The sequence below is a fragment of the Balaenoptera ricei genome, chromosome 17 (genome assembly GCF_028023285.1).
Source record: "Balaenoptera ricei isolate mBalRic1 chromosome 17, mBalRic1.hap2, whole genome shotgun sequence".
NCBI lineage: Eukaryota > Metazoa > Chordata > Mammalia > Artiodactyla > Balaenopteridae > Balaenoptera > Balaenoptera ricei.
Genome location: NC_082655.1, coordinates 57,725,694 through 57,869,872, shown reverse-complemented (window position 1 = coordinate 57,869,872; position 144,179 = coordinate 57,725,694). Strand labels below are relative to the sequence as shown.

General features: G+C 37.7%; 4 protein-coding genes across 7 annotated transcripts; 1 reads left to right on the top strand and 3 right to left on the bottom strand.

Annotated features, from left to right (window-relative positions):
* Positions 1-43,564: 43,564 nt before the first annotated feature.
* On the bottom strand, positions 43,565-64,032 carry IMPA1 (inositol monophosphatase 1). 2 transcript variants are annotated; one of them, XM_059901886.1, is made up of 9 exons: positions 63,947-64,032; positions 60,893-60,958; positions 60,377-60,510; positions 58,470-58,574; positions 57,172-57,217; positions 54,821-54,929; positions 53,133-53,241; positions 46,143-46,294; positions 43,565-45,271 (listed from the first exon to the last, which is right to left on the bottom strand). In XM_059901886.1, exons 2-9 carry the CDS (start codon positions 60,953-60,955, stop codon positions 45,156-45,158), a joined length of 834 nt encoding a protein of 277 aa, XP_059757869.1. In that variant the 5' UTR covers positions 60,956-60,958; positions 63,947-64,032; the 3' UTR covers positions 43,565-45,155. The 2 variants fall into 2 exon arrangements, with proteins under 2 accessions (XP_059757869.1, XP_059757868.1); XM_059901885.1 differs by having other exon boundaries at positions 60,893-60,955; positions 63,947-64,001.
* Positions 64,033-70,378: 6,346 nt separating this feature from the next.
* SLC10A5 (solute carrier family 10 member 5) lies at positions 70,379-72,290 on the bottom strand. The gene has a single exon (XM_059901787.1). It carries the CDS (start codon positions 71,977-71,979, stop codon positions 70,663-70,665), a length of 1,317 nt encoding a protein of 438 aa, XP_059757770.1. The 5' UTR covers positions 71,980-72,290; the 3' UTR covers positions 70,379-70,662.
* Positions 72,291-75,487: 3,197 nt separating this feature from the next.
* On the bottom strand, positions 75,488-100,295 carry ZFAND1 (zinc finger AN1-type containing 1). 3 transcript variants are annotated; one of them, XM_059901789.1, is made up of 9 exons: positions 100,182-100,260; positions 99,890-100,026; positions 97,225-97,267; positions 96,222-96,261; positions 93,695-93,819; positions 93,516-93,607; positions 92,607-92,728; positions 75,863-76,018; positions 75,488-75,772 (listed from the first exon to the last, which is right to left on the bottom strand). In XM_059901789.1, the coding sequence occupies exons 2-9, from the start codon at positions 100,008-100,010 to the stop codon at positions 75,602-75,604; spliced, it is 870 nt and encodes a 289-aa protein (XP_059757772.1). In that variant the 5' UTR covers positions 100,011-100,026; positions 100,182-100,260; the 3' UTR covers positions 75,488-75,601. The 3 variants fall into 3 exon arrangements, with proteins under 3 accessions (XP_059757772.1, XP_059757773.1, XP_059757774.1); XM_059901790.1 differs by lacking the exon at positions 99,890-100,026 and having other exon boundaries at positions 100,182-100,295; XM_059901791.1 differs by lacking the exons at positions 97,225-97,267; positions 99,890-100,026 and having other exon boundaries at positions 100,182-100,263.
* A 10,486-nt stretch (positions 100,296-110,781) lies between these two features.
* Positions 110,782-136,697, top strand: CHMP4C (charged multivesicular body protein 4C). The gene is made up of 5 exons (XM_059901443.1): positions 110,782-111,161; positions 129,295-129,472; positions 132,201-132,315; positions 135,402-135,567; positions 135,760-136,697. Exons 1-5 carry the CDS (start codon positions 110,972-110,974, stop codon positions 135,822-135,824), a joined length of 714 nt encoding a protein of 237 aa, XP_059757426.1. The 5' UTR covers positions 110,782-110,971; the 3' UTR covers positions 135,825-136,697.
* The last annotated feature ends 7,482 nt before the right edge of the window (positions 136,698-144,179 follow it).

Sequence of the window (144,179 nt, the reverse complement as noted above, 5' to 3'; positions counted from 1 at the left end):
TTTTACTTGTTCAGACAGATTTATAAGAGTGATTTGCAAAAACTTACTTGTTCCTTTTACGTGTACTTTCTGAGAAATGTGAAGAAGAAAGGAGAAAAAAATCAGGATTCCCATGCTTTACATCTAGAGAGGAAAAAAAGTGGGTGCTGAACAATTAGCAAAATTTATGAATAGAAGTCGTCCTTTGCCAGCTTACAAAGTCCTGACCTCTGGGCCAGGTTTAATTTAACTTGGTGAATGGGGAGGAGGATGTTACCAAAGCATGTGTGTGTGTGTACAAACGTACATGCACATACACACATACACAAACATACACACACCATAGACAACTGAAGACACAATTTAAGAAGCACAGACTACTATGTATAAAATGGATAAGCTACAAGAATATATTTTACAGCACAGGGAAATATAGCCAATATTTTATAATAACTATAAATGGAGTATAATCTTTAAAAATTGTGAATCACTGTGTTGTATACCTGAAACATATAAATTTGTAAATCAATCATATCACTTATATGTGGAATCTAGAAAAATGATACAAATGAAATTATTTACAAAACAGAAACAGACTCACAGACTTAGAAAACAAACTTATGATTACCAAAGGGGAAATGTGGTGGAGAGGGATAAATTAGGAGTTTGGGATTAACATATACACACTACTATATATAAAATAGTCAACAAGGACCTACTATATAGCACAGGGAACTACTCAATACTCTATAATAACCTATATAAGAAAAGAATCTGAAAAAGAATAGATATATGTATATGTACAACTAAATCACTTTGCTGTACACAACTAACTGTACACTTTGCTGAAACTAACACAACGTTGCAAATCTATACTCCAATATGAAATTAAAAAATCAAAAAACCCATGTCTACCAGGAAAAAAAAAGTGTGTTTCTCTCTCCCTCCCTCCTTTCTCCCCTCCCCTACCAGTCTTCACACTACACAATAACCTCAAAAGCCACTGGGATTCAGTGAAAATCAAACATATTATTGCAAGTAAGGTTTGGGGACAGACGAGTTCATTTGATCACATTCCAGTTTCTTAATCACTGCACATTAATTTTAAGGAGAGAAAATACACATAAATTATAACTACTTTTCTTTTCCATTCAGCAGAAATATTACAGTATTACTGGCAAAAATATTACAGTGTAAATAATTGCAACACATCCTGCGATTAACACTTGCTGTCTTATCTCTGCCAGAGTGGGGCAGCGGGATCCACAAAGCCAACAGTTAAAATGAGACATTGTGACTGACTTTCTAGGCCCAGTTTAAATCACTCAGTCCTGTAACTATTGTTTAGTTTTCCATATCTCATTCATTCGCTCAATACACATTTCACACGTACTTTTTCTTGTGCTCACAGCATTTCTGCCAGTGTCAGAAACAAGGTGAGAACACAAACTCTTGAAGGGAAGGAAGTTAAAGGTTGACAAGCATCTACTCTGGGCCAAATAACTTATTTGTCATCTAATTTATTCTCCAAAACCATAGTTACCGTTATCCCCATTTTATAAAGATGGGAAACAGATTTAGGGAAATGAAAGCTTTCACAGAGCTCACACGGCTAAAAAATGGTGAAAACCAGATTCATTTTTTCCATCCTTTAATTTACCACTTACCAAGTGTCTAGCACTGCCCTGGGATACACCATGATACAAAACAAACAAAGGTGCTTTCCTCTCACTTCTTTCCACTGTAGCAGTGGCCTTCAACTCTGGTTGAGAATACACTGGAATCACCTGGAGAGCTTCTAAAACACACCGGCACCAATGTCCATTTCTGGTAATTAAGTCAGAATCTCTGGAAGTGAAGCCTGAGCTTAAAGATTTTTAAAATTCACCAAATGTTTCCAAAGTGCATCCAGGATTGAGAATCTTTCATTTATTAGATTAAGTTGAATACAAGGTCATCACCCTCAAAAGGCTTACACTGTACAGAAGTTACAGATAAATACATAAAAATATAACTCACTTGGAAAACAATTTTGAGGTAATGCATAAGGATATTTGAAACTGCATGGTACATATTTAAAGTAAAGGAATTCATGAAAGGCAAAATTACTTTTGGAATTGGGATGGTGTTATGCATGGAATTGTGCTCCCCCCGCCAAATTCACATGTTGAAACTCTAACCCCAGTATCTCAATATGTGACTGTATTTGGAGATAGGGCTTTAATGAAGTAATTAAGTTAAAATGAAGTCTTTAGGATGGACCCTAATCCAATATAACTGGTGTCCTTTTAAAAAGAGAAAATGTAGGCACACAAAGAGACACCAGAGGTACACACACACACAGAGGAGAGACCATGTAAAGACACAGCAAGAAGGCAGCCATCTACAAGCCAAGAAGAGAGGCCTCAGGAGAAACCAAAGCTGCAGACACCTTGATCTTGAACTCCTGGCCTCCAGAACCATGGAGAAAATTAATTTCTGTTGTTCGAGACACCTAGCCTGTGGAATTTTTTATGGAAGCCCTAGCAAACTAATATGGATGGGTTCATGGAAGTATAATTTCACAAATGAAGGGAATATAGGGAACACTTGAAGGCAGGGTATACTTTTGACTACAGTCAAAACTCTAATTCAGTTCGGAAACTTGGGTGTGTATCAGAACCATCTATGGAATTTGGTAAAATGAAGACACGCAGGCCTTATGTTACTTCTACAAGTTTGGGCCACTCTATTCTTTGCTTGCTTCTGGTGATTCTGATACATAACACTGTTTGAGAATCATTAGACTAGAGGGTGGGAATTTGGAGGACATTATTGGCAGGTGAAGAGTGGTTGTTACTGGGGGAAAGAGGCTACAATGAGTATAATATGTACTGAGGGGAATGATGATGTTAAGGAAATCTACGTAATTAGGATAGAAAGAGTGATGGTTAATTTTATGTGTCAATGTGGCTGTGCCATGGTGCCTAGATAATTGGTCAAGCATTATTCTAGATGAGTCTGTGAAGGTATTTTTTGGATGACATGAACATTTAAATGGGTGAACTTTGAGTTAAGTAGATAATACAGATGGGTGTCATCCAATTGCTTGATGGCCTGAATGGAACAAAAACTGACCTCCACCAAGCAAGTAGTTCTGCCAACAGAAGGCCTTTGAGGTAGGTGTAGATAGATAAATGATAGATAGATAGATAGATAGATATAGATAGATATACATGAACACATACACACATGCTCACACACGCACACACACACACACACTGTTAGTTTTGTTTCTTTGGAAAACCCTGACTAATAAGAAAGGAGAGGTTAGAAAGATGACAGAATACATTAACGGAAGGCCTTGATGAACAAACTAAAGAGCTTGGACTTTATCTGATTGGGACTACAGAAGTTTTCAGATAAACCAGGTGAGTCTTCAGAGTACAGGTTTTGCCTTTGGCACTCAGCTTCAAACAAAAATATCAGTGTAGAGTATGGATTAATCCCTTTTCTCTGACACCACAGAAAGAGGAGCAGCTATTCAAAAACACGTTATTTATTAGAGCAGGATTAAGAAGTTTGCTACAGTCAATTTCCTTCATTGTTATGCTACAGAATCACCAATACATCACAGGGATAAAGTGAAAGAAGAGGTGAAACAGGGTAATGAAAAATGAGGCTTTGGGTTTCAAATCCTTCATGCAGGTACCAAGCCCATGTTCTGCTGTCACTTGCTGAGACATTCAATCTGTACTCTTTTGATGTAGTCGCCATGAAAACTATCCCAGAGTTTTAAGAACTAAAACAAATCAAGTTAGACTTCAAAGGACGTATATGAAGAACACTAGGAATTTTATAACCTACCATTCTAACTTGGTTTTCAAAGACTCTGCTCACACACAGCTGTGTCTCTAATGCCATTGGAAGGATGGGAAAAGATGCTGCATGTATTTGTTTAAAAAATGTTGTTGAAATCATCTGTGCTTATCATACCCTTGTTGTAGCTTTGTAGTTAAATTTTCTTAGTTCTAGACCAGTCTAGACGTTCTCCTTAGTTTGTCTAAAATCTGTCAGTTCCCTCTCCAGTGTTTTATTAGTAATGTGTGCTGAGGTGCCACTTCATTCCTTCATAGATTTCTTCAGTCTATTCAGAATTTATGAAATAAATATTATTGAGTACCTACTCTAATCTCCACCTGTGATAGGCGTTGGGAATACAGTACAGTCTTCAACAAGACAAAAGACACAATCTTGTTCTCATTATAATCTCTTGGTAGCTTATAAAACTATGTCTTAAAATGCAAGAAATAAGGAGGGATGTTATAAAAGATACTGACTCAGGCACCTGATGGGATCCCATTAGCTTAGCAAATGTGTTGGGGGTTTTCTTTGCATGTGCTGGATTTCTAGAAAGTTTATGGAGCAGAACTTTTGTGAGTGGAGATTCCAATAGGCATAAAATACTTCTCCAGGAGACAGGCCCTCCTCATCCCTCACCCCCCCTCCCCTTCTTTCATTTAGCAAGTATGTTTGAATCCATACTAAGGACAAGGCTGGGTGAGGATACAATGAGTAGAAACACAGTCTTTGCACACTTAGAGCTTACAATGCAGTAGGGTTTAAACAGAAAATGTTTCAAACATCATACAGATCAATGTAAACTCTAGCAACAAGTGCAATGAGTGAAAGGTACACATAGAAATGACAGGAGAGCTCACTTAGTCTGAAGAATCAGTCAACACCAAACCTAAGTACCTGTGTTCTTATTTACAGAAAATTCTATCAGGTTCTAGTCAAGCAGTTGCTCAGTTCAACTGAGTCTCAATCAATTGTTAGGAACAACCATGATTTTTTCCTCTAAAATGCTCCATAAAATATCTGCTATTTAATATCCCCAAAAGAGGGCTTCCCTGGTGGCGCAGTGGTTGGGAGTCTGCCTGCCAATGCAGGGGACACGGGTTCGACCCCTGGTCCGGGAGGATCCCGCATGCCGCAGAGCAGCTGGGCCCGTGTGCCACAGCTGCTGAGCCTGCGCTCTGGAGCCCAAGAGTCACAACTGCTGGGCCCGCGTGCTGCAGCTGCTGGGGCTCACGCACCTGGAGCCTGTGATCCTCAGTGGCAGAGGCCACCACGGTGAGGAGCCCGCGTGCCACGGTGACGAGTGGACCCTGCTCGCTGCAGCTGGAGAGGGCCTATGTGCAGCAGCAGAGACCCAGCGCAGACAAAAAGAAAGAAATAAAAGAAAGAAATTAAATAAATAAATATCCCCCAAAGGGGTTACATTTTTATTTGTGTAGCCACACAACTCTATTATCTGACTGTGAGGATAGACATCTCCATTTTGAGTAAGTAAATAGTGTCTGAGTTGAAAATGGATCCCCCATTGGGCAAACATAGAGACACCAAGACACTCTCTGCTATAACAAATATCTCTTTCTGGGTGCAGAAGTCCAAGCTGTTGCTGTTTACCCATTCCACATGTTTATCTTATGAGCTATGGTAGTGGTTTTCATTAGAATCACCTGGGGAGCTCAAAGACTGCTACCTGAGTCCCATCCTCAGAGAGTAGTATTGGTCTGATATAATTGGGTTTTTAAAAATGTCTCCAATTAAAAGGGAGCCTTCCTACACTGTTGGTAGGAATGTAAATTGGTGCAGGCACGGTGGAGAACAGTATGGAGGTTCCTTAAAAAATAAAAATAGAGTTACCATATGATCCAGCAATCCCACTCCTGGACATATATCTGGAAAAGATAAAAACTCTAATTCAAAAAGATACATGTACCCCATGTTCATAGCAGCACTATTTACAACAGCCAAGACATGGAAGCAACCTAAATGTCCATTGTCAGATGAATGGATAAAGAAGATGTGGTATATTTATACAATGGAATACTACTCAGACATAAAAAAAGAATGAAATAATGCCATTTGCAGCAACATGGATGGACCTAGAGATTATCATACTGAGTGAAGAAAGTCAGATAGAGGAAGACAAATATCATATGATATCACTTATATGTGGAATCTAAAGTATGATACAAATGAACTTATTTACAAAACAGAAATAAACTCACAGACGTTGAAAACAAACTTATGGTTACCAAAGGGGAAAGGCTGAGGGAGGGATAAATTAGGAGTTTGAAATTAACAGATAGAAACTACTATACATAAAATGCATAAACAACAAGGACCTATTGTATGGCACAGGAACTATATTCAATATCTTGTAATAAACTATAATGAAAAAGAATCTGAAAAAGAATAGATAGATATATTTATAATTGAATCACTTTGTTGTACACCTGAAACTAACACACTGCAAATCAACTATACTTCAGTTTTTTTTTTTTTAACTCTCCAGTTGATTCTAATGTGAAGCTATGATTAAGAACCACCAGGAAACTGTGATCTCTATCCACAGATCACTGTTATTCCCAAAATGACCTACTTTCTCTGATCTTTGGTATGGTCTTGACTGTATTCTCAAATTTGTCCACTCTATAAGTATTTGACTCAAGGAAGAGAGGTGCCAGCATTTTCAGAAGTCAATCAAGTATTATTGATCATGGTTGCTTAATTCACTTCAGAGACTAAAAACTTGTTTTATGAAAGGTCTTGAGGCAGAGAATATTTGGGGTACCTTTGAAACACTGTGTCTGGGTTTGAAATTTATCTGAAGACTGGACATTCTGACAAATTCTAGTGGGGATGTATATTGGAGCTTACTGTATTCTGTTCAACAGACACTTAGAGCAAAACAAAAATTTGCAACTATGGTGACTATAAATTTTAAGTTTAAATCCTGAGACCTTAAACGAGCAATTCAAATTATGCAAGCCATGGAAACTGATCTGAGAGAGACATGAATGCAATGATCAGGAAAGCTTCCTGGAGATGGAGGTCAGGTAAGCCTTAGCAGGTGCAAACTTTTTTCAAGTAGAGAGGAGTGGGAGCAGGAAGTGTGGGAAATATTACATGAAGAGGGAAGATCATGGAGAAATCATGCAGCATTGGAAATAAGCAGCAGATATTCAAGAAATGGTGAGGAAACTGTCCATCACGCTGAACTGTAGATGTGATGCTATGTAATCCTGGGAAAGAAGCCTGCGTTAATACAGTGGGACCAGACTGGGGAGTCCTTTTAATTACAGGTGCAAACATTTATGCTTTAATTTCTAACCAAGAGGACACCCTGAAGCTCCTCAGCAGCACACTGATAAGATGGCATTTAATTACAGTGTGTGTGTGTGTGTGTGTGTGTGTGTGTGAAAAAAAGAAAAAGAAAAAAGAGGGTTAGGAATACATATAATTGGATTTTTTTGCAATATTGTTGATATTAAAATTTTGTGAATAAATTAATTCCCCACCCATTAAAAAAAAAAGTATCATGAAAATAATTTTGACCTGATAGACCCCCTCAAATGGTCTTGGGGATCCCTCCTCCTGGGGCCCACAAACCACACTTTGAGAACAATTACTGAAGCCTATTTTTTCAGAAAAGTCAATGACAGAAAGAAAGAGACATGAAAAGACCACAAAAAGAGCTTTATTTTCGTTTTTGTTTGTCTTTTAAGATGAGAAAAACAGGTTGATATGCTGAATAGATATAGTAAGTAATAAGGAACAAGTAGAAAACAGAAGAAAAATCAGATAATTAATGGAGAAAAAAAGAGGAGGGAAAAGATAATCAAGGGGTATAGTCTCTAAAGTTGGAAGTAAAGGAGAGACAGATATTAGAGGTAGATGGGGGGTGGGAGGGGTTATACTTTGGCTTATAAAAAAGTTCTAAGTCCTGGGGATATAATGTGACTATAGTTAATAATACTGTATGTATATTTGAAAGTTGCCAAGAGAGTAGATCTTGAAAGGTCTCATCATAAGAAAAAAATTCTGTAACTATGTGTAGTGAAGTTAACTAGACTTATTGTGGTGATCATTTCACAATATATACAATATGGACTTATTATGTTGTATATCTGAAACTAATATAATGTTATATGTCAATTATATCTCAATTTTTTTAAAAAAACTCTCTACTTAGAAAAATACAGACACTAAATAAATGCTTCTTGATAATGAAAAAAAAAAAAAGATGGCATTTAATGAATATCAACCTGTCGGTAGTTGCAGAATGGAAGCGAAAGATTAGAGAAAGATAGCTAGGTAGGAGGGCTTGGCAATAACTTATCTGTAAAGTCATGAGATTCTGGGTGTTCCTGATGACTGTGTGAAGAAAAACAATGTGATGTATGAAAGAGGCATTTTGAAATAAGAATCAACTAGAACCGGTCACTGACCATACCTAGGTGGTAAAGAAAAAAAAAAAAGATGAGTCAAAATTATTCACAGGTTTTAAGCCTGAGTGGTTTTGAAAACATGGAATCTTTGGAAACTTCATGAAGATACTGGGATCTTTGGGCCGATGTTGTAACATGAACAGAATCACCAGTTGTGGCCATTGTCTGGGGAGGCATAAACACACACTTAGTGTATTCTACCCAACTCAGAGTGAGCTTTTCTACACTTTCTTAGAACTAACACTGCAAATATTTTTTTTTCAGGCAAAATAACTCAAGAAAAGAATAAAGCGATACACCAATCCTTTAGTCAATTTGGAGAATTCCAACTTATGGAGCGGGTTTCCCCTATTATAAATTAAGAGGTCACTGTATTTGTTTACAAGGGCAGCCATAAAAAAATACAACAGAGTGAGCAGCTTAAACAACAAAAATTTATTTTCTTGAAGTTCTGGAAGCTGCAAGTCCAAGTGATCTTGGGTGGCCTCAGCCTGCAGTGGCTTGAAGCAGGATCTCAGTTCCCCAAATAGAGATTGAAGCCAGACTGTGGCAGTGAGAGCGCTGAATCCTAGCCCCTAGACCACGAGGGCCAGTGGCTAGTGACAAGGCCCTGGCTTGTCCGCTTTATAGAAATAAATTGCAACAAAGGGACAAAAAGTAGTGCAACAAGTAAAGTGTTTATTAGGAGGAAAAAAAGTACATGTGAATAGACACACACAGGCAGGCTCAGAGAGAGTCACACCTTCAGGGTAGTTTAAATCACTTATATGGGGCATTTCTTCTGGGCTTCCTCTGGCCAGTCATCTAGCTTTGCCTGACTCTGAGTCCATATTTGGTTTAATTCAGGGTCCTCCCCTGTGTGTGTGAGCATCTCTTAGCCAAGACGGACTCCAGTGCAGAGGCCTGTGGGAAGGTTGACATCACATATTATGGGGTGACGTCCCCTCCATTTACGGCCCCCGAGGAACCTTTCTGGGCATGTGTAGTTGGGAATGTCTCCTTGACCTCGAGAATGAGAAATATGTGGTCTGTTTATCTTTTATCTGGGCAGGACTCAGCTCCTCTCTCCCCCTGCCATTATCTTTATCTTGGAGTTTCTGTCCACAGGGGATAGACTACAGCTGCTCAGCCTGGGGCCCATCTACCTCCTGCCTCACAAGATCAAGACGTCAGTAGATTTGGTTTTTCCTAAGAGCTCTTTTCTTGGCTTGCAGATTGTGGTCTTCCTGCTATGTCTTCATGTGACCTCTTCACTTTGTGTAAGCAGCCTTGGTGTCTGTCCCTCTTCTTGTAAGGACACCAGTCATATTTGATTAAGACCCACCCATATGACTTCATTTAACTTTAATTACCTCTTTAAAGGCCCTATCTCCAAATACAGCCACATTCTGAGGTTACTGATGGTTAGGACTTCAACATATAAATGTTGGGAGGGGGGTGTTTTACACAATTCAATCTACAACAGTCAGCATGTTCTCTATTATTCTTTTGGAGATACCTGTATTTAGGAACCAGAAAGTTAAGCTGAAGTATTTCTGAGAGGTATGTTCAAAGTTAAGGGAACTTCTTTCCTCTTCCAAAAAGCAGATGAAATTAATCTATCATTTAAGTCCTAGGAATTATACAAAATAAAAATGCATTATGCAACTAAATTATTCTTTTTTTTCTCCTTGTGATTATTCTAAATATTTTGGGATAAAAGAGGGGGGGAAAAAAACATTTCCCATCTCACCAAATCATTTCTATGTCCATAACGTTTTCTACTTGCCTATCTATTTATGGTCTCAGCTAGTGTGTGGGGGCTGCCTTTCCAAACATTCATTTTATTCATTTATATATGTATTTATTCATTTATTCATGTAACAAATATTTGAGTATCTACTCTGGGCCTTTCACTTACCAGGTCCTAGGGTACAATAGGGAAGAAGGCAATCAAGGGTCCTGTGATCCAGCCTGTATAACACAGTATGGAGCACAGACAGGCAAACAAGCACTAGTGGTAGGATTCAGGAAAGACTTCCCTGAGAAAATGACATGTAAGCAGTACTCAAAGGTTGCCCACTCTCACCAGTATTATTCAACATAGTTTTGGAAGTTTTAGCCACAGCAATCAGAGAAGAAAAAGAAATAAAAGGAATCCAAATTAGAAAAGAAGAAGTAAAGCTGGCACTGTTTGCAGGTGACATGATACTATACATAGAGAATCCTAAAGATGCTACCAGAAAACTGCTAGAGCTAATCAATGAATTTGGTAAAGTAGCAGAATACAAAATTAATGCACAGAAATCTCTTGCATACCTATACACTAATGATGAAAAATCTGAAAGAGAAATTAAGGAAACACTCCCATTTACCACTGTAACAAAAAGAATAAAATACCTAGGAATAAACCTACTTAAGGAGACAAAAGACCTGTATGCAGAAAACCATAAGACACTGATGAAAGAAATTAAATATGATACAAACAGATGGAGAGATATACCATGTTCTTGGATTGGAAGAATCAACATTGTGAAAATGACTCTACTACCCAAAGCAATCTACAGATTCAATGCAATCCCTATCAAACTACAAATAGCATTTTTCAGAGAACTACAATAAAAAATTTCACAATTTGTATGGAAACACAAAAGACTCCGAATAGTCAAAGCAATTTTGAGAAAGAAAAATGGAACTGGAGGAATCAGGCTCCCAGACTTCAGACTGTAGTACAAAGCTACAGTAATCAAGACAGTATGGTACTGGCACAAAAACAGAAATATAGATCAGTGGAACAGGATAGAAACCCACACACATATGGTCACCTTATCTTTGATAAAGGAGGCAAGAACATACAATGGAGAAAAGACAGCCTCTTCAATAAGTGGTGCTGGAAAAACTGGACAGCTGCATGTAAAAGAATGAAATTAGTACACTCCTTAACACCATACACAAAATTAAACTCAAAATGGATTAAAGACTTAAATGTAAGGCCAGACACTATAAAACTCTTAGAGGAAAACGTAGGCAGAACATTCTATGACATAAATCACAGCATGATCCTTTTTGACCCACCTCCTAGAGTAATGGAAATAAAAACAAAAATAAACAAATGGGACCTAATGAAATTTAAAAGCTTTTGCACAGCAAAGGAAACCATAAACAAGATGAAAAGACAACCCTCAGAATGGGAGAAAATATTTGCAAATGAAGCAACTGACAAAGGATTACTCTCCAAAATTTACAAGCAGCTCATGCAGCTCAATATCAAAAAAACAAACAACCCAATTCAAAAATGGGCAGAAGACCTAAATAGACATTTCTCCAAAGAAGATATACAGATTACCAACAAACACATGAAAGAATGCTCAACATCACTAACCATTAGAGAAATGCAAATCAAAACTACAATGAGGTATCACCTCACACTGGTCAGAATGGCCATCATCAAAAAATCTAGAAACAATAAATGCTGGAGAGGGTGTGGAGAAAAGGGAACCCTCTTGCACTGTTGGTGGGAATGTAAATTGATACAGCCACTATGGAGAACAGCATGGACGTCCCTTAAAAAACTAAAAATAGAATTACCATCTGACCCAGCAATCCCACTACTGGGCATACACCCTGAGAAAACCATAATTCAAATAGAGTCATGTACCACCATGTTCATTGTAGCTCTATTTACAATAGCCAGGACATGGATGCAACTTAAGTGTCCATCGGCAGATGAATGGATAAAGAAGATGTGGCACATATATACAATGGAATATTACTCAACCATAAAGAGAAATGAAACTGAGTTATTTGTACTGAGGTGGATGGACCTAGAGTATGTCATACAGAGTGAAGTAAGTCAGAAAGAGAAAAACAAATACTGTATGCTAACACATAGATATGGAATCTAAGAAGATAAAAAGTGCTTATGAAGAACCTAGTGGCAGGACAGGAATAAAGACACAGACAGAGAATGGACTTGAGGACACAGGGAGGGGGAAGGGTAAGCTGGGATGAAGTGAGAGAGTGGCAGGGACTAATATATACCACCAAATGTAAAATAGATAGCTAGTGAGAAGCAGCTGCATAGCACAGGGAGATCAGCTTGGTGCTTTGTGACCACTTAGACGGGTGGGATAGGGAAGGTGGGAGGGAGACACAAGAGGGAAGAGATATGGGGACATATGTATATGTATAGCTGATTCACTTTGTTATAAAGCAGAAACTAACACACCATTGTAAAGCAATTATACTGCAATAAAGATGTTAAAAAAAAAAAAAGAACACAGCCAGTACACATAGTAGGAAACCATTTTGATTTTTAAAAAGTAAAAAAAAAAAAAAAGAATGAATGAATGGAAATAGCAGGAACAACAGACAGTGGGGAGACAGATTCCAGGCAGCGAGAAGAAGAGTTACAAATGCTCGGGTGTAAGGAAGAGAGCAAGGTCCCTTAAGGCAGTTGGAGGAAGTTCAGAACATAGGACCAGGTGGTGTCAAGGTGGGAGTGTTGCAACACTGTGCCGGAAAGGAAGCCGGGGTCCGGTCACAAGTTGTGGATCTCAGGAGATTAGGTGCTGTCCTCGCGCAATTAGAAGCTGTTAAAAATATTTCAGTGGAGGAGTGATTTGATCAGATTAGGATTTTAATAAATTCACTCAGGCTGCTCTGTGGAGAGGAACTGGGGACTAGATGAAAGGAGACGCGTTAGAAAGTTGTGGAAGGAATTAAGAGTGCATCATGCTTGGGACTAGGGTAATGACAGTGAGGTAAAGAAAAGTGTGATTTGTGAAAAATGTATGGAGAATCGCGGAGACTAAGGCTCCAGTTAAGTACCATAGAGGACAGTGATTTTCCTTTTTATCTGTTTTGTTCACTGCTGTATCCCAAATGCCATCCTCTAAGCTTATTGAGGACAGCAAAGAGAACGGCAAGGGGGTGTTGGATTATCCACACACCACTGACTGCATTCTCTGACTGGATATTAACAGCAATGGAATCCATTTTTGAAGCCCTACTGTGTACAAAACACTGTACTAGATGCCTTGCATATACAATCTTATGTCAATCTTCACGTAAAGAAACCAAGAATCGGAGATTTGGGGTAATTTTCCCAAGGGCACACAGAACTGAATGACAGAGGCAGGATCTGAACTCAAAGCCCATGCTCTTCCCATGACGATATGCTGACATCACTGAAATCCCGCCCTATGCTCATCTCTCAGTAATAAGATGGAACATGATTTTCTTCCAGGGGACCACTTTCTACTTGTTCAGGAGCTGATAAAGTAACTGACTTTCCCTGCCTCCTTCACCATTTACCATCTTCAGACACTAAAGCCCAGCCAAATCCCCAGGGCTGAGGGGAAGAACCAGTCTTGAGCCACGATCTCAGATAAAGTGGTCCTGGCCGACAGCCTGAACTCCTCCACAGAGTTTGAGGTGGAGTGAGGTCAGGGCAAATACTTTTATATTTTTCTTTCTGTGAATTTTCTTGGATGACAATTTCCACTCTCAATATGTTAAAAAAATGTAATGAGGTAAACTCGTACTTCACGCTCAATTCTGACTGAGGGAAGCTTGTGGGCTAAAGAGGGAGTCATGTGCTCCTTGGGAAACAACTACCACATTGTCTTAACTTTTAAAATAGTCAGAGAATATAACTGTGAGTCAGTTAGGTAGTCAAAATAGTTTTATTTGTCCCCTATTCTGTGTCAGATATTGTTCTAGACCGTGGCTGCACAGGACAAGTCATACAAAGTCCCATCCCCTCAGAAAGCTGACATTCTAATCGGTGGGAACGAGATAGCAAACATAAAAGTTGGACAATTATCCCAGAGTTTGGAAAACCTAATTTTAATAATTTGGGGAAATTTTTAAAATGCAAAGTCCTAATGCCAGACAAATGGTCCCAGTTTTTCTTTTCCTTTTTTTGTTTTTAATTAGCAGTAAAATACTCGAAAATGGAAGCCCGGTTTTAAAGCGAAAATTTATTCAGTGACTGATAAAACTTCCATGGGAATGATGGAAAGAATATAGTGGCATAGGCTAGTTCTCCATCTTTTAAGGATTTTTTTAAAGTCTTGAATACATTTAGGAGATTTATCAAATTTTATTTTTTATGTCTATAAGTATTCTTTGTTACTTAGTATCAATTCAATTAAAGCAGCATCCTATACTATAGTTAAAATATACCTATTCTGTTAAATTCCAGCTTGGAATAAATTTTAAAGTATAGTCTTAATAGAAATTTTTAATAGAAAAAAGGACATGGAACAACATCAAAAGTATTCAGGACAATAATTTCACCCCTAAAGACACTAGAGGAGAAAGTTAGCTTGAGTGACCAAAGATTTTAGAAGTTCTAATTAAAAAAAAAAAAAAAAAAAAAAAGTAAATTTGGATTGTGGAAAATTGCTAAAATAAATTCTTGAATATAGTTTGTATGTAGGAAATGAAATGGTGATTCTAGGAGATCATGGTATTTTAATAACAAATCATAGTTTTTAATGAGCAGAACAGAACATGCTAAAACACAGTGACTTCATATTTTTTTAAGTCATTTCTCAAAATCTTTCACAATATCTGTGTTGATAAAATTTTTTCAATTGCGTATGTAGTACTACAGTTAGCAAGTTTCATTTCTGCTTACACAATAACATGGATTAGTGGTTTGATGAAAGCTAGCAGGAACACTTTGTTCTGTTCTGAATGAGGACACCGAAGGCATGTTATCCAATGTACTGATTCACAAAGTTTAGGATCAAAGCCAATATGTTTGAAAGGAAAGTTTGGACTAAAAACGTCTTGATTGACTGCAACAATTGTAAAAGGGCAGACTTGTCGGGCTACTGAGATAGGAAACTCATTACCGTTGCTACCTTTCCCTTGGGTTTGCTAGGATCAGAATCCAGAACTAATTAAGCACCTATTCTTATACAATATGCAGCTCTGGGGAAAAATAAAAAGACAATAATCATAATCCAGAAAGGACTAATTCTAAGGGTAAATGATAAATAGGATTTTGTTATCATTGTTTTCTTCAAATGAATAAAAGTATAAAATTTTAGAGTCGGAAAAAAAACCCATGGAAATAACATAATTTAACTTTCCTCTTCAGATACAAAAACTTCCTATAACATTCTACGTTGTGGCTATCAGCCTTCTCTTGAATTTATTCCTGGCTGTATCTCTGTACTTAAAACAATGTCTGGATCAGCTCGGTGCTTTGTGACCACCTAGAGGGGTGGGATAAGGAGGGTGGGAGGGAGATGCAAGAGGGAGGAGATATGGGGATATATGTATATGTATAGCTGATTCACTTTGTTATAAAGCAGAAACTAACACACCATTGTAAAGCAATTATACTCCAAAAAAGATGTTAAAAAAAAAACAAAAAAAACAATGCCTGGAACATAGTCACTCAGAAAATACTTGCTGGTTGACTGAATGATTTTAAGGAAGGGAAACGCACTCCTTTCTTACGCATTGCATTTTGTTTCTAGAGGATACCAATTGCTGGAATGGTCTTCCTTACACTGAGTCAAACCCATTTTTCTATAACTCCCTGTTTATTAGATATAATTATGTTTTCCTGATATGGACATAATAAATCTAGTTGTCTTCCAAATATTTTAAGACAGTTAACGTTTCCCCCTGAAGTAATTTTTTTTTTTTAGGAAGAAGGTAACTAATTGTTGAACCTTCTTTAACATGGCTTCCTATCCCTTGATCATTTTCATCATCTCCTCTGAATATGCCTCAAATTTTCCAAGATTTTCTGAAAATGTAGTGTCCCAAATTAAACATATATCCAGATGGAAGTTGATCTGAAAACCATACCACATGACTGTAAGATTAGATTAGTTGTCTGAAAGAAAGCTATGTAAGTAGCAATTATTTCAGTACAGCCTGAAATCAGTTAAAACCTTTAAATGTTTTCTCAAACTACAGGGAGGTCCTAACTGACACCTGGGTTAAACATGTTAACTTTTTTTTCAAAGTAAGATTAAATTTTCCATTTTGTTTTCTACAGGAAACATTTCTACAAGCAAAATTTTCTGTTTTGTTTTCTTTTATTAGTCAAAGGATAAAATAAGACATTTGTTATAAGAAAAATGGTTGGGGAATTCCCTGGAGGTCCAGTGGTTAGGACTTGGTGCTTTCACTGCCATGGCCCCGGGTTCAATCCCTGGTCAGGGAAGACCCTGCAAGCCGTGTGACATGGCCAGTAAATAAATAAATAAATAAAAACCTTCTTCCCATATGTATAACTGATTCACTTTCTGTACACCTGAAACTAACACAACATTGTAAATCAACTATACTCCAATAAAAAATTTTAAGAAAATAAAAACAAAACAAGTTTCAGACAATTGCAAAAAAAAAAAAAACTCTTCCTTCTTAAAAAAAAAAAAAGAAAGAAAAATGATTGATTCTAAAATCATTTAAATTTGGTTTTAAAATCTCATACAGACCTAATCAGATAAACATTCCTTGTTCTCTGCTTTCAGTCCTGAGGCCTGACAGCTGACACCCTGGTACCCAAGCGTAGGATCTGCATGGGCAGGAGGCCTGTGGAGGAGCCAGGTCAGCACAGGACACTCAGCGAGGGGCGTATGAGAAGCCAGGTGGGCGAGAGGCCACCGGAGCACACAGCACACGGTTGCCCAAGCTCCCCTCTAGGCCAAATGGGCATGAGCATTGCGTGAACAGCACTATTGGCAAATAGAGAAGTGATTTCTGTGGCAGGCCCCTGCTCCTCTGCCCCGTGCTTTGAAAGGAGGGAGCATGTCAGAATTCTCCCTCAGAAAGAAGAAACAGCCATAAGGGCATATAAGGGCACACCCTTCCCAGCCCTCCTCACACAGTGGGAATGGAGGGAATATGTGTGAGAGGGGAGACTCTCCTGCAAATACCGAGAGGGTACATGGCGACTAGAATAAGAGTGCTGCCGATTCATCCTTCAGTAACTTGGATTTTGAGCCACTTGCTGCTCTAGGACGGGTAACAGTGGGAGTTGGGAAGACCGGGTCCCCACTCCCTGGAGGTCCCCTCCTTCACTCTCTCTGCAGCACAGGGAGCCTGGGCCTGCTGCCCACACCACCTTCCAGCCTGCACTATGCTCCCAACCAAGGCAATCATGGTCATGGCCGACCAGGACTCAGCCAGCTGCCCTCGGGGATCACACGGCCAAGGTACTTTTGGCATTTAAGTGGATAGAGGCTGAGTGAGTACTTCCAGGGGAAGGCAGAGGAATAGGACCTTTGGTGGTAGGGAGAGCCTCCCTTATGTCCTTACAATTTTGCTCTGGCTCCAAACTTGTGTGCTCTCCTCAGCAATACACAGACTTGGCTGAAGCCGACCCTTTCTCTTTAGAAGGCAGGTTGGCAATCATACTTTGTTCCTGGAGCATTTCCCCTGGGAGTCTCACCCCCATCCAACCCCCATTCTAAGCAGCTTATCAAAGTATTCCTCTCGACACTTAACAATTCTCTCCCTGGAAGGAATTCCAGTGACGAAATTTCTTCCATCCTGTAACATTCCCAGTGATGCTTTATTCCTCCTGTAGAGTGGTGTCTTGGGAACTGTACTGATCCAAATATGGGATCAGCAAAGAGCAGACCTCATGTTCGTTTCTTTTCGTTTATGGGTCTAGGACCCACTTCCTTTTCCTCGGCCAGGATGATAAAAGGTCTGGTTCAAATGGGATCAACATTCATGTGGTGAAAAGGAGTTCTTTCCTCACCTGCCTTGCCAGGTAGCTTCTCTCTCTTACCATCTGGCTTGCTTTCTACAACTATAATAAAGTTGCCATGGGGGATCCTTGACCTACCCTTTCCTGAAACCTCCAAAAGATAGGTTTTGCCTGGTAATATAGACTATACTCTTTGTAGAAAATTCAGCATCTGAGCCTCTGTTCCTGAGAGCTGAAGAAAGGCTGGGTGAGTATTGTAACACTACTGCTACCTATCCTGGGGAGAGGTTCATGCCACTGGGTACTCTAAAGAGTTATAATTTGTCTGCAGCATGAGGTGAGAAACCTCTATGGTCTGGTTCAGGAGGAAGCAATTTAATTTCTGAACTACTGAACCATAATTTATAAGCAGCAAGGACTCCTCGGTAGTACAAACAATTCTTTGTAGGAATGTAACCTTCAGACGTCACTATAAGGAAAAATGATAGGCTCTGTTTATATGTTTGCTCTTTCTTTACCTCCATCCTCATCCCCAGCCAGGTCACAACCTTTTTTCCTTGAATTCACTTTGAGAAAAAAATCATAAAAGGTATTTTCCCAACAAAATCTTTTCTCACCACACCCTCAGCTGTATTTATCTACAGCTGTAGTAATGGTCTCCTGGTACAATGACACAAAAACTTACAATAAAGAACACCAACTGAAAGGAAGGAAGATATAACTAATTTGGCATACTTATCCCACTGTCTTCTCCTGTTCTTTATCTCTCTCATACTTTACTTGTGTTGACATGACAGGATTTGGAGAGACCTACATCCCTCCAAACTTATGAGAAGATGCTGGAATAAAGTCCCACACTAACAAACTGAAAAAAAAAATTAAATGCACACCACCTTTCAATCAAAGTCAAGGAATTCCTGTCTTTATTTTATTTGCCTCCGAAAAGTTGTTTTACATCCTAGGTACTAGGTAGGCCATCCCTCTGTCAGCCAAACAAAAGATATCTTGGCTTGTGTTCAGATAAAGGGACGCACCTTTACAAATCAAAACCATCAGCTATACCTGCATGATGCTGCAGATTTCTTCTGTTCTATCTTCCATTTCCTCTGTGTTCCTTAAGAACTCTACAGCGGACCCTGGGTCAGGTTTTATTAAGGTCATTATCTCTTTTAATCGTCTCAACATTTTTCAGAAACACAGACTTTGAGAGACTAGGTGACTTCCCCCAGAACACATAAGCTAGTAGGTGGCAGAGCTAGGACAAGAACATGGTGACATTAAAGCCCATCCTCTTAATTTTATGTTGTGCCACTTCCACTCAATAAGTGAGGAAAGCAACTGTAATCCTCCTTGATGAACTAACCCTCGTTTGCTATGCCTTCAGGGTGTTATTGTGACCTGGAAGAGCCAAGTTGCTGCAGACAGTCCTGGCCACCCTTCCCAGCACAAAAGTCCTCTCATTTCACTTCATGAGTAGATCGTATGTCTTTTTAAAGAAACTTTCATTATCATTCCCCAGCTCCTTGAAGCAATGAAGTTTGATGGAGATTTGGCAGAATTTTCTTTTTCTTTTTAGTCTCAGTCTACCTTAGTGGCTGTGAGATCTTAAGCAACACATAATTGTTCTCAGTTCCAAATCTCTAAAATGGAGTAATCATCTCCCACACTTCCTGATAGAATCACACAATGATAGTGTATATGAATGTATTTCACAAATAGGAAAAAATTCTGTGACATACCAGTCCAGGCTTAAGTTCCAAAAATTAGGTCAATGTGTTAGTTACCACACACCCAATGGCAAAAAAAAAGTGAAACTGCATTAACTATTTTTTCCCTTTGCTAATATTGTAGCTAAGATTCTAAAATGCATTGGTGTTTAAACTGTTGATTTAACAAAAGAGGCTTTTGGTTGAAACCAAGATGGTGGTCAGACAGGTTTTAGCCATTGTGGTTTGTTGTGTGGTTCTGGAGTGTAGGCTGATTAAACACTGATGAGGTCAAATGGAGATGCACAGCGTTGAACCCTGGGGCCCCAAGAGCTGACGTCTAGAAGAAGAAATAGTTTGATTCTGCAGTGTTCTGAAGACAGCAGGTGACTTAGCAATTCTGCCTTCATTTCTTCTTTGGTGTGGACTCAGCGCTAAAGGGGAGAAAAGCTCTGCCTTCTTTAATCTATGTCTCCATCAGAGTAAGGAGACCAACCCAGACACCGCAGACACAGGGAAGTGCTAACTTCAAGACTGAGTAAGCAGTGCCAAGTTAGGACAGCCCACTCAGAAGGCCCAAATTATTCCAAGGAGTTTTAGAATGAAATATGTTTCTTTAAGTGATGATTAAAGAAGAAAAAAAAAGACATTCTTAGTCACTGAAAAATTCCCTCTGAGTGATAATTAGCATTTTCTTTACAGTTACAAAGCTCTTTCAAATATCTTCTTATGTGAGAGAGGATATTTCTTTTTTATAGATGAACAAAACTAAATTTCAGAAAGACTAAGTTACTTAGGTAGTAAATGGCAGAGGCCAAACTTGAACCCAAACCTTCTTTTACAGAGCATCGTAAGTGTTTTTCCACACTCCAGTCTTTTAAAGAAATCATCAGCAAGATGCTGGGGTCACTTAAAGCCATGGCTTTGCATTCAGTGAAACCACTAACAAACACGAGGCAACATGGTTAATTTTCAGAAGCCGTTCATTCCAGATTTTACAGGATAAACCCAATCTGAAAGTTTATTTCCTGTTTTCCTCCAACAATTATTGAACCTTCACGACACACTTCTAAAAATCTGTTCGCTGTTACTGATTTGTAAAAAATTCTCTATGACTCTAACATCGTCTTTTTTTTAAAATTAATTTTATTGGAGTATAGTTGATTTACAATGTTGTGTTAGTTTCAGGTGTACAGCAAAATGAATCAGTTATACATATGCATCATCTTTTAAATGCCCAAACTTACCTTTGTATGTGCTGTCTCTTGACCCAGAACATAAGATTTTTAAGGACAGGGCCATTTTTGGTGGGGCTGTGAGGGGAGTGGGCTGGGGAGTGGGAAGGGTGGGAGGTGGAGGATATTGGCTTGAGGTCTAGTCTGGTTTGCTCAGGTGTCCAGAAGAGGGCACTCGAATCTATATAGGAAGTTCATAATCTCAGATGTACCTAAATTTTTTTTGCTAATAATTCAAATTGTACCATGTTTTATACTTGAATATGCTTAAGATGATATTTGTATATGGAATCTAAAAAAAATGGTACAAATGGACTTATTTACAGAACAGAAAGAGAGTCACAGATGTAGAAAACAAACTTATGGTTACCAAGGGGGAAAGGGGGAGGAGGGATAAATGGGGAGATTGGGATTGACATATACACACTACTATATATAAAATAAATAAGTAATAAAAACCTGTTGTATAGCACAGGGAACACTACTCAATACTCTGCAATGACCTATATGGGAAAATAATTTTAAAGAGTGGATATATGTATATGTATAACTGATTCACTTTTCTGCACACCTGAAACTAACACAACATTGTAAATCAACTATACTCCAACAAAAAATTTTTTAAAAAAACATATTTATAAAACATTAGGTGACCCTATTTACATCTTAGAATTATCTACACTAGATAAACTGTGTCTGATAAGAGGTTAAAAAAATTCCAAAATTCCCATGTCAAACAAACAGGAAAAAGAGCAGGGAATGTTTGATAAGGAATGATAGACAAACTGGCCAATTGGGCCTGGATCCAGAAATCTGCACATAACCTAAAAGGAGATGAATCAACCGGGAACTGTTTGATATTAATGAGGAGAGAATCAAGAGCATGAACTTCCTGCCAAGTCAAACAGGTGGGGCCACTGCAGTTACTGTCTCCTGATCACACACAAGTTCAGACCTGAACCTGCACTTCCAGGGGCTTCCTGGGGGCAACTGCAGACCTGGTTATCTGATCTGATCCAAACCCAGCATCTACCTGAGAAAACCTTTCAACGCACCTGTTGTTTCCTTCATAGAAGACACCTGAAGAGTCCTAGGTATAAAACCTTCAGCCCATAGACCAAGAGGTGGGTGAAAACCAAGACAGCCACTCCCTGCTTTGTAAATTAATACTCCCCACCCCCCCATAAGTTGGTAGGCAACTGCCTGTTGGTTAAGACTTGGGTGCTCAATTTGATTAGCGCCAAGTGGGTTCAATTTAACTTTATTTTTAAATAATATTTTAATTTCACTCTCCCAGGCTGTGCAGAGGGAGAATAAAAGAGGCAAATGCCAACAAAAAAAGAACATAGTTTAACAGATTCAAGCAAATCACATATCCAGAATAATAAAACAAGCGACTCAATTATAAAGTAGACAAAAAACATAGACATTGCACCAAGAAGGATGAATAAGCACATGAAAAGGTGTTCAGCCATTAGGGAAATGCAAATTAAAACACAGTGAGATACCACTACACACCTGCTATAATGGCTAAAATTTAAAAGACTGACCAGGGAATTCCCTGGTGGTCCAGTGGTTAAGACTCGGTGTTTTCACTGGGCCCAGATTCGATCCCTGGTTGGGGAACTAAGATCCTGTATGCCATCAGGTGTGGCCAAATTAAAAAAAGAAAAAGAAAAAAAAGACTGACCATTCTGAGTATAGGAAAGGATGTAAAACAATTGAACCTCTTACGCATGCTGATAGAGATGCAAAATGGTACAGCCACTCCAGAAAACAGTTTGACTGTTTCTTAATATATATATATCTTCCATGTAATCCAGCCATTCCATTCCCAAATATTTTCAAGAGAAATAAAAGAACATGTCCATACAAATATCTAGTGTTTGTAAATTGGAAACAACCCTAATGGCCATCAATTCAATGAATGAACAAACTGTGATATATCCACACAATGAACTACAATTCAGCAATAAAAAAAAGGAGTGAATTATTCATACACTTTATGACACAGATGAATCAGAGTGTAATTAAGCTTAGTGAAATAAGGCAGACAAAAGAGTATATATACCATGACTACACTGATATAATGTTCTAGGAAATAAAAATGAATATGTTATGACACAAAATAGATCAGAGGTTGCCTGGGTGGGCGGGGAGGAAGAAGGGAGGGAGGGAGGAATAACAAAGGGGCATGAGGAACCTTTTGGGAATGATGCACATGTTCATTCTCTTGACTGTAGTGATGGTTCCATGAGGGTATACATAAGTCAACTTATCAAACTGTATACTTTAAATATTTGCACTTTTTTGAATGTCAATTAAACCTCAATAAAGCTGTTAAAAAATACAATGGACACTGAAATGTTTGCTTCTTTCTTTACTAATTTTGTTTAATAAGCATACATATGTATGTATTAATTTTGTATAACATACATACACATAGAAAAAATAATACTGAGGGCCTCCTAGTAAAAAATAACAAAACTTTTCAGACAAACATCTCTTCAGTCCCACTTCCTCGTGTAAACTCTTTTTAATATCTCTAATTTGTTTTACTGTTATGATTTTTTATTATGATTCTTAAGAATATTCTGATGTATTCCTTATACGGGACACCTACACCTGGTAGTACATATGTTTTTGTTTTATTGAAATATACTTGATTTACAATGTTATATTAGTTTCAAGTGTACAACTTAGTGATTCAATATTTTTATAGTGTGACCATCTCACACTTTCATTCCTTTAACTTCAGTCCCTCCTGTATCCTCAAATGATGGCACAAAGGTCAGCTTTCTGGCCATAGAGAGGATTCTGTTGGCACCTGCTGACTTCATCCTTGTTGGAATTGCCATAGCCACACAACTGCTCAGTCCCAGCAACTGCTGTCTTAAAGTCACAGAAATATTCTTCTCTGGATTGGTAAACACCAAGGGTTGTCAACAACAGAACTATTGACATTGGGACTGGATAATTCTTTATTGAGGGGGCAGCTGTGCTGTGTAGCCTGGAGAAAGAAGGAAATCCTGTCATTTGTGACAACATGGACTTGTGCCCAGCGTGCATTATGCTAAGTGAAATAAATCAGACAGTGAAAAAAACAAATATTGTATGGTCTCACTTATATGTGGACTCTAAAATAGTTAAACTCCTAGAAACAGAGAAAAGAATGGTGGTTACCAGGAGCTGGAGAACTGGGGAGATATTGGTTAAAGGGCACAAACTTCCAGTTAAGATAAGAATAAGTCCTGGAGATCTAATGCACTATAATGATTATAGTCAACAATAGTGTATTATATATCTCGGAGTTGCTAAGAGACTAGATCTCAAACGTTCTCACCACAAAAAAGAAATAATAATTATGTGATGTGATAGAGGCATTAACTAACACAACAGTGGTAATCTTATTCAATATACATGTGTATCAAATCAACACGTTGTAAAAAAAGAAAGAAAATTCAAAAAATACAACAAAAAACAAATCAACACGTTGCACATCTTTAACATAATGTTATATGTCAATTATATCTTAATTTTTTTAAAGGAAAGAAAAAGAAGAAGAAAAGTTTCCATACCCTGAAAAAACTATTTTTTTTTTAAAGAAATATACCTAAGCCTAGCTTTACTGTCCCAAATTCCCAGTGATACTCAAGTTAGGTCCTAATTCTCAGAATTAATAAATAAATTAATAATAAATAATAATAATTAATTAATTAATTAAAATTTCAGGTTCTAATTACAAATATGCTTAATTTTTTAGAGAAAAAATTTAAGAACCTGAATTTGGTGCTACTATATTAGTTCAATTTATTAATGCTTGAAATTGAAATCTAGTTTACTTTTTTTTAAATTCATAGTTATTCCTGAGCATTAACTAATATGGATGAATTTTGACTCTAAAACTTAAAATTTTTGCTCTGAATATGTTATCAACAAAATGAGTCCATTAAATAAACCTGTTCCTTTGATTCAAAAGGGCAATGGTCTACTCAAGGACTGGTTTGTTATTTTCTATATAGAGCAGACACACATGTAATATTGGCTAAAATGCAGGCTTATCACAACAAAGATAAGAAGGACCAGAATCTGGTCTTCCTTCGTTGTCTTTTAGGATGCTTTCCATGGAAAAAGCACATACTTCCCCAATGAGAATCAAGATACTGGTCCCAATCTAGTCCCTTGGAGGTTTCCATTGTCCAAACAAAGCAAGGTTCTGTCAACTCCTTTCAGCCACACACTGGGCCCAAGTCCAGCCGATGACACCTACCCTGCCCATTTGGCTATTCGCAGCAGGCCTTTCTGCCTACATTTCTGAGTTTGGGTTGAAAAAGAAGCTGTAGTGAGGCAAAGGGCTTTAGTCAAATACATAGCAAAATAGTTTACAGAGGTATCAAACTCTATCTTATTCTTTCTACTGTGTAAGACTCAGGACAGAGTGAGAAATTTTTTCTCTCTTCCTTAACTTTTTGTCCAAGCAGTTTCATCTTGGAAGCTTCTGTCATTGGGAAGAAATAAGAGGTCTTTTTTAAAATGAATTATAGTTGACTTACAATATTGTATTAGTTGCAGGTGTACAACACAGTGAAACACAGCGAAGGAAACTGTCAACGAAACCAAAAGGCAACCTACTGAATGGGAGAATATATTTGCAAGAACACTTTGTCTTAACTGCATGGCCTGAAAGCAAACCTCTAAAACCAGGGCAAGAGGAGGTTGACGGGCTGAGACAGATTGAGAAGGGGCTGGTATTCAAGAGTAGAAGAAGTCCACAGTCTCCTGCTGAGTAGGTTCACTGAGCTCTAGTGGAGGCACCCACAAGGTGAAGGCAGGGTAGCAGGCTTGGAAGAGAGCCGGCTCTGAAGGGCTCTTACAGCTCCACTCAACCTGGAGGGGCTGCAGCTGCCCACCTGCAGGACTTGAGCAAGGAGGACTTCAACTATGGTCCAAAATTTCTATTCCCTACTGTCTTTAACCGTGGAAACACCCCCTTCTTGACCCTCAGGAAATGGAAGGAATTCCCCCAATCCTGACTGAGATTGGGGAGATAAAGCTCACAACCAGATTTGATTTGATTTTGAACAAATAAGGAAATGTGACATTTCTTAGATCCAAGAGTTACGCAGCAGATCCACTGTCACTACACATGCCCACCTTTACGTGCCCCAGCTGCTCAGAGGTTTCAGCCAGATGCCTCCAGAGGAGACCCTTAAAAAAACATATCTCTTAGCAAAGGTTACTGCTTAAAATGGGCGGCTTTTAATCAGTGACTTGTACATTCAGTGATAGCATTTGAGCAAGTTTTATCAGCAAGCAATATTTTCAGTTATAAGGTTTCAAAAATCACATAAGAGTGGATTTAAACTTGCTGAATGTGAAGATTGAACCTCAAGTCACTGTAGCTTTAGTAATTGCTTATTGTATTAGTTTAGATGCTAGCACTGCATGTGCTGTGCATGTTCTGATTTTATTAAAATAAAAAGTTGAACTGCACAGTTTCAAAAAAAAAAAAAGCTGTGTGAGCTTTTATATTAAATGGTATTATACATTTATTATTTGTTTATAGGATAAGTAGAATGGGACTCATGAGATTTCAACTTTGCAAATCCCACTTCACATTAGATAGACACTGGGTCCTAAGAGAGTTGAGAGCTGTTTAACTATAAGAACCGAAGTGGAGGGCTGCTTTGGAATATTCCATACATCCCACAGGAAGACATGATCTGATATAAGTCTCAAGGGGAGAATCAGCTCTGACATTATCAGTGGTATAAGGCCGGGCTGATGAGCAAGCCCACTGACATGTCTGGAGACCCAATGCAAACAGCAGGTAAGAGGCCTGATTTAAGCTTGAGCCTGTAGACAGTAGGAGGGAGAAATGATTCAAGTGTGGTCTTTAAGGAGACATTTTCCCTTTAGAATTGGCTTCTGCAATATACTGAATTTCTGAATGTTAATTTGAAACATCAGAGTATGTGCGTAGATTTTCCAAATGCCTGAGATAATTCAATTCTACAAACACTTATTAGATATCTACTGTGTATAATGCTCTGTGCTAGGGCACCTGGGAGACGCATAAAGGTGAAGAGGATAGTCCCATGTCTTCTTCAGGAACTCACAAGTTAGTGGGAGAGATGGACACAAACATAAATCAGTCTAATACAAGAAACAATATATCATATATTAAAAGAAAGTAATGCTACTAGCTTACACTTATTGAGAGTTTTCTATGAACCCAGCACTAATTTACTACAACATTTTAAGGTATATACTATTATTATACCCACTTTACAAGTGAAGGAACCAAAGTCCAGAGAGGTTAAGAAACTTGCCCAAGATCATATGACTAAGAAGAGTAGATCCAGAATTTGAATCCAGAGATTGAGTCCAGAACTCGAGCTCCGAAACTCTAGGGTGAAATACAAATACTGTGTGATAGTAGAAGGGGGAGAAAGAGGTTAAGTTGTTCATAAAGGGGAGAAGAGATCAGGAACCAATAAAGACTTACAGAGGCTTTCACTTATTGGGAGAATAGGGAAAATAGACAAACTATGTATTAATTCACTTTCAAAAGCAAACAAATTCCCTTTACTTATTTATGCTCTAAATATGTCAAAAAGTTAGCTTTTCATAGAAGAGAAAAAAACTGTTCTTTAATTATTATGGGAACCATACATTTTTCCATGTATTTTTCTCATATGTATTTTTCTTTGCAGTAAAAATGTAGTTTTTACTATTTTTTAGAACACATAATATGATTTCATTAACCAACCTTTAAGCTTATAACTCATATGATGAATATGTAGAATAATAGGAATATCTTGCATTCATTTTACTCTTTTCTCTCAAATGATTCTAAGCCCTTCCTGTAGCCATGATCCTTTCCATTTTCAGATCCTCGTCATTAATTTACTGTACCATGTATATTACAGGGGGAACTAAACAAAAAAGAGTTTGTAGCATTTCGGGGGTTAGAGATTACCATCTAAAGTAGATTGGACTAGAACATGTAACTTCACTTCCACCCAAGGCTCAAGCTCCCAAACCACACCAAATAGCAAAGTAAGTGAGGTTGGGTTGGGCTCATGGAATAAACTAGGAACTATGTAAACAAGTCAACAAAACATCAGTGTACTGGCCCCAAATCTTCCCTAAGAAATATGTCACGCGAAGATTATTCATATCCAAAATGGCCACTTTGTAGTTTTTCTCATTGTAAAATGTATATTTCTTCATCTTCATCATGAACGTATGTACATCATACTGTCACGTAGACAATGATCTAGAGACTTGGTTAGAATGTGAGCAAACAAGGAAAGGGAGTGCAGGAATGAAGACCTTCAGTACCAGAGTCTGGGAATTCAACATCAAAGTACCTGCTTCAGTTGGATCAGCTCTCATTCTGGAGCCTCAGAAGCTGGGCATGTCCAGACTCACCAGAGAAAACCGTGTTTGTGTGGGCCCTGCCCTTTTCTTCCTCCAGGCCTGGCATGTTTATGATTGAACTCACTCCACAATTGTCTTCCCCGTGGGCTGAGTCTTCAGTCATCGTAATAATTCCAAGGTCAAGCTACAGAGTTCTTGGCTATTGATTTTGCCGTCTTAAACAGTTCAGTAATTTTCCTAGGGCCTGGCAGATGAGCGGTTGTTTTCCTGATTGAGGTCAGTGAACGAACTGCCTGATAAGCAGCCAACCCCATGTCTGAGATAAGGATGATTGTTTACCAGAGGAGCACATCAGCTTCTGGGGCAGAGGATCCTGAGGTCCTGCAGACTTTCTGGCACCAGAGAACCTCAGCGATCAAGGGTCCAGCACCCAAAGAAAGCACTCACGCTGTTAAGGGACCCTTAGGGCTGGGTTCTGTGCTGCTGTGTACTTTGGGGTTCACACAACTGAGAATCAGAGAAGTTTGGCTGTTGATTCGAGAGTAAGCAGTTAGCTGTGACTTCAAGGTCACCGCACAAGTGATGGCACCACGAGGCAGGGGAACCCGAGGGACAGGCCTGAGGTGGCAGACTGAGGCACACAGATGGTTAGTGGTCATCAACGATAGTGTGACAGCCGAGGGCCATTCTTCTCCACTTCTGAGAAGGGGGTCTAGAGCCCCAAGAAGACTCAGTCAGCTAAACACTGACTGAAGAGCAAAAGATACTTATCTACACACACATGCACCCTCACTCAGGAGTCAGGAAAAAAAGGTCTCTGCCAACACGATTCAGGACCTTGAGATAGGGCAACTATCCTGGGTTATCGGAGCGGGCGCTAAATGCCATCGCAAGTGTTCTTGTAAGAGAAGAGGCAGACGGAGAATTCCACACACACAAAGGAGAGGTGCCGTGAAGACAGAGGCAGAGATTAGAGTGATATGGCACCAAGCCAAAGAATGCCAGCAGAAGCCACCAGAATGCCACCAGAAGCTGCGAGAGGCAAGGAACAGGTTACCCCCGGAGCCTCCAGGGGGAACATACACCTGCTAACATTTTAATTTTGACCTCTCAACTGTCAACCCCATTTTGCTACTTGGTTCTCAAATGTGTCAACTGTTTCTCTCTCTCCTGAGCCTTCCTGTGTGCTTTCTTTTCTCAGATCCCAAAGGAATCGCTTTCAAATATAATTATAAAATCGACGATTGTAAAGCCTTAGCCCCCCCCCCCCGCCCCCAGTATTCGTCCCTTTAACTTTACTACAAGCTGTCTCTCCTCAAACTAGCTGTCCTGAAACCGGCTCACTTCCAACACAGGTTTCTGCGGACGCTTCTCCATCTCTGTCTGCGTTATTCTTTACACTCCCATCTGTTAGCCATGAGTCCACTGAACGTATTTTGAACTATTTTGATTTCCACCTTGGTCCACATCTCAGGATAATGAGTCCTACAAGTCTTTTTTTTTTTAAGTATAGAACTTTGTACAATTAACCCCTTATAGATACACACACACTGTTATTTATTATTATTATTTTTTTACTATTTATTATTTTTGGCTATATTGGGTCTTCGTTTCCGTGCAAGGGCTTTCTCCAGTTGCGGTGAGCAGGGGCCACTCTTCATCGCGGTGCGCGGGCCTCTCACTATCGTGGCCTCTCCCGTTGCGGAGCACAGGCTCCAGATGCGCAGGCTCAGTAGTTGTGGCCCACGGGCCTAGCCGCTCCGCGACATGTGGGATCTTCCCGGACCGGGGCAAGAACCCGTGTCCCCTGCATTGGCAGGCGGATTCCTAACCACTGCGCCACCAGGGAAACCCCAAGTCTTTTACTTACTATGTAGAGGAGGTAAAAGGCTCATAGAGTCATCCCTTGGTTTTGTCAATGAGAAAACAAGGAGGTTGCATCATTGGCCCAGAGTGTTAAATGCCAGGTCACTCCAATGACCTTCCCCCTGCGTAAGGAGAATGGGACCGATCAACAAGTCTCTAAGAAGATATCTAATTAAGGGGAAAAGTGTCCATTCTCTTTTTTTCAGGCAGCGCCAAGCCTTATGAGGATTCTCTTGACACCTCCATCTCTTTGGGCTCTGGGAAGCAAAACATCCCACTTTCTCTGCAAACTGCACTTTCTAAGACAGGCTGCCTTCTCCCCTCTCCCAGTCATCAAACCTTAACAAGAAAGCCAGCTCCAACTGGGGTCTCTCTTGTTAGCCTTTCGGGAGGCAGCTGACTTTAACACAGGTGCCTCCTTGAATTTGGAATTGGAACCATAGAATGACTTTTGTTCATAACTTTGAGTTTCTGAAATTTTAAACAACATGAAAAATTCCAGACAACATTCTATTTAGACATATAAAGTGCCAAAGGCATTTCAAAAATTGTTCTTTTTATAATAAAATCATCTTCATTTAAGCAACAGTGTGTCATACCAGAGAGTTCCAGGAAGTCACATAGCAGTCACCTGAGGCAGGACCCTGGGACTTTCACCCGCACATTGTACAGAGGCAGCTCTCCTCGCCACCCCCAGGGTCAGAGGATTACCAGGCTCTGCGAGAGGATTACTGCTCTACTTATGCTGCTTGTCTCACCATTTCAACATATGTTCAACACTGATTTCATAGTGACCATTCATACTTTACAGACTCCATCCATGAACATGAGAGAGAAAGTTTTCATGAGAAGCAAGAAATTATGATTCACAAACTATCTGAATCAAGCATGCAAGAAAATGTGAAGAAAAAAAAAAGAACATTGGCAAACTGATTTCTAGAAAAAATCAAGTAATAACATTTGCATAATGATTTTTAGAGCATCGTAATATGGGTGCCTAAAGATTTAAAACTGAGCAGATACACAGCCTGTTACTAAAGATTTTATTCTTTTTGCAGTCAATGAAATAAAAATTATTTCCTTTGATTTTCTTTTCTTCTGAGTTTGATCATTTCTTTTGGCTACCATGTGATTTGATCTGAGACCTTTTTTTGTAACTATCTAGTTAAATCAAAACGTACAGGCTGTAGCATCAGCTCTAATTGTTCCATTAACTTATCATCTTAAAGGGCTTCAGGGTCAGATGTGCTTGGCAAAGGCTGACTTGTGCGGAGTAATACACTCCCTCTAGTGGGTAAAGGAGAGAAGGAAGTATTTGATTTCTTGATTTGAGGATTAGTTAGGATTTCAATTTCTGACCACTAACTCTCCTTTTCGGCTTAGTTTCTCCCTGAGAAGCTACACTTTGTTACATTCAATTTACCAAGGCTCCATCAAGCAGCCCATGCATCCTTTTTGTAGTTTAATTTTATCTCCACTGTTGTCATTTTTTCCCATTATGATTCTCTTCATCATTAAAGTCATTCAGCCAACAAATATTTATTAAGTGCCTACCATGTGTCAAGCACAGCTCTAGGTACTGGGGATACAACCGTAAATGAACAAAATGATTCAAAATTCTGTCACTGAGGAGCTTAAAATAATATTAGGTAATGTTCATTGTGTGTGTGCTTCCTACATGCCAGACTTACATACTTAGTGATTTGCAAATATCATTTAACTGAATCCTCCCCAAAACCCTATGAGGAAACTGAGAAGCTAAGAAATTTGCCAGCATCACTCAGAGAGCAAGAGTTACACAGTACCTCAGAGCTTCCCTGACCAGACCACCTGGGAACTCTGAATCTAGTGGCTGTTTTGATTTTCATCATGACATTTTTTTAAATTGCCTGTCTTCTCCGGCTAACATGTATGTTCCCTGAGGAGGCACTGTGCCTGCTTGTTCATCCCCATAACCCAGCACCTACAGCCTGCCACAGTTGGTCCTCCAGAGTAACTTGGTTTCATGGTTTAGTGATAATGAAATCAGCGAGCAAAAATTAAACTCAGGGACTAATGAACTCCAAAATCCTTCTCCCCAACCCCTTACTGGTTGGCTCAATTGAATTATTTTAGAGTTATACGTTCTTTCCATTTTCTTAAAGAGTAGGTAAAAAAACCAAACCTACAATGAACAAGATCTGATTCTTTAGAAGAGTTAAAATCTTGAAACAGATTCTCACTTGCTGCCTCTCCTGAATTTTACAACTAGAGGAAACAGGAAGAAACCAAAGCAATATTCACTCTGGGCTAAATGGATTTCCTTAAAGAGCCATTCATGCTTTGTGGGTAGAGAGCAGAGGATGGACAGAGGTGAGCTGCCCTTTCTCACGTGCTGCTGTGAGTGGGACCTAATGCCTATATAAAGGGTTCGATTTCCACGATGTTATTTTGTTATTTTATAGTAGTTACAGCCTCAATCATTAAATGCCCTGTAGCAGTATTTGCCACTCACCAAGTGACTACAGAACATGATAGCTATCATTCAAATCTATTAACCTTTGTGTGTGTGAAAGTCATTAGCAGCATTCTGGCCTAAGCTGTCCATGGCAGAACGGTAAATATTGAAAGAATACTCTTGCCATTTGAAGTGCTTCTGGCTTGAATAAATGTTCACTCAGGTTGTAGCACTGCCCAGGTAATTACTCGGTAATGAAGCAGGATCCAGGGCTGGGGCAAGCAGGAAAAAGGGTGGATCTGTCTCAGCCTCCCCTTTAAATTTGTATTTTACAGAGGAATTGCCTGTGTCTGCTCCTATTACACAAGTCATAGTAAAACAAACTGAAAGGAGAAGGCTGAAAAGAGGTGACTTCAGGCTGACAGTTATTCAAACAACAACAACAAAAACCAACCCAGGGGAATCCTGAATATCACAAATCAAGAGGCCTAGGCTGTCATCCAATCTTTTCTGAAGTCATGGGGGTGGTTCTTTCCTCCTTGTTAAGTCTTTTGTGTGTGTGGAGTTCTGTATGTAGCCAAGAAGGACCCTATGGGGCCTTCCCAGGACAGACCCATCCCCCATATCCTCTGCTTTAGCTCCTCTGAAGTTCCTAGATAATAGCATCTGATGTATATTTCCTGAGTTTTATAGATGCTAAAAACCCCACCAAAGGGAAGAAATTAACTACTTGATGATCATGAGCATGTAGCCCCCAGACCTTCTGCCACCTAAGGATTGATCACCATCAACCAATCAGAGAATTGTGCAGGAGCTAATTGGGGATGCCCTTCCCTCACCTTGCCTTTAAAAGTGCTTTGCTAAAACCCTTGGGGAGGGACTTCCCTTGTGGCCCAGTGGCTAAGACTCCACACTCTCAATGCAGGGGGCCCGGTTTGATCCCTGGTCAGGGAACGAGATCCCACCTTCCACAACTAAGAGTTCCTATGCCACAACTAAGAGTTCCCATGCTGCAACTAAAAGATCTTACATGTGGCAGCAAAGATCCCAAAAGTGGCAATGAAGATCCCGCCGCAGACAAATAAATTAAAAAAATAAATAAAACCCTTGGGGAGTTGTTTTTTTGTTTTTTGTTTTTAAAGCACAAACTACCCATTCTCCTTGCTCAGCCCTGCAATAAATCTTTCTCTGTTCCAAACTCCAACAATATTTAGGTTTGTTTGGCCTCACTGTGCATCAGGCACATGGACCTGCATCCAGTAACAAGTAAAGGTAAGTTTGCTTGTTGATTCTATACAGCTCTTCTTTCACTGCACCTAGATTTTTTTCTCCATAGTCAGATTGTGTTTATAGTTGATAACCACTATCATATTTTGAGAGGTCAAGATACTAGTTTCTGATGGGATTAAATTGCTCTTCATCACTGTTTTTATTTTACATCTATCAACTTTCCTGATAAATCTATCTCCAAATGAATGGACCCACACTCTTCGAAGATCCTCTGATGAGGATCTTTATCTCCCATCTCTTCCTTATGCCTTTCTGCAATCACCTATTCTCCTATAGTGTCTACTATCACCTCTCTGCCAAAATCTCTCATGTTTTACTAATCCTCTCTTTCCAAACTCTGGGTAGCTATGCCAAGTGCCCTCTAAGCATCTCTACCTACTTTCCTACTTTTGCTTGAAGCTCAACATGTCCCAAACTGAACTTCTCCCCAGATCTGCTCCTAATCTTTCTAATCATTGCCAGAGTCCTGAAGATATCTCTACAATGGGTTTTGGATTTGTCCCCCTCCTGTGAGTTCCTGATGCCCACAGCCAAGTCACCCTCATTCTTTCTTGGACTTCTCTAAAACTCTTTTAACTGTCCTTTATGCTTTCTAAATACCACTCCTGTCTGCAATCTGCTATTCATTTTCTTACGTGCAACTGTTGTCAATCTCTCTGCTGCCCAACAACCTTGAGAGTCCATTAGCAAATTTAAGAGAAATTCCTCCTCCTGGCCAGGCATCCAGGCCCCTCCACAATGTTGTCCTCCTGATGGGCCCTTGGACTTACCTGAGATGCTCACTAAATGGGAGTTCTCACCCTTCTCTAAACTAACCAGGCTTTTCCTGTCTCCAGGTGTTTGCTCAGGCTGATTCTTCTTCATGGTATGCCAGTGTCAACCCCATCTTTCCCAATTCCATCCATCCCTTAAGGGCTTTAACTCAATTCAAAAGTCAATTTTCCAATTCCTCCTAACAGAATTCTTTCCTCCAAATCTTTATAGCACATTGTTGGTCTTTCTTCCATCACACTTTCTTTATTTTCTTCTTCTTGGTATTATAGTTATTGATTTACATATCTTATGACACACACACACACACATACTGCACTCTGTGCTGGAGGTGGCACCATAGTTGGGAAAAAACAGCAGCTTTGCATCCCAGCTCCAACACCTATCTAAATAGCCTTGGGCAAGTTCCTTATCCATTCCTCATCCTTATTCTTATCCTTATCTTATTTGTAAGAAGTGAGTTATGCTCAACTTTTTCAAATTCAATTAAATTACGTATATTAACTACCAGGTGCTCACTAAATGTTGGCTCTTGTTATCAACTCTAATGATCAGTTTTCCCATCTCCAGATCCCTGTAATGCCTAGCCCATACCCTTCACAAACTAGGTGCTCAGAACGTTGGTTGAGCTGAAGTAGGACCTTGTCTTTAGGTGGATCCCTGTGCTTAATACTTATCTCAAAATTTAGTAGCAGCTTGACAAGTATTGTGTTGACCTACAGAGCCCTGAAGAATATTTCCCAATTAGATTTATCAGACTCTAGGGTTTTCAGCTGAACCAACATGACCCAATTATTATAAAGCTGATCTTGGTATGGTGAAGCCTAGCTGTCACTTATGTTTCAGAACAGATGGAGCTGTGTGATAAGTAGATATGCAAAAAGTGAAAACCCAGCAAATACAGTGAAGCCTGAGAGCCCTCAGTTTGGTTTCTAAGGCAGAGAGCTGGTGTCAGGCCGCATCACCCCAATGGCTCCCTGATGTCATTTAGCTGATATGTCTCAAACTGTGGTCTCACTAGCGCTTGGAGCTTCCTCCTGGGAATGACTGAGGAGAGTGAAAAAGAGAGGAATGTCTGGTTCTCTCAGCTGCAGACACATGACCAGTCATCCAGATAAATAAAGCAGACAGTTACCCATGTGGTATAATTGCCAGGCTTAATTCCATCTGTAGTGATTCTCAAAGGCTTGGTGGTTGTAGTAAAGATAGAAAGGCAGAGAGTGTATTTTCCCTTAGTGAAACACAGCAAAACAATCTGTGGGTCCCCTTTACTAATTCTAAGAATCACTCTCTAAAGCTCCTATAAATTAATGCCTTCATGGGAATTAGCTAGCAAGTAATGGAAGACGAGACAGGGATTAAGGTGGAAGGGTTTGGGGCCAAGCAAAAAAGAGCACAATGGAGGGAAAGGGTCAGTCCCAGCAAAACATCCATGTCATTGTTTCAGATGTGAGTTTTCTAGCTGGTACATGTACCATGAGTTTAATGAAGAGCAACCAGGAAATATAGTTGCTTTTTGACAGAAAAATTGAAAAATCATTTACTGATTTTTAAACAGATGTACAATAGTTCTGTAATGCACACGCATGACCTCCTCTCCCATTTCTCTCAGCATGAGTGAGCATACGTGCAAGCACACACACACACACACACACACACACGTGCGCGCGGCTTTCTCCAGATCAGCCAAGGGTGCTTAATCTGTGTACCAACTGCAATATTTTTCTTGACAGAAGCTGAGTGTAATAATTATTTATATATTTGTGTGGCTATCTACATATCTGTTTCTTGTCATAGTCCAAAAAGGATTTAAGATGGCATATGTGAATATGTAACATGACAAGAATTTAAATTAGAAGTGAGGTGAAAGAAGAAATTAAAAACAAACCAAAGATGAGAACACAGGGAGACAGGAAAAGAATTAAAAAGCATAATATAATAATCTACACACCTGCTACCAGTGCACCATAAATGTGTCTTTCAGCTTGCCAGTGGCCAAGTTTGAAGAGAAATCTAGTCAATTATATAAATCTTGTCTATAAGAGGGATTCCCACACTTTTCTGAGTACCTGAGTTACCTGAAGAGCTTATAAAACTAGAATCACTCAGGCCCCAACAACAGAACTTCAAATTCTGCTGATCTGAGGTAAGATCATGGAATTTATAATCTTAGCACATTCCTATTGATCTCTCAGATAAAAGCAATCCAAGTTCTCAGGAGAACAATCTTTTATATATATATATATAAAGATCATACAGAACTTTCTTCCAGGGAATGACAAGGAGAACCTTGAGAAATACAATGAACTTTCTTACAGGGATTTAAGATGAGTTTCAGAAGCCCACAGACTGTTGCTTATAATAACCTTCAAAATAAATTGCATATAGTTATGTGAAAGTAATTACATTGAGATTTGGTAAAGAGGGGGCAAAAAAAATAACAGCATTCTGCAGGAACTTTATTTTTGCCAGTTTTGCTTAACCCAGGATAGGAACTAAAAAGGATTTTATATCTACTCAATACTATTATCTTTATACGAAGTCAAAAATCAAGACTCCCTTAGTAAATATGTCAGCAAAGCATACAAGTCTCAGGGCTATGTCAGCATTGAGGTTTACCTACATTTTTTTTCTTTTTTCACAATGAAGGAAATTTACTTTATTAAAAAATCAGCTGCATCAAATGCTGTGCTAGGCCTTCAACATCCATTATCTCATTTAATTTCATAATAACCCCATTAACTAAGTATTATTATTATTCCATTTAAATTTTTTAAAAAAGTCTTTTTATACAATTTTTAAAGGTTACTCTCCATTTATAGTTATTACAAAATATTGGCTATATTCCCCGTGTTGCACAATACATCCTTGAGCCTATCTTACACCCAATAATTTGTGCTTCCCACTCCCCCCTGTATATTGCCCCTCCCCCCTCCCCACTGGTGTCCACTAGTTTGTTCTCTATATCTGTAAGTCTGCTTTTTTGTTATCTTCACTAGTTTGTTGTATTTTTAGATTCCACATATAAGTGATATCATACAGCATTTGTCTTTCTCTGTCTGACTTATTTCACTTAGCATAATGCTCTCCAAGTCCATCCATCTTGCTGTAAATGGCAAAAGTTTATTCTTTTTTTATGGCTGAATAGTATTCCATTGTATTTATATACCACTTCTTCTCTATCCATTCATCTGTTGATGGACACTTCCCTATCTTGGCATTTGTAAATAATGCTTCTATGAACAGAGGGGTGCATGTATCTTTTCAAATTAGTGTTTTGGGTTTGTTTTTTCTTTTTGGATATATACCCAGGAGTAGAATTGCTGGATCAAATGGCAGTTCTATTTTCAGTTTTTTGAGACACCTCAATACTGTTTTCCACAGTGGCTGCATCAATTTGCATTCCCACCAGCAGTGTAGGAATGTTCCCTTTTCTCCACATCCTTGCTAACATTTGTGTTCTTTTTGATGATAGCCATTCTGACAGGTGTGAAGTGGTATCTCATTGTTGTTTTGATTTGCATTTCCCTGATGCTTAGTGATGTTTATAATCTTTTCATGCGCATGTTGGTCATCTACATTTCCTCTTTGGAAAAATGTCTATTCGGTTCTTCTACCCATTTTTTAATCAGGTTGTTTGATTTTTTGATGTTTAGTTTTACAAACTGTTTATGTATGTTGGATATTAATCCCTTATCGATCGTATCATTTGCAGATATCTTCTCCCATTCAGTAAGTTGTCTTTTCATTTTGTCCATGGTTTCTTTTGCTGTGCAAAAGCTTTTAAGTTTAATTAGGTCCCATTTGTTTATTTTTGCTTTTATTTTCTTTACTTGAGAAGACAGATCCAAAAAAATATTGCTTCAATTTATGTCAAAGAGAGTTCTGCCTATCTTTTCCTCTACGAGTTTTATAGTATCCGGTCTTGCATTTAGGTCTTTAATCCATTTTGAGATTATTGTTGTGTATGATGTTAGAGAATGTTCTAATCTCATTCTTTTACATGTAGCTGTTCAGTTTTCCCAGCACCACTTATTAAAAAGACCGTATTTTCTCCACTGTATATTCTTGCCTCCTTTGGTTTGGAAGAAATTTTATCTAGTTATCTTCAGAATTTATTCTTGAGAAATTACATTATCCTCAGGGCTTGAATTCTGATTGAGGGAGGAGGCAGAGGGCGGGGGATGGAAGGAAGCTAGCTCCTCCTTATTATGGAAATTGCTTTTTGTGAAGACCTAAGTCTGTTTTTACTGGAACCAAATCATCAAAAGTTCTCAATGTGGTGAAATTCTCTATACACATAAACTTTGCATGATCATGTAAAGTTTTGTTCCTTCCAATTTTGTAGCAAAAGAGACATATATTTTATTTTCCACATCTCACATCCTGTCACCTTGAATCTGAAATAAATCTGCAAGACTTTGGGGGTGCTTTCTAGATGATTTGTTTTGTTTTTTAAATAAATCAATAACTAGATGGGATGGTCTTTTGTTTTTCTAGGAAAGGGACAATTTGAGCTGGTTTTAGACAATTTGTTCTTTGCAGGTGTCCATAAAAGTTACTGCTCTCAGACCTGGGTACAAAATGGCATAAGAGTGCTATTAGATATTGAGACCTCACTCACTTGTTCAGTAAATACCTGTAGAGGACTTGGTATTTGCCAAGCACTGAGACTCTCACTGATGAGAATACAAGAGTAACCAAGACTGCGTCCATGGTGTTTGAGGTCTTTACAGACACAAAAGAGGTAATTATAACATGGTGTGCTATGTATGTAGTCTGAATGAGGAAATGCAGAACTCTATAAAGAGAGGAAACAAAACCATACTTGAGTGGTCAGGGAAGGCTTCTTGGAGGAAGTTACATGTAAGCTAAGACCTAATATGTAAGTAGAAGTTAAACATGTGAAGGTGGGTTGAGATGGGCTTCAAAATGGAAGGTGCGAGAGAATGCTATGAAACAAACAAACAAATCCCAGCTTGTAGTGAACATTCATGAAACAGAAGAAGATATGCTGCTGAAGATGAAAGAAATCTAGTCTGAGCTCTATATATGTTATATGTGGGGCTGGGAGTGAAAAAGTTGAGAAAACAGGAGAGTCAGGCCAGATCTTGAATGGTTTTCTAATTCATACTTAGGAATTTAAACTGTATTCCAAGAAAATGAGGGAGCCATTAGGAAAAGCGGGCATATAACACTAAGTGACCCCGGTTTTGCAGGGCTGGCTTTCCACAAACTTCCTAGGAAACGTAAGCAGGACATTAGTAAACGTTTTAATTAATGAGTCAAGTTTTTGACAGAACATTAAAATCTATTGGTAGAAAAGTGTTCGCGAATATTTCATTTTATATACGTTTATAATTAATGAACCCCTTTTTAAAGCTGAAGCTGAAAAAATAACTAAAATTAAGGCCATAGTGTACATCTAGGGTATCTATGGTTTTGCTTAAGGGAATATGAGTTGATCCACAATACAGAGTAATTCAATTTATGAAAAAAATCCCCCTGGTTTTAATACTATATTATTAAACTCAAATATTGGCTAATAAGGTTATTTGAAGGAAAAAATCAAAGTTTCAGAGATAAAAATGCTTAACATAAGATGATTCCCTATGTGTAGTTTGCCATCTAGTGTTAATTTGTGGAAATAAAAACAGGTGGTACAATAATTTTCAAATCTGGCTCACTCGGTGGCAGCGGGATGACTCAAAGCAACATTTCAAGTTTAAGACATCAAATTATATCATGAAACCTTCTGAGGTCTGTGGAGCTGAGGGAGTGTGTGGGCAGGTGAGTCGGCTACTTCTAAAAAATCGGTTATTTCTGGGAAGCAGTACGCTGGAGCAAACGGTTCCCAATTCTCGCTACCCTGAGAATCACCTGGGGAATTTTTAAAAAAATACAGATGGCCAGGCCACTCTCCAGACCTAGTAAGTCAGATTCACTCAGTGAGACTCATGTCCCAGGTGATTCTAACATACAGCCAGGGAGAGGACCACTGGGTGGTGGGTTAAGACTGTGGACTCAGCTGTATCTCTACATGAGTTCCACCACTTAGTTGTATGGCCTTGAGCAGGAAAATTGGTTTAATTAAATAACATCTATGTGCCTCAGTAAAATGAGGATAATAACCTCTCCTGGGGTTATTGTGAGAATTAAATATGATCATGAATGAAAAGTGCTTAGCATAATTTATGGTACATTGTGCTCAACAAATGCTAAGTATTAATAACAATATTTATTATCAAGGATATTTTATGAGTTATTTAAGGGAATAAACAACCTAAAAGGGATATAAATATATAACATATGGAATACTAGAAATTAGAACATGTGACATACGGCCTATTTCTATTCTTCTTAAGCTGGAAGATTTGTGGGATTTAATGCTGATATCCAGCCTGAGGGTCAGCCACTCCCTGAGAAGCGCGTGACTTCATATTCAGTACTGACCTCAACTTTGTAAGTTATTCCCAATCATTCCTAATTTCTGTCCTATTCCTATTCCTAACTGGGTTCAAAATGCCCAATTCCCTAGCAAATTTCACTTGTCCTGCTTGGGTCAGATGTCATCTCATGAATTAATCAGGGGGCAGAACCATATCACCTACAGACATGGTAACAGTAGGGACAGCCCTGTGTGTTGGGGGCAGGTCCCAGTGAAAGGGGAATCATTGTGACTTAGAGGTATCTTTACAGTCATAAAAAGTGATCAGTATTACTGTAATAATACTGGGCAGAAAGAATATTATCTGAAAAGTCTCAGAGGAGTCCAGTGAAGAGCAAGTGTTTGTTTGGCTGGAGTATTTGATGGGAATATTGGGGGGGTGGGGAGAGGGGAATATTATGAAAAACTTGGTTTTGACAAAGTGGAATGGAAGACTAGTGGAAAGGACACATCAAATATAACAGATTCTTATTTGAGAGGATGGGGTGGGAATGTATATAGGACAGTAGCAGAAAATTATGAGCAGAAAATTCATTAGTTTGGTTAGAGACATGTTGAGCTGATAAAAGTAGAGGGCATTCAGAAGGGGCCGTCGAGCAAGGAGACAGAGATGAATCAGGGTAAGAACTCACAAGGGAAATGCGGGCACTAAGTTAAGATTTGGATTTGGGACTCAGCAGAATGGTTGTGATAGCTGAAGTCAGGGACATGAATGAGTTTCCTGAGTGACTTGACAGAAGCGGGGACCAAGAATGGCTCTCTCATAGCACAGTATCTTCACCAGAGGAAGAAGAGTCAGCAAATAAGACTGACAAGAAGTGGACAGAGGAGAATTTGACAAATGTAATTTTAAAAACACAGAGAACGGGTGAGATGAAAAACTACAGAGAGGTCAAGTAAATTAATAGCATAAAAGATTTTTCTTCTTTAAATTAGGACATCACTGGCCACTTCAAAAAGGGCAGAACCAGGTTTCCCTGGTGGCGCAGTGGTTGAGAATCTGCCTGCCAATGCAGGGGACACGGGTTCGAGCCCTGGTCTGGGAAGATCCCACATGCTGCGGAGCAACTGGGCCCGTGAGCCACAATTAGTGAGCTTGCACTTCTGGAGCCTGTGCTCCGCAACAGGAGAGGCCGCGATAGTGAGAGGCCCGCGCACCACGATGAAGAGTGGCCCCCGCTTGCCACAACTAGAGAAAGCCCTCGCACAGAAACGAAGACCCAACACAGCCATAAATAAATAAATAAATTTTAAAAAAGGGCAGAGCCTTTGGAGTGATAGAGGCGGCCAGGTGCTTCACATCCTTATCAATCCTTGGTATCATTGGGGGTTTGTTGGAACTTGATATGTAGGAGTTATTTATATACGCTGGATATACTTTGTCAGGTGTATGTATTACAAATTCTGTGGGTTGCCCTCTGACTCTCTGGTATATTTTGATGGTAGAAGTTCCTAATATTAATGTAGCCCAATTAATCAATTTCCTTTATGCATAATGCTTTTTGCGTCCTATTTACCAGTTCTTTGTCTACCAAGGTCAGGAAGATATTCTCCTCTGCTATCTTTTAGAAGCAAAGGGAAGCCCCAGAAGGACTGCCATACAGCATATCTAGCCAGGAACCAATCAGACTAGAAGAAAAGGAAAAGGGCCCCAATAGATCTATCTTCAAGAGGAAAAGAAAATAGTACTAATAGAAGAGAATACCTGACTATGGTTGAACAAACGGAAAACAAAGAGCACCTGTGGAAAATTTATCAATTTCAGAAAGAACAAAAAGTTGCACAGGAAAGAAAATGTAATCATAACACACTACTAGTTAGCAGGGAATAAAAGTCCTAAGTTAAACACTGAATATAAATTTAACAACAACAACAAATAATAGATATCACTATACTAGAAGAATAGAAAGGAGGAGCTAAAAGTAAGTCATGGAGTTAAGAGTACAAAATCCTCATCTTCCATAATAGCAAGTTAATAGATAATTAATAAAGTCAATAAATAAAGATGTAACAGAATATGTTTCTCTTTTTTTTTTTTTTTTTTTTTTTTTTAAGATGGAGGTAAATACCAAAAGAAACTACTTAAAGAGTTTGGGGAGATCAACTTAGGGGTGAGGTGGAATGGGATAGGAAAATGTCACTTTTCCTTCTGAGCTCTGTATATTATTTGAAATTTTGAACTATGTGTATGTATTAATTGGATAACAAAAGAATTAATTTTTCCAAATGAGGCAGGGTAAAGATAGGGGGTTATGAACTTGAAGCAAATGGAAACAACAATTCAGTGACCTTCTAGATTTTTTCTATCATATGAAATGATTATTTTTTCTCTCTTTAAACATTGTATCTTAGGCTCTAGATTAGATCTTGAAATGAAGGACAACTGAGTCAAAATGATACATATCACAGGCAAACTACTGACCCAGACATTGTAAATCATTTCTAGGAATAGCTAGTAACTCAAATTGAATCCAAAGAACACTTCACATACAAGTACATGACAGAATGAGCTCATTTTTTATTTTAAAAAGGAGGGGTGTTCAACTGTGTATATTTTATGTGTGTGTGTGTACACATTTGGGAAGACTATAAACCCTGACTATAACATATATATACTTTTTATTTAAAATTTTATTCATGATCATATTCTTAATCACAATATATTTAATTGCAAAACAACCTGTCTTAGAATAATACAGTATGAGATGCATGTGACCAACAGTACAAATACAGTAATTATAATACTCAAATCTTAGGTTCATAGACATTTAATGTATTAGATGTGTATGCCAATTTAAAAAAAAAAAAATCCTCTCTTGAAAACTTTATAGAAGCACTTCTCCTTTCATCAAATATAAGGCTCACGTGAGCCTATAACAAAACTTAATACTGTTCATGTGTCAAAGGACAAGGCTAAGCAATAAGTTATTCTTTTAAAAATATCTATGACCCAGAACAATTTTCTTTTTGAGTTTGAGAAGCCAAAGACTATTAAGGAATATTTAAAGGCTGAATAGAATCAACAAAGGTAAATAAGGAGTTTGGGAAGAAAGAAATAGCTCAATATTAACAATACAGTATATCTGCCAGGTTCCTGTGCTCAGCCAGATCAGTCTGAACATCTTGAAAACATGAATTTTGAGTTTAGTAAAGTGTCATACAGTATCTAGTTACATCAGATACCTGATGAAAGTGCTTTTCTGAAACTGTTTCTTCTCTTTTATATATGGACTTTAAAGAAATCCAAACAAATACTGCAATGCAGTGTTTTGAAAAACACATAAACTGCAGAAATGCCCACAATAATAAATGATATCAGGAGGTACAGTAATTGAAATGTATCAGGAGGTATAGATACAGTTAATTGAAATGGCGTGGTAATGTGAAATGTTAAAAGGAATGGTAATGTGAAAAAAAGGATGACTAGATAATTTCTACTTCCAAACCTGAAGTAAAATTACAGAATGATGAGCTCATTACTTTATGTAGCAACTAGGAATTGCTACCTTTAAAATATTCATTCTTTCAATGCTTATTTTTGGATTGCCTACTATTTAACAGGTACCATGTTTGGTGCTACACTGATGAATAAAATAAGGTTCTCTGCAAAGAAAGAAACCTTGGTCTAGGAACTACTCATTATATACTTCTTACAAATTTAGTTAAGTATGGTTTTTGGAACTAAAGGAAAAAATTTTTCCAAAAAGTTAACTTTCTAATTAAGAATGCATATGCACATAAATAGTTAAGTCAAAATTTCAGAGGCTCATAAATACTTAGAAACTCTAAATTGCTAATTGACTATTTCAGTTGATGTGATACCTGTCTCATCAACTGCCTGCATATTTTTCCCAAAGTACATTCTTAACACGCACAAATTTTTAAAACAATGAAACAAACATTTCAGCCATTCTTGCATACCTACTCTTAGTAAAATACAGAACAAGTTGCAATTTTTAATCTGGACATCGAAGACAATTTAAACCAATCATATTATTCAAGTGAAACAGATGTCCTGAATTTTGTAACACCATCAGCAAACCTGGAGAGATGCAACTGTGATTGAATGTGTGAAGCTGTTTGAATTAATCTTCATCATCTCTTTGAAGAGGTATTATCTGAACTTCTTTGGCTATCCTTTCTCCTATTGTTTTATTGCTTGAAGCAATTATTCTTCGTGACATCAAATCAAATGGTCCACCTAAAATCAAATATGGAACATGGTTATATCCTTTACAAAAATAATTCCTATAAAACTCGCATAGCAATATGTACTATGGTCAATCATAACATTTTAATACTTTCGACTATCTTTAAAAAGATCTATGTTGTCACATAACCATAATGCTTAAGCTTTGATAATACATAAATGAGTTTCTAAGCACCTTCTTATAGTAAATACTGGTTGTGGAGGGAACTGGTATCTCAATCACACTAGGCTGGAAAATGTCATCTTTTCTCTATTTCACCTTTTGTGTGTTCTATTTCTTATTTTTATTACTCTTATTACCTCTTTAATGTTTGGGAATCTATGGACAGAAAATCTGACTCCAATGCATTTTCACACCACTCTCCTTCCCATTTCCTTAATTCTTTGCTGCCTTTCTCCCAGATCACTGATGAATTATTTTAACCCAGGTTCAATCTTACTTTTAAAAATCTCACCACCAGCACAGAGGAAATATGTAGCCCCTCTAGGCTCAAGGCAGAAAGTGATGGTGGATGAAGTCCATGTTCAACCACCACCATGGTCACCATTCAAAGAACTCTTGGTACAATTCTCAGATTCAGTGACCTTCTAGACTTTTTCTATAGCCTCTCAAGAGTTCCTGATACTCATATTTGAAGAGGCTAAGCCATTTATCATTATTAATCCCATGCTACCATTAGCTTCTTATCCTTGCCTCTATCTCCCAATGTTTGTTATTTTGATTGTGTAGAAAATTACATGGCTTTTTTTGCCTTAAGAGCTGAGGTATAATATGTACCAAACATTAAAGGAAAAAACCCATATATAGAGGAAGGTCCAACAGATATGGAAAGAAAAATGCTTTACTGTCGCATAATTTTACCTGTTACATCCAAGAGTACTCCACCAGCTTCAGTCACAATAATGCCAGCACCTGCTACATCCCAGCAGTGAATTCCCATTTCATAATATGCATCTGCAACTCCAGCTGCCACAAGGCACATATTAAGAGCTGCTGTTCCAACACCTCGGATCCTAACAAATAACATTTTAAAAATAAGATAGAAAAAGAAATTATTTCAAATAAGGCATTCCTCCTTAACTTCAGTTTCTTTTAAGTGTTGACTGATGCAACAGTCATGATGCACTATATAAATGACAAAACTAATCCTTATGAAGCAATCATTTGTAATATAAACTTTAAAACAAGGATATTTTGGGGAAAAAAACTGAAGAAAATGCTATAATTCTACTATCATGGCATGCATGTATATTCATTGTGGTCTAAACCCAGGGACAAGAGCCCCACAATACAAGTAGTTTGTAGAAGGGTGAAAATGTACTCCTGGTCATCCCCAACTGCATGGGCATCAGTACACATGACCAAAGACATAACAGCACTGGTGGGCTCTGCTTAGATCTAGGCCTGCCTGGAAAGATTATTTCAGGTTTGCTTTCTCACAGTAGCTTTTCCTTGGAAATATATCAAGTTAAGGTAAGTACAGACATTACTTTATTAGCCATTATAATAATAACTGATTCAGGAAAGAATCAACAATAAATGCTAAAATGAGTGGATGAATGATATTTACGTATCAAAGTATCTCCCTATAAGATACATAATAATTACAATGGGAAAGATAGCAAGATCATTACCAAGTGATCAAAGTTAGTATTCAATAATGGGACAAAAAGGTACCATGTGCCTCCTGATATAATGCACTAAGAAGGAAATAACAGTACTTCTGTAGCATTCCTGCCCAAAATGCATAACCCAAATCTAATCATGAGGAAACCCAACAAATTCAAGTCAACAGGCATACTATAAAATAATTACCCTACGTTTTTCAAAAATGTCTAGGTCATAAAAGATAGACTAAGCAACTGCTCCAGATTAAAAGAAATTGATGAGAAATGGCACCTAAATGCAGTGTATGATCCTGGATTAGATCTTGGATTAGAATTCTTTCAAAATATGAATTAAGTCGCTATATTAGATAATATATCAAATTTAATTGCCTGATTTTAGTAATTGTGGTTATGTTAGAGAATGTCCCTTTTATCAAAAATATACACACTGAAATGTTTAAGAAAAAGAGGTCATCATGTCTGTAAGTTACTACTTTCAAATGGGTTTTACTCAAGCTTCTTTTTTAGCTGTTTAAACCTCTGAAAATAGAGCAGTCAGGTCTGTTCACTGAGTTCCTTCACTATTTATTTTTAAAGAAATAAGGGGATTCCACATATGAGTGATAGCATATGATATGTGGAATCTAATTTTTTAAAATGGAACAAATGAACTTACTTACAAAACAGAAACAGACTTACAGATATAGAAAACAAGCCATGGTTACCAAAGGGGAGACATAGGGGGGAGGGATAAATCAGGAGCTTGGGATGAACATACACACACTGGGATGAACATACACACACTACTATATGTAAGACAGATAACCAACAAGAACCTACTGTATAGCACAGGAAACTCTACTCAATATTCTGGGATAACCTATATGAGAAAAGAATCTAAAAAAGGATGAATATATGTATATGTATAACTGAATCACTTTGCTGTACACCTGAACTAACAAACAAAACATTGTAAATTAACTCTACCCCAATTAAATTAAAATTTAAAAAAAAAAGAAATAATGGGAAATTGATGACTAATGTGGTATTTGTTTTGTTTCTTAAAAATAAAAAAAGTACTACACCTGAGTACATCCTTCATGCCAAAGCAATTTAAAAAAAAAAAAAAGGATCAGAATTACATGATGCCCTTGATTTCAAATACATTTTACTGCCTATATTCTTACTATATATCAAATTTAAGAAAGAACTAGCAACCTCAATAAACTTCCATAGGTGTTTGACTGCTTTCCAAATATATAAACCCAAATTAACTTTAGTGGCATTTTTTAGTTTATAAATAATGGTGTATTTTCCTCCTTTTCTCAAGGGATATGTGATAGTTCATATCTCATGTCATAGAAAGAAAATATCAAGATCGTTCACAAATTATCTCTTGGTATTCTATTCAAACATAGAACCCTAGGCTGGAAGAACAATGCTATAGGCATTGTTCTTCCAGCATAGCATATAGGCTATGCTTCTGTCTACTTTTGATGTATATCAGTGGCTCTCGGTCAAGAGGTCTTTTGATCAGAAAGCATATTCTTTTATGGACAAATATTACAAAATATTATTAATTACCAAATAATTGAGGCTGTGGTCTAGATTTTGCATTTGTGTCCTGAATTCTATGTTAGTCTGTTCCCCCTATACAGCTAGGATGGTACAGAGTAAAAAAGACTATCTTCAGAATCACAAAGATTTGAGTTTGCTCCTCTGCTCAGTTGCTTAAAAACTATAATTTTGAAAAAGTTCCTTCTTCAAGTTTTAGCTTTCTTGTCATCAAAATGGAGATACCAACTTACCTTGGCTATGGCTGCAATGATTAGAAACAACAGACGTAAAGCACCAAGCAGAGGGCCTAGCATATAAAAGGGCCTCAAAAAATAGTAGCTATATTTATGAAGAAATGATTCCCTAAAGCATGATACCAGAAAACATCATTAAAGTAAACAAATACAGAGCATTTCATTAAACAAATCCTAAAAAATTACACAAAGGAAATTGACCCATAATGATTTACTTTGCCTCATAAATGTCATTTATAATTAATATATAATTATACTTCAATTTAAAATAAAAAGAGGTGGTATCTCTTGGGACAAAGTGAAGGAAAAGCAGGAGCTAAGAGTGAAAAAATTAAAGATCCTGAGAAATGAAAGAGAAACAAGACATGCCAATCCTCACCTCCCACTACCACTTAACAGAAATTCATAACAGAACCTACACAGAAGGGCAGAACTGACAGGATAAGGAGCCCTGAAACCAGAAACCTGGATCTCAAAGTGAACAGAAATAGAAAAAGTAGACACATCCACACAAATCTACTCTGAAACATCAGACATTGCTAATAAAAGTGTTTGGGGTTTTTTTGACTCATAAAGTGTCTCTGCAAAAAATTAAGCACAGAAATGAACAAAACAAAATAAAACAAGGAAAAAATAAAACAAGAGATAACTGAACTCAGAAAAGAAGTGGGAGAAAAAAGACAAAATTCTATCAGGAATGAAGACTAAATCGCAAGGTTCCCTAAAGAGAACTGATGCAAATGAAAACTTAATAAAGGGCAGTGAGGAAAAGCAATAAAAGAAAGAAGTAAAACGGGTTGGAGAGAAAGTGGTTAAAAGGGAAGAAACAAAGAAGATTTAATGTTCCTGCTGGTGTCTCTGAAGAAGAAAATGAAAACAGCAGAAGTGAACTAATATTTAAAACTAAAACTCAAGAAAACTTTCCGGGAAAAAAAAAAAAAAAAAGATATGAATCTACCTGTTATAGGGAGAAAACATCCCAGAATGAGCAATTCCAAGATATACCCTTATAAAAGTGTCAGGCATAGAAGATTAAAAGAAAAAAAATTTTCTCAGAGCCTCCAAGTAAAACATGAAATAATTTAGAAGCCAATAAGATTAAATTGGCATCAGATTTCTCATAACATACAAAGCAAGGCAACAGTGTAATAGCATTTTTTTTTTAATTTGGGTTTTTAATTAATTTATTTATTTTAGTTTTGGCTGTGTTGGGTCTTCATTGCTGCGCACGGGCTTTCTCTAGTTGCAGCGAGCAGGGGCTACTCTTTGTTGCAGTGCACAGGCTTCTCATTGCAGTGGTTTCTCTTGTTGTGGAGCAGGGGCTCCAGGCACACGGGCTTAGTTGCTCCACGGCATGTGGGATCTTCCTGGATCAGGGCTCACACCCGTGTCCCCTGCATTGGCAGGCAGATTCTTAACCACTGTGCCACCAGGGAAACCCTGTAATAGCATTTTTAAGAAATGTACTTCAGGACTTCCCTGGTGGCGCAGTGGTTAAGAATCCGTCTGCCAACGTGGGGGACATGGGTTCGATCCGTGGTCTGGGAAGATTCACATGCCTTGGAGCAATTAAGCCTGTGCGCCACAACTACTGAGCCTGCACTCTAGAGCTCACGTGCCACAACTACTGAAGCCCGCGCGCCTAAAGCCCGTGCTCTGCAACAAGAGAAGCCACCGCAGTGAGAAGCTCACACACCGCAACGAAGAGTAGCCCCCACTCACCGCAACTAGAGAAAGCCCACGAAGAAAAAAATAAATAAATAAATAAATAATAAATTTCTAAAAAAAAAAAAAAGAAATGTACTTTATACTTTCTTTCACTAAGGATGTTCTATCCAGCCAAGCTGTCCTTCACGTTTCAAGACCACAGAAAAACAGTTTGGAATGTGCCAGATCTCATGGAATACTGTGTGCATGTGCCCTTCTCAAGGAATCTACTAAGAGATGAGCTTCATCTAATCTAAAGGTGATTGGTGTTAAATCAAAAACAAACAGAGACCAGCCTTGAAAATTCCCTGAGCAGACAAAACCAGTTTAGTCATGCAAACAAAGCTTAATTTAGCATATTTTGCAAAACTAACTCAACCTGGGTCATTTCTTGCTTATGCTTCTGTAAATAACAAGCAAAACTTAAGTTGTTTCTCAAGGTTGATATGAGGTAACCACTAATCAATTCCCTATAATTAAAAAAAATTCTATTATAGCCAATCACTGTGAAGAATAAATAGTCACTGCTTTCTCACTTTATAAGCTGCTTTATAACAATATATGCCTGAGCCTCATTTCATGTTTTGGTCAGGGTGATCCTGGTTTGCAAACTGTCTTTTTGGTGTGTGAATAATAAACTTTTACTAATTATACTTCAGTGATTCACTGGTTTTAATTCTGTTATTTATGAACTTTTGACACCAGGAAAACTTCATGGAAGGACTGTGAGCATTTTATAAAGTCAAAAACTAAGACCACAGGATGGAACCGTGGGTGAAAGAATATGTAATAATAATATGTCTGACAAAGTAGAAAGAACGTAACTTAAAAAACTGGATGAAAAGGGAGAGAAAAAGGGGAAAGTAGAGTAAAATCACTGAATGTTATATAGGCAACAGGTGGAAGCCAAAACGTTCTGGAGCCTTTACAGAGAGTAAATGGTCAAGTAAGAAAAGAGAATATTAAGAGCATTATAAAGAGTTTTAATATAAAAGAAACCCACTAGAATAAAATTGAACCTTTCATAAATTTCTATTTCTAAAAAGAAAAAAAGCAGAGAGGGTACACCAAATAAATACAGTAACTATAACATAATATACAAAGTAATTACAATGTAAGATAATACAACAGAATTGAGACCAAAAAAACAGTCATATCAGTAAATGAATAAGACTAACTTTTTTATCAAAAGAAAAAAGATTTTCAAATTGATTATAAAGCAAAACTCCACTCTATGCTGTATTCAAGAGATGCACTTAAAACTCAGTGATTCAAAAGGACTAAAAATAAGCGTGGACAAAGATTTACCAGTCACAATTCTGATGTCAAAGTAGATTTCAAGTCCAAACATCAAAGTACAATACAGAGTGTACTTTTTTTTCAGTGCATATGGAAGTTCCACAAAAACTGATCATATACTGGGCACAAAGAAGACATAAAGTTCCATAATATATATTTATTACAATGTAATAAAACTACAAATTAAAAATGAAATTATAAAAGCAAAAAAAGTAATTTCCTCGTGGAAATTTAAGAACACAACTCTTGGGTGAAAAGGGAAATACAAACAGAAGTAACAAATTTTTTGAAAAATAATTGCAATGAAAACACATCAGAATCTATGGCATACATTTAAAGCAGTAATCAGATAAAAATTCATAGCCTAAATACTTACATCAATAAAAATCAAAGCATAAAAATAAATTTTCTACTTAAAAAGGAAATAAAAAAAGGAAACAACAAAATGAACAAAAAGAAAGCATAACGATGAAAATAATAAAGCAGAGGAGAAAAACAGTAGACCAGATGAGCAAAATCCTGGTTCTTTGAAAAAACATAAAATAGATAAACCACCAAATAACTTAATCAAGATTTTTTAAAAAGAAGAAGAAAGCACAAATATACAAAATAAGAAATGGTAAGGGAGAAATAACTACTGATACAGAGAGGCCAGAAATAAACTATAAGATTCTACCTTGTGTACCTCTATGCAAATAACTTGAAAACTTAGAGGAAGTGGGTAATTACTTAGGCTGTGGAAATGTTCTGGATTAAAGGTGGCAAAAGAGACATGGCAACTAAACATAATACTGACCCTAGACTGAATCTTGCACTGGAGGAAGAAAAATGCTATAAAAGACATTATTAGATCAACTGACAAAGCTATATATGTATGGATGGTGGACTAAATAAAGAGCAAATTCATGAAGTCAATAATTGTACTGTGGTTATGGAAGAGAGTACCCTTATTCCTAGGAAATAACAAACTGAAGTATTTAGGGGTAAAGAGCCATGGTAAATAATTTTTCATGGTAAATAATTTACCATGAAATAGTTCAGGGGAAAAAAGGAGTATATTTACACAAACACACACACACACACACACACATACACAGAGAGAGAGAGACAGAGACAGAGACAGAGAAAAGAAGGAATGATAAAATGATAAAGCAAATGGGGTACAATGTTAACAACAGGTGAATCTGGGTAAACTGTATACTACTGTTTCTTGTAGTTTTTTATTTCTGAAAATTTTGTTAAATTTGAAATTATTTTCAAATAAAAGTTTTAAAAATTACATTATAAAATTAGAATTACGGTACTGATCCCATGTCTATAAATTAAAAAATTCATTTCTAAAGAAAAATTCATTCCTTAGAATGTCAAATTATCTATAATGTTAACATAGAATGTTCAACTTTAGGGAGAAAGTGAAAAGAGCTTACCCATGGATGGGAAGGCAAAGAAGCCTTTCCATATTAGAAAGAATAATTCTCACAGTCTCTGGTGTTCTGGAAGAGCCCAACTCTGTCACCAAGAGTGATTTGGTAACATCTAAAAGAAAATGTTTTAAATAATCATTAGGGTTTATTAATAAGAATTCTGATAAAAAATTTGACACTTGTAACTCAGAACAAATTGGACATTTTTATTCCTCTTCCTAGTTGTATCATATTTGTTTCTAAGGCTTTAAATATTAAAATACTTATCAATTTATTATCTCTTTTAGTTATTTTATCATCATTTTTATAATCATCAAAAAGAGTCTAGCTCCTTAGACCACCCCCCCAAAAGTACAGAATATAACCAATCTGCCTGCATGCATGATACATTTAGTGGGAAACGAGCAAACACCTTACATATTTTTTTTAAAAGTGGAATTTAGAAATTAAATAATTTATATATAGATTTGAAACAAGACAAAAATTAAAATTAAATGGTAGCACTGTTGGCAGGAATGTAAATTGGTGCAGCCATTATGGAAAACAGTATGCAGGTTCCTCAAAAAACTAAAAATGGAGTTGCTGTATGATCCAGCAATCCCACTCCTGGGCATATATCCAGATAAAACTATAATTTGAAAAGATACATGCATCTCTATGTTCATGGCAGCACAATTTACAATAGCCAAGAAGCAGAAACAACCTAAATGTCCATCAACAGATTAATGGATAAAGAAGATGTGGTATATACATACAATGGAATATTACTCAGTCATAAAAAAGAATGAAATAATGCCATTTGCAGCTACATGGATGGACCTAGAGATTATGATACTAAGTGAAGTAAATCAGAAAGAGAAAGATACCACATGATATCACTTATATGTGGAATCTAAAATATGACACAAATGAACATATCTCAGACTCAGATATAGAGAATAGACTTGTGGTTGCCAAGGGGGATGGAAGGATTGGGAGTTTGGGACTAGCAGATGCAAACTATTATATATAGAATGCATAAACAACAAGGCTTACTGTACAGCACAGGGAACTATATTCAATATCTTGTGATAAACCATAATGGAAAAGAACATGAAAAAGAATATATATATGTATAACTGAATGTTGGGTTAGTTTCTGCTATACAGCAAAGTGATTCAGTTATACATATATATGTATTCTTTTTCATATTCTTTTTCATTATGGCTTATCACAGGATACTGAATATAGTTCCCTGTGCTATCAGTAGAACCTTGTTGTTTATGCATCCTATATATAATAGTTTTATGCCTCATTTTTAATGATTCCCAACTTGAAGTGCCTTTTCCCCCTCAATTTACTAATAACTGGGCCCAGTGGCATCAGAACAAAGGAATTCTACAAAGAATTTGAGATGCAGTGGCTGAACCAATAAAACATGAATGCCATGAGGGCAGAGAGTCATTCTTACTCATCCTTCCTCCCCAGCCCCTGACAAAACACAAGCCTCAAGTGTCTTCTGCTCTATCGCACTTGCTTCCCCTGCTTCCACTACCACATCCAAAATTGAGGTCACAATTAAAAAGTACAGAGAAAACAGACACAATTTATGAATCAGTTAACACTTGGAGAGCTCTATAGGTTAACATTCAAAAACAATAGCATACGAATATATAATATCAATCACACCAAAAATTAGAGGATAAACCTACCTTCTTGGCGTGAAACCTGTAGTTTTTGACCATTACAGAAGGCACCTTTTCCTTTCCGGCCAGTATACATCTTATCCTCCATGCAACTGTATACAACTCCAAATTCCATCTGCAGAAGGAAAACAAGTTTCCTTTACCAAATCTGAGTATTCTTTCTCATTTCATCCACACTTTTTCTAAGAAAGTAACAAGAAAACCTGGTATACTAATAATGTTTTCAAAGGGCTAAACCGTGGGATATTTAAAATGCTAATTCCCAGCTTACTCAGAGGAAAGAAGTCATCAGACCTAAACACTTGACTCCTGTCTCATCCATTTCTAAATTTAAGGGTACCCACCTTGACCTCTCTCCTTCCTGCCTCAGATGAAGACAGATCGTTCCTGTTTTCTAGGTTGAATCCTTCCTCCTGTGTTATACTTCTCTGAAAACCTGCCCCATCAACTGATCCCTCCTCTCTTGGACTTTCATTCCGGTACTTCTAGCCAAATTTCTTCCTGCCTCACAAAACCTTCAAAACATTACCTTCTCCTTTTCTCTTCACTGCCAAAGAGTGGTCTAGACTTTGCATCTCCCATTCTCTTACTACATTACAATTCGGCTTCTTCCCTGATCACACATCTCCTGCAACTCCTTGCAAAGAGATCATCAATGCACTCTTGCTAATCAAATGCCTTCTCTGAAGATTTGGAGACTGCTGACCACCATCAGTTAATCCCATACTCTGTGTTCCTGGCAGTATTCTCCTAGTCCTACCACACTCACTGATCTGTCTTGGTGTCACATTTTCTTATGACCTTCTTCTCTGCCTAACCCCTAAAAGTTGTGTTCCCCAGGGTTTTTCATTCTTCCATTTCCCTTTTAGCTCTCTCGATTCTTACAGGTTTGTTCTTTCCAGTCCACAAATTCAACTACCTCTCTAACTGTGGCTCCCACCAACCCCATCTTCACAGGTCAGAAGCTGTGCTTCAGAACCTAGGCTTGCAGAAACCTCAACTGAGGAGGTCAAATTCACTCACTAGCTGATCACTCATGCCTCATTCCTTTCCCATTAGTCACTTCCTTCCAATTTTATCTTGAAAACACTTCCTGATTTTTGGCATTTCCTCAGCCATTTTCCCCACCTCCATCTGAGTTCAGTATCACCTGCCCCTCTGGTGTGACCTCTACGTTGCTGGAATTATCTGTCACTCTGCACTTTAAAACCTCTACTGGTTTCCTACCACCTAAAAACAAAATCTAAATGTTCTGACATGGACAGGCCACGGTGCCTCACGGCAAGACCACAACTAACTCACCTCATTGGTTCTGCTCCTGCCATTTCCAGAGTTTTGCTCACAATGAACATCTCACCGTTCCCCACACACATCATGCTCTTCTCCAAACAGTTCTTTCTGATTAAAATGCTTTCCTTTTCTTCTTTATCTGGCAAACCCCTAATTTGCTATGACCCAACTCACATGACCAAATTCTAAGACCCCTTCCATTTAGTATGAAGATTTCCCCAAACCACTCTTGGCAGAATTGGTTACACCCTCTTCATGTTCTCATAGTATTTTTTTTTTTCATAGTTCCACTACATATTACCTTCATCTGTTCACACATGTAACTTTTGCACTGAACTGGGAGTTCAACAGCCCAGGGCTGATTAAACGAGAAATGCTCACCTATCTCCCTTTGAAAGTTCTCACTGATTAACACAATCCTGTGCCTAAGATTTCATTTGCACTAATTTGTGTTTTTATTTTCAGAGATTTCTTAACTCTCTTGTGTACATGCTGATCAAATATATCGCAAGCCTCTTGAAGACAGTTATGTAAGATGTTAGTAAACATCATTCGTGTTTTGATCAATCAAATACCCAAACAGCACAGAAATGCAACAGGTAGAGACTGTACTCTACTGGGCTTTAGATACAGCAAGTGTTCAGGATCCTGAACATAGTCTGCATTTTCTAACCATGTCTGGCCCCTACCACTTCCTGGTGTTTCCCTTCACAATGCCTACGAAAGCATTCCTAGCTCAAAGCACACCTCTCCCATTAAGCATTTTAGACCCTACATCAATGCCTATCTTATCTGACTCTATCATATATATAATGGTGATTAAATACTGAATCATATTTCAGTTACTTGTGTGTATTTTTTCCTTATAAAATCTTCTCAGAAAACATTACATTTTCTTCACTGGAAAAAGTATCATGACAAGTGTAACAGTTCTGGAGTTTATTTCAAAATAATGCAGCTACATAAATTGAATAGAGACAAACCTAAATTTATTATGGAGACACATTTACTCTTTCTCAGAAAATGACAGCAAGGCATTTTACCAACCATAAATTTAAACAACATACCTTTTTATTTACAACAAAGCCAATTGAAACAGCTACAAAAGGAAATCTTTAAAAAAAACACACACACACATAAATTTATCAAAATAGAACTTATTTTCAACAAACATGTTTTTTCATAATAAAACTGCTTACAAATTTTTTCATATGAATAGTCTTATCCCTCCTCCCCCAGAACTGTGTGTACAGTATGCAACCCTTTGTGTAAATCGTAGGGGATGGGGAGGGTAGAATATACAGATGCATACATACAGGATGCTTCTACAGGCATGAGACATCTCTGAAAGGATTCACAAGAAGCTGATAACAATGGTCACCTCCAGAGATGGGTCCTGAGAGCTGGGGTCAGAAGTGGGAAGGCCACTTGGCACTGTATGCCATTTCATACCGTTTAAATGTAGAATTCCATGAATATAGTTTCAATTTTAACAAAAATGGGATCATACTATACACTGTATTATAATCTTCTCTATGTTATATAATATTATAAGCATCTTTCAACATTAACATTCCATCACATATCGATTCTACATCTTAGCTTTATGGCTTTAACAATTCTATTAGTAAAGATACATACAGCTACGTGGTAACTTCAAATATAACAACTATGTGTCATCCCACCAAACTAGGCTACTCATTTGAACTCTCACTGGCAATTCCATCAGGCTTTCTTCTAAATATCCTGAGTTATATACTTACTTTGTATATATATTCTACATATACTTCTCAGTATATACTGAATTATATACTTACTTTGTGCCAGGCACTAGAGTAAGTTCTTATATAAATGTACAACTCATTGAGTCCCATCAACAAGCAATTCTATGAGGCAGGTACCATTAATGTGCCCATTTTATAGAATGAAAAGAAAAAACTGAGGCTTAGAAAGGTTAAGCAACTTGCTCAAGGTCACAAGTTCACACATCCTAAAACCCATGCTCTTTTTAACAGTTTTTTTCTCCTGGATTGAACCCATTCTATATAGACAACAGTCCAGTATTGAGTTAGTTATTTCCTTAATTGATCTCAAAGCAGCAATGTTGCTTGCATACATTTTTATGTGATTTCAACAGTGAGAAAAAGAATGGTGAACAGGGCACTTCCCTGCACAAGGCAAGTCTACAACATTAATAGTTCGTCACCTCTTCCATAGCCGATGAATATTATGCATAATACACTTATAAACTACTCTACAAATTACACAATTCTCTAAAGTATATATGTTTGTGAACAAAATATCCAACAGTCCATTCAGTTAACACACAAACAGGAATTACAATATTTAAAATTTTAAAACATACCCATGTACAAAGTTAGTTGTTCCATCAATAGGGTCAATGATCCACGTAGGGCTGTCAGTTAAAATACTTTTTTCCCCAGCTGCCACAGATTCCTCACCAATGAAACTGAAAACAAAAAAAAATAACAAACTCGGAATCTTTACATTGCTTTCAACAATTTTCAAACCTTAAGCTACCCAGGGTCTACTATAAAACATAACAAAAGTCTGTACACTACACTTTTCTATTGTTTTTCCTGCAGACTGATGAAAGTGAGAAAGTTTTACTTCCCCCAGAACAAAGTCATGTGAAAAATAACAGAATCCGAAATTCTCAAATGGAATGCCAGGATAAGTGAAGGCACACATGCTGAAAAGTGAATTTGTTGCAGATGAGAACTTACTAAGGAAATGTGGAGGTTTTAAAAATAAGTCCACAGATTCTCTCATACTCCTCTCTTCAAGAGGTAAGAGCCTGACACCCTTTGCCTTGAGTGTGAATTTGGACTTAGTGACTCGTTTCTAACCAATAGAACAAAGTGGAAGTGACAACGTGCAACTTGGAAGACTCGTTCACAAAATGGCACTGAGGTTTCCATCTTATTCACTCTATTTCTTCCTCTGTCCCCTTCCCTCTGTCGCTCTGGGGGGAAGCCGGCCACCATGCTATCAGCTGCTCTGTGGAGAGGCCCAGATGGTAAGGAACTGAGGGGAGCTGCCGCAGACCACCCATGAGGAACTGAAGTCACCAACAATCACATAAGTGAATGGACCCTTCAGCCCCAGTGGAGCCTGAGGTGACCCACAGTTTGACTATAACTTTACGAGACCCTGGCAAGAACAATGCAACCGAGCTACTCCCATATTCCTGACCCTAGAAAACTCTAAGATAATAAATGTTTGCTGTCTAGAGCTGTTAAGTTTTTAGGGTAACTTGCTATACAGCAATAGATAATATACAGAACGTTAAATAAGTCAATGAGAAAGCAAATCACCCACCAAAATTACTGTGTCTACATGCTTTCCTAAAACACGCTACACAGTAAATCTCAGGTGAATTCTGTAAATGGTGTCTGAGTTCACTGGATTTCTTCTTTCCGTTGCTACTTTCTTTTTTATTTATGTCCTTTATTCAATACTGAACAGTCCTAATAATCATTATCATAATTTTCTTGTATCTCTTTTTCTCTTGGCTATAAACCTTTTCATTGAGAAGACATATATTTAGCTTTAAATATTTTTTTTCTCCTCAGTGACTAAAACACCAGGAATGGCCAATGGCATGATCACGAAGAAGTAGAGAATGACAATGTTAAACCTTTAAAATGATGACAATATTTTGGTTATATTTCTGTGCCTATAAAGAAAGCCCTGATTTTAGTATTTTCTCTCAAACTCCTTAAAGCTACCCTGACTTTAGCACCTAAAAAAGTTTGCAATATAGAGAATAAAACTGAACTTTTAAATCTTGTCTATGCCAGACACTTGTCACGTCAACTTCCCAGCATCCAAACACTCCTCTTACTATAAAGGAATCCAAATAGCCCCTGTTCACTGCTCCCTGGAAGTGTGAGCTTAGGCAAACAACCTGAGTTCAGCTAGCAGATGTTCTTGCCCAGGATTTGTAATCTTGAGCTAATGGGGTAAAAATATCCAAAGTGAGCAGAGTCAGGAGTGAGGCTACCAGCAGCATCTGAAGCAATGGCTCCGAACCCTAACCCAATCCTAACCAGCTCTGCCTTCCTCCCTGGTTCCCACCTGAGCCCTGCTCTCAGGGCTCCTGAGCTGCCCAACACCCTCCAAATAAATTCCCGTTCAGCTTAAATTAGGTATAGTCAATTACTGAGTCTAAAATCAAAATTTCTGTCTAGTACTCTTGACTCCAACCTAGATTTCACTTTTATCACAAGAAATTGAAATAAGAAATACCTGTGAGACGGATACTTTTCCTTTATGGAAGAGATAAGCATTTTTTCAACTTTTTGGTCAGTAGCAGTTACCAAATCAACTGGAGAACTTTTGATCATAATATCCATTTCATTTTTTAGGGCTTCACGAGCCATCTAAAAAAGATTTTTTGGTAAGCAAATAGGAAAAGCGTAAGTCATTTTAAATCAAACTAAAAGATGAAATACAGAAATGGTTTGAAACATTCAATCTGTCTTAAATGATATTCTTAAATATTTCTTACCACAGTGTAAATAAAATAAATCCTTAGGGGTTATGACCTTCTGGGTATAAAATCATAGAATCTTATATCCTATTTCAGATTCACAACTGTCATCACAAAAAGTTTAATGACAAAATTAAAGTATCACTCCACTAAAGTTTAATAAAATGAAAACAAATACAGATGAATCAAAGTACATGTTTTGTTTAACAAAGCAACCACACGCTGGCTGTCCACATCCAACACATCATGGCTGAAAAGATTTCAGTTCATACCTCTCCAGCTTGTCTTGCTAGGGTTACTGCATAATCCATGCATTCCTGCCAAGGATCAGCCATCTTCTGAACAGATTTAACACATACAAAGATACAGCAGTTACAAATCTCTAAAAATCTTAATCATAGAATAGTTCGTTCACAAAAACACCTCAATTTGCAAAATACTTTTATTCAGGATTCACCCTCTACCTGATTCTAGAGTTCAGTTTTTTTCAGTATTCACTCACAGGTCCATTAAGAAACACTTTTTACCTAAATTACTTCACTTCTATTGTAGAAACACTTTCATAACAAAAAGTATTCTATAAAAGTGTCTCCCAAAGTGCCCATACCATACGACATTTTAAAAAACAGCATTGGTCTAGGGAATGGAGAAGAAAGGACACAAGAAATATCTTAAAAGACAGGTGCATGTTTGGGTTAAGAATAAAGTGAAAATTAGAGAAAGAACACAGGGAACACAGACAGTTTTCAGTATTTGCAGTTTTGGCATCCGTGCATTCCACTAACCACAGATAGAAATTAAAGAAGCTTTGAAGGGAAGGAGCAAATGGCACAGGTACTAATTGAATGTCAGGTAGTTCAGTACTTTATACATGTGAATTTATTTTTAATGAGGTTGTAAAGGTGAAGAACTTAAAGCTCAGTGATTATAAATAATTTGCCCAAGGTTTTATTAGACAGATGACCCAGTCAGAATTCATTCGAACTCAATTCTGAATGTAAAGTCCACTGCTCTTTCTATCATAACATTCTGAGGAAAGAAAATTCCAGGACTAAAAAAATAACAATAAAGTAAAAAAGGAATTTCCCCAAGTTTCAGAGAGGGAAAAAAAAACAACACATTTTTGTCTTCTGAACTGTCCAGCTTTCCACTGACTTCTGAAGAGAAGATTAAAATAACTCACCACTGGCTTGACCACACTCTAAAACCTGTACCCAGGACAGTGAAGCTTTTCAAGCTGTCAGACTCAGAAAAATGTGGATCATTTATAAAGCAACCCTAATTTTGCCATCTTTATATTTGAGAATAACTTACACAGAGTTTCACCTTGAAGACTGGTCGGAAATCCCAATCATGGTGCTCACAGTATAGGAATGGGGAGGGGAGGAGAGGGAGGGGAAGAGAAGGGAGGACAAGGGACAGATACTTTGAGCTGTTTCTGCTAGTTGCTTCTTCTTCTTGATATGAGCATTTAAATAATTTTAAAAGGAAGCCACTTTTTGAGTTATAGGAGTAACTGCTTAGAGCACTTCAAGAATTGTTTCCAAACTTTTTTTTTTTTCTTCATTCTTACTTACTCCCATTCCTTTCTTCTAGGCTTAAACAGAACTAGATGTTCTCAATAGCCAGAAACTTTGCTTAAGCCATTCATATCTCCCTCTACTAACAGCACTGATATCTCCTACCAATTTTTCCAGGCTCATTTCAAAAGCTACCCTTTCTTCTAGGGATTCTCCACCCAGAAGTCATAATCTGTTTAACCGTTTAAGAGTTATGTGCTGAATATCTATTATAATATATATCTATTATATGCTGTGCAATGCATCACAGTGAGGAAAAACAGGCAGAGTTCACACTTACTCTCTAGTGGGTAGTCAGATATTAATCAAAAAAAAAATCACAGACCACATGCAACATCACAAATGTAATAAAGGCTAAGCAGAAGTGCAATGAGAAGCATGTAACAGGGGAACTCTGACCTGGTCACAGGTACCAGATACGGTTTCCCTAAGAACATGGTTCAACCAAGATTTGATGGACAAGAGAATAGGTATTAATTAACTCAACTGCAGGACTCCTGGTATGTGAAGAGCAACCGAAAGGCCTAAGTGTGACAGCTCAGAGATCAAGAGAAATGGGGGAGGGGTGAGGCTGGGGGATAGTAGGGATCATCCTCAGTGAGGCCTCAGAGGTAAGATTTTGATTTGAGAGCCATGAGGAATCATTACATCGTGGCTGCTGAACAGAATGGATTAGAGGGTGGAGGGAAGAGTAGACAGTGGGGATATTTGCTTTGGGAGGTAAAGCTGAGGGCACTTAGCAATAGATTGGATATGGAGTATGAGGGAGAGGAAGAGTCTAATGATGCCCAGATATCTCACATTGGCAACTTAATGGATAATGGTGACATTTACTGAAACAGGGAGCAATAGAAAACAGTCAAATTTGGGATCTGGGTAGGAGGTGGGGAGAACAAAAGTTCAATTAGTAGAGGATGAGGAACCTTTGTGAAACCAAAAGGAGATGTCAATTAGGCAGCTGACTGTATGGCTCCTGACCTCAGAGGAGAGGTATGGCCTGCAGATACAAATATGCAAGTCATCTGAGTAGGCATCAACTGAGTCCTGAGTCTGAATGACATTCCTTAGGAGGGAACACGCCGTGAGAAGCTCAGAGGACACCCAAGCCTGGAAGACCCCATAAAACTTTGTACATCGCTCTTGGGGCACTCAGGAATGTTTTCCTTACATTTCGGTCATTTGTGTGCATGCCTTATCTTTCCAACCAGTTATGAGTATATCTCAAAAAGGAACAGATTTTGTTCACCTTCACTTTCTCAAAGACAAACACATGAAACATTTTCAACTTCTTCTGTCCTGGTTACCACCCTCCCTGTGGTGGGAGCCATGCCACCTTCCGGCCACCTGTCCCCAGCAGCGGGACTGCGGACAGCACGGGATCGGGGGCTTACACCGGGACTACACGCCCCTGGAAGTATGCCAGGTCTCTCTGAGCTTCTTTGGAATCGGTAAAATGAAAAAGGAATTATTCTACACAAGCTGCCGCAAAGGTTCAGCGAGATCCCGGGGGCGAAACCGCTACACACGCAGGGACCGTTCCTGGTGTCACTCGGCCGTGGCTCAGGACAAAACCGCAGGGGTGAAGGCGCCCCAACTGCGGCCTCTGTCCCTGGGCGCCATCCCGCACCGCTGACCGAGCCCACCCACTCCAAACCACTCCGGAGAGCCGCCCGCGCCCGCAGTGCCGGCAGCGCCCGACGAGCCCGCCCAAGGGCTGGTGCGGGATCGCAGGAAGGAAGGTCTCACCTCGGGATGGAGGGCTTGAGGCTCGCTAGGATACCAGCCGGATCCAACGCTGGCCTCTTCCGGAGGGAGAGGAGGGTCAGGCTGGTTACGCCTCCGACAGGAAGTCCCGCCCCTGCAGCCCCGCCCATGGGGCTCGGCTTCTTCTGGCCCCGCCCCACAACGCAGCACAGCCCTCCAACCCCCAACTCCCTGCCCCACCCCCAGCCCCAAGCTGCGCTGGTGATCGCTTCCTGACCCCTCCCCTTCTGCCTAGTCCTTCCAGATCTGGCCCCTTCTTTTTCGTCTGTGGTTTTTCTGACTTTCTTTCTCCTGCCTGTACATTCTTCTGTAATTTTTAAAAAATTCCTTTCCTCTATTTTGCCCATCCCTTACGTCTTCCATTCCTTCTAATTTTCCTGTTTCCCTTTATTTGTCCCTGTCTTTTATTCCATACTACTCTTTTGGCAAAACACAAACTGGAGATACGACTCTAGCTTTGCAACTTTTATTTGTTAAAACTATGCTGGGTAAACCTACACTATATACATATTGTAGGGGTTCATAACGGAGCGTCCCCCAAATGTTCCATTTTTGCGTGAGGATTATTTTGAGCTCAAGGCAACTGAGACCTGGTGAGTGCAAGAGAAAATACTCCCTCTCCCTTAACTACCTAGAAGAATTTAAACTGGAAATTTTTCTCAGAAAAGAGTTATTACTGGAGATACGCTTTATCTAAAGGGCCCCATCTATATGGTAGGGCAAATATCTAATTACCAAACATCTGCTTTTCTTCTTATAATCCTCCTGTCCTTGGAAGCCCCAGGCCCCCATCTCATTCCTTAGCTCAGGATGGCATGTAGTCCTCATTTTACTTTTCTGCCTCTGACCCTCTCATGCATGTGGGGTCTCTCTCCCCCTTATGTGTGTGGGATTCTCATATGTATAAAACTAAATTTGATTTTCTCCTGTTGAATCTGTCTCATGTCAATTTAATTCTTAGGCCAGCCAGAAGAACTTAGAAGGTTTCCTAGAGGAAAGTTTTCTTCCTCCCCAACAATATACACTATAGTAAACCTATGATAGGTAGACAGACAGACATCTATTGGCCAGAACCAACTGCCCCTATTCTCAATAATTTATTTGGTAACCATGTAGTGAGGACTTACCATGCTTCAGGCGCTTTTGTTTTCATATGCGTTATTTTACTTAAAAGTTGCAACAGTTCCATGAGAAGATATGATCAGCTTCATCATACGGACGAGGAAACTGAGGCTCAGGGAAGTTATTTATCCTCAAGTCACACAGCAAGAGCAAAGAGTAGAACACACTGACTCCAAAGTCCATATTCAGGGAATACATGGTACGATAAGCTTGCATCACATGAAATACAAGGACTACTCTATGGTCCTTAAAATAGTTCCGCTTCTCGAAATTACAGGTCTGGCATCATATAGTCTTACTATTATAATGCAAAAGGCAGTGCACAGGTAAAAGATGTCCTAGCCACAACAGGATCAGGGAAGCAGGTTATTTGGCTCCTTGCATTTGCAGTGATTGGTTCTCTTAGCTTGATCAGAAGACAGGGTATTGTCACCAACGTGTTGCAAATGAGGGTTCTCAAAGTTGAATGACATGAAGTGTGGGACCAATTCTCAAACCTCACAAAGAGCCAGAACTTTGTCTTCTTCTAAAGAGTGTTGCTGTAAGTATCTAATTTGAACACCTCAATTTGTCTAGCAAATGATGCTTTTGTTTTCTTGATTAAAAAAAATAAAAAAACTTTAGAAATTAGCTTTTTGGTTCTTCATTGTCAGTCATCTTAAAATAAAAATCTTGCCAACTCTGTGGTGACAAGTGTTGGTTTTTAACCAAATAAAATTTCCCAGGCATTTGCAGAAATGTCACTTGAGTCCTCTTTAAGCCTCGTTTAAATAAACAAAGCTGCTAAAATCAGTGTAATCGAAGTGAAGATAGATAGAATATCTCATTCCTTCAAACTAAAACCATTTCAAGCTTCCTACCTTTAATGAGCAAGAAGTACAATCTTTTTCTAGGAGCCTCAGCTGCTACTTTACAATTGTCCTCAAGTAACTCAGGGATTTTTCAGTCCAAGGAGGTTGTTCTGCTTTCAAATGCCTGACAAAGTGAAATGAAGAATCCTCTAGTACACAGGGAGGTCTAGCGCTCCGATCTGGTTTTGGCAGTGTTGCAAACTGGTCCCACACAATCCAAAAGATTTTTGTCCAGTGCTGTGAGTGATTCAGATGGCTGCAGAGACCTCGGTACCTGGTGCATTGATCTTGGCTTCCCAAAAGGGCAATTTTTAAAGCTATAGTCACATCTGCAGCCGTTGTTCCCAACCCCAAAGACTGTCTGCTGTGCCAAGGTGGTTTGGGGTTATGGAGGGGTCAGGTTTCAGCCTCAGCCACACACTATACCAGGACAAAATCTGCTCCCTGGCGTGGTGACCAGATCACCATTCCAGACTTCCCTAATGGGGAGTTCCCTCTTGGGGGCCTTTGATATCCTTTCCTACCAGCGGACTTGCATCCATGACAGAGGTTCCAATTATGCTAAACCTCAAAATGGAAGAGAGGTAAGATCCAATGCCCCTGACACCTCCCCAGACACCTGACTATTCGTGGAGGGGTTCTGGGAAGGATGGCCTTTGTCAAGCCACAGAGTGCTCTGGTCTTCACCTACATAAGTGATAGGTGCCTTGTATTTGCATGATAAAGAGCGACCTTCATGGTGATTCCTTCCCCTGCAATCTTGGGTATCTTGCTAACTTTATTTAGTCTCTGGAGCTGACTTCTTTTAAATGGCAACTCCTTTCACTAAAAAAAAAAAAAAAAAAAAAATGCAGATTCCACATACCAATACTTTCTTAATTAAGTTAATTATTTAGTGGACTTTGATTAAAAATGACAAAAATTTATAAACACAAAATGCAGGTTCCTTATGGGTGGAATCTTCAGGATACCTAACAAGATTTCACGTTTTGACATAACATAGGCTGGAATTAGAGATAGAGTTTTTAGTTCTGGAAAAAAATGTACCATAGAATCATCTCTATTAAAGGTTGGAATGAAAGTTTATTTTTTTTAAAATGGCTTATCCCTCTACCTCTGGATCTTTTGTCTAATCAATCATGGCTGTGTAAAATGTGTGAAAGGAAAATCAAAATGGAGTTGGTATTGCTAAGAGAGCTCTCTAAAATGGAGCCAGGAGGCCATCGAGGAAGTGTGACTTACGCATGTCTCAGACCAAATGAAACTTTTGACCACTTATTATCTTAACACATGCATCCAGAACACTTACCCAATGTTCCAGAAACTCAAGATATTTATTGGACCCTTACCCTAAAATAACTCCTGACAGCCTTAAGGACAAATATTTCCTTTCTTGAATCAGGATCAGTCATAATTTTTGAACAATCTTGTGGCTTTTGCCTGCATAAGCTCCTGATTCTTTCTCTCCCCTGCAATACTCTTTCAGTTTTACCCGAATCTGTGTCTCCTGTCTCTCTTTGTTTTTTTAAATTTTAAAATAAATTTTTTTTTTTTTTTTTTTGGGCCGTGCTGCATGGCATGTGGGATCTTATTTCCTGACCAAGGATTGAACCCAGGCCCCCTTCAGTGCGGAGTCTTAACCACTGGACTGCGAGGGAAGTCCCAAATCTGTGTCTCCTGAATTGCAATTCTTAAGACTTCAAATAAAGCCTTTTGTTCTTTGCAGCCTTGATACTGATTATTGTTGGACAAATGGTTGGTATGAACTCAAGCAATTAGTTAGCCTGCTTTATGCCTCTCATTATTAAACAATAAATAAATGGCTTGAATAACTTCATCCCCATCCAAATTAGACAAATTTTCCTACATAAAAATCTCAATCTTCCATGATACATCTATAAGATAAATAAAATATATTCCAAGTTCCATTTGTACACATTCATCTGCTTTTAAAGTGCAAGATCAAACATGCAGAGAGTAACCATAATAATTATAGAGTTTACTATGTGTTAAGCATTATTCTGAGGACCTTATTAATACTAACTCATTTAATCTTCACAACAATACCATAAGGTAGGTACTATCATTATCCCCACTGTCCACATGAATTTAGGCATAGAGAGATTAAGTAACTTGACCAATGTCACCCAGTTGGTGACAGAGCTGGAACTGCAGACCCCGGCATTATCTGGCCCTAGAGTATATGATATTGACTTTCATAGACATTAATGATTAATTAATTCAATGTTTTACGAGCACCAACTCAATTAAAAGTATTGGTTAAAAACTGTAGGGAATTCAAAGAATAATATGTGGTCCCTGCCCTCAAGAAACTCATATTTTTGTTGTTGCTTTAAGTAGAAAGCAGCAGCTGTGAGTGGTTATTCTTGTCAACCTGAAACCATCGCCCTGCCCGTGGTGTTAATGTCCCAGAGTTTTATGCCAGAATTACAGGTTTAGGAGTTAAGCAAGATCTTAAACCTCAGTTGAATCTCTTCATTTTACAGATTTGAAAACTGAACTGCAGAGAAGTGTCTTGTTCGAGACCACAAAGTTAAGGATAAAGAGCAACTAGAAAGGCAGTTTCTTGTCTCCCAATCAGTAAAATATGTTCATGAAAATGTACATAAGTCAAATTTATGCAAGCTTAGTTATGTTTTAAACCCCTAAGTGGAGATTTCCATTTAAAGGAGTCAGTAGTAAAGTATTTCATGTAGGCAATTATCATTTTATAAAGTGAATAATAACCATCCATCACAATGCCAAACCAGCGCTTTGATGAGTCTTGGTATTAACATACTGGATTTGGTGAAATAAGAGAAAAAGAACTTTGGTTGTCTTATTAGCTGGCAAACTGAACAAAAATTCCCTAATACTATGATTAAGATGGTGAATAACACTGATAGGAAAATGTTTGAAGTTTTAGGCTCTATGGACTTATCAGATTAGTATTTCAAACCAACAGTAGATATATCAAGGTCAAAAGTTTAAAATCCGGTAAAATAATTATAGCAGCTAACACTTGCTGAGCATGTACTCTGTTCTAAGTACATTGTCAATAAGATCTCATTTAATTCCTATGACAATTTGATGGAGTTTACACTATTATCTCCATTTTTTAGATAAGGAAATGGTACTACAGGATGGTTAAGTAATTTGCCTACAACTAAGGGCCTGGGAAATAAGGGAAGCAGAATTATTTAGAGTGATAGTTCTCTTTCTTGATGCCCTTACTTTCTTTGGAGAGAAGTGCAAACTGGAACTAGATACTAAAAATTGCTTTTGAAAACTCAACAGTGGTGTAAAAACGAGCATACTATTCATTTGGGCCCTAGTCTGTACTTCAACACTTTATTTGAATAAGCACACAGGAAATATGCTAGATATTATGGGGAGTATCAAAATGAATATTGTTTGCATTATCATATTCTATTGTTTATATTATTATATTATACTGTTCATACTATTATATTGTACTGTTAATATTCTATTATATTGTTTACATATTATATTATGTTTATAATTTGCATGTTCAAGGATTTATAGCAAAATAGGGAGGATACGATAGGAACACAAATAGCTGTAATGCAAGTACTATGAGCATAAAAAATTGTGATGAGAATTTAGAGGAAATTTCAGTTCCCGGTAGCTAAGGGGGATTAGTCAAAGCTTCATGGCAAGGGTGGTATTTGAGCCAGGTCTGTGAGAGTGGTCAAAATCTAGACAGAGATGACCGTAGTCCCCTCAGGTTGCAGGGACAGTGTGAACAAAGGCAGAGTCATGAGTTATCAAGTTATCTGTTGATTGGAGCAAAGACTGCGTGTAAAGAAGTGGGAGGGGAGATAAAACTGGAAAGCTAGGGTGAAGTCAGTGAGCAGAGCGTACAAAATGCCTCCCTAAGGAATATAGACTTTATTCAAGAGGCAAAAAGGTTTGTAGCAGGGAAAGCAGATGATCAAAGTTAGATTTTAGGAAGATTAATCTGCCAGTGCTTGGAGAGTGGACAGAGAGGCCAAAAGCCAGGTAAGAAAGGTTTAGGGAAGCAGCAATCTAGGACAGAACAAAAGTGGTAGTACTGGGAATAGAGAGGAGACTGATGAAAAGATATTACAGGAAATTGTCTGTAGGAAATAGTTTGACTATAATGAAAGAAAGAAGAGGGAAGAAAGGAGAAGAGGGGGAAGAGATGACCCTGCGCTTCAGGGTAAATGGTAACGTCTTTAGTGGGAGACGTGGACGACAGGAGGAAGTACAATTCTGAGAGCAGAAATGCTATATTTAGTTTAAGACATTGATTCCAAAGAGGAATTTACATATTCATTCACTGTGTGAGCATTTACCAAATGCCTATTATGGAAGGGCAGCCCTTCCATAAATACTCGGGATATATCATAATCACTACAGGAGGACTTTTTTTTTTTTATTGCTCTTTCCTGTTCAAGACACCATAATAAAGTATTATATTAAAATCCAACTCTATAGAACATTTCCAAGCCAACACAGTTGAAAAGTAGTCTCCTTCCTCTGACTTCCTGTACATTTAACTGTCTGCACTATTCATTGGGTGTTCAGCACATATGATTATATGTATGTATATATTTCTCCCCTAATGTCAAGTTTTCAATCAGATCATAAGTGAGTTGAGAGCAGGCATCATTTCAGATATTCTTTGAATCTCCCACAGTACCTCATTCAGAGTAGGAAAATTCAGTAAAGCTTTAACTGTTAGACTGGGGGATTTTTCTTTCTTTTCTTTTCTATGGTAAGGATACATCTTTTCTTAGCCTTGTAGAACAGAAGGATCAGTAAAATTTCACATCCAGAACACATGGCCACTGTGAAAGGAGCCACAGAAGCCAAGTCTGCATTGGACTGTGAAAAAGAAAGCTGAATAACAGCAAGGGCTAAGAAACTATTCAGTACCCCACCTTCGATAGCAACAGTTTTACAAACAGGAAGAGGCAGCATAGAAATTTTAGCAAAAAAGTACCCAAACGACAAACCCAAAGCAGGAACTAAGACACCCAATAGAATCACTTCTAGGTTCACTGTTTTTAGAAACATTAATCCCATTCTGAAAGTCAAATAAATTCCTACAAACATTAAAATAAAACTCAGAGGTCTAATGATCCTCTCCAGGAACTTTGCTTTTTCAGGTAGTCTATGCTTGATGATTATTCCCACTGATATAGGTATAAGTATGAAAAGGAGTGTTGACATAATTTTAGAAACAGGAATATGCAAAGTACCTGATAACCCTAACATCCTACTATATATGTACGAATTGGCAGGCATCGTTATCAGGGCCAGTAACGTTGATGTGCAAGTCATCAAAATGGCCAAAGTGACATCTCCTTCTAGAAGCAGAGCAAAGAGATAGCCCCCACCCCCTCCTGGGCATGTACAGGTCATTACAAATCCAAAAGCCTGTGCCTCAGGCAATGCCAAAATCTGCGTCAAAAGGAATCCACAAAATGGCATGAGAAAAAACTGTATAACTGCCCCAAGAATTATTGGCAAAGGTCTCTTCCATATTGTTTGAAACACCTGTAATTCAATCTTACAACCAAACGCACATTTATTTAACAGTATCATTGGTAGAAAAACCATAAGGATATTTCTATCAATAAGGTTTGATGCCTGGAAAAGACTGTCTTGTCTTTGTTTGAGCACTCTGACTTTGACATTCTTTATTTCTTCAATGAGTCTTTCTTGCCTACCTTCAGAATCCCACAATTGAATGGTCAGATTTGTCTCCCCGTCTTCATCTGTCACCAGGTTTATGGTAAAGTTGGTAACATCTGATAAGGTCTTAGTCACATTCACCACTTGGAGCATTTTAGGATCTTCTAGTTGCACAAAGAGGTAGCTGGAGTTTGGCTGTTTATCTCTGTAACTTGACCTTACAACGACAGTTTCTTCAGTCTTTGTGAAAAATAGTAATTCAGTCTTTTCTATGTTCAGAAAACTGAGAAACGATTTCCTTGCTTCTCCAAGAGTCACAGACGACAAAAGCAGGACCATAAGAAGTTTTCTAATCATTTTGAAGGCTTAAATAAATTACATATGCAAAACCATTTAAATAAAGAACGTTCTTGTAAAGGTGTTCCAGTGACGGTCTGAGGTTGTTAGGTAACAGTTGTTTCTGCTAGATCAAAGTCCAGTAGGAGGGACTTTTGTATTTTTCAAACAAATACAGAGCTATCAAATGAGTGACATAACCGGTTTAACCTACAGCTACGAAATGTAAAAGTCATAGCATTTAACAGGTTCAATTTATCACAGCAGAAACCTAATCTTTATGCCTGACTTCCTCATTTCTGCCACTGGAAAAACAGCCTCCTACTTACTTGATTTTAAAACCTTAGTGTCATCTTTTTTTGAGTTCTGTTCCTTCCTAAGGAAAATCTACACTAAAAGCAGACAGGATCCAAAATTTTCAAATAGATGTTGAGGAGGCCTAGAGGTGGGTGTTACTATTTTATTCATTCAGGTCAAAATCAAATAAAAATTTACTGAACTTGTGTACTAGGGCCCTGAGCTAGGAGCTGAGTATACCACAGTAATCAAGCTAGGTGACTCTTCCCTCCTGGAGCTTAGTCTTGGTGGCTCTTTATCATTACTTAAGAAACTGCAGAGCCCAAAAATTGGCCTTGCAGAATCCTTAGGCTAGTTAGGGTTTTCCCATGACTCTAAACAGTGATGATATCAGTTAGGCAAAAACTGAAACTGTGGTGTCCTTAGGTAGAAAAAAATTTTTCTGGATGGTTACCAGATAGCTTGGCAACCTAGGGAGAGCACATAGCCAGATCCATGGCCAAAGGTACAGCCTGGTTAAGGGACCACTGCTGCTGGACGCTTGGACCCTGACACAATGGGCAATGGAAGCCCACTGACTAATTCTAATCTTTTATTCCTTCCTAGTAACACTATTCTTACTCACAGCTAGGGCAAGGATATTCAATTGACCCAACTTAGGTCATATGCCTGTCTTGGCTGCCAGGAATAAGGAAAAGAGTCAGGCTTTTTGAACTTCAACCCACAGATTCACAAACGCTTTCTGTTTCCCAAACAAGAGGAGGGGCTTCTGGTGCTAAGCAGAAAAAAAAAAAAAAAAAAGACAAAGAACAACAACAAAAAAACCCCACTACAGTTATCTACTACTGAGCCTACAGATCTAGTAGTCTCTGATCATATAATCATTTCAGCAGATCCTTCCTGTAATCATGACACAATCTGTGTCAAATGGAACAATGACAGTTACACATTAAGTATTTTAGATCATAAAATGTTTGCTCCTCAAAAATTGTCAAAGCAATTTTTATTGGATATATTTTTACAAGTTTTAAAAAATTTGACTTATGTAGGTTAATCTTTCAAATACAATAGACTTTATAGTCCATAAATTTTATTTCCATGTACCACATTGAGAAAAACAAAATACACTACACCAATGTTGAAATAGGTACTGGAACTAATGTTTCTGTGATATTTCAGTTAAGTTCCCAGGGAACTTCCCTGGTTTAAAAAGACAAAAACAAAACAAACATAAGACAAGAACTTTATGAAACCAAAGCTATCTTTACAGTTATGTGACCAAATATCTTAATTCACAATTTTTGTCGCCCAGGTCAAAGAGGTGAGGAATGTAAATTTTACTTTCCTCAGATCCTTCCATCTGTAGCCTTTCCCCTTCTTCAGGTTCTCCAAGGCTTCTTATCTGAAAACTGCCTGGAATAAAATCTGACAAATCTGGGAAAATCTAGTAATTTATTATTCATGTGTATTTACTGGCTGATTATATGAAGCTTAAGCTCATTTGTATCATACTGTGGTTAGATATTTATCTGAATTTAAAACATTTTTCTACTTGTGGGTTTTCTGCTTATAATTCTAGTTGCCTGTGAGCAGGTAGAAAGATTCTAAGGAGGGGTGGGGAGAGCCAACCCTAGAATTATATTAAGCAGACTCAACTGAAAGCCCTAAAAGAAAGCCTGAGAAAGATGTCTGATTTCAGAGTAATTTGGAAACGAGACACTGGGGGGACTTCCTCTCTTGCCCACAATCTTGTTCCCTTTAGGAGACTTCTCAGGCCGGAGCCCCCGTCCATAGGGCCTCCAAGAATGCTGGCACCTGTGTCTCTTACAGACTAGTTTGCTCCACTATCTGGGACCAGATGACATAAGTCCTTCCCTCCACGCTGCTTTGTCTCTTTTCTAATCATTGACAGGACCTCTTCTTTAGTCTCCTTAAGTGTAGCTCAATCTCTGCCCGCCTTACTTCCCTTCTTTTCAACCCGCATTGGTATTTTTTCCGGTATATTTAGCTTCAGTTCAATTCATGAGACATGTGTTGGTCATCTACCATGTGCAAGTAATTATGCAGATGCTAAGGTATTTGTATTAAAACTTTCTGGTATCTGGGAATATATTTAAAGATTATTTCTACTTCTGGTCTTATGGTTTCTGATAAAAGAGCTATTAGAACATAGCTATACTTACTATATATTCATTGGCACTTGCCACACTGCTTTGTATTATAGCTTTAAGTAGGTATACATCTCTTCATTGTATCCACCATGGCAGTTAGAATCAAATCCTTACATTTAGTAGGTACTTGAATAACTAGGTTAATAAATGAATGTATAAGCAGCTGATAGAAGTCAGAAGTTATCTCCATTCACTGCATGAAAATAATATGAAGAAAGAATTAGAGAGGAAATAAACATTGTGAGTTTATTCCTTTAATTAAACCTAAGCCACTATCCCTGTCTATCGCAAAGTAGGAAAGGGACAAATAACAAACAGAAATAACTTCTATTTCTTCTCTATAGTAGTACTTTGTTGAGTATAGATAGAATACATCAGTCAGGAGCATTAATTTCAATGTGTTGGTAAAATGTAGTTACTTTTGGCATGTGTTTTGCTTTGTTATATATATAAAGGACTTGTAATGTAGTTTAACTATCCCCTCTTTCTTCTTATCTGTACTATATGATACAGACAAAATGGTGAATCCTACTGGACAGGGTTTTTTATCAGAGATATGCCCCAAAGCACTTAGGTGACAACAAAAAAATAATTTTCCCTTCCTAGGCCTGAGATTCCTCATCCACAAAATTTGAAGAGTGAGTGAGATGACCTCTAAGTTTCTATGATTTATGTATACACATCAATTTATACATCATGATGTAGGTAGATACTAAGGCCCCATGCTGGTAGGCTTGGTCATGTGTCTTGCTTTAAAGCAAAAGTGATGCATGTTATCTTCTAAGAGCCATCTCTTTCTTCTGCCATAAGAATGGCAATGTCCCCAAAAGGGGTCATTCCTTCATATTAGATTCTGGAGTAAAGATAACATGGAGCAGAGTCACAACCAATCAAAGCCGACATTAACCAAATGAGAAATATACCTTTGTTGTTGTTATTACAGCATAACCTAATAAATGTTAATTAGATAAGAGAATTTGCTAAATGTCAGTTCATAGTTAAACTTGAAAACACAAAAATTCAAATCCAATTTAATGGAAGACTGATAATGTAAATTATGATATAATGGAAATAAAAAGCAAGTTTCAAAAATAAAAAATACATAGTATTTGTAGTAAAAGAATTTGATTAACATTGAATTTTCCTCATGATTTCTAGCTTGACTCCCTGAATGACTATTCCAAGTACGAATCAACATTTTTTAAAAACTGCTCTTCATCATTCAAATATTCCAAGATAATATTTCCACCATTGTATAAAGGACAATCGTCCTTAGCAATCCAGGTTTCCAAAATATGATCCAAAGGTAAGGCTTCTCCTGAGGTACTGTGACATAACCTCAATTTCTGTTAAGAGAGAGATACATCATAATGTAATAAACGTGCTTTATAGAGTATTCTAAAACTTTTAGGGAAAAAGTTATAACCTGTTGTTACCTTAGGTGTTAATTTGTTATTGTCATTTTTAAGACTGGCTAAAGAAGCTGCAAAGTCTATGACCCTTCCAATGCTCCACTGCTGGCAAAAGAACATTGGCTTACTCTTCTCTTTGCTCCCCTTAGGTAAGAAAACCTGAAAGTAAATTCTTTCCGTCTGTAAAAATAAAAAGTTAAAATACAGATTATATACATGAAATGGACATCTGTTTTTGTCTGGTGACATTTCTTCCTCTCTTCTCCTGGTCAGAGAAGGATTACCCTCTAATGATACAACTTCTAGTGGGAATACAATCACAGAACCCCAGCATCCACCTAAATGCATGGGCAGAGGATCTAAGACCCTAGTCAGGATGATCTATGCAAAAATAGGCACGTGACCTACATTAGGCCAATCAAGGTCCTTTCCTGGGATCTTACATTCAAAACCTGGGGGCAGGGAGGAGCAATATTTTTCCAGAGTTTTTTTTAAGTCTTGCTGAATTAAACCTGAGGTTGCCTGCAGCTATCCTCTATGCCTCTCAGCCATTCCTGAACCAATGTGGAAAAGTTTCCTCAAATGAAAAACAGTGAGTCTAACTCACAGAGAAGTCAAGGAAACAGATGGCCTCTTTCAACAGCATTTGAGCCCTGGAATTCAGTCATCCCTTGAGACCAGATCAATGGTCCCCATTATGTGAGAAAAAGAAAAATTGTTTTGAGTAAGCTAGTTGGTTTCTGTCACTTACAATTAAAAGATTCCTGAGACATATAACATTTCTTTTCACCTGAGAGACCTCACTACATATTTAGAGATAGTAGGGCTTTCGAAAAAAAAGAAACGTAAAAAAAAAAAAGTTAGACAAGCACCATATCAACAAAAGAGAAAGATTCAGAAATCTGGAGATGGTTCCTCCAGTATTCTATACCCTATATGCTTCTTTTATATTGTACTTTCTTGCAAAATTAACAAATGCAGGAAACAAGAAAAGGAACAAAGTTAGTGGCTTCTGATTTTCCCTTCTTCCGAATATCACTTTAAAGAAGTGCTGGCTTTACAGACCAATTCCTGCTATAGTAAATATTTTAGCATAACTGGAGGATCCCTAAATTGTAGGGAAAGATCACAATTATTCTAAGAAATAATAGATTCAACACAATTTCTATCTCAGCACTAAGGAATTTAGATTTGTTAGAGACCAGTGGAGTGCATTATTACAGAGAACAAGTATTAAAAGAAAAATAAGAAATCATTGGAAATTCAAGCTTTGGGCCAACTCTATAACCTCATAGCCCTTGCTCCAAAAACACAGCAACAAGAGCATTAATCTGAAAAGAGAAATTTAAAAAGATATATCCTCACCTAAAAGTAAAAAAATAAATATGTCTGAGGATCCAAAAATGAAACAGAAAGGCAAAGTGACAGTAGGCAGGCTGAGCCACAGGCTTTCAGGGCTCCAGAAGAGGAAGACGTAGCAAGAGCTCAGCTTTTAGGTTAACGGGAAATAACAGTGCCACATGGTGATGGGGCACCTACGTCCAGCTCACTGATTGAAAGCAGGGGCTTGTGTGGGATGTGCACTCCAGGAAAGGAGGCTTAAGAAATTACTGCTGAATGTTGATGTAGGCTATTGCTTACAAAAACCGATATATAGGGCTTCCCTGGTGGTGCAGTGGTTGAGAGTCCGCCTGCCAGTTCAGGGGACACAGGTTTGAGCCCTGGTCTGGGAAGATCCCACATGCCGTGGAGCAACTGGGCCCGTGAGCCATAACTACTGAGCCTGCGTGTCTGGAGCCTGTGCTCCACAACAAGAGAGGCCGCGATAGTGAGAGGCCCGCGCACCGTGATGAAGAGTGACCCCCGCTTGCCACAACTAGAGAAAGCCCTCACACAGAAACGGAGACCCAACACAGCCATAAATAAATAAATAAATAAATAAGACTTTCTCTTTATTTCACTGTCTTTATTAAAAAACAAAACAAAACAAAACAAATCCATACCTAGCAACATTGCACTGAAACTGGAAAATATCACAGATAAAATCTTAAAAGCTACACATGCACAAAAAGAAAGACAAATTACCCATAAAGCAACAAGAATAAGATCTACAGCACAAGTTTCCTGAACAATAGACAAAAGAAGCCAATGAATAGTATATTCAGAGTTGAGAGAATCTAACAGATAATCCAGCTCAAGTGAGGGAAAATAAGGGCAGTTTCAGACAAACAAAAGACTGAAAGAGTTTACCAACAAAGACTCTTAACGAATGAACTGCCAAAGAATGGCGTTTAGCCAAAATAAAAGTGAGTCTTAAGGAAAAAAGAAACTCAAAAAATATATTGGTAAATTCAAATAGCAAGTGACTTAAAAATAATCATGTGTGAACAAAGATGATGGGATGGAAGATATTCAACTACATAAAGCATGTCAAACTCTTTGTCTTATTCAAGAGGATACAATACCAAGTAACTTTAGATTTTGAGAGAAGAATTGGTATTTAATTATACACGTTAAAAATTTTAAATGTTAAGCACATGCCTGTTATCACTATTATTACAAAACATTATATTGAAGATTATAGACAATGTAATACAAGAAAACAAAATAACTAGTATAATTATTGAAAAATAAAAACTAAAGCTACTTGTCAGTGGGATGTGATTGTATACCTAGGAAACCAAAGGGAAAAAAAAAACTTCTAAAATAAATAGAAGAATTTGGCGATGTGATTGAATAAGATGAATATACAGAATTCAAGACCTTTTTCTTCTATATTAACAGTAAGTACTAGGAATAGAGATAAAGGGAAATATTCTGTTCACAAAAGAAAGAAAACCCATAAGATAATTAGAGATGAAAATAAGCAAGGAATAATACGACTTAAATGAAGAAAAATATAAAATGTTACAGAAGGCAATAAAACATGATCTAAAAGAGAAGACATAAAGTTCTTAGGAAGACAATGTCATAAAAATGTCATTTCTCTCAAAACTAATATATATCATAAAATGGGAATTCAGAGAATCCTTCAGGAATGATCCTCAGTCAGGACTTGTTAATAGATGCTGCTGGGAAGTTGAATTTTACTTCACCCAACTTCACAGAAATCACTTGATAATGTATCAAGGCGGTTTTGCCTCAGTTACTTGCACCTGGTGGGTAGGGAAGGAGCCAGAATCCCCAGAATCAAAAGGAAGAGGCCAACTGGGTATAAAATCCTCCTGAGAATGGCAAATCAGTCTTCTCATAAATGGCAGATTTCTCACTTCTGGTAGGCACTATTATTCACACCCAACATCCTTGTGGGAAACTTTGAAAGATATGAGAAGCCACATTTCTGCCTAAAACCATGCTGTGTTCTCTCTTGCTTTTTATAATGATTTCTTTCAGTTTCTCCATTTTGACCTTTAAAGAGGCTACATTCTTTAACAGTATCTGCTGGAGTCTGTCACTTACAACCTTGCCCCATTATGACAACCATGAAAATCCCAAGAGAGATTAAAAAAAAAAATTGTATAAGATAATCACAAGGTTCATATGGATGGATAAAGCAAAAAAAAAAAAAAAAAAGAACTGCTAAGAAAAACTATGGAAAAATATGGATGGGACTTACATTATCATATATTAGAACATTCTATAAAGTTATTACATCAAATCAACTTGGTATTAACATATGAACAAAAAATAGATGAATGGAATAGGATAGGAAATCCAAAAACCGATCTAGTAAAAATAAATTTTAAACTTATCATGAAGGTGATATTTGGTATTTCAATTCAATAAGACAAAGATGAATTATTTAGTTGGTTGGCAGAAACTAGCTAAACAACTGGAAGAAAATAAAATTGGGTCCTTAGCTCATATCATATGCTAAAATCAAATTCCAGAACTATTAAAGACAGATGAAAAAAAAAATGAAAACCCTAAGAAAACCAAAACAGAAATGAAAGACAGACCTTAGAAAAATTTAGAACCCTGATATGTCAATGAGATACCTAAGTAAAATCAAGATGTTTGACAGATTTTGAAAAAAGATTCCAAAGCAGATTGATTATAGATAAAGGATTAATATCCATTCTACTCCAAGAGTTTCCATAGTTGACCAAGCAAAATATAAATGAAATAAAAATAAAAATAACAACCTAAAAGAAAAATGATCAAAGGATATGCATGGGCAATTCAAGGAAGAGCAATCATACATGGCCAATGAACATAACAACAGATGCTCAAACTGAACAGTGGTCAAGGAAGTGCAAAGTAAAGCAATTAGGAAATATCTTTTCACAGCCATTAGACTGGAATACATTTAAAAAGATAAACAACTACTGGAAACCATCGGAGGGGAAAGGTACTCTCATGTATGGCCACAAGAGGCAGTATAGTAATAAACAGGGTAGAATGGCAGGCTCTGACCACGTGAGTGATCTTAACAGCACTTCACTTCAGATTACTAATCTGTGAAATGAGGATAATAATATATTACATGACAGTCATGATTATTAAGGGAGGTAAAAAATCTAGAGCCACAAAACAATGCTTGGCATAGTGCAATCAGTCAATAAAAGTTGACTATTACAATTACTGATGGTAGAAATGTAAATTGTTTCAACTTCTTTGTAAAGCAGCTTGGCAACATCTATTAAGATTTAAAATACACATACCCTTTGACCCAGAAAACATACTCCAGGGAATTTATCTCACAGAAATAGGAAACCAGAAATAGGAAAATTCTTAGCACAGTCGCCAGAACTGGAAACGAAGTGAATGTTCAATAGGAAAATGGTGACATAAGTCACAGTATATCCACACCACTGGGAAAGCTATCCAAGCTTTTAAAGAAAATGATTTAGAACCATACCAGTTCCCTTGGGGGAATCTGTTAGGCATTCATGAGAAGAATATATAGAGATAAAAGGATATATTATCTACCTGAAACAGGCTTTATTTTTATCCATAGGCTTAATCACTATCTGAAATTGTAGTATATATTTAATAGCTGTCTCATCCTACTGGAATATAAACTTCATACGGGCAGGGACTTTGTTTCACCTACTGTTGTATCCCCAGGTTTGTTTTACCTACTGTTGTATCCCCAGGACCTGATATATAGCACGTATTCAAAAAAAGTGCTAACTAAATGAATATCATGCCATTTTTATGAAATAATGACCCTAAAACACTCTTTATGTCTTTGTATGCATATATCAATAGCCATTTTCATTTATGTAAAATTATACACATGTATATGCACACATATACATGGGTGCATATATATATAAATAATATATGTCAGTACATATATGTATAAACACACACAAATACTAATGATACAGGGGAAAAAGTTCTATCTATAGACCTGCATGCTCCATGATAAAGTGTTAGGTGTGTTGAGAACATGGTTTCTGAGGCAGTCTCCCTGGTTTCAATTCACAGCTCTCCACTTACTAGCTGTGTTACTACCAAGTTACTTAACCTTTTTGTGCCTCAGTTTTCTTGTCTATTAGGCAGAGATGATAGTACATATTTCACAAGCCTGTTGCGAGGATAAAATGTGATAGAAGAGGGCCTGGAACAAAGTTAGTGCTATAGAAGTTTTTGCTATTATGTTTTAAGTAATAAAAGAATTGCAAAGTAATGTGAATAATATTATTGGATACTTTAGAGCAGGTCTTCTCAACTATGTCACTATTGACATTTTAGACCAGAAAATTCTTTCCTGTGGGTGCTGTCCTATACACTGTGGGACATTTAGCAGCATCCCTGGCCTCTACCCACTAGATACCAGCAGCACCCCCATGCCCAGTTGTGACAACTGAAAGTGTCTCCAGACATTGCCAGATGTCCCCAAGGGGGCAAAACCATCCTCAGTTGAGATGGACATGAGCACAGGAGGGTGTGTTTAGTTTTTTTCCTTTATACAGTTTTTAAAAGTTACCCTTGTTGAAAGTATGTATCTTTATAATTTTAAAAACAAATAAAGAAGTTTTCAAAAAAGAAATATTAAGGATAATCAAAGAAGAAGACTATAATCAATGGTTTCTAAACCAGCAGAATGAAAGGGAATACAGAAAATTCAGTCGATACAAAAAATGACTGGAGAGAAATAAATAATAAAAGGAAAAGGATGATGAGCAAAGAACATAAGATGGAAGAAATACATTCAAATACATGTGATCGTAATAAATATAAATGGGTTCAACTCACCTATAAAAGAAAGATACTATCAAATTGGATTAAAAAAACAAAGTCCAGCTACATGCTGCTTACAAGAAACACCCTAAAAATAAAACAACAAGAAAAGTTGAATATAAAGGCATAAAGACATAATAGTTAACTATTTATCAAAAGAAAGGTAATGAAACAATATTATTATAATTCAAAACTGGATTTAAGGCAAAATTCATAAAGAAGACATAACGATGAAGAAATTCAATGTATCTGATAATACACAACTCAGCAAAACTATTAGAGTTACAGGAATAAAAAACCTGACAAAACCACAGCTACAGTGGGATTTTGATACCATCTATTTCAGAAACTGATAGATCAAGCCAACCAAAAATTAGTAAGCATGCACACACATATACATATGGATAGAGAGAGAATGCAAATGAAATAACAAACAGGACAAAATGTAAATAACTGGTACATTTGGGTAACAAATATGAAAATATTCTTTGTACTATTCTTGCAACTTTTCAGTTTGAAGCTGTATCAAAATAAAGTTACCAAAAAAAAAAAAAAAAAATACACCTAACAAGTAGGTTGAAATAAGCAAGTTCATTATTCAGTGTGAGAAGTTAGAAAAAGAACATCAGAGAGAATCTAAACAAAGCAGAAAAAAAGAAATAATAATATAAGAGCAAAATTAGTGAAGCAGGAAGCAAAGAAACAATAGAGAGGTCAATAAAACCAAAACATGGTTCTTTGAAAAAACTAAAATATAAATTAAAAAAGTAAACACAAACCTCTAGCAAGACTGTTCAAGGGGAAATCAAAGAAAAGTACGAATGAAAAATATTAAGAATGACCAAAGAAAGACACAATAGAGATTTGGGAACATAAGAAAATAAGTTGAACAACTTTATAACAATAAACTGAAAGATCTACATGAAACAGAAATTTTTAAGAAAGATGTTATTTACCAAAATATATTTCAGAAGACATAGATTATCCAAATAAGCCAAGAACTATTTAATACATTAAAACAGTATTCAAAATTCTCCCCTCAAAAAAAGGCAACAAATCTGAAAGTTATAACAACCATTACCAAACCTTCAAGAACAAATAATACCCAACTATTTCAAAGAACAGAAGAGGGAAAGCTACTCAACTAATTTTATTTTTTGGCTAATAATGTGAAGACAAAACACTAAATAATATATTAGTAAATCAGTTTAGCAGCACATTTTCAAAGAATTATATATCAGAGTCAACTGGTTTATCCCAGAATATGTGGGTGATTCACAACAAAAAAAATTTATCAATGTAATTTACCACATTGATAAGGAAAAAAAACTTGACATAATCATCTTACTAGATGGAGGGAAAAAAATTATAGCAAAATTTAATACCTATTCTTGATATAAATTCCTAGAAAACTAGGAATAGAAAAATATTGTTAACCTAAGGAAGGCTACTATCAAAAATCTACAGCAAATATAATATTTAATGATGAAACTTTAGAATAATTTGCATTAAAAGTCAGAAATATGATGAAAATGCCTGCTATCACTCATATTATTCAACGTTGTGGCGATTTCAGCCAATGCACTAACACAAACAATAATAATGAGAAGGTGGAAGAGCAAGAGAAAGCAAATTTGAAAAAAAAACAAAAACAACTCACAAAACTGTCATTTGCAGAAGATGTGACTGCACAGAAAACAAGCCAGGAAATCTGTAAACTATGGGAACTATTAGAGTTTATTTGTTGGATGGAAGGACACTATACAACAACTAGGAATAAACAATTAGAAAAATGTTAATTTTAAAAAATTACCATTTAAAATGGCAGCAAAAATTATGAAAAGCCTAAGAATAAACCTAAGAAAAGACATAAAATATGTATGGTAAGCGTTATAGGATGTTCCTTAAAGACAAGAAGACCTAAAAAAAGTTGGATAGAGATGGAGATGGAGATGAATGGGAAGAGCGAAATTTTAAAGATGTCAACTGTCTCTAATTTTAAATTCAGTACAATTTCTATCAAAATCACCATTTCACAGAACAGGACAAAGTGATCCTGAAATTTTTACAAAAGAATAAATGGCCAAGAATAGACAGAGTTGAAAGCAAAGAATGAGGTGGAGAGTCTTGTCCTACTTATTATAAAGCTATTATAATTAAGACAGTTTGATATTAATGCAAAGAGAGACAAACAGACCAAAGGAACTGAATTGAGATCCCCAGACTAGTCCCACATATACAAAACAATCTGGTGTATGACAGAAATGTCATTACAAGAATGAACGCTTCAATACCTTATGTTACAATGATAGGTAACCCATTGGGTGGGAGGAGAAGGAAGAAATCTCTGCCTCTACTTACTTACAATTAAATTCCAGATGGAATGAAGAGCTAAACAACAATATAAAATAAAACTTTTAAAGGAAAATGTAAGAAAATAACTTATTTTTAAAAGTACAATCTTAATGAAATCATTAATAAATTTGAGTGTATTAAAATTTAAGAAGTCTGAATTACTAAAGAGATCAAAAGCAAAGTGAAGACAAGCCACAGACTGAGAGATTTGTGCAACATACTTAATCAAAAAAAGATTAGAATTCAGAATATATAGACTCTTATAAACCTTTCTAAAAGTTCCACAACCCAACAGAAAACATGGGCAAAGGATATGAACAAATAATTCACAAAAGAAAGCCCAATATCCAATAAACATATGCAAAGTAGCTGAACCTCACTAGCCACAGGGAAATTCAACTTTAAACCTCACTGAAGTATCATTTCACATCTATCAGATTGGTAACAATGAATAATACCCTACAGTGGCAAGAAACACTGAAACTCTCAGACACTACAAGGAGATAAATCTGTACAACTACTTAAAATAAAAAGTTGACAAGGAGGGGAGAAGGCAAGATGGCGGTGTGGGAAGACGTGGAGTTAGCATCTCCCCACAACTAGGGCACCTGTCAGCCACTGGTGGGGGACTTTAACCCCCAAGGAGATGGGAGGAACCCCAGAGTGAACCGGTAGGATGTAGGGGGACCGAGGTGGGAGGAGAAGTGGAGGCCAGACAAGACTGGCACGCCTGAGGCCAGGAAAATCAGGAGAGGCAGGTGAGAGAGACTCTCCGGGAAGAGCAGGAGAGGAGCAGAGGGCGATCGCCTGGCCCACGGGGGCCAGGGAGCCTGCTGAGCTCCCAAGCCGGTCCCCCTCGCCCCACACACAAAGCCCCATCCAGGCCATGAGGGTCCTGGGGGCATAGGAGGGAGGCTGGGGAGATCAGGAGTGGCAGGCGGGAGGGGCCATCAAGGAGGAGGGGGAGAGGAGCTGAGGGCAATTGTCCTGCCCACTCGGGAACAGGGAGCCTCTGAACTCCCAGGCCGGTCCCCTGCCCTCCAAACCTCCCTCCAGGCCACGTGGGTCCTTGAGGGCATAGGAGGGAGGCCAGGGAGATCAGGAGAGGCAGGTGGAAGGGGCCCTCTGGGAGGAGCGGGAGAGAAACAGAGGGCAACTGCCCCGCCCACTCACCTGCTGAGCTCCCAGGCCGATCCCCTGCTCTCCAAGTCCACTACAGGCTGCGTGGGTCCTTGGGGGCATAGGAGGGAGGCCAGGGAGATCAGGAGAGGCAGGCGGAAGGGGCCCTCCCAGACCCCAGACCGGAGGAGCAGGAGAGGAAAGGAGGGCGTCTGTCCTGCCCACTCGAGCCCAGGAAGCCTGCTGGGCTCCCAGGTGAGGTCCCCTGCTCTCTAAGACCAGGAGTGGGGGGCACGCCTGGGTCCCTTCTGTTCCTTGAGCCTAAGCCCCACCCCTCAAAGCCCCCAGGGCCTTTTCCAGCCCTGTGGGATCTGAGCATTGGCCCTGCCCACCACCCAAACCTCATCCTTGCTTAGGCCCCACTCTCCACAGCCAAGGCCTTCCCCCCTCCTTTTTTTTTTCTTTTCCTTCCTCTTTTTTACTACTGTGGTACTGATGTACCTTCCAGTTGTTGATTCATCTATATTTTTATTTTTACATTCTTTCTAACATATTTGTTAGTTTCCTAATCTAATTTTATTTTTTAGTTTGTTATTGTTCTCTCTTTTTTTTTTTGCCAACACACGTGGCTTGTGGGATCTTGATTTGCAAGCACGGGGTTGGGCGGAAGCTCCTGCAGTGGGAGCTCCGAGTCTGGACCACTGGACTAACAGAGAACCTCAGACCTGAGGGAATATTCATCGGAGTGAGGGCTCACAGAGTTCCTCATCTCAGCACCAAGACCCAGCTCTATCCAATAGCCTACAAACTCCAGTGTTGGAAGCCTCAGACCAAACAACCAGTAAAACTGGAACACAATCCCACTCATTAAAAAAAAAAACATGAGATAGCAAAAAAATACATCACAGATGAAGGAGCAAGGTAAAAACCTACAAGACCAAATAAATGAAGAAAAAACAGGCAATCTACCTGAAAAAGAATTCAGAGTAATGATAGTAAAGATGATCCAGAATCTCGGAAATAGAATGGAAGCACGGATTGAGAAAATACAAGAACTGTTTAACAAAGATCTAGAAGAACTAAAGAACGAACAAACAGAGATGAATAACACAATAACTGAAATGAAAAATACACTAGAAGGAATCAATAACAGAATAACAGAGGCAGAAGAACAAATAAGTGAGCTGGAAGACAAAATGGTGAAAATAACTGCCGAGGAGCAGAATAAAGAAAAAAGAATGAAAAGAATTGAAGACAATCTCAGAGACCTCTGGGACAATACTAAACACACCAACATTCAAATTATAGGGGCCCCAGAAGACGAAGAGAAAAAGAAAGGGTCTGAGAAAGTATTCAAGGAGATTATAGTGGAAAACTTCCCTAACATGGGAAATGATATAGTCACCCAAGTCCAGGAAGCACAGAGTCCCATATAGGATAAACCCTAAGAAAAACACACCAAGACACATATTAATCAAACTAACAAAAATTAAATTCAAAGAAAAAATATTAAAAGTAGCAAGGGAAAAACAAAAAATAACATACAAAGGAATCCCCATAAGGTTATCAGCTGAGTTTTCAGTGGAAACTCTGCAGGCCAGAAGGGAGTGGCAGGATATAATTAAAATGATGAAAGAGAAAAACCTACAACAAAGATTACTCTACCCAGGAAGGATCTCATTCAGATTCAATGGAGAAGTCAAAAGCTTTTCAGACAAACAAAAGTTAAGAGAATTCAGCACCACCAAGCCAGCTTTACAACAAATGCTAAAGAAACTTCTCTAAGCAGAAAACACAAGAGAAGAAAAGCACCCACAAAAACAAACCCAAAACAATTAAGAAAATGGTAATAGGTACATACATATCGATAAGAATCTTAAATGTAAATGGATTAAATGCCCCAACCAAAAGACACAAACTGGCTGAATGGATGCAAAAACAAGACCCATATATATGCTGTCTACAAGAGACCCACTTCAGACCTAGGAACACATACAGACTGAAAGTGAAGGGATGGAAAAAGATATTCCATGCAAATGGAATTCAAAAGAAAGCTGGAGTAGCAATACTCGTATCAGATAAAATAGACCTTAAAATAAAGACTGAGAGATAAGGAGGCACACTACCTAATTATCAAAGGATCAATCCAAGATGAAGATATAACAATTATAAATGTTTATGCACCCAACACAGAAGCACCTCAATACAAAGGCAAATGCTACAACCATGAAAGGAGAAATTGACAGTAACACAACAATAGTACGGGACTTCAACACCCCACTTACACCAATGGACAGATCACCCAAACAGAAAATAAATAAGGAAACACAAGCTTTAAATGACACAATAGACCAGATGGATCTAATTGATATTTATAGAACATTCCACTCAAAAGTGGCAAAATACACTTTCTTCTCAACTGCACATGGAATATTCTCCAGGATAGATCACATCTTGGGTCACAAATCAAGCCTCGGAAAATTTAAGAAAACTGAAATCGTAACAAGCATCTTTTCTGACTACAATGCTATTATGACACTGGGAATCAATTATAGCAAAAAAACTGTAAAAAACATAAATACATGGAGGCTAAACAGTGTGCTACTAAATAACCAAGAGATCACTGAAGAAAAAATTAAAAAATACATAGAAACAAATGACAACAAAAACACAATGACCCAAAACCTACGTGACACAGCAAAAGCAGTTCTAAGAGGGAAGTTTATAGCAATTCAATCTCACCTCAAGAAACAAGAAAAATCTCAAATAAACAATCTAATCCTACACTTAAAACAACTAGAGAAAGAAGAACAAAGAAAACCCAAAGTCAGTAGAAGGAAAGAAATCATAAAGATCAGAGCAGAAATAAATGAAATAGAAATGAAGAAAACAATAGCAAAGATCAATAAAACTAAAAGCTGGTTCTTTGAGAAGATAAACAAAATTGATAAACCCTTAGCCAGACTTATCAAGAAAAACAGAGAGAGGACGCAAATCAATAAAATTAGAAATGAAAAAGGAGAAATCACAACTGACAGTGCAGAAATACAAAGGTTTATAAGAGACTACAACGAACAACTATATGCCAATAAAATGGACAACCATGAAGAAATGGACAAATTCCTGGAAAGGTACAATTTTCGAAGACTGAACCAGGAAGAATTAGAAAATATAAACAGACCTATCACAAGTAATGAAATTGAAACCATAATTAAAAATCTTCCAACAGGGCTTCCCTGGTGGAGCAGTGGTTAAGAATCCACCTGCCAATGCAGGGGGCACGGGTTCAAACCCTGGTCCGGGAAGATCCCACATGCCACAGAGCAACTAAGCCCGTGCGCCACAACTACTGAGCCTGTGCTCTAGAGCCCGCGAGCCACAACTACTGAGGCTGCATGCTGCAACTACTGAAGCCCACATGCCTAGAGCCTGTACTCTGCAACAAGAGAAGCCACCGAAATGAGAAGCCTGCGCACTGCAACGAAAAGTAGCCCCCAGTCGCCGCAACTAGAGAAAGCCCACACACAGTAACAAAGACCCAACGCAGCCAAAAAATAAATAAATAAAATAAATAAATAAATAAATAAAATCTTCCAACAAAGAAAAGTCCAGGACCAGATGGCTTCACAGGCGAATTCTATCAAACATTTAGAGAAGAGCTAATAACACCCATCCTTCTCAAACTCTTCCAAAAAATTGCAGAGGGAGAAACACTTCCAAATTCATTCTACAAAGCCACCATCACCCTAATACCAAAACCAGAAAAAGATATCACAAAAAAAGAAAATTAGAGACCAATATCACTGATGAACATAGATGCAAAAATCCTGAACAAAATACTAGCAAACAGAATCCAACAGCACATTAAAAGGATCATACACCATGATCAAGTGGGATTTATCCCAAGGATGCAAGGATTCTTCAATATACGCAAATCATGCAATGTGATACACCACATTAACAAATTAAGGAATAAAAACCGTATGATCATCTCAGTAGATGCAGAAAAAGCTTTTGACAAAATTCAACACCCGCTTATTATAAAAACTCTCCAGAAAATGGGCATAGAGGGAAACTACCTCAACATAATAAAGGCCATATATGACAAACCCACAGCAAGCAGCATACTCAATGGTGAAAAACTGAAAGCATTCCCACTAGGATCAGGAACAAGACAAGGATGTCACTCTTGCCACTCTTATTCAACATAGTTTTGGAAGTCCTAGCCACAGCAACCAGAGAAGAAAAAGAAATAAAAGGAATACAAATTGGAAAAGAAGAAGTAAAACTGTCACTATTTGCCAATGACATGATACTATACATAGAAAATCCTAAAGATGCCACCAGAAAACTACTAGAACTAATCAGTGAATTTGGTAAGGTTGCAGGATACAAAATTAATGCACAGAAATCTCTGGCATTCCTATACACCAACAATGAAAAATCAGAAAGAGAAAGTAAGGAAACACTGATATTTACCATTGCACAAAAAGAATAAAATACCTAGGAATAAACCTGCCTAAGGAGGCGAAAGACCTGTACTCAGAAAACTATAAAACACTGACGAAAGAAATCAAAGATGACATAAACAGATGGAGAAATACACCATGTTCTTGGATTGGAAGAATCACTATTGTGAAAATGACTATAGTATCCAAAGCAATCTACAGATTCAGTGCAACCCCTATCAAACTACTAATGGTATTCTTCACAGAATTAGAACAAAAAAATCTTACAATTCGTATGGAAACACAAAAGACCCTGAAGAGCCAAAGCAATCCTGAAAAAGAAAAACAGATTTGGAGGAATCAGGCTCCCTGACTTCAAACTATACCACAAAGCTATAGTAATCAACACAGTATGGTACTGGCACAAAAACAGAAATTTACATGAATAGTACAGGACAGAATGCCCAGAGATAAACCCACGCACATATGGGCACCTAATTTACGACAAAGGAGGCAAGAACATACAACGGAGAAAAGACAGCCTCTCAGTAAGTGGTGCTGGGAAAACTGGACAGCTACACGTAAAAGAATGAAATTAGAACACTCCCTAACACCATACACAAAAATAAACTCCAAATGGATTAAAGACTTAAATGTAAGGCCAGACACTATAAAACTTTTAGAGGAAAACATAGGAAAAACACTGACATAAACCACAGCAAGATCTTTTTTGATTCACCTCTTAGAGTAAAAGAAATAAAAACAAAAATAAACAAATGGGACTTAATTAAACTTAAAAGTTTTTGCACAGTAAAGGAAACCAGCAAGAAGACAAAAAGACAACCCTCAGAATGGGAGAACATATTTGCAAATGAATCAACAGACAAAGGATTAATCTCCAAAATATACAAAGAGCTCATGGAGTTCAACATCAAAAAAACAAACAATCCAGTTAAAAAATGGGCGGAAGACCTAAATAGACATTTCACCAAGGAGGACATACAGATGGCCAAGAGGCACATAAAAAGATGCTCAACATCACTAATTATTAGAGAAATGCAAATCAAAACTACAATGAGATATCACCTCACACTGGTCAGAATGGTCATTATCAAAAAAGCTAGAAACAATAAATACTGGAAAGAGTGTGGTGAAAAGGGAACCCTCCTACACTGTTGGTGAGAATGTAAATTGATACAACCACTATGGAAAACAGTATGGAGGTTCCTTAAAAAACTAAAAATAGAGCTACCATATGACCCAGCAATCCCACTACTGGGCATATACCCTGTGAAAACCATAATTCAAAAAAGAGACATACACCACAATGTTCACTGCAGCAATATTTACAATAGCCAGGACATGGAACCAACCTAAATGTCCATCGACAGATGAATGGATAAAGAAGATGTGGCACATATATACAATGGAATATTACTAAGCCATAAAAAGAAACAAAATTGAGTTATGTGTAGTGAGGTGGATGGACCCAGAGTCTGTCATACAGAGCGAAGTAAGTCAGAAAGAGATAAACAAATACCATATGCTAACACATATATACGGGCTCTAAAAAAAAAAATGGTACTGATGAACCTAGTTGCAGGGCAGGAATAAAGAGCCAGACATAGAGTATGGACTTGATGACACAGGGTGGGAGGGCGAAGCTGGGGTGATGTGAGAGTAGCATTGACATATATACACTACCGAATGTAAAATAGTTGGCTGGTGGGAAGCTGCTGCATAGCACAGGGAGATTGGCTCGGTGCTTTGCGATGACATAGAGGGTGGGATAGGGAGGGTCGGAAGGAGGCTCAAGAGGGAGGGGATATGGGGACATATGTATGCATATGGCTTATTCGCTTTGTTGTGTACAGAAACTAACTCGGTATTGTGAAGCACTTATACTCCAATAAATATCTGTTAAAAAAAAAAAAAAGTTGAAAATATCTAGTAAAGCTGAAGATGAGCAAACCCCATGATCCAGCTTTTCTATTTCTAGGTATGTTCCCTAGAGTAGCATTTTTCAATTTGATGGTCTCAATCCTTCAGGGGCTACAAAATCAACAATCTTTAAAGTAGAATAAAAAATATCAGAAAATACACATACACATAAGGTATACACATACACATCAGTTACTTACTGAAACTGTGTTAAGGTATGTATGTATGTACATATGTACTGAATTGTTATAGAAAATGTAACTGGCAATATGGAGTTTTAAAGAAGCTGCTCTAGAGAAATGTTCCTACAAGTACACATGGATGTTCACTTTTGAACAGTTTATAATAGCAAACAACTTGGAAAAGAAATCTGAATTGTGTTCACTAAAAGAATGGATAAATGGATATTCATACTACAGAAAAATGTGAGCTATCAAAATGAATGAATAAGACTCAACATATCAGCATGGATAAAGTTTTAAAAAATGATACCAAGGGTAAAAGAAAAAAGTTGAAGAAGGATACATATGGTTTACTGCTGTTTCTATAAAGTGAAAAAAACTCATAAAACTATGTATTATTTATGCAGACTTATACCATGTAATAGTAGAAATGATACATATAAGGTTCTCATACTTAATGAGAGGGAAGAGTAAAAAGGGAGCTCCAACTATATTTAGAACATTTTGTATTCTAAAATCTCTAAGACCAACCTGTGGCAATGATTTATCTCCATTAGCACGCATCTTTAATTTCATTAATGCTACCTTTGCAGCTGTTTCACTATGTTTTGCACCTTTCCGTCGTTTACTTGCTGTCTCTCCTGTCTTGGAATCTAAGAAATAAGTGTAAGCATATAAGCAAATAAGAACTTATACATTTTCCAGAGTTTTATTTTTATTATTATTTATTAACTATGGCCCTGAAATGTACATGAATAACATATAATAGAGATATATAGAGACCACATTCATTTTATAGGTATGATCAATGGAAAAATACCACTGAGTTGACCTAAGTGATTTCCACATCAAAAACTCAAGTTATGTGCCTCTTTCCAGCTTAAATCTATTTAATCCAGAGCAATCACGAACACTTCTACAGAGAATTTTAAGATTTGGTTATAGAAGATTTTAATTTGATTAATTTAATTTAATTTAAAGTAATATCCTTAATATAAAATGAAAATTCAGCTGAACTAACATGGTAGCAGACAGACTGGTCTAAATCACAGATACATTCTTTCCTCATATGTCAGAATATCAGCAGCATTCATAGGATAGCTGACTGGGCTTAAACTTTAGTCTTTAAAGAATGTAAACCACTACTTTAGCCTCATGAATACAATTTTTAGCCAAGATGATTAACCAGCAGATATAAATGGTCCAGCAAAAGAGAACATCTGGTAGGGTATTTCCATAGAATTTCCAAATTTTCATTGGAAAGCCTTGTGAGAAATACTGTCACAAGAATGTCACCAAAATCTATAGCAAGTTATAACCATCAGGGTTGCTAACAACACCTTCCATAACCGGCAAGCTGACACGAGAAGCAGGGCTCTGGAACTCATATAGAGTATAGAGCAGTAGGGAAACAACAAAACAAGCTTTCTAGATACTTGCCAATAATGTCTTTAACAAGTTTCTGAGTGGCAGCCATACGAGACTTAGGGATTTCCAGTTCTTCACATTCATGATCTGACTGATGACGATGTCTATGAGCAACAGAAGAGCGACACTAGTTCATGTATTTGCATATGACTTAAACAGATATGCAGAGTTTGAATGGTCTCAGTGATCACCTCAGGCAAAAATTCTTCTCACAGTAAGGGCACATAACTGGCACAAGCTCTCTTTCAGCACAGTCCTTGAATGAGCATGGGTAAGATGTATGTGTATCTGACTTCAGTCTCTCAATTACAGTCACCTGAAAATGTAAAATGGGGGACATGGCATCATATTTCACATTTAAAGCAAATCAACAAATCTATTCTGGATATCCATATCATTTTTGCTTAAACTTATAAGAGAAACTCACACACTCTCACATAGATTATAAAAATTGTTCGTGTGAGAAATTGTTACTGTGCTGACTGCTCTACATTTTCAAAGTTTTCCTACTGTGGTGTATTTATCTTCTAAGTCAAGTTAAAATGACTACTCAGTAACTCTCCATAATTTTAGTCTTCTACTTTGTAACATACTACACAAAGATGCCTCCATAATAGTATGCTTAGGTAATCAGCTCATCACTCCTCAAATGGCAAGTCATATCTACTTTCTATACTGGTTTTAGAGGCTTAAATACATGTAAAAGAACACTTAAAATTATATGTTTTTCCGTGATACAGAGGGTTTAAGACAGTTTTCACAACGATATACTATTCTTTTTTTTTTTAAATAAATTTATTTATTTATTTATTTTTGTCTGCGTTGGGTCTTCATTGCTGCGCACGGGCTTTCTCTAGCTGTGGCAAGCAGGGGCTACTCTTTGTTGCGGTGCACAGGTTTCTCATTGCAGTGGCTTCTCCTGTTGCAGAGCATGGGGTCTAGTTGCATGGGTTTCAGTAGTTGTGGCATGCAGGCTCAGTAGTTGTGGCTCGTGGGCTCTAGAGCACAGGCTCAGTAGTTGTGGTGCACAGGCTTAGTTGCTCCACAGCATGAGGGAATCTTCCCAGACTAGGGCTCAAACCCGTGTCCCCTGCATTGGCAGGTGGATTCTTAACCACTGTGCCACCAGGGAAGTCCCACACAACGATATACTTTATTTTCTATTTAATACTGTATTACTAGCAAATATTACATCAGAAGAAAAAGAGCTTTTATGAGATTAAAAAAAATCCAGATCACTCAGGCTATTTTGAGTATTAAGTAACTAGGTTTCTAGAACTGAATGAACTCAGTTGACCTTTGCACAACTCAGGGGCTGAGGTACAAACCCTCCATGCAGTTGAAAATCCAAGTATAACTTTACAGTCAGCTCTTCTGCAGCAGTTCTGCACCTGCAGATCCAATGCATTGTATAGTACATATCTAGTGAAAAAAATCCACGTATAAGGGGACCCACACAGTTCAAACCTATGTTGTTCAAGGGTCAACTGTAATTGCTTGAAATCTATAACCAAAGGGCATTCCTCTATATAAATGATAGTTACATCTTGTTGGAATTAACTTCTTAACTATTTTTTCAAATTTATTCCAATGGTCTAAAGGTAGAAGATTTTTATTTCACCTTTAAATTAATAAGATCTAATTGAGAGACATTCTATGAGACATTCATAAAAATCAAATCATATAAGAAAAAGGAAAACACAGGGAAGATTTACAAGCTGTATAACAAACATCAATATGTTTACTATATGACTCTATATGAGTATTTCCTTCCAAGTAATCCTGAATAATACCAATATGTTACTTAACTTTTATTTCCCTCAAATAAATCACCAAAACTTCAAAGGGCCAGATTTTGACTGAAGCTCATTTAACCTTAATTTTCTATAATCAAGAGACTCGGTAAAGTGTTTGGTAAATGGTGGGCAGGAATAAATATCAACCACGAAATGTGAGGTAAATGCTTCTTTCCAAATGGAGTAAATTCAGTTTAACTTTCTGCTGATCTCTGATCCAAGGGAGGTGGAACAACTTCTCTGATTACAAATTTGAGAAAATTACATTAGGCTCCGCTTTCTCTTTTTTTCCTTGGAAGCCTAACCTGGTGCAGCATTGCTGTGACTGGTGGGCAAATCCACCTAATTCTGGATTTCCTTTGCAGACCCTTTTGGCTCTACACTAAGCTGTATCATTCAACTTATTCTTTATCAGTAATAAAGATGATATTTTGGCTTCTATTTAACAGCCCTTTTTAATCTCTTGATTTGGTCTGAATTAGGGTAGGGAGATCTTGCTGGACTACAGGTTTGCTCCTGGTGACCTAAGGCTGATGGAGTCAGAACAATGTATTACCCCAGAGTCCTAACACCAGGCACCAGTGAAAATGAACAAAACAGTGAAGCAAGCTGGAGGGAGTATATGATGAGGATGTTAATTCCATTATGTATCTATAAATATAGAGCCTAAAGCTATAAGCAGGCTACGTAAACAGAACTGAATTACAAAGGAATAAGAATTGTAAGAACAAAAATTTATAAATACCAAGTAGACTAGTTTATGTTAAAACATACTGAGAAAAATAATATAAATAAGGTAAGACCCTCTTATATAATCAGTTTAGTCTGCCAAATTTTCATCTGTGGTACATTGGGATTAAACTGAATCAAATTCTGAAAGTACATAAATACAAACATGTTTTACTGGGAGATATTAACATACCTCAGGACAGCTATGTGACTCCCTGCTCCTGTGTTCAAGGCTTAAATAACAACAAAAAAAAGTGTTTATTTAAATGTAATCAAATAATGTACTTAAAGATAACTGCAGTAATTTGAGATATTTTAATGGTTAGTATCCTTAAGATTAACTACACTCACACTACATTAACAACTCTGCCTATAAGTATAAACTGAAATGACAGATAAAAGATAGAGCATCTATAGTCTCAAAAGTTTTAAAACCCAACTACTATTCAACTTCAATATGAGTACAAAAATTCACCACTCTTAAGTACCTTTACTTTGAGTGCTTTAAGGTGTGTGAAAATGCAAAGACCCTTTTGATTCTTTTATTTCTCAAAAATAATCAGTAATAAAATGTCAAAGGAGTGTTCTAGCTCTGAATGACTTAAAAATATGCATTATTTTTATTTACTTCTAATAAATCTTTCTGAACCATCTTCTGAAAAGAATTTATTCTTACAGTGCTCTATTTAATAAATTAAATACCTGATACTTGAAAGTTTAATTGAAAAGAAAATGCATTTTCCAAAATTCTTGTTTGTTCCCAGGTTTTACTTTGCATGTGATGTGTGTGCAAAGGACGTACAGTACTCAATTTAAGAAATATAAAGGTTGGGCTCTTTTCATTTTATTAATTAAAATAAAGACTAATAATCATAAACTGGATTTTTTTACCATATTCTTTATATTGTGGATATGTTCTCTCCTTGTGATTAAAAGACATATATATAACTTTTACATAAAAATCACACACATCACCCCATTTCTGGAAAGTTTAAAGACTAACCACATATATGTACAAGTAATCAGAGTCTATGACTAGTCTATTTGTTTTTTTTTCCCCAAGTGATTACTATAATGAATATCAGATATCAGTGGTTAAAGTAAAAACTATTTTAAATCATTCTACTTTTAGAAATAAATCTCATATTATAAACACTAAAATTACTCCCAAATCCAGCATAAAAAACTTTACTTACCAAAATATTCCTGAACAACAATCACATACAAATGGAAGAAAATCTAAAATTGAGGGGAAATGTTATATGTTCTGGTCAGTAACTGATTTTGATTTAGTTTTCTTAAGTAAAAAGAATCTTAAAGTACTGGACTATGGCTACAGGAGAACTTTCCTTTTTGAACAATATCCTAGTGCAGCAAGCAGTGGTTAAACAAAAGCCATCACAACCTCAAGCACTTTGAAAGTAACTGGATTATCAGAAGATAAATGTTACTTGCTGTAGCATGCTAAACCAGAAAAAAAAAAAGAAGTCCTGTGAGTTTTCTGTTTGTTTCTCAGATTTACTAGGTGGTGTTTCTGAGGACTGTATACTGCAAAAATCCTGCATTTGAAGTGACAATCCTAGGTTTCAATTTTGATTCCACTGCTTACTAACCTAGCAATGCTAGGCAAGTTACTTAACAGTAGAGCTTTGGATTATATACATACATATTGGATATATATATATTTGATATATAGTATACAGTGTATGTATGTGTATGTATACAAAACCAAAGCTCTATTATTAGGTAATATGCATCAAAATAGACATAGATATAAGTATATTGTGTTTGTGTGCATATGTATATATGTGTGTGCGTGCATGTATCTATGCTATATGCCACACCTACCTCACAGGGTAATTGTAAAAAACAAATAAGATACATGTAAAAGATAAGAATAGTAAGATAATACCTGTAATTAACAAGAATAATTATAGCAATAAACTTGTTTTGAATACACTCAACTCTGAGAAAAATCCTGTGGTGACTAGGTAGAGATGTGTTCAAAGAAATTCCAGAAATTCAATGGATGGATTGATTGATACTGCAAACTTTAGTCCTGAATTGTTTCTTTCCTTGCTGTTGAGGAACAACTAAGTTAGGACTAAGTAACAACTAAGTTAGGAAATGAATTTTTGGAAAGCACATGAAAGTATCCATTCTTAGATGTGACAATTGACCATAAATCACTGAATACAATCATTTCTTCTCTGAATTGTTTTCCGTGTACCTCATATTAAATTACAGTATACAGCCAAGTGAGGCTGGCTATATCTAATCACACCACTTTTACAAAATGAAAACAAAAAGCACTGCACTTTAGAGAAAGTTACTATTGCTCCCAAAATATCTCATCCTACAGAGTATCTTAACCCAAAAGAAAAAGAAGAGGTCCTATTATAACCCAAAGGGACCGCTGGATGTTTCTGCTTGTGGGACAAGGGGGCCTAAATATCGTTCTTCCTTCACCTGAAAAGCGAACTTAATGCATTGTCACTGTTGTCCTGAAAGCATGATACTGTAAGTATCTGTTTCATACCCAGAAGGTAGGTATACATTTGTCAAAAAGAGAAGGAAACCGAAGTATATAATACTTTACAAAACTTTTATAGTCTCTTTCAAATCGGAAAAATGTACATGCTCACTATTTTGAGACTTTGGTGACCAACTAAATATTAGACGCAAACCAAGAGAATCCAGGGGTGAGAGTTAAGATCAAGATAATTTCCTAACACTTGACACCATCCTTCTATTCATCCAGAAGCTAAATGAAATTTAGGATACTCACTTAACGTATTCTAAATCTTAACTGCTCTCCACTAGTCCAAAAGAGCTAGACCCTGGCCTCATTTCAGGTATTTACACTTTAAGAGACACCTGAAGTTGGAAAGGAAGATGAACTATGTCACAAATGGTAGGTATTATGGACTTGCTAGAGATAATCAGGTATACCAGAATTACATAACTTACAGTCAAAACCCAACTGGCTAAGCTTCCCTATGAAAGATCTGCAAGGAAACATTGGTTCTTGCCTGCTGAATGGCTGAAGGTGGCAGCCAGTGGTGAGAGATACAAATCAGAGTGCTGCAAGTAACAATAACCTAGCAGGGATTGTGTCCTTTTGCCCACCACACACAACAAGTATCATTTATCAACTGCAGCACTCCCACTAATTCTGGGCTAAACCCCAGAGTCCTTCTCAACAGTGATCGGGTGGCTACCTGCTGCCAATGACTGTAGCTGCAATGGGAGATAAAATCTATTTTGTCACCCAATGTAGTATGAGCCAGATGTGGTAGCATCCATTTGGAGTGAAAGCCAGGTACCAAAGACTGAGCATTCTGTGTGGCTCTAGTGCTTCAGGACATACCTGCTGCAGATGTTTCTAAGGCCTGTACCACACTACCACTGGCGATTATATTGGGCTATGTGTTATCACAAGGTCTCTCAGTTCAGCAGAGAGAGAACATCACCTTATTAATGCTCTAAAAAGCAGCTAACTATCCTGAAAGCTTTTCTGTGGAAAGGGCTATATTTTATACCCTTATGTGGTCCCAGCACCAAAAGAGGTGCTCAGTAAATGTTTACTGAATCAGTGATAATCAGAATCAAAGAATGACAGAGCTGAGAGAGAGTAATGATTATCTGGAGGAAAAGTTAAGGGCCTTCTCACTATAAGCTCGTCTCCTGAGCAGTCCGCGAAAATGAGGTTAAAAACTGATCTCACCCAACTCCTTACTCTGACAGATAAGTAATAGATAAGCAAACAAAAAGTCTGGGAGAGAAGTGGCTTGCCCGAGGTCGCAGTGGCAGGTTCAGAAGGGAACTCTCCCGATTCCCAGACCGAAGCGTCCTCCCTACCCGTGCTCATCAGAAAGGAGTGGGCGCGAAGCGACTTCTTGGCAAGGCGCACTCGAAAATCAAAGTTCACACTGCAAGGTATGTTTCTGGGAATCGCACGGTTCCATTCCAAGGAGACCATAAGCCTCTTCCAAAGGCTCAAGGGCAACAAAAAACATGGGCATCAGGGGCATCAACACATGTCACGGCAGACCGCCCCCCCCCCAAGGAACACGCCCGCCCTGCCTCCTCAGACTCCGCCTCGCCCCACGGCCTTCCCTCCCGCGACCAGAGCTAGGGGCTCCTGAATCACCTCGCTGCCGGCACTGCTCCACCTGGCAGTGCCGCCCAATGTCCAGCTCCGCCATCTCCCAGCGCCGCGAGAGACGGGCACAGCCGCGGCACGGCGGGACGAGGTCGCTCGCGCGGTGCCTGCTGGGAATGGGGTGGGCCCAGGGGCGGAGCCCGCAGGTGGGGCGGGGCGCGTATTGAAAGCGATCGGGCTGCTCCGAGTGCCCTGAGTTCTGAATGTTTGCTCTCTGGGTCGCCTAGTGAGGCGGCAGGAGGAAAAGGTGGTTTCTCTGTTCGGTTTTCCCTCGGGCGGAAGTCCTGTCGCCCAGTCCTTAGGAAAATATCCAACTGCCTTTATGGAAGATTGCGTGCGTGCGTGCGTTCCCTCCTCCGTGCTGCAATCGGAGTCCCGGACGGCCTCACAAGGATTTTTTTTTTTTTTTTTTTTTTTAGGATTTTTTTTTTTTTGAATTAACATAACTCCATAACTCTAGGAAGCACAGTTTGGCACAAGTATTTGCAGGAATCAAGTGAAGTAGACCGACCCTGGTTCAATTCCTCACTCGTCCTACACCAGTGTTACTTGATTATATAAATGCTCCTTGCAAAGGAGTCAGGGTTTTTAAAAAGTGGACGTTTCCTTTTCTGCCCTGCCCTACTTTTTACATTCTAGTAGGAAAAAAAAAGTCTCTAGCTCTTGAAGTCCTGAGTATGCACTGAGCCGCATAGGGTCCCTCAGTTGAGAGCACAGACTCATTTAACACACATCCTGAAGAAAGCTTGTGGTGATTCCATTGGGATGTAGGGAGGTAGGGAGCTTATGTGCTTGACGAGCCACTCCAAAGATACTGAGAAAGGAGAGGCTCTTCTAGGTGGGGTGCAAATGGATGCCATTCCACTGACGTGACACTAGACACGACTCAGAGTGGATGGGTGACAATCAAAGCTGTACTGAGAGGAACTGTAAAAATATCCAGTGCCTCCTATATAAATTTAAATATTTCCCAATCAATATTCATTGAGGAAGAGGGAAGGGTGGGGTTGGGAAAGAGGTATCCTTACTTCAAGATTTGCTCTTGAATAAATCTATTTAAAATGTTCATCTCAGACTTTGCTCGGGTCTCTGGAGAAACTTTAGATTTTAGAACTGGAAGTAACAGAAGATATCTAGCTATCCCAGCCTTTTTTTTTTTTTTTTTTTTTTCTCTTTGAAGATGAGAAGACAGGTTCATAGAAGTTAAATAATTTGCCCAAATTAGTGGAAGAGCCAGGACTAAAATCCAAGTATCAAAGACTTCTGGTGTTCTTGAATTTAAGAATCAATGGCTTATCTAGATTTTGCATGTTTCTTTTAGCTGATTGTATCAACCAATGGCAGGTTTTCTAGAATTTTACTGTTAAAATGTTCTAGATAGGTGGCAAATATTTATTTTTCAGTCCAATCTTAATGGAAATGTTTTTATTTTTTCAGTTCACTAGCTTGGGAGTATAGGAAGCATTAAATGATTCAGATAGCCAAGATCACAGTTGCTAACTCTTCCATCTCTGTTTAGTCTCCTTTGCTGATTTCTCCTCTAGGTGCTACTTAAACATGCCTGTTTCCCTGTAATTTTGTGCTTGGTCCATTTATCAATTTGCATCCTCATTCAAGTGAAATTCCCATGGTTCCAATGATCCCATAACCATATTCTCTGCCCTGAGAACTTGCTCCCAAACTGGAGGTTTCTAGTTCCATATTTATAATTCTAAACTGGAATGCTTTCTTACCATATCATCCCCTCTATAACAAGGGAAGTCTGCCACATTAGAAACCTTGGATTCATTTTCCACCTCTCCTTTCTTACTTCTCTCATGGAAGTAGCCATTAAATGCTCTCAATTATGTCTCAAAAATGTCTCTCAAACCTGTACTCTTCAATTTCTTGAGTAATTTCCTCCCAAAAAACTAACTTCCTTGCCCTAAGATCTTCCATTGGGTCTCCATTATTCACAAGATTTTTTAGCTTAGTTGGGACAAACTTAACTGGTAAAGCTCTTCACAGTTTCCAGCCTCAGCAATAACTGCTTCCCCTCAGCTCCCTACTTCCCAATCGTTTCCATAAAATACCTCTGGCTTTCTCAGATGTTCATACTTTGGCACATGCCTTTCCTTTTCCTTTGAATGTTTTCTATACCAGAGTTTTCCAAACTTTCTTGAGACTAACAATCAGGTAAAGTGCTTGTTAATAAATACAGCTATTTACATCTTCCCTGGGTCTGATTTAGAGAGTCTGGGATGGGTCCTGGGAAGCTATGTTTTTAACAAGTGCCATCACATTCATTCTTATCATTGGATCAGTTTAGCAAACAGGTTTCACTCTTATTCCACCTTCAGAGTGTAATTCTGTTAACCTTTCACCTGGGAAAGCCTTCAGAACGCACAGGCAAAATTCAGTCCTCCAGGACATCAGCCACCTGCTAAAGTAGCACCTGCTACATACTTTTCTTACTAGCACTAACCAGGCAAGATTATAATTTACCTGACCAAAAAAACTTCAGTGGCTTCTATTAGCTACAAAATAAATTCTGCACTCAAGTCAGTTTAGCAAATCTTTCGAGCATCTATTATATATCAGATATTATTCTAGGTTTGATACAGAATTGACTAAGACCCAATCTCAAGGAGCTCACGTGGTCTAGGAAGGAATGACTCTGCCTGGCATTTAAAGTCTTTCAAATCTTGGCTCAACCCAACTTTCTTTCACTCTTTATCTTTCGAAGGCCTCTTCATCATGGGTGCTCCTCTGAGCCTCAGTCACTTCACAATTGCTGTTCTTTCTACTTGGCATGCTCTTCCCTTTCCCATTCGATCTGGTTAATTTCCGCTTTTTTTTTTTTTTAGCTGTCCCCTCAAGTATCTTTTCCTCAGGAAATTCTTCTTTGTTCTTCCTGACTAGGACAAATCCTGCTATTATGACATTCACTTTGTATCTCCTTCAAGGCATTTGTCCCAGACTTGATTTTCTACTTGTTTGTATGATTATTTGATTAATGTTTGTCTCTCCCTCTAAACTGTAAGCTCTGTGAGAACAGGGGCCTGGGTTGTGGTTATATAGATATTCACTGTATAACTTTTTGTTAATCTGTCTCTATATGTTTATGTACCTTTCTGTAGATTTGTTATAACCTTGAATATCAATTTATCTTGCACACCATATTCGAAATCAAATCTTGAATATTCTAAATTCAAACTTAACAATAACAGCTAAAATTTCTTGATTATTTTATTATGTACCAGGCACTTAAACGAATCATTTAATCTTCACAACACTTTAAGATATATGCTATTATTATCCCCATTTCATTGAATGGCTTATAAAAAAATTACTCACCTCCTGCCTCCCTGTCTCCAGCATCTAAAACTACTCTCCTTCTCCCCACTGACCTCTTAAATAATTGTAATTACCAGCTATCCTCCTCCTCAACCTCATGGACTAGTCTCTTAGTCTGGGATGCTGTCTCTTTTTTCCAAACTTACTTGGTTTTATCCTCCTCACCTTCGGCCCTCAAAAGAGATTCTAGGACCTGCCCCAGATCAGATCAGCTCCTTTGTTAAATGTACTGGTTTCCTATTGTTGCTCTAACAAATTACCACAAATTTATTATCTTACAGTACTGGAGGTCAGAAGTCCTAAAACCAATGTGTTGACATGGCTGTGTTCCTTCTGCAGGATCTTGGGAAGAATCTAATTCTCTAATTATGTTTTCCAGCTTCTAAAGGCTGCTTGCATTCCTTAGCTTATGATCCCTTCCTCCTTCTTCAAGGCCAGCAATGTGTCCTCCTCAAATATCTCTCTCTTCCTGTCCTTCTCCACTTCTCCCTTCTCTTACTCTGACCCTTATGCCCTTCCTCTGTTAAGGACCCTTGTGATTACATTGGACCTTCCTGCATATTTCAGGATACTCTCCCCATCTCAAGATCCTTAACTACTAACACTTGCAAAATCCCTTTGGCCATATAAGGTGACATACACGTTTCAGGGTTTAGGATGTGGACAACTTTGAGGGGGGAATTATTCTACCTACCCTAATATACATTCTTATATTTCCTAGAATTGTTCAGTGCTTGACACATGGTAAGGCCTCAAAAAATATCTGTCCACTGAATCAACAAATGAACACGTCTACATTGACATTCAGCTGCACCAGAAGCTTTATAATCTTAATCAGTATTAATAAAAATAGAATCTTCAGAACAAGGAACATGAACGTGGTAGCTTGTTTCACTCTGCTCGACTGGTCAAAAACACCTGGGATACTGTGCTTGGTTCTGAGTACCACACTTCAAGTGTGAAAGAGGCAATCTAGGGCACATTTAAAGGAAGGCAACAGAATTGTGAAGAACAAAAAACAGTGTTATGTGAAACTCAGAGCCTTTATAATGTTTAGGGCTTAATCAGTAGAGTTGAGGAAGGGTGTGAACAAAGAAAAACCCATCATCAAAACTACCATCACCACTATTATTATAACAGCCAATGTGTGCATCTGTGTGTATATGTTTGTGCATTACATGTCTGCATTTTGGAAAGCATCATCTTTTTTTAGCAACGGTTTGTCTCAGAAGTAGTTTTCACAGGTAATTATTCTTTAGAGAAGTAATTTTAGTTGTCCTGATAAACATACATAAAATTATTTTGAAATGATGTCTTCAATTGTGTTTTGGGACAAATTGGGTATTCACATATAATTAACGAACTATAGAAGTTTTTTGGATGTGCAATAACGGCTACTATTAGCACGACTCCTTGAAATTCTCACCAATGAAAAGGAATCAAATATTTAAAAATATGAATTCATTTCTAGAGAGTACATTTTTAATATGAAAAAGTGATTATTTCCTTCTAAAGTGCTGGGTGCAACATCTGTCCAAAGTTCTTTCCTTTGCCCCAGTAAGACAGCCAGAGATTTTGTGAGAACCTTTGCATACTGGTTTCAGACTTAAAACTTAGAAGTATAGGTGTCTCTTCTGTATCAGAATCATGACAAAGATGACTAGATCTAGGAAATGCATTTCCAAATATTTTCGTATTTTATACTGTCATTTGAATATTTTATCACTTATGTTGTATTTCTTCATTCATCCATTAATTTATTCAACAAATATTGATAGAGTGCCTACAATGTGCCAGGGTCTGTTCTAGGAACTGGGAATATAATGGTGAGTAAAACAAATAAAAATCTCATTTCTCATGAGGAGCATTCTAGTGGGGAGGGGCAAGAAACATAGGCAGAATAACAAGACCAAGACAGCACATGATAGATGGTGGTAAATGCTATGAAGAAAAATAAAGTTGGGAAAGGGAATAAGGGTTCTGTAGGAGTAGGAGGGTGAGGGGAGAGGGTTGCAATTTTAAACAGAGTGGAGTGAGAAAGTGATACTTAGATAGAGTCCTAAAAAAGGTGAAGGAGTGAACAAAATGGATGTCTGGTTTCTGGGCAGAGCAGCCAGCGCAAAGGCTCTTCAGTGCGAGTGTGCCTGCTGCATTCTAGCCGGAGTGGGAAGGCCAGTGTGGCTGGAGCAGAGTGGACCGGGGCGAATGGTAATGAAACAGAGCAGAACCCTACGGCCCTTGCTTCCCATGTCCTCTGCCTGCCTTTTGTCTGTGTAAAAAACTTTAGCCAAAGAATAAGTTTAGTCAGAGAAGTGAGAAAATACAGAAACAAAGGAAAACAGTCAAAGGAGACCAAATAATAATAGTTTAGTCATTAAGCTAATTCAAGGACTTTTAGTTCCTCCTCAGGGCTATACATAACATTCTGAGCCCTATCCTTTGAGCTGTCTTATAGATATTGAAACCCTCACCAGGTGGAGAAGTTAACTACACGATGACCAGACTGTGGCCATGGCATCAGCTGCCACAATTCTGAGAACTGCCTTCAAGAAATGGAAACAAACCAACCCTGGAACTGAAGATTAACTGTACTTAAAACAAGATGACGCTGGTCAGACCCCTGCTGACCAATTTCAAAATGACTGTCAGAGCTGACTGTGCTGTTTCTGCATGTAGCCCCCTCCCTTCACCTATAAAAGCTCTTACCCACTGATTGTCAGTGGGGGGAAGTCGGCCTTTGGACAGGAGTCTGCCCTCTGCCCAGTTGCCGGCATCCAAAATAAAGCAAACCAACCTTGCTTCTTTATTGGCTTTTGAGGGGAGAGTAGCCAGACCCCATTTTCAGTTACAGTAGGATGTGTGAACAGGGAGGTATACTGGTGAAGTGAGCGTGTGGTTGGCAGCACTTCATGTCAGAGCTTGAAGGTGTTTGTGAAGACCTTGGCTTTTTATTGGAGTGAGGTGGGAAGTCAATGGAAGGTTCTGAGCCACGCTCACTCTGGCTGCTGTGTAGGGAGACAGCAGCAAGGTCAAGGTGATCATAGGGAGGTCAGTCAGAAGTCTACTGCAATATTTAGCTGAGAGATGAGAGTGGCTCAGAGCAGCGTGTTCGCAGGGTTGGTGGTGGCGAGTGGCCAGGTTTTTGTACGTGGGGCTCGCTGATGGATTGGATGTGGGGTGAGAGAAGAGAGATGTCAGGGATGACGCCAAGGTTTTGGGCTTGGGTGAAAGGAAGGCTACAGTTATCACCTGAGAGGGGAAGGAGCTGGATTGGAGACAATTTATAGGTTCCTCCATTAGGTACAAAATCTCATCTGAGTGCACTCAGGCATAATGAAGTTCTGGAGGTAAATGAAGACATTAAGAATCAACTTTGGGAAAGCTATGTAATAAGGATGGTGTTGAGGTAAACAGGTTACGTCTCCTTTTATATATATTAAGTGGCTGGTGTAGAAAACACTTTACAGCCAAATCTGATAACCCTTAAATTCTTTAATTTCTTTCTAATCAGGGATGGACAGATATGAGAAAACATGGATAAAGAGCTATGCAGGCAAAACTCAGTCGCGGGTACCAGAGATCTTCATTATGAATTAGGGCAATAAAACTTTTATTTTTGCAAAGTTATTGTTTTCCATAATGGCTACTTTTGTATTCATTATTGTGATTGAGTGTTATATACAATGAATATTTGGTTCTAAGAAACAAACAAAAAAACTGCTGATGGAAAGAATGTGTACATGCTTGTTGAGCTGTTTAATAAATAACTATTTGATGATGATTCTGCAGTATGTTTAAAGGGTAATTCTTCTTCTTTGGAGAGTTCATCTGGCATTCTAAAAATGGATGTAATTTTAAGGGGTAACCAAAATGTATCAATTAGCCTGACATCTAGGTCTTTTTAACAGATCTTTAAATTTCCAATTTCCTTTGCCATCTTAACCATGGTAAATCATCCTAACAAGATCATTCTTTTGAACAACAGCCTCCTTATTAACTGAGATCAATTGAGATTAGAAAATGAAAAATACACTAGATGCTGAGAACTCTTTATGAAACCACATTTGTAAGATGAGTATTGAATGAAGATTAATGTGTTATTTTCAGCTTCTATATCATTGATTTAAACATTTATTCTCTATATCCCACTGCTGGATTAAACACTAATATATATTTGGATGGTGTGCTTGTTTGCAAGTATTATCTTTTCCCTATTGAGATTATATATTAATGGAAGGGAATGATTTTTAATTCAAAGGTAGCTTGCTTTGCACACCACATGTGTTTTTGAAAGTGCTACACATCAAATTGAGTAGAACAGATTTTCCACTGAATTATAAATTAATGATTAACTCCTTTGTTCTAATTTCTTATTGATTTTCATTTGCTCTTTGGATAAAATACAAGATCCTTAGCACGTCGTGTGGCCCCTATGTGATCTGGACTCAGCCTACTTTTAAAGACAACTTCACAGCACTCTGCTCTTCTGTCTCCAGATACCCTGGTCTTCTTTCAAACCCTAATACTTCAGACTTAAGATTTTTGCACACACTGTCTAAAATGTTCATTCTCTAACACTACCTGCTTTATTTTTTCCATATGGTACATTACTTTCTTAATTATTTGTCTGTCATTCCCTAACTAGAAAGTAGCCTCCAAAAAATGCATGGATTTTAGTTTCTCTTTCCTCACTGCTGAATCTCTAGCATCTAGAACTGTGCTGGGTATATAATATGCATTCAGAAAAAAATCATAATGAATGAATGAATGATTACTTATCCTGGAATACCATTTTCCCTTCTCTATACCTAGGTACCCTCTATTCATCATTCAAATTCCAGCTTAAATGTCACTTTTTCAAGCCACCATTTTTGACCCCTAGGGCAAGATCAGCTTTCTCTACGACTTGTTCTTACACGTCTCTGTATGTCTAAGTTCTCCATAGCACTTATTAGAACTTTAACTTATAAAGTCCATTATTTGTGAGATAATTTGCTTAGCTCCTGTCTTTTCTCTTAAACTGTAACATGTCCTTATCTTGTTTTTAATCATCTCCCCAACATCTAGCAAAATGCCTGGAACAGAGAGATGCTCCATAAATAGCTGTTGGATGAAAACATGGATAGATGGATGGTCAAGCAACTCCTCATTATAAATTTCAGTCCCTTTGTTCCACTTGTTCAACGTTCTCTCAACAAAAAAATAGTGGTCAGTGAACCCGAGGGAATGTTTTTCTATACTAGACAGGTTCTTATTTAAACATACCCCTCCATGAATTCAGTAATGCTCGTAGGATCCCTTAAAGCTGATGCCTCATACCAGCCTCTTTACCCCCACATGTTATTTAATGAAATAAATACTTTATGAGTTTCTCCTCTGGACAAAACTACACAGGAGGGAAAGGTCATGTAAACAGTAGAAAGACCAGAAGCTTTAAAACAGAAAGATCTCTTACACTTTGACTGCCTGCGTGAGCTTGGCTAAGTTACCAGTTGAGCCGTGGGTTCTCCATCTGTCAAAGAGAAACAGCAATACCTATCTTGTGTGGTTGATGTAGGGATTATTAATAATGCATGTAGTGTGCTTGCCATATAATAGGTGTTCAAAATATGGCACCTGTTACTACTATCACCATAAGGTAAGCTCCTAGAGGGCAGACTACACCTGCATTCCCAGAACCTTATGTATAGAATACTCTCAGTAAAGGTTGGTTAAACTGACCCGCAGAATATGTGCTACTTCTCCACTCTCAACGGGTTTTAAATCTAAGCAAGAAAATAAGTTCCAAAACAGATTCATGAAATATTTAGATAATAACAAAATATAATACCTATTATAGTGTACTATATACAAGATTAGAGCAAAATATGTGCTACAGGCCATAAGTGCTTTGGATGGCCAGGCAGGAAGTGGTAAGAGGTGGCTGGCTGTAGTTATTGGGGAATGATAAGTTCCCATGTCTGTGTGTGTAAGATGTAGACCAGTAAGCCTCCTATAAAAATATTCAATTTCTTTGTCACTAGCTCTACCAATGTTGGATAAAATGGTAGAAAGCATCAACCTGATGCTTCTGGGTTAATATGATGGCAGACAAAATTGCGTTATTGATCTCGAGTAGCAAGCTGTATCTGTCATAGTAATGGATGCTTTTTCCCCCCCTTTAACAATCAGTGGTTAGCTAATGATCACAAATAGGTTCTGATGACGGTGGGTAATGTTGCTCAAATAGGGCTGTATTATGTGGAGTACATCCTAGCCCTGGAAAACTAGAACATAGACTCAATCCCATATTCCACTTCTTTGCAGCATGCTCTGTACAGGTTTTCAGTTGAATTGCATCATCCGTAATCATTACTTATTGTGGTCCTTTTATCTTAATCAAACTCTTTGCTTGCAGCTCTAATAGATGGGACTGAGATAGTGAGAATGAACAAAATAATGCTGCTTTTCTCTAAGACATTGTCTCCTTTTTGTTACTTGGGTGTCTCTGTAAAGGTATTTGACATAGATCCAAACACAGGCACCCCATTAAAGGCTTTGGTACACTAGCAATCATACTGAAAGCTTCAGATTCCTAATTACAGAACTGAATGCAGCCATCAACACACTCAGAAGTCCTCACATTAGGGAAAGAGATGACCACCGTCTTTCGTCACCTCAAGCCATGTAAGGATGATCTAGAATCCACCTGTGCCAACGGGCAGCCAGGCACACATCCACCTGCCCAGATTCTCCACCTGCGGCAACAAGCCCAGTCAGACCAGCCGTTCTGAGAATGAGCTACTTGCCCACACACCTGCATCACAGTGGCAGACAAATGTCCTGCAAGCCGCTGCCCGCCACACTCCTACCCACACCATGCACACCTAGATGAACGCGCCTGAATATTCTTATTCACAAGGACAGAGACCTGACACTGTGCTCACACACGATCACAAACAAAAACACATGTGGAATTATGCATCTTGTTCATCCAGGGCAGCAAAGCGCACTTATTATACACAGGCTTTCATGCCCCGCCCAAGACCCTTGGAACAGTGGATTGCTTTTCTCTAAGCCATGCCCAAACTAGTCCTTCACCCCCGGCTGCGTGCCCAGCGTGGATAAAACAGCAACTCGGCTGCAGTCTGGTCGCTCTTTTCAACTCTTTTCTCCGCCTGAACTCCCGGGGGGCCGGGTGGCGCCGGTCGGCCGCGTCCGACTCCGGTGCCCTCCCCGCCCCTGCCGCGCCAAGGGGCGGGGCCCAGCCGGCCGCCAGGAAATGCCCAGGAGAGTGTGTCACCTGGGCAAGCCCGACGACGTGTTGATTCCCAGGATCGCCGCCTTCCCGGGTCTGGGCCTCCGAGTCCCGAGCCCGATCGCGCTCACCTGTTCCCCAGGCGCGGCCCCGGGGAGCCCTGAGACGCTCCCGGGACCGCTGCTCTCCCTTCAACTCCACAACCATGAGCAAGTTGGGCAAGTTTTTTAAAGGGGGAGGCTCTTCCAAGAGCCGAGCTGCTCCCAGCTCCCAGGAAGCCCTGGCTCGACTTCGGGAGACAGAAGAGATGCTGAGCAAGAAACAAGAGTACCTGGAAAATCGAATCCAGAGGGAGCTCAGCCTGGCCAAGAAGCACGGCACGCAGAATAAACGAGGTAGGCTCGGGGTCTGGCCCCAGTAGTGAACTCTCTGCCTCCTACCTCCAGCCGTTTCCTTGGGGACAGTCCGGTCTGGCCCACAGCACCTGTCCCCCAGGCCACCACGTGTGCTCCCACGGCCTTTCTAGAAACTGGTAATGACCCCCCAGGGGCCCGGAGTTAGACCTGAGCAAAGCACAACCCTAGAGGGCAAAATGTAAGGAGGCACCACAAATCTCAGTCATCAAGATGAACAATATTTTTATGCAGTATTTTAAAAACTCAAAGTTGATACGAAAGCATCCGTAATGAACAAAATAGCAATATTTAAAATAAAAACAGGATTGGTATTATTGATTCTTTTCTGTTGCAACTGGCCCTTATGTGTTCTGCACAGCCCTTCTTTATTTCAAATTCGTTCCGAAATGTGATGTTTTGTTCATCATGGATTTTTTTTGCATTAATTTTGAATTTCAAAAATATTGCATTGAAATATTACTTATCTTGATTATTGCTTTTTTGGGTGCCCCCTTAAATTTTGCCCCTGGCTCGTCCCACCCTGGTCCAGTCCTGCTGACTCCAATGCTAAATATCAACTTTTCTGCCGTGTGTTTGTATTTTGAATCACACATTTCAACTTGCTTGTAAATCTCCATTGAAGTATATTCTAGTATGTTCTGGTTTCCCTTTTCCTCAGCTGTTGAAGACTTTAGTTGGCTGTTGTGCAGTTGAGCTATTATACCAAAAAAGTAATGTCAGAGAATTAAATATTAATTCTATCACTGGCTTTTGCCACGTGGAAAGGTCTTTAAGTCAATAATGATTCTTGGTGCTCCTCTTGCACCTTGAACCCTTTGTTCTTTGCCAGAGTTAATTGGTTTCTTCAGTGTATGGCTCTCTCTATAGAGAATATATCTAAACAACACCCGTGGCACATATAAAAACCCAGCAAGAAGTTGAAGTGATTTGCTTTTGTAACACAAGTTCAGTGACAGACCCAGAAATAGAAGTGGCAATTTAGGACTCTGCTCACCACCAAACCCTGAACTTGCATCCTCAAGTTGGGCTTCTTGAGTCATAATGAAGCCTTGGGAAGATTTAGTTTGCCCTAAATGACCCTGCCATTGTTTAACACAGGAAAGCAATCATGTCTCCTGGAGTTGACCTTGAAAATCCTGCTCTTTCCATAAAAATGACATTTATGCCCATTTACTACCAACAACAAAAAGGCCAAGTTTCATTTTCCTCTGCTCTTGCATGTAACTCTTGTCCACATTGTAGGCTGTTTTAGAGTTAAGTGCTGGTTTCTATTTTTACTTCGTGTCTGAAATATTTTGGGATGTTATTAAATGGCAATTTCTACAGAGAAACTATGCCAATATGACTTGCTAAAAAGCCATTTGTTGTTCTGTTCCTGGGCCCTTCCTCTTCAGTTTGATGGGTACTCTGACATTTGCTTAGAGTACCCATCAAGGTACTCTGTCAAGGGTTTTTTTTGGTTTTTTTTTATTTGTTATCCACTTGGATCTGTATGTAGCTTTATCTACAGTGGTTGCTCAGTAAATACTGGCTTAAAAAAAATGTGAAAAATGAAACGTCTGCTTCTATGAAGTAGTAGAAATATAGATTTGCTTTTAGAAGAAAAGAATGTCAAATAATATAATGTTCTTGAGTTGGCAATGCACTAAATAACGTGTCTACAAGTAGACTTTATAAAGACACCAAAAAAATAAATAAATAAAGGCAACCCTAATCAGGAACATCAATCTAACTTCCTTAAATCAGAGTAGCTAGAAATGTATCAAGTGCAAATAATCAATTGGTTTCAGAAAAGCTATTTATTTTTCATCATTTTTCCATGGGAGCTTCATTGGAGTTAGCCCAAGCCTGGTTCTACAGTGGCCCTGGAAGTAGGAAGAGTCTGGTTAGCATGAGGCCATCTGTAATCTAAACTATGGAAAGAATCCAATCACAGACCATGCACTGGAAACACTGTCAATATCAGCATCTTCCAAATAAACCAAATAACTTCATATACATATGGTTACTGTTTTCCATTAGCCCCCAAGAAATATTTTCCCACACATAATAAGGCCAAATATACTTAGTACTAAATGGGTCTTGTGCTACACAATGTCAGTGTCAGAACGGCCATAATTTACCTGATAATCAGAGTGCCATATGTATGTGCAGTTAAAGTTTTACTTCTAGAGGTGGTTAGTCAGCTAACATGCTGTCAAGAATATTAGTTGAGTGGCCAGCTAGTATCATATCAGAAAGGGCCACACTCCCAGCCAGTACAAATTCTTCCATGATCTAGTTCTCTACAACAGTAATTTTGACAGTTAGCATTCTCAATGTCAAAAATGGGTTTTATTGGTAAAATGAGTAACTCTTAAATTAGCATAATAAATGTTAGAAATGGGATCTCACTGGTGAAATTGTGGGTATTCTAAACATGTGGTTTGGCTGAGATAGTTTAGAGATACTTCCTTGCTCCCCACGTAAGAACAGGCGTTAAGAATGTACTAGGTGTATAACTAACAACGTTAGGATGGTACCCGGGGCTTGATCAAATCAGCATAGTGTCCAGTCCTTGGTTCAGGTGGATTTCTGAACTCCCACAGAGCACAGAACCCTGCCAGAGAAGGTCGCTGTCTGTGTTCAGTGAGCCTTTCATACAAGGTGTATTAGACTAAAAGGACATAGAGCTGGGACTTCACTGAGCTCATAAAACAGGTTGAGAAACTGTTTTTTGCCTGCTTGGCCAAAGTATGTTTGTTTAATAAGTGTATCTGCAGATCTGAGTCTGAAACTTGCTTTCATTGCAACTTGTAGCAAGGCTGTGCAGTGGTAGCTAATTCTTACTTCAAACCTCTTTGGCAGTTACCATAATCTACCAAAAAGAGCCTGAGTGGGCACCACCAAACTGGTTTTGCAACAGCCATGATATCAAGGCTCTGTTGATCTAAAAGAGGAACAACTGAAGCAAGATCTATAATTTGGTTAAAAACTTGAGAAGAGCAGACATTCTTTAATGCAGTTTATTCAGATTACTATGATAGAACTCCTGCTTTATATAAGCTAGTAATCTGCTTTGTGGAAAAGCAGACTTTTTTATACGTCACTTAATTTTTTTTTCTATTTTTGCTGAGCACTGTCATCTAGAGCAGTTTTCCGTCCTGGCTGTATATGAAAGTCACCTTGATGCCTGCGGGATCCTACCCTCATAGATTCTAATATAATTGGCTGGGGTGGGGTTTGGGCATCAATATTTTTTAAAGGTGCCCCCAGGTGATTCTGCCCTAGCCAGGGTCAAGAATGAGAAAACTAAATCCGTGGTAATGTTAGTGGGGTAGAAATACAAGGTCTCTTAGTCTTGCAGTGCTTCCTAACTCTTTTCATATCATGGCACCCATGGGCACCGATAATATTTGTGTATGTCCCTGGGATAACCAAGGACCAGCAGCTCGAGGACTCTGGATACCCCAGGCTGGAGGCCTCAGGAGCTGAAGGTATCAACATTTTAGTACATTGCAACTCCCTCCTGCCACACTAGTTAGTGGAACACCTTAGAAGTCATAGTTCTAACCTCTCTTATGAGTTGTTTTTTTTTTTAATAAAATCTTTAAGAGATGGTCACAGGGATTTGCTTAAGTGTAATATCCCTATTCAGTTTCCGTCAGTGTGTAAATATCTGATAGAAAATAACTTAGTGTTGTAGTCAAGAGCCTGGGCTTCAAAGCAGATAGCCCTGGGTTTGATTCCTGGCCCTGTCCTGCCACTTAGAAACGGTGTGACTTTAGACCATTTACTTGGCCTGAGTCTCAGTCTCTTCATCTGCATAATGGTGGTGATAAAGTTGATCCTCAAAGTTGTGATGATTAACGACATTACTGTGTAAAGCCCTCCATTCAGCGCTTTATAAATATCACCCTTTGTGATAATATAGCATTTTTTTTTTTTTAAAGCTGACATCAGTTTCCTAGTAAGATCCACATACTGGCTCAAATTTGTCTTCTGGAATAACACAGAATAAATCTACTCCATCTGTCATGTGAAGACCTTTCACATAGTTGAGGACAGCAGTCACTTGCCTGAGTCTCCTGCTCTGCAACCCCACCTCTGTCACTTCCTCAGTTACCCCTTCCCGTGCTGAGGTTTGCTCACCAGGGCAGGTCAGTCAGGGTGAGGCGAGTGAGGCCCTGACAGTGAGTGCCCCTTGACATCTTCCCCCTCGGTACCGCTCTGCTCTCTCCTCTCACCCTTGTGGTGGCCCCGTTGCTTACCTTTTCCCAGGCAGAACAAGAAATCCAAATATGTTACTATGTGAAAAGGGGTGGATCCAGGCTGGAGTTATCACTAGGCCTCAGGCTGTTGGGAAGTGGACTTACAGAGGTGAGAGGTTGAGACAGAGAGGAAGTGAATTTGACCAAAATCCCTCCTCAGTGTCATTTCACAGGATTCCAGTGACAACTCGGAGCTGAGGTCATTCATTCAACCTCTTTGCCAGGTGCCTGTTTGGTGAAGTGAGACCCCAAGACAGAGAGTCTTGTGTGCGTAGCTGGCTCACTTTGAGCCCTGAGGTGTTTGGGGGCAAGAATGAATTTGTTTTCAGAGTCATGATGCAGTTTGAGGCTTCCTTGGAGTCAGGATGTGGGCACAGTCCCACTAGTTTAGCTCAATGTTGGAATCTCTTTGGGCTTTTTATGATAGTTGTCACAGAGCTGAAGTCTGCAATCTCAGACACCGGGGGCCAGAAGAACTGGGTAAAGAGAACCACATCACTGTCAGCTGGTTGAGTGCCAAACTAGTGAGGGCAAAAGCATGGCTCAGGTAATAGGAGACAGGCACAGCCTGCAGGACCCGGATGGAAGTTCCCCTGGGAGATATCACTTACCTGGCGACCTCTTTTCTTAATAGAATTTCTCAAAATGTGGGTCTCAGATCAGCTGCATCAGAAGTCCTGGAGGATGCTGGTTAAAATGTATACTCAGAAGGACGCCCCTAAAAATTCTAATTTAGGGTTGAGTGTAGAGTTCAGAAACCTGAACTTTGAACAAATAACTCAATGATTCTGATGCAATTTGAGAACCTGTATGTATTATTTAATGGGCCGTTAAACTGGGAGGCACTATCTCTGCTCTCCTTTCTTCCTCACCTGTTCTCTTGTTTCTCCTCTCCTCTGTCATCACTCAGATACCCCGATGAGAAATAAACCTCCCTCTGTGTTAATTGCGAAGAAACACTCCCAGAGCTTCTGACAAGTCATCTTATGCACCGGAATTAGTTTTCTTTAGGGAAGTGTATAGGGTACTATGACTCCACAATCGTTGTGCAGGGTCCCAGAGTCCCCCAGTATTCAAATTACAACCAGACACCATAATAGTGTTCTGTTTGCCTCCGATTATCCAATTGTTGTACCACACTCTGTGTATTCTGGGGCCAGGGAAAAAAATTTTATTCCTGGGGCATCCAATACCTGGATCTTATTCTCAGGTCAACTGCCCATTTCTCCTCCGGAAAAGACAGATCAATAGAAATGCGACCCTCCCTCAACATCCACCCTCAATTTCCACCCTCACCTTGGGAGCTCCCATCAGGCTTTAACCCCTGGTGGGGGGGGGGGACCTAAAATATCTGGACCAGTCCTGGGAGCCCTATTCACTTAAACTGTAATTTTAAAACGTCTCACTTTCTTAATACCTCCCTCTCCCCTCTGAGCCCTGGCAAGGATCCAGGGCTTACACCCTCACTCACGCACTTGGGAACTGACCAGCACAGAATGCCTTGGGTTTCTTATCTCTTTTGTTCTGCAGACACAACCTCAGTTTGTATCTGCCTTTTCAGATGCCTTATCAGTTGCTTTTTCTACAACTGGACTTTGAAAGAATTAAAAATCCCAGCCAGATTTACCCTTCCCCCCCTTTTAAAAATCAACATTTTAAACTTGCATTCCATGTTTTACATGTATTTCTATTCAGTATCATCTTATTTTCAGTTGCCTTAAAATTAAGATTTTAAAGTTCCAACTTCATTGTCTTATATATGAGCCATTTCTTTTGGTTCAATCAGTCACAAATTTATTCAGCTGCCTTTTTTGTTGTTGTTCAAGTATTAAAATGTATTGAATAAGACAGAACCAAGGACAGAAGCTCATGACATGCCGCTAGAGACTTCATTCCAGGATCACCTCTGCATGATAGCAATGATGTTTCATGTAAGATTCAGCTAAGGCATGATTACCGGTTTGACACCTCAGCAGTGAGTTCAGTTATTCATCTAGTTATGAATACACCTGACATCTATCTCTAGCCCACACCATCTTATTTCTCTAAGTTTTTTTCTCTTTTCCCTAACAATGCCTCAGTATACCTTGCGAATTCCTAAAACCAAACTATATTCACACACCTCTGGTTCACAATGCTGGTTTATGAACTGGTAGTGTGTTAACTTCATCAGATTCACCTGGAAAGCTTTTTAAGATGCCACAACAGGAGATTCTGTTTCAAGAGATCTGGGATAAGGTTTAGAATTCTGGTACTCATAGCTTTCTGGGTGATTTTGATATGTATAAGGTTAAAAGGCCAGTGGTGGTCCATATTTTTTCTTTGGTCATCATCCAGTAACCCAAAGAAAAGAAACCCATGAGATTAGTTTTTGAACTAAATTTTCAACTTTGTGAACTCGTATTGGCTTCTAGTTACCACTGGCTTCTTTTCTACTTCCTCAGAAGCTAGAGTATAGAGTGTATCTGTTCTAGAATCATTCTTTCAAGTATCTGTGGTACAAATTTTGACAGTTTGCTGACCTATCATATTGGGTTGGCCAAAAAGTTCATTTGGGCATGGAAAAACCTGAGCAAACTTTTTGGCTAACCCATAGCTTCTTCTATGAGGGTAATTGGTACTGCTTCTTGTGTTATATAACTTTACATCTAGTTTATTTTTTTCCTTCATGAATTTGGAGCAATAGTATAAATATTGGAGCATTCATTTTTTTATTATTCTTCATTTAAATTCCACAAAGCTGAAATAGAGCACCATATTTTGGGAAATATTTACATTCAGCAAAAATATAATTTTCCTTGATTTATGCTATTTTGTAGTTTATTGAATCAGCCACAATAAAATAGAATAAGGTAGAAAAGTTACTACTAACACGATGATTATGCCAAAATCATATGATTTATGCAGTTTCAAGAAACTACAACAGGAGATTACTGTGAACTGTCCTCAGATGTACTTAGTATTACTAGTATGTTTCTCAGTATTTAGGGCTACTTATTTCAGATCAGATTTTATTTTCAGGATAACAGAATAAAAAACAACTCAAAACACATAATACTCTAACCTATGCCTATAAGGCAAGGCATCTGATTCTGAGTTTTAAAGTTTATGATGCTTTGCTTAGGGGGTCAGTTTTGGAAAGGGCATGAATAATCTATTTTGGTATTCAATTTTTGTAATATGCATAAGTACACGTGAATCTATTTGTGCTCTTAAGGGGCAAAATTATCACAATCACTTAAAATACATAGATAATATCGAGGTTTTATTTTTTAAAACTACACTCTCAATCCTCTGCTTTAGCAAACTATAGCCAGAACTTACAGCATATACCAGTAATTTTAGTTTCTCCTACTTTTTCTGACTATAATTTTATAGAAGTTCTAACACATACACAATTGCTCAAAAATTTGCAGAAGGTGAAGGGAAAAAAAAAAAAGAGTCTGGAATAAACATAAAGCAAATAGTAAGCCATTTCCTGAGTAACTGACTTTCTTGTACCAGAGATTTTAATTACTTACCTCAAACAAGTGGTATTAATAGAGAATTACTTATTGGAAATATTTAGGACTAGTACGAAGTTTATACGGTCATACTATAAAGCAGTAAGAGCTCTTAAACCTGGACCAGTGGCTCTCTCAGCCCACTGCTAAGCCCTTTTCTCAAATATTTCTATCTTGCGGGAATTTCCAGTGAGAGAATGGGAAATAGCTAAAGCCCTGCCCATCATCTGCTCTGTGCAGCCTCCAACACCTCTTCTCAATCTAGCAGTCTAGTGACTTAAATACCAACAGTGTAATTGCTACCCTCAAACAAAACAAACCCAAAAAGGCAAGCAAGGAGGAGTGGTGATTTTAAAAGTATAGGAAAGGAAAAGTTGATTATTCTCTGTTAAAAGTTGGGAATCCTTGTATTAGAAGTTATTTAAAAACTTAAAATTGAATGTCAACCAGTGAGCTTAAATTAATAAAGTTTACACTTTTATATTTGGCTTACATATGAAGTTAGAGAAATAAAATTGTGCGACCAAACATTTGACAAGCATTTTGGACATTTCATTCTCTATTTGAACATGAATTTCTAGTGAATCTTTTTGGTTCTTTCACAGAGCGCTATATGCTGCACAGTCATAATGGGTGTGTCTTCTTTGCTGTAGGAGGAACATTGTTCAACAGGCCTTTCTCAGTGAGCAGTGCTATTTATATTACCATTCTTTTTGTATATTTCATTCATGTAAAATGAAAGTCAATATAACCTTGGAGTTTGAACAAAGATATTATCCTAACTCAGAACTTCTACTGTGTTGACTGAAGCAAGAAAAAAAAAGTTATGATTACGTTAAGCCAATTTACACATATTTCAAAGATCATATACACAAGAACTTATGTTTTATCATTCTTTGAGCAGTTTGACAACTTTTATTCATGTAAACTATATTTACATAAACTATAATATTTGAGTGTTTTTCTCTCACTTACATTTGAAAAACTAAAGAATAGTACATAGAGTTCATCACCAATGTCAAAGTAAACCTTTCTCCAAGAATTTAAATTAGTAATAGTCACCTTGCTTTGAGGATAAGAATTATGTATTCCTCCAGATTTTTTTTTTTGTATTCCTCCAGATTTGTTGGTCATAGGATCTCCAGGGAATAATCATAGAATCATAAGCAGTGGGAGCTAATGGGGGCTCTAGGGGTAAAATCTGTTGGTTCTCAGGAGCACCTACAAGCCATGGCACAGTAGTTGGAACTATTGGTGCATCATATGAACAAGGAATACTTATTTAGTATTATTTAGTATAGTATTTAGTAGAAAATAGAACCACATTACACACACACACACATATACACATGACACATATATACATATATAGATACATATACACACATGCACATATAAACACATGCATATACACATATTCATATATACAGACATACACAAAGGTACACACACAACATACAAAATTACATCCATAGGTACCTATGTCTACCCTGTAGAATGAAGCATAATCAGCTGTTTCTGAGTTTTTCTATTTAATATTTGCTGGTTTCATGTTCATACTTTTTCCTCTATATTCTAGGCAATAGCAGGTCCATAAAGGTTACCAATTTGTGAGGTTACTAATAATACTAGTAGCAAGTAGAAAACTTATTCCTTCAATTGGTTATATATTCTGCCTGGTCACTTAACTGGGTCTTTACAAAGAATGTCAAGAAGATTTTAATTAATACATTTGTATAGTGTTCCAATAACAAGTTAATTTTACTTGCCTGGAAGTTGACCTTGGAAGCAATTAATTATGAAAAATAGGAATTTCGGTGGATATTTAAAATGAGTCTTTTATACAGAGTGAAGTAAGTCAGAAAGAGAAAAACAAATATCGTATATTAACGCATATATATGGAATCTAGAAAAATGGTATAGATGATCTTATTTGCAAAACAGAAATAGAGACACAGACATAGAGAACAAACGTATGGATACTGAGGGGGAAATGGGAGGGGGTGGGATGAAATGGGAGATTGGGATTGACACATACACACTACTATGTGTAAAATAGATAACTAATGAGAACCTACTGTATAGCACAGGGAACTATACTCAGTGCTCTGTGGTGACTTAAGTGGGAAGAAAATCCAAAAAATGGGGGATATATGTACACGTATGGATGATTCACTTTGCTGTACAGCAGAAATTGACACAGCAGTCTAAAGCAACTATACTCCAATAAAAATTTTTTTTTTAATTTTAAAAAAAGGAAAAAATAAATAAAATGAGTCTTTTATGCAAGTATTTCTTCCCTTTTTGGCAACTCAAGCCTAATAACACTTTTAGGTCATGACCTTCCCCTCTCAGATTTATCTCCTCTATTAATCTCTTGGGTGACATCCTGGCAGTGAGAACTGCCTTATCTCCAAAAGTAAGTGTGAGCTTTTTAGGATGAGGAGAGGAACATCATTTCTGTTGGACAATAACTTCCATTTCCCTTGTCTTTTTCTATCTTTCTGCAGATGGCTGAGGCCACCTCTTTGTAATCCTTTACACTTTATGATATTAATCAATCACTCTTTTTTTTTTTTTAACACAAAATTCAGTACAACATTACTGGCTTGCTTACAGCAATATTCCTCTTCCAAATGCCCTTTCCTCAGAATATCTCTTGTTTACTTTCTCCAATCTCATTCCTTTTTTACTGTTTTCTCAAGCATCTGCTTTGCCCTTGTATAATCCATTACATCATTTCTGTGGTCTAATCTTCTTTTAGCTTGCTATTTACCCTTTTTAATGACATTTAATATTGGCCAGACCTCTGAAAGTGTGATCTTACTTAAGTTCCAGCTAGTGTGGCAAACTGGTGTGATTTGCTCTGGTTTCTCAGCCAGAAACTTTACATCACTTAGTAAAGAGATATGCAGTAGGGGAGAGGGTCAGGGGCTAGAGGTAATATGTTTCATCATTCATGCTTCTTACTGGGCAGTGTGTTTGAGCATCTGTGTAGACAGTCACCCTGGCTTCATTACCTTCCCTGTGAGGTCTTCCCTCACCCTCCAGAGAGAGTGTAGTGTGTACATTCCTCTGTGTATCCACTGTGCCTTGTACATGTCTCTTATTATTTTCCTCAATGTCTCCTATGCTACTTGAAGTGAAGGATGTACCTTATACAAGTTGGTATCCATGGAGACAGTTCCTGTAAGATGGTAGGCGCTTAATAAATGCTTGTTGAATGATGAATAAGTGATTGAATGCCCGTTTTATATTTTGCCTCCTCTGAGATTGTAGCCTTATTTCTTTGCCCCTACAGTGCAAAGCATGTGGTGGATCTCCAGTGCATGCCTGTGGAGTGACTGAAAGGAATGGATGAAGGATATTTTTAAAAAATGACGAAGGCTGGGGAAAATTCATAATGGGTTGGCCCTGGACAAATAAATGAATGTTAGATTTTTCTAATATTTCCCCAGCCGTTTCCAATCTAACCTGTGACTTTGAACAGAAACATTTTGTTTTTATTCCATTTATGGAATGCTCATGGTGATGCTTACTCAGATTGTGTTTTTCGAGAACTATAATGAGTTGCCATAAATAGAACTATTGTTTGATTAATGAAGTGAGTTGTATGTGAGTAAGAACAGGGCTTACGTTGAAGTTTCTCAAATAAAACAACATGATTATGAGACTTCCCAGTTAAAAGCAAAAGAGGACATAACCAATTATGAGTGGCATGTCACTTAAGCACTCTCTGGGATTAAGTCTTCCAAGCTTCATCTTTTTAGGCCTTCTCTAAAAGTCATCCGTTCCTGGGAGAGAGTAGAGCTGTCGTAATTCAGTTTCATATTTCACAGATAGGTTTGTTTGTAGTCACTAGATATGATGGTTCCTAAAATGTTCTTCCTTTTTTGCCAACTAATAGATGAACAATGCACGGATTTATACACCTTGAACGAGCAAAGAATAACAGATTGACCTTTCCAATCAAGATGCCCTATACATGATCTAAGCAATGAAACTGCAACTCTTTTCTGCTATTTGAAGTTATTTTTCATAGATGACTGAAAGCCTTCCTCCTCTGGCAATGTGGTAAAGTTGCAGAGGGCTAGTTGAATTTTGGTTCAAGTGGGTAATTCTTACATTTCAGTCCCAGTTCTCAATGGGCTGTATAGTAAGGGCTCTTCGTGTATCCCTTGGCAGCAGTACATATGGGGCATTGTTCTGCAGCTCCGTCACTGAAGAAACATCACTGTTATACAAAAAGACAAAACCCCTGGAAGTTTCTCCCCCACAAAGGAATACAGTAGATTCCTTTGTTTCAGAAAGAATGTTTTCCAGGTTTCATCAGCTGCCTAAAAGCACATGTAGGAGCTTGGCAGATTGAATTGCACATTCTACATAGGTTAAATTACACGGCTCGAAAAGTGTCCTTCTTTGCCAAATCAGGAGTGATGCTTTATTTGCAACATTTGTCGAATGTATTTGAAAAAAATACAGCTGTTTCTTTCCTAAATTGGTTATTAGAAATCAAAGTTAAAGCCTGTCCATCTCATGGTGGGCCCGTGGCATCATCATTTCACATGAGAAACAGCTCACAGAGATACTCCTCACATACACCTCTTGACTCTTTGGAACAGAAGCCTCCGGTCTTAGTGTTTGGGAGAAACATACTGTGCCAGATAGAAGCCACAAGAAGTGTCAGGTGTCCTGGAGCCAGATCCAGCCATACAGAAATCATCTGTTTTGCTCACACAAGGTTTTTTTGAAAAATGTAGCTCAGCTTTTAAATTTGAAGGATTTGGGATGCAAATCCAGATCTCTTGCTTCTTTTGATCGTGTGGAAGGCTGGGCGTGCAGTCTGCATGACAGCCGAGGACTGGAGCCCAGTGGTGTTGCTTCCATAGGTCAGGCTTAATCTCTCCTGGTCTCCAGAGTTCCCACTTCTTCCTGTTGGCTCTTTGATACTGGAGCCAGTGTCCACAGCCATTTATTGTCACTCTTGCACTAATTTTTATTGTTATAATAGAGGAATATTCCTCTATCTCTTTCTCACAGGTGAGAAAACAAAGAAGGCCTTTCCCCTTAACCTCTCTCTCTCTCCTTCACTTACTTTCATTGCCTGCTTCCTCCTTCAGAGTTTAGGTCTCTGATTCAGGCCAATGTGTAGTTTGCGGTATGGACATTATAGTGTAAGTTGAAATCTCACACCTTGGTGAATTTTTAAATTTCTCCCAACTATTTTGAAGGGCAGAAACCATATGTTAATATAGGCATTCAAAATTGTGTCCAGACCAGAACTTGTTATTATTATTTCAGCTGCGCCGTGCGGCTTGTGGGATCTTAGTTCCCCGGCCAGGGATTGAACCTGGGCCCTTGGCAGTGAGAGCACAGAGTCCTAACCACTAGACTGCCAGGGAATTCCCAGAACTTATTGTTATTAATAAAAAATATTGGCAAGGTTGGGCATTACATCATGTGGCTCCCATCATATGGTTCTGAAATCTTGTGAAGAAGATGATGATAATGACGAAGGTTTCTAATATTTAGTAATCACTCACTATGTGCCAGACTAATTTCTTTACATATGTTATTTCATTTAATCTTTAACGACCACATGAGTTATATTCACATTTTCCAATAAGCAGCTATGTAAGGCCACGTAGCAGTGGGTAGATGGAGCCTAGATTTGAAAGGAAACCTGACTGCAGGGTACAATGTTCTATTGTCATCTTCTAGGTGTTATTTTTATTGTTATTATTATTGTTCAACTGAGGGGGCATCATTTAAGGAGAGTTAAGGTCACATTCCTTAATAATAATAATAATAAGGTTATTACTCACAGTTTTTAATTGGTAGAGGTAAGATTACAATGCAGTGCTAGTGACTCCAAAGCCCCATCTTTTATACCAAATAGTATTTTTCAATTTACAGAAAGTAATCTAAAATTAATTCTTACTAGGAAGCGTGGTATATTTTTTTTAATGAAAAGTTTTAAAAATTCTCAAAAAAAAAAAAAAGAAAACACTTTTGGGTCAATGGGTATAGTTAGGTTCCAAATAAGTACGGACACTGAACCAGCCTGAGATAGGAAAGAGATGGACTTTGAACCTTCCACCTCTGGGTATGTTGGGTGGAGATGTGTATTTGGAGTTTAGCTTCTTAGGATACTCTGCTGTATAGTATTATGCACTGTACCATTGAAATGCAGAGCTGTTTTGTAATATTATGTTCCTGTTATGGTGAGTTAGGGTGAAAAAACAGGTAACTTGTTGCTCAGAGGTCTCAGAAATAAGATATGCAATCTCATTAATGAATGACTGTTATATAAATCACTATTATTAATAGAAATAATATCTAGTTGCTCAGTCTCTACTGTGTACAGGTACTTTATAAGGTGGTTTCCATAAATTATCACTAGTTCTTAGAACAATCACCCTGCCTCTTGGGGATTATGTCCTCATTTCCAGAACAGCAAACTGAAGCTCAGAGAAGGAAAGTGACTTATCCAAGAATATACATCTATTAAGTCATGGAAGAAAAATTCACACTCTGACTTTGAAGACCATACTCTTTCCGTTATACCATGCTGTCATGGTGCACAAAATTATCAAATTTTTTCATTTAGTATTCATTCATCTTATCTTCTCTAAAATAGTAATAGTATTTACTCTTGTAGTTTTTTGTGAGAGTTAATGATATAAATCACATAATGCACATAAAGCACTTAACACCAGTTTGGTGTCTAGCAAATGATCAATAAACATCGGTTTTTGTTATGTACAGTATTTTGTTGGCCATGTGCCAGGAACTGGGCCAGGTGCTGGGGAAACAGATGAATAGGATTCTGTATCTTTCCACAAAGGGCTTATAATTAGTGTAGGGGAGATGGCGTAGAATACATTTTACAAAAATTATAATCCAATATAATAAATGTAATAGTGGGTGTGGATCTCCAGGCAGAGTGATAGCACAGAAGGTCAGCTGCCCATATTCCTGCATTCAGGAGGAAACCCTCACACAGCTCTGGTCATTCACGTGAAGAGCCTCTCCACAGTGATATTGTATGATATTGTAGAAAGGCCTTTGTGCCAGATGTTCTTTTTATTTTTTATTAGTTCTTTCCTAAAGGACAGATTAAATACATAAATAAAAGCTGTTCTTTAAATTAAGTGTTAGTGCTATTCAGCAAGGACTGAAATTGTGGTGTTGCACCTGGGGAGGGAAGTAGAGCAGAACCGAGTTGACCCTGGACCTTCACAGTGGGCAGAAAGGGGCGGGGAAAGAAAGTTACCACTCATGAGGGAAATATAGAAAAGTGATCCACACCTAAAAAGCCTTTCTTTGGCAACTGTAAGAATCCCCAGCCTGTCTGCTTCCTCCCTACCCTTGGAAGGAAGCCTGCCTGTTGGCATGCCCCACCCGCTTCTATAGAACTCTGGGCAGCCTCCTCTTTCAAGAGAGAGACCTCATGGAGAAACACTCATGTAACTACGATTTCAACAGTTATTTGCACTGTTAAACTACAGTGTTCCCTGGCTTATTTTCTTACTATTACTTTTTGTATCCTATATTGTCCTTTCTTGGATTTTTAAAAAAATTTTACTGGAGTAAAAGTATTTTTTTTGGAAACAGTGCATAGATATAAATTCTCTAAATGCCTGTAGGTCTAAAAATGACTTCATTTTGTTTCAGACTTAAATAATAGTTTGGATTTTTACAGAATTCTAGCTTCAAAACATTTCAAAAATTTTAAGACACTATTCCATTGCTGTTGGATAGCCAGTATTTCAAACATTTGATAATAATATCAGTCTCATTCCTTTGTAGATAATCTCTTTGCTTGTTTCTCCTCTGGAAACATTTAAGATTTTCTTTTTTTACCTTGGAGTTACAAAATTTCACTAGTATAGGTCTAGGCATGTGCCTTTTATTTTTTGCTTTTCCCATCTTTCAGTGAGTATTTTTATTCTGAAGAATAGTCTTCCTTCAGCTTGGGGAAACCGTATTCTTTAATTTCTTTATTACTTCTTTCCCCACCGTTGTTTCTATTTTCTTCTGAAATCGTTATTTATTCTTGTATTATTATCCAGACTCCCCCTGAAACATTCTTTCTCTTTTGAAATCCTTGTAAGACGGATGTTGGATTCCTTGGCTCTGTCCTCCAATATATTAACTTATCTCTCTTTTCGTTCTATGTTCTGGGAGAATTCCTTAACTCTATATTCCAGGTCACTAATTTAGTCATCAGTTATATTTATTCTACTTTTTAACATTTTTATTTATTTTTTTAGTTATGTTTTTAATTCCTAAGTATTTTCTCTTGTTTTCTAGTTGCTCGTTTTTATGGAAGCCCATTCTTGTCTTATAACACAATAGCCTCTTGATCTCCCTGAAGATACTAATACAAGTTTTGTTTATAACATATTCTATTTCCTACATTCTCTCTCTTCTCTTGGGTTCATGACAATGTAGGATACAAGAAGCAATAGTAAGAAAATAAGCCAGCAAGCTCTGTTAGTTTAGTGTAAATAACTGTTGAAATTGTGTCTATGAAACTTACTGCACTTAAGAAATGTTTCCTTAAATATTGAAAGAATAATTTAAAAAACTGGTAATCGTCTGGAACTAATAAAAGCAAGATTATTTCAATCAAATACTGTGGGGTTTGGGGTGATAAGACAATCTTGTTTGGGGACAATACATTTTATAGGTACTGATTAATTATAGATTCTGATTTATTTTCAACATGGATAGAAAACTTAAGTTTAATTATATGTGTATATTTTAAATACAAGGGTATCCATTAGAATAATTTAGTATATATAACTATCCACAATTAAAGGGGAATAAAATGGACAAATGAAAATTGATCAATCTATATAAAGACAAGAAAGCAAAAAGAAACTAAAAATCACAACAAACAGAAAACACAATAAATATGATAGTAAAAAGACCATACTAGATGATATATCAGTTATTACAATAAATGAGAATAACTTAAAAACTTACATTAAAAGTTGGAGACTATCTGAATGGTTAAAAATAATCACACACATTAAACACTCAAATATATGCTATCTGTAATAGGCAATATCAAAAAAGAGCAAATTAAAAACAATTTTGAAATTGAGGTCCATGTAAAATTATTACAGGCAAATTGTAATAAAAAGAAAGCTGAAAGATTAATTTTATATTAAACATTAATATTAATATACAAAATATAAATTTTAATATATAAATATTAACTTTACATTAAATATTAATTTAATAGAAAACAAAATGGAGTTTGAGGCAAAGGTTAAATGGAGATCAACTAATATTGATTCATAGATCATTAATAAAATCCAGCAGGAAAGTATAATGGCTAGAACTCTTCATGCACCAAACAAAAAGAATTGGAATAAATATACTGAATCTGTTAGAAGTACAAGAAGAAATTGACCAAAACCATTAGAAAAGAGCCTTCCCTCAGAAATCTCTGTTGCAATAACTTACATGTTTCACTCTGAAACCATTAAAATATTTGAGTTCTTTTGTCAATTCCATTTAATTATCTTCATATTAGCATTCTGCTGCTGCTGTTTTCCTGCATTCTCACTAAATGCCTTATCAAAACTCACATTTTAGGGCCTATTTTTCGGGGTGCCTTCCAAGGTGCCATAGTCAGAAGAACTCAGTGTTGTGATTTTTGAAAGAAGCACGTAAGATTTTGCTAAGTGTTAATGGGAGGGTATTTGGATACCATTTCTCTGAAGGCACCAGTCTTTTCCCTCACCAGTATGCCATCTAATCCTTGAGAATGACTCTACAGTGTTGATTTTATGGACATTTATGATTAGATGTAACCTTACTGATATCTCATAGTCACTTCAGACCAAGACACGCTTGGCATCCTAGGCTTTGGACTGTCACTCACTGACTACCTTCAAGCAAGTCATATAACTTCTCTGGGTCTCAATTAACTTGTTTTTGCAATAAGAAAATAGGGATAGAATAGATAGTCCTTAAAATTCTTTCTTTCTCTAAAGTTTTATTTTTCTTAATACGTGATATTTACTTCTATTTTATCTATTCTTTTTCTAAAATCCAATATTAACAGAAACACTTCTGTGGTATATTTTATAGACTATGAAATTTTGACTTTTCATCTTCTGACACTTGGCAGATCTTTGGAAGAATAACAAAATGTTTAAGGAAGCAGTAGTTGGTACAAGCAACTTGAAAGGATAGATGCTACCCTTTAGTTTTTTTATTTGGTATCCTCTTTGGTTTCAACAATACTGATTCCATGGTTGGTGCTGAGTAAACATATCTCAGCAAGTGTCTTGAGTGAGTGATTGGCTCTCTCATAAATGTGGCTTCTCCCTTATTTAGCTGCATTACAGGCACTAAAGAGAAAGAAGAGGTTTGAGAAGCAGCTCACTCAGATTGATGGCACACTTTCTACCATTGAGTTCCAGAGAGAAGCCTTGGAAAACTCACACACCAACACGGAAGTGTTAAGGAACATGGGCATTGCAGCAAAAGCCATGAAAGCAGTTCATGAAAACATGTGAGTGACTTTAGTCTCCCTCTGAGCCATAAATTCCCTCAGTGCTTTGGAAGTATATGATGATCTGCACAGGAATGGGCTTACTCATTTGAGACTCTTTGACATGTTGGAATGGAATGTTCCCACAGAGAAAGAGCAGAAGTAATATTGTCAAAAGAAAAAAAAGACCATGAAAAACTAAAGGACATTCATTTTGCCCTTAATGTTTCCCAGTAGCCTCACTATTGTTTGACACTCCACCTGCAAATATTTTCATTCTATAATTTTAAAAAGGCTTTAATGTTAATATCTGTGAAGGTGTTAGAACTGTACAATAGTGATTGTCAAATTTTGGAGGGACTCAAAAATCACTACTAATGAGAACATAGATGCCCAAGCTCCTTCAAGAAAAGTAAGGATTGGGCCTTTTTGTTTTTAACCAAGCTCCCCGGGTGATTCTGATACTAACCAATGTTTGAGAACCATTGACATACAATAGTAGATAAAAGCATGGATTTGGGGTCAGATTTTCTGGGTTATAATCCCAGATCCTGCTGACTGTCCTTGGGCAAATTACTTTGCCTCTCCCTGAGTCAGTTACCTTATCTGTAAATTGGAGATAATAATAGTACTTACCTCATGTGGTTATTGTGAAATTCAATGAGATACAAGATATACTGCACTTAGGAGTTCCTGGCACAAAGTAAGCGCTCAGTAATCTATATTCATAGTGGTAGTGGGGCTAACAATTTGCTTTATATTCACACTGAGAATCAATGTCTGCGACCTAATCCTTTTCCAAAGTTAAATATCATAGTGAAGTTTGCACCAAAGGTACGCAAGGGCAAAGAGTGATTGAGGGATGTAGAGAAGCTTCCATGGATGGGAAAAGGTGGGAGAGAGAGAGGCTGAGGTCAGTGAAGACATCTTTGCTAACATTTTCTTGCCTTGATAATCAATTGACAGCCATCATTTTGACAGCTTCTGAGAGATCATTCAATTCACTATCAGAGTCGCAGTTCTATATTGTTGCTGTAAGCGGGGTGCTAAAATGTATGACAAAATCATAGTTTTTCTCTCCGGGTAGTTTAGCAGCAGCATCCCTGGATGTTCCTTTCGAGAAAAATTCACTCCCAGACCCAAACTTTAGCTGTACCTTTCTCATAGGATTTTCAAATAAATAATCCTTGTATATTTGGTATAAATATAAGAATTGGAAATAAGGGGTGATAGGAGGATGGCAAAGTATTCCTTTTGATTACTACATGAAATTATGTCAAAATACTAAGCTTTTCCCATATATAGAGTCTGGAAAACTTGTAAAAGATTTATTCCACTGGAATCAAAATTTCAGTGTTAATTGCTTAATAATGAGGAAAATTGTCACTTCTCTGGTATCCAATCAGTTTGGCCTAGCTTCAGAGTTGGAGGAATGATTCAGAGACAAGGTACTGGAGAGGCAGCTCAGATGCTGGCATTTGGACACTGGCAGCTTCAGTGGGTGGTTGAAGGCCAGTGGGACTTGGGTGCTAGAAACTGTCTTGAAAGCAGCTGTCTGTCCTGAGCCTGTGATTCCTTTGCTGAAGTTGCTGATTCTTCTGAGGGCTTCATAGGCCTAATCCTGCTCTCATCGGTAATCTCTCAGACCATCAGCAGCTATGGGAAAGTTCTCAGGGAGCCAGGACCTCAGACATACTAGGCAGTCTAGAAAATAGATCTCTAGTTCCAGAGTTCACCTTCTACAAAAAGCTGCCCTGATAGCAGCTGCTGAGAGCTGCCCGAGTTTATCTTAGTCACAGTGGTCCTTGGTGGCCCATGGTACCACTTCCTGCAGAGTTAATACATAGCAGCATATATTTAAATTTTACATATGCCCTACCAGACAAAATTTCAAATTTTCAAAATGGGTCTACAAATATTGTTAGTTATCAAATAATTTGCCCTCTAGTGACTCCCAAATGTAATGGCTATCAATTTAATTTAATTTACATAATTTAAAATATATGTACATATACAGAATTATTAATTTTTTTGAAATGCAAATTCTTTTTTTTCTGAATTTTTGAATTTTATTTTATTTATTTTTTTATACAGCAGGTTCTTATTAGTTATCTATTTTATAATTATTAGTGTATACATGTCAATCCCAATCTCCTAATTCATCCCACCCCCCCACCACTTTCCCCCCTTGGTGTCCATACATTTGTTCTCTACATCTGTGTCTCAATTTCTGCCCTGCAAACCAGTTCATCTGTAGACCTACCTATTTTTTAATTGAAGTGTAGCTGATTTACAATAGTGCATTAGTTTCAGTTGTACAGCATAGTGATTCAGTATTTTTGCAGATTATATTCCATTATAGGTTACTACAAGATAATGGGCATAATTCCCTGTGCTATACAGTATATCATTGTTCATTATCTATTTTTTTTTTTGTTTGCATCTGAAATGAAATTTTTAGTAAGGGTTACAGAGTGGTATTTGATTCCATCCCTCCTGACTTTATGCAGCAAATAGTATTTTTTTTGTTTAATCAGTCATCAATTTTATACACATCAGTGTATACATGTCAATCCCAATCGCCCAATTCAGCAACTTAAAGTTGATACGTCTTATCACCTGGAATGTTTACTATCCTACTGAAATAACTAAGAGTTTATATTAAATTGACTCATTTTTCTAATTTATATCTAAATTCATAATTTTAAAGTAAAATTCTAAACTATTTCAATAAAATATTACTTCCCAGGGATCTGAACAAAATAGATGATTTGATGCAAGAGATCACAGAGCAACAGGATGTTGCCCAAGAAATCTCAGAAGCGTTTTCTCAACGAGTTGGATTTGGCGATAACTTTGATGAGGTGGGTGACACTATATAAAGAATGGAGTATTGTGGCCGCTAAAAAAGACAGCTTCCCACCATATGGAGCAAGCAGGTTTCCTTACACATTTCCTTAAATATCATTAAAGAATAAATTTCAAGCAGAAACTAACACGCCATTGTAAAGCAATTATACTCCAATAAAGATGTTAAAAAAAAAAAAAAAAGAATAAATTTCTTAGAAAAGTACCTTTCTTAAGAGGGAAATGAAGTGTTGGTAGTTCTGATTTAAAGGAAAGATTAATATAGTTTGGTAAATAGCCCCCTAATTAAGTTTTCAGCTATTAAGGAAAAGCAGCATGTGATTATGTAAAGTTAGTGACTTTTAATGGTTGAAGCCTAAAGCCCCATTACGAAAAATTGAGTGCTTGCACATCTGGGCAAAACAAAGCAGACTGTGTCACTCTGCAAGAAACAGACAGGTCATACTTATGTTAAATTAGAGGTTAGGCTGCCTCTGTTCATTACTTAGGCTATGAAACAAAATAAATGTGGAGTGACATTATTAACACACACATTCCATTGAGATTAATCAGTCCAATAATACAGACTATAATTATAATGGTGGTGTCTGCACTGTGAATTTCAATTGTTCTACTCAAAGTACACACAAAGTACACACAAATTTTGAAACATTTCCAATTCTCAGATTAGCATGCCAAAGAATCTGACTTCCTACGTTCATGTAGTGTTAAAAATGGTACATCTAATAAGTAAGATGTAGTTCCACAGAATCCTTTAAAGTGAGAATTGGGTGTCAACAGCTTGTTTTTCCTAGTTTTGTTTTATTTTATTTTATCTTTCTCCATTCTACTTTTTTTTTTAAATTGAAGTATAGTTGATTTACAATGTTGTGTTAGTTTCAGGTGTACAGCAACGTGATTCAGTTATACATACACATATATCTATTTTTTTTCAGTTTCTTTTCTCTTATAGGTTATTACAAAATATTGAGTGCTGTCCCCTGTGCTATACAGTAGGTCCTTTTTGGTTGTCTATTTCATATACAGTAGTGTGTATACATTAATCCCAAACTCCTAATTTATCCCTCGCCCCCCACTACTTTCCCCTTTGGTAACCATAAATTTGTTTTCTATTTGTTGTCTGTTCGTCTGTTTCTTCAATAGCTTTTTAAAATGGTATAGACCAGGGGTTGGAAAAATGTAGCTTTCAGGCCAAAGCCTCCCCAAGTTCTGTTTTTGTATGGCCTGTTGAACAAGATGGTTTTTATATGTTTAAAGGATTGCAGAAAACAACAGCAGCAGTGACAATAGCAACAAAGAAGTCTATGAGACAGAGACCATATGTGGTCTGCAAAGCCAAAAATATTGCTGTCTGGTCCTTTCCAGAGAAAGTTTGCCTATCCCTGGTTAGACTAACAAGCACCTAATGAGTGAGCTATGACATGGTGGAAAGAGCTCTGGGCTCATTAGCACATCTGGGTTCTGCCATTTATTACTAAACTTTGTGTAAGTCCCTTTACTTTTCTGACCCTTAGCTTTCTCATTTATAAAATGAAAATGACCAGATCCCTAGACTATCTCTAAAGTTTCTTAAATTCTAAAATTCTTTTATCAATGAATAAATAAGTGTATGGTACCTGAAGTCTGAAAATGATGGAGGTGATTATTCTGTCACCACATATTTGCTTAAGAAAATATCAATATCTTTTCAGTGCTGTTGGTAACCATCAAACACTATTGGCAATTCTGGGCATACATTCAGTGTAGGATAGTGTGTTCTGCTACTACTACATTTGCTATATTTGTTCTTAATTGTTTTGTGAGCAGAAATAGGATATCAGAGTATTCATGCTGAAGGTACATTATTCATTCAGCCTGTCGGGCACCATAAAGCCCACAACTACACTGACCACACTATTTCACATGGCCTCATGCTATACAGTTTCATGTTTATTTCCTTTTCATGAGGTAGATATAATGGTGGTCAGACAGTCATTCAGCTTACTGTATGTCTGATACATGGTGACTTGATCGAATGCTGCGGTTGGCTTAAGGATCTCCACTCTTGGCCCATAGTATTGTTACTCTCATTTTAATATAGAATAATTATTTTTTTCTGTGCCTTTCTCCTACATTCAATATGCTCCTTAAATGTAGGGACTGTTGTTTGTACTTTGCCTGCCCAGCCCTGAGTTCAGCCAGGAGTGAGCTCTCAGTAAATTTGTTCTATGATGAATAAATGAATAAATGAAGAAATCTCCTTGGTCGAATGTAAGAGTGTCTTAGGTCATTTCTAATAATGACAACCTCAGAATTCTAATGATGACAAATTTAGTTTTGACTCCCAACTTCTCTCAGGGGGGTTGAACTCAACCTGAGGACACTTGGAGCCAGTTAGACATGAACTATTCATCTCAAGTCATCTCATATCTGTCATAAGGTGACTTTTACCCTTAAAGCCTCAAACTAGACTGGCCTCTCTAAGGTTCTTGGGACAGAGAATAGTTTAGGATTAAACCAGACTCTCTGGGGCTATTGCTAAAAGAAAGAAATACAGTGTACCTACCTTGAGTTGAAGCTTTCTTAACTAAGACACACAGCATGATATTTACTAGTTTTGGTAATTTGACAAAGGAACAATAATATCTTTGATTCTTTTTACTTTTGGTATGTTATGATTTTGCTATACCTGTTGTTTTATTTCAGTAGCATTAGCCCAAATGAAAATATTTATTTCCTCTAGTTAAAGTCTCACAGATTCTTAATTCTTAACAGTAGAAAATAAAAGATACATTGGAAAAATGACAGGCAAGGTGTAAATTTCCTAGAAACTGTGGAGGTTATATATTCAGCTAGCACAAATTACTTGAAAAACTGTTGACTGAAGTATTATAAGATTAACTACAACAAATTTGCACAACCCCAAATATTCATATTTTAATTATTGCTCAGTGTTGCAAAAAAGACTTAGTCTTAAAATAAATATTCCATTTCACTGGGTTCTCACATATCAATTGGGTAGCAGATGTTCTTGTTATTATGTTTGAGGAAACCCACTTCTTGAAACATTAACTCCCTAATTCTTTCTTTTTCCTCTGTTCAGGATGAGCTGATGGCAGAACTTGAGGAACTGGAGCAGGAAGAATTAAATAAGAAGATGGCAAATATCCGACTTCCAAATGTGCCTTCCTCCTCCCTCCCAGCACAGCCAGACAGAGTACCAGGTCGCATGTCAAGCACGTCCTCCTCTGCACATCGATCCCGAGCAGGTCTGTTCCCCACCTCAACCACCTGTGGTCAAATAATTACCTGAAATAATAGCCAGGCCTATCCCTTTTAGCACTTATTTTTCATTTCATAAAATATATCTTTTAATACATAATTCATACCTGTTTTCTGTGCTGAAAGTATGAATGTCACCAATTACTAATTTTTATCCATTTTTTGTTTGTTTGTTTCAGCATCTTCCAGGAGGGCAGAAGAAGAGGATGATGATATCAAACAATTGGCAGCTTGGGCTACTTAAAACAGAATGTTTGGACACTGAAATTAATGAGCTGTACATAAGACACAAAAAATGTTTTTGCCAAATATAGAGGTTAACAAAGATTCTGTTTTATATTTTTACTGGATGAATAATTGTCTTTTAAGCCTCATAGGTAAAAGTTAAAAAAGGAGTCATGTGTAGATTTAGGATCCAGGATGGAATGGGACTTCCTGGTAGCATTTTGGAGGCTCTCTCCATACTGATGGGTGGGGGCATTCTACCTTGTTCACTATTGTATTATTTGCAGTCCTGGCACATAGTTGGTACTCTCTATATATTTGTTGAAAGAAAACTGAATTCTATGAACATATAAAACATATAACAGTTTATAAGCAACTTAAGAGTGATGATGTGTTTAGGAAAGAGAGGGAAAATAACTTTCTTTCCTATGAGAATGCAAGTTTGCTGTGTGTATCCATGTTGTAGCCCAGGGTGAATGTATAAGAAACGTATCTCTTATAGGAGATAGAGAAGTTTGTAGAGAAGTCTTGTGTGAGTCTATACATAAATAATTTCACTTGAGTTTTGCAGTTTAAAATCTTAAAGGAGTTTTAATTGACATTTATTATGCCAATTAAGCTTGGAATGGGACAATGGATGCATTTCCCAAAATGTCTGAAAGCACTAACAGCTTACACTGCTGAGTGAGAATCTCCTGGGTGTAATTTAGTCATGTAGGGGGCTGCATTAACATTCCCAGTCCATTATGATGCTGTATGGCTTCAGCGTGCTAAATGTGTGAGTATTCATTCTTTTCTGTTTTGTGCTCTCTTGTACATTTATTTACACTTTACATCATATTCCTTGTAAATATGTAAAAATATAGGAAATTAAAAGTATATCTTGAATGAAGTTTTGGCCATAATGATTTTTAAGTGAAAGTACAACATTATGTATTGTCCATAATGGTTCATGGACCATAAAACGACAAACGTCATTATAGAAAATGATCTAGTAATTCCCCACATTTGCTTAGGGAATACAAGGTCTAATGGGATGGAAAGAACACTAGACCTGGAGGTCGGAGTTCTGGATTCCATCTCCTGCTCTGACACTAACACAGTACAACTAGGCAAGTCATAAACTCTTGTGTCTTGCCTTTGTGTCTTCACTGGGAAATCTAAGGGTTGGACTTGATGATGTCTAATGGTTCCATCTTGCCACAAGCCTTTTGCACATGCTGTTTTTTCTTAGCAGTCTTCCCACCCTCCACAACACAGATACCACGTCTTACTTATTCCTTAAATCTTAGAGTGTCCTTTGTTTTGGTAAACTTTTCCTGATTGCACAGACTAAATCAAGTCTCCCTGTTATATGCTTTTGTAGCACTCTGCTTTCTCTCCTATCATCTATCATGGTTTATGTTGCATATTTACTTGAACAATCACTTTATTATTCTTCTTCCCTGCTGGGCTGTGGTAATTTGAGGTCATGGACTGTATCTCTTCCAGTTCAATCCCACTGTGTATCTCTGCACAGTCCCTCACATACAGTTGGCATTTAATAAAGATTTGTTAAATGAATGACTCTTTAAGTTTTTACATCTTTTGGGTCCTGATAGAATAACAGGAACTGGATTTACCTTCTACCATCAAATAACTAGAAAATTGGACAAAATATATGAAACAACAGTTTCCAGACAGTTGACAGCAGGCAGCACTAGACTGTGATTCTTGAGATGGAAACAAATGAAACGAGTACTTCCAGTCCCAGCTCACTGCCTTCACAGAGCCTGGCGGTCTTACCGAGTGGAGGAAATCTATGGGGGAAATTCCTGGAAAGGAGGTTGTTTCAGAGAGAGAGAGAGAGCACGCTGGAGATCTGCAGAGAACTGATCTGTATACAAGTATGAGGAATTTACTGAGGGCAGGAAGGACCACTGGAAAGAAGCAGGCAGATCAGTCCCTAGAGCTCACACAGGGCTAGGAGTAGTTTGTGTTCCCACTAGCCATAGGGGAAACACCTCCTACTACAGGGGCATCAGATTGAGTCCTTAAAAGGGTATTGTCTCATTACTGAGGTCAAATTATGCCTAGACTAAAGGCTGTTCTGTGCTCACCCTAAAAAGCTTAAAAGCAAGCTTCAAAAGGATGAAATGATTCCAAGTAACTTACCTGCACCCCAGAACAAAACTCCCAAATGCTTAAAGGAATATAAAAGCTAATAAGTACCAACAAAAAAACAACTAAAATAAAACTGGCACCCAACAGCATAAAATTCACAAAGTCTGGCATCCAATAAAAAATTTTCAGGAGTGCAAAGAAGCAGGAAAATACAACCCATAACCAAGAGAAAAATCAAACAGTAAGAAGAGACTCAGAAATGACACAGATGATGGAATTTGAAGGCAAGGGTTATTAAAACAGCTATTATAAATATATTTCACATGTTCATTACAATTACTATAATAAATATACTCCTTATGTTTGAGAAAGAAGAGAAAAGCATGATCACAATGAAGAGAGAAATGGCAGATATGAGAAAAAGACCCAAATTGAAATTCTAGACATGAAAAATACATTATCTGAAAAGAAAATACAGAATATAGTGGGAGGGAGTAACATCAGATTAGACGTTTCAGAAGAAAAGGTTAGTGAACATAAAGACATAGCAACAGAAATTATCCTAAATAAAATACTAAAGAAAAAAAGATTGGAAAAAAATAGAACAAGAGAAAGCTGTGAGACCATATTAAACTGTCTAACATGCAGGTAATTGGAGTCCTGGAATTGTGGTGGTGGGCTGGATGGATTTTTTTTTTTGGGGGGGGGAGAGTAGGGGGAGGGAATATTATAGAAAAAACCCTTTGTAGAAATAATGGCTGAGAAATTTCTAAGTTTGATGAAAACTGTAAACCCACAGTTCAGTGAAGCTTAACATAACTTAAACATCAAAACCTCATAAATGAAACCTGAGACATGTTTGGATATCTCTCCCCACCTACTTAAACATACATTCCTAGCTAGTTCTGCTAGACCTGTGAGGTCCAAACGGTATCCATTAGCTACATGAAATGAGTACTTGAAATGTGGCTAGTGCAGTTGAGGAACTGAATTTTTAATTTCATTTAATTTTAATTAATTTAAATTTAAAAACTAGTGCTCAATTTGGTTATAAGAAAATGTTAAGTATGCTTGAAAAAACTTAGGTACATACTTTTTCAACTGTAAAATTTATAAAATATATATATATACAGAACAAGTATTTCTAATTGAAATTTGCATTTGAATTGAGATGTGGTCTAAGTGTAAAATATATACAGTAAGTTCCCTACATACGAACCTTCAAGTTACGAACTTTTGAAGATGCGAACGTGCGTTTGAATGTCCAGTCACATAAGTTAGTTCATGTGTCTGGCGTACATTATCATGTGTGTGCATCCTCTACAAGTGGTTGTGCTTTTGTGTACTTTACTGTACAGTACTGTAGAGAGTACAGTAGTACAGTATCTTTATTTCAAACCCAGGATGCCCGCAGTTTGTTCACGATTTTCATGGATTTGAGAAGGTGGATGAGGAGTCCAAAGAGGTCTTCAGTGACCATCAGCAAGAAGCTGGAGCTAGATCTGCAAGAGGATGACTTCACTGAACTCCTTGCTGTGCAACACGAGGAGCTTACTAATGAAGACCTGATGGAATTGGAGGCCCAGAGACAGGATGAAGAGAAACAAGAGGAAGAAGAAGTAACTGAAGAACCGAAGAGATTCATGATGCAGGAAATGGTAAGGGGATTTTCTTGATTTGAGGAAGCACTGTTAGTTTTTGAGGCACAGGACTTGAACATAGAATGGTACATGAAGGTTGCAGCAGCAGTTTGGAATGCAATCCAGTGTTACAGTGTCATCTATGACAAGAAAAAAGAACTACTACTCAGACATCACGGGATCATTTTTTCAAGAGGGTAGATAGAATTGAATCCAGCAAAGAACCAGAACCTGTGCCATCAACGTCAGGTGTGAGTGAAATTGCAGCTTGCCTTCCGTCTCCTATTGTTGATGATCCTTCATCTCTACCATCTCCCACCTCTTCTCCCTCCTCCAGTCAGTAACTCTTCTTGCCTGTTCACTCGATTCCAGCCCATGTATGCCAGCTGTTATACTGTACTACTGTAATTTTCAAGGTACTGTACTGTAAGATTAAAAATGTTTTCTTTATTTTTTGTGTTTTTTTTTTATGTATTATTTGAGTGAAAAGTATTATAAACATATTAGAGTACAGTACTATATAGCCGATTGTGTTAGTTGGATACCTAGGCTAACTTTGTTGGATTTACGAACAAATTGGTCTTACGAGTGTGCTCTCAGAACGGAACTAGTTCGTATGTAGGGGACTTACTGTATTGGATTTCAAAGATTTAGTATAAAAAGAATGTAGAATATGTCATCAGTGCTTTTATATTTATTTTATGTTGAAATATTGTTTTAGATGTATTGGGTTAAGTAAAATATATTATTAAAATTTATTTCACCTGATTGTTTTTACCATTTTTGAATATGGCAACTTGGAAATTAAAAATTACACATGTAGCTCACATTATATTTCTATTGGTTAGCTTTGGGTAAGAAGAGCAGTTCCTCATTAGCCATGAGTGCACAAGTAATGTATGATTTGAAGTACTAAAATGCCGTAGTGTTAAAAATAAAATAAATTTTGCAAAAGGTGACCTCTTACTCTGAAAAGAAATAAAATACTTTGAAATAAAATTATAATGTTGTTGCCCCTCTGTTGACAGTAGGAAGGAATGAAAGAAATGAGAGGAAAGGTGAAAAGTAAATCATCCTTAGATTGAAAAGGTACTGAAAAGAATAAAGGTATTAATCAGACATCTAAAGGTGTTTCCAGCAATGCATCTTAGAATGGAAAAACTTCTGTTTGGAAGTTATAAATTCTGGGATGTTTGCTAAAAATTGGTTTCACTACATTACAGTGATACCTCAGGGGTGGATCTCCATTCGGGCAGTGCTGTTTCATATTTTTAAATAAAATGTTTTCCAATATATCACTTAGACTTTTCTCCTTCTTTTTGGTTGTCAGAAACACACAACGTAGCTTAAGAGACAAACTTGGATTTTTTTGGAAGTGATTTGGGTAGTTCCCATAATCAAAGAAAACACTTGAAATGCAAATCAGAGGAAGATTAGAAACCAGAGAGGCTCTGGAATTCACAGCGGCCAGATCTAAGGGACTCCTTTTTCTGAGTAGCCAACGGTGAGGAAATGTAAGCTGCTACCATTTCGACCAAGCTGTTATTCTGCTCAAGAATCAAATTCCAGAGCCAGAATATTTGATTGACCAAGCTTGGCTCATATAACTAACTCTGGATTAGCTACCCAGACCATCATGAACTGAGAAGCAGGAAGGGAGGTTTGCTAAAGCATAATCAAGGTGCTCCTACCTGAAGAAAAGAGAAGCAGTGTTAGCTACCTAAACCTAAAAACACCGCTTCAAACCACACATGTCCACTCAACAACCGAGAATAATTAACTCTGAATTTCAGCATTTCCTTATTCTTGGCAAACATAGAGTCTAAGCACTGATTTATTTAGTAGAAATTGGAGTAGCAAATAGTTTATACACCACAGTGGTATATGTCTTACTAAAACAAATTGAACAATGTGTCAAAGTTAGCAATCCAAGCAAGAAGAAAGAAAGAAAAAAATTTTAAAAGGGAAAAATTCAGAGAAGCTAGGACGAATAAGGATATCTTGATAGCATTACATTAGAGCCCAATGGAACAAATTGATGAACTGTTAGTCAATGTCTATTTCACCTCTCTACTTCCTTTCATTTCTTTAATTTAAGACAGATATTAATGTTTCTGATGGAGAAAGTGTTTCTTAAAATAGCTAAAATACTCCTCTAACTTCAAATTTACTTTGCATCATTTGTTTCTTGACTGACTAGAAGTTTTATTGCACTTTATACAAGACATTGGAGCTACTTTTCGGAAAAATAAAAAGACTTGGTATACATTGAGGGAATACAAACAGGACAAAGCAGTAAAACTGTTATTCAGAAGGGAGATATTCGAACACTGAGCAAGTAGGTAATGCCTCTGATTATGAATGATTCTCCTGAACATTTCCGATATTCACAGGCTACTGAAGGTTATATATACACTATTATTTGTGATATCAGGAGGGTTGAGTGTTCCTTTTCAGCATCCAGAAAAAAACTCCAATTCAGACTTCTCGATGAAGGACTGAAAGGATGACATGTATGTGACACGTGACATGATTATATGTAATATATCTATAAATATATGAAATGTGTGTATGTAGATTATATATGCTTATATACAAATTATACATACTCTCTATATTAATACAATATGTGTGTGTCCTGTACTCTTTTGAAAGTCTGCTACTCCTTGCCCTCCACAACTTTCCTGTATTTCCTCAATCCCCACTCTTGTATTTCTTTCTCTTTGGAGGACTCAGTCTTCTTCCTGACTCATAAATGTGAATCTTTCCCAGATTTTCCATAATTTAGTTATTTGACCTCTCTTTCTTCTATACTATTCATAGATATCATTTAAATTATAGCTTCAACTACCCTTCTATGAGAATGACTTAGACTTCATGTATAAATTTATTCATTCAGTCAACCAATATTTACTAAATATTATACTCTGACTTCTGAGCTAGTATGGGGATTAAAGTTTAATATAACTGTCCTGTCATCATGTATATTTCTAGCTGTGACCTCTATCCCAAGTTCTAGTCAATTAGAAGTTTACTTTAGTTTTCCTGCCATCTCTTCCATGTCAACATCTTTGTCTTAAAGTCTGTTTTATCTGGTGTTTTTATAGGTCCTCCAGCTCTCTTTTGGTTACAGTTTGCATGGGATATCTTTTTCCATCTTTTTACTCTCAATCTATATCTGTGCTTGAATCTAACGTGAGTCTTTTGTAGACAGCATATAATTATATATTCCATTTTTAACCATTCACCAATCTCTGCCTTTTAATTGGAGAATTTAAGCATTACTATTTAATGTAGTTACTGTATTTGCCATTTTGCTGCTTTCTATATGTCTTATGTCTGTCTTTTCCCCTTAATTTCTCCATTACTCACTTCTTTTAAAAAGTTAATAAATAAATACATTCTAGTGTACTATTTTAATTCCCTTGCAGATTCTTTCACTATGTAATTTAAAGTTATTTTCTTAGTGATTTCCTTGGGGATTACAAATAACACCTTAATTTACAACTAGTTCAGATTAACACAAACTTAACTTCAATAATATACAATAACTGTTTCTATATATCTCCATCCCCCTTTATGTTGCATAAATTACATCTTTAGGCATATGTGCCCATCAACATAGGTTTATAGTTATTGCATCATGTACTTGTCTTTTAAATAAAATGGGAAAAAAGAGGAGTTACAAACAAAAAATTACATTAATACTGTCTAATATTTACCTAGCAATAGTTACCTTTACTGCTATTCTTTATTATTTTGTGTTGATTCAAATTACTGTCTAGTGTCCTTTCATTTCTGCTTGAAGGACTTCTTTTAGCATGTCTTATAAGGCAGGTCTATTAACAATGAATTCTTTCAGTTTTTCTTTATCAGGGAGTATCTTAATTTCTCCTTCATTTTTTTTTTTTTTTTTTTTAATTTTATTTATTTATTTATTTATTTATGGCTGTGTTGGGTCTTCGTTTCTGTGCGAGGGCTTTCTCTAGCTGCGGCAAGTGGGGGCCACTCTTCATCGCGGTGCGCGGGCCTCTCACTATCGCGGCCTCTCTCGTTGCGGAGCACGGACTCCAGACGCGCAGGCTCAGTAATTTTGGCTCACGGGCCTAGTTGCTCCACGGCATGCGGGAATCTTCCCAGACCAGGGCTCGAACCCGTGTCCCCTGCATTGGCAGGCAGACTCTCAACCACTGCGCCACCAGGGAAGCCCCCTCCTTCATTTTTTGAAGGATAGTTTTTTTGGTTATAAAGTTTTGGGTAACAGTTTTTTTTTTTTTTTTTTTCCCCTCTTTCAGCACTTTGAATATGCTACTTCCTTCTGGTCTCCATGGTTTTTGATGAGAAATCAGCTGTTAATCTTACTGAGGATCTTTTGTACATGATGAGTCTCTTCTGTCTGGCTACTTTAAAGATTCTTTGCCTTTTGACAATTTGATTACAATGTGTGCAGGTGTGGATCTTTTTGAGATTTTCCAACTTAGGGTTCATTGAGCTTTTTGGATATGTTGATTCATATCTTTCATCAAAGTTGGGAAGTATTTGCCATTATTTCTTCACATATTCTTTTGGCTCCCTTTTTCTCTCTCTCTTTATTTGGGTGTCCAATTACATATGTTAGTTTGCTTGGTGGT

Bases quoted from the DNA above. Each gene is read 5' to 3' on its own strand.
- IMPA1 (XM_059901886.1), bottom strand. From the start codon at position 60,955: ATGGCTGATCCTTGGCAGGAATGCATGGATTATGCAGTAACCCTAGCA. The intron at 54,930-57,171 runs GTATGTTGTTTA...TTCCTTCTGCAG, and splicing joins GCTTTGTTGTAAATAAAAAG to ATGGAATTTGGAGTTGTATA. The intron at 53,242-54,820 runs GTAGGTTTATCC...ATTTTCTTTTAG, and splicing joins ACAGGTTTCACGCCAAGAAG to ATGTTACCAAATCACTCTTG.
- SLC10A5 (XM_059901787.1), bottom strand. From the start codon at position 71,979: ATGATTAGAAAACTTCTTATGGTCCTGCTTTTGTCGTCTGTGACTCTT.
- ZFAND1 (XM_059901789.1), bottom strand. From the start codon at position 100,010: ATGGTCTCCTTGGAATGGAACCGTGCGATTCCCAGAAACATACCTTGC. The intron at 93,608-93,694 runs GTGATCACTGAG...TGTTGCTCATAG, and splicing joins GAGAAGAATTTTTGCCTGAG to ACATCGTCATCAGTCAGATC. The intron at 75,773-75,862 runs GTAACAACAGGT...CTCTCTTAACAG, and splicing joins ATAACAAATTAACACCTAAG to AAATTGAGGTTATGTCACAG.
- CHMP4C (XM_059901443.1), top strand. From the start codon at position 110,972: ATGAGCAAGTTGGGCAAGTTTTTTAAAGGGGGAGGCTCTTCCAAGAGC. The intron at 129,473-132,200 runs GTGAGTGACTTT...ATTACTTCCCAG, and splicing joins AAAGCAGTTCATGAAAACAT to GGATCTGAACAAAATAGATG. The intron at 135,568-135,759 runs GTCTGTTCCCCA...TGTTTGTTTCAG, and splicing joins TGCACATCGATCCCGAGCAG to CATCTTCCAGGAGGGCAGAA.